Source organism: Prionailurus bengalensis, chromosome B4 (assembly GCF_016509475.1).
Source record: "Prionailurus bengalensis isolate Pbe53 chromosome B4, Fcat_Pben_1.1_paternal_pri, whole genome shotgun sequence".
NCBI lineage: Eukaryota > Metazoa > Chordata > Mammalia > Carnivora > Felidae > Prionailurus > Prionailurus bengalensis.
The window spans coordinates 125,463,463-125,607,641 of record NC_057358.1 but is presented as its reverse complement, the minus strand read 5'-3'; the positions used below and the strand labels follow the sequence as shown (position 1 = coordinate 125,607,641).

The following is a 144,179-nucleotide window of genomic DNA, read 5'->3' as shown; positions in this document are numbered from 1 at the left end:
AGAAGCAACGCAGTGTGGTCCAAGAATCATAGTCAAGCAAATGTAAATCCCTCGAGGTATGGCTCACAGTGGACTTCAGGGACGTGACGAAGGATGACCTCAGAGCCCAGGAGAGCCCTGTGCTCTTAACTCTGCTGTTTCGAAGGGAGCAGGTGGGGCCCACGCCCAGGGTGGAGGGTCGAGAGGAACAAACTGACCTGATTTCAGGGCCTGGCCATTCTCTTCTCTCTTCTTCAAAGCACCCGCTCAGAGCTGGGGTCAAAGGTCTAGTCGTATTTCTTGCTGATCCTTTGAGAACACTAATGGGCTACTTGAAGAGCTCCCTTGCTAAAAGCCCTACCGCTTTTAGAAAGGAGAGCTTTTAAAGAAGAGCGGTTTGTTAAGTGGGCACTCTGGAATTCTCCATTTATACGAAAAGTGTGTTTGATACTCAAGAGGGTATTTGTCATTTGGGGGAAAGGTTAAGTCAATTATTTTGTCTGGAGATCAAAAAGATGGAGAGTCAGCTTAATAACAGGCCTCAGGTCCACAACGGGCTGTTCTGGGGAAGATGGTGACCACCTGTCTGTTCTCTCCACAGCAAAAGAAGAATTGGGCTTTTGTTGAAGAAAGAGCTAAGTGAGGCCGATGGAAAGACCACTGGACCGTGGCACTGACTGCTCGCACTTCTGCAGATCAGCAATGAGATCTCCCCCACCAACAGCAGCTCATGAGGAATGGGGGCTGTGGCTGAAGACCCTCAGAGGTTTTTCTTTGGTTCCATGCCTGAGATTTGACGCCGCAAGATGAGATTGGGAGAGTAAAAGCCAAGGGATACCCACACCTACCTGCAGGTCCTGACTGCTGCTTACTTGTTGAGTATAAGAGACTTAGTTTCCCTGGACCTCAGTTTCCTCATCTGTGTGATTAGATTAACAATGCCCATGCTTCTCTCCCATCACAGAGTCATGAGATGAACCGAGATAATGCACGTGAGCACGCATCGCAGACCACAGGGCACTGAGCAAATGGAACGCATTATTTTTCCCAGAGTACATGTTGATTATTTTTCAAGTCAAGTGTGCACTAAAATTTTTCTTCCTGCTTTGGATAAAGTTGCCAGATGGCTTTGGATCCAATCTTGAAATGATGTGCCGGTTGTTTTCTCTTAGCTCTTGAGCCTTCCTCAGCATGCTGCTCCTTGAGCAAGTCCTGCTCTGCTCCAGCTACCAGCTGTTCACAGAACTGTGTCTTTGAGGATGAAGGGGGCCTCACAGAGTATCTTCCAAACCAATGTCCAGTCCATGTCTGTTTCCCTTTTACAGGTGGCGGTTCTACTTCTCTTGAATGCCTCTGATGATGGGGAAACTCACTCTTCCATTTTTAAAGCGATTCCACTTTTCAAAACTTCAGATATTTAATGATTCCTTTCTCCTTATATGAAGCCCAAATCGATTTCCTTGGAGCTGAAGGAACAGGGATAGACGCAGGTTAAGATAGATGATATGGGCCTCTAAGAGAAAGAGTCATGGAAGGTGGTGGTTACCTGGAGAAGAGATGCCCTCCCAAAGCAGATGGTTGCTACTCCACGCTTATAGATGACTGCCCTGTAGGAATGTGGGCCCCGACTTCCCAGATCCAGGGCTTTGCTTGGGGCTGGGGTAGCTTAACTCTGTGGAGTATCCAGTGTCACCCTTGAAAGGAGGCTGTACTTTATTTTGTTAAATACCAAGATTAGAAATTGAAATGGAATTATTAAAAAAAATTAATAACCTTTGACTCCTCAGAAAGAGGAATAACAGGTAGCCATCATCCTTTACAAAGTGCCTCTCTTTTACCCCAAATGTAGACCCTAGGGTGGCAGTCCCAGATACTCTACCAAAGGATGGTATTTTCAGATCCTTTCAATATTCATTTATTTATTTATTTAGAGAGCATGAGCTGGGGAGGTGCAGAGAGAGAAGGAGAGAGAGAGATTCCCAAGCAGGCTTCTCACTGTTAGCATAGAGCCTGATGTGGGGCTTGAACTCACGAAATCAAAAGTCAGACTCTTAACCAACTGAGCTAGCTAGGTGCCCCATCAAGTCCCTTTAGTTTTAAGAGACAATAGAACTCTTCATTACATTACATTACATTACATTACAATAGAACTCTACATTACAAGGTTCCGAAGTTAGCTTTATTTCAAATATTTTACAAAGACTGTATTAGCCAAACAAAACGTTCTCTGGGAGGTGAATGTGGACCACAGACCACCAATCTGCAGTCTCAGCTACCGTGGGTCCACCACCTCAGCCTTGGTTCTACTCTTGAGGACCAAATGGAAACAGTCCATTCTCTGCTCTGTAAGATGGGCCTTCTGAGATTCTAGGACATCTGTATATCTTCTCCGGTATTTTCCTCACCAGGGTAAAAATCACTAGCAACGTTTTACTTCCTTCATTATCAAAACTTTCAGTTCTGTCACCATGTCCTCAGGATCCTAGGACCCTTCAAAGTAGACTGTTAGAAGAAAGGCACTCATCTGCTCACATACATATTTTCAATGCATAGCTCTCCTGTTTATGAAAGAGGTCCCTTGCTAAGGACCAGATTCAAACCATATGATTCAGATATTTTGTTAGCCTTAAATTACCCATTCTCAATATATTCTTTGGAGGGAAGGGAGTCTATAGACATATACCTTCAGGGTTTAATTTGCTTAACAATGTCATTGATAACAGAGCAGCAACATAAGTTGAGAAACTGATTTCTTTTTAATGAGAAATCCAGGATGTTTGGGCCGAAAGAGAATTGTGCATCATCTCATTAGCCCAAAGGTGGCAAATCAGTTTCATGTGAAGGACCAACTCACATGGGAGTGATGTGTTGGGAAAGATTCTAGAGAAAGAAGACCAGGAAAAGGCAAGAGGGAAAGGGACACATGGGTGTCACCTTCTTGCCCTTCCTTGCCTCAGGTAAGGAGACTGAGGCCAAGAGCAATAATTTGATGATTAAACTGAAGCCAAACTCAGGCTGAGGCCCATATTTCCTGATTCCTCAGATCTCTGCCTCCTGGTGCGAGATTTCTAGACTATGTTTCATGGAGCCCTCTGTGTGCTCTCTGGAGAGGTGTCCCAAGGGTCTCTGGGAGAGTGCAGGCTGGTCCAGTTGGGTTCCTATACTATCTTCCACTCTTCAACCAGCAAAGAACTCCATCCACCTCCTCTTCTCTGGAGCTTTTGTTTAAGAATTAGTTTGAAAAAAAAAATGGTCCATTGGTTACAGAAACATTGGAGAATCAGTGCATTTTACTATGTTATTTTCTATATTTTGTAATTTATTGATGAGTTAATTAATCAATTAATTCAATTGTCTTTTATTCAGCAATTACTATTTGGAAATCACTGTGCCAGGCCCTGCTGAAAATTAGAGACAGGAGTCCCTTCTCAAAGAGTATACAATTTGCTAGGAGGCCAGACATATGAATAACCACTTATTGTAAAATAATATGTAATTGCATTGAGGGAACATAGAAGAAGGAGTTATAACTTGGCTGCTGGTAATCAAGGAATGCTTCATCGGGGAGGCAGCCTTTGAACCTAGCCTTGAAGGACTGAGCATCTTTCCAAGGAATCTTAGGATCACAGGCTTGAGATGGAAGAAAACTTAGAGATTTTGACAACTCAACTTCTGAATTTATAGATAAACACACTGAGGTCCAGAGAGGAGAAATGACTTGTCTACATTGTTTTTGGGTCTCCTGGTTCAGAGCCCATTTGAATGGCACTGCAATATGGAACCACTCTATGTAGAAAGAAAAAGACAAAGACAATTAGGTGTATGGTGAGAGTGGGTGATGACATTACTGCGCTGGAGTTTAAGGAAACTGAGGACTCCCTGTAGTTCTGCCTTGACTCACAAGGTGGTATTTCCTGATGCCTCTCACATGCCCTGGATGAATCTGTCCTCACAAAACATGAATGCAATGAACCCATCTGTATTCTGAATTGATTTAGTAACCTAAAACCACCACTGCTATCAGGTTGGCAATAAATCTTATCTTGTTAACAGAAATTCTTACACAGAAAAGTTTTATAAATAAATGGTTGGAAATTAGAATAAAGGCTGTGGTACATGCTCTTGGTTGGCTGGCCTTTCTAACACCCCTTCCCAACCACCATCTTCCCTGCTGTCTTCATCTAGAGAAGTGGCAAAAGGGGAAGAGTCCTTAGATTGCCACTATTACAGTTATGGGTGACAATACAACCTGGTTCTGGCAAATGACATAGAAAGGAAAGTCAGCTAGAAGTTTCAGCTTGAACTGGAACCATAAATTCTAGCCTCTTGACTTTTTCCCTGCTGATGTGATGATCTAAATCCTGGAGTAGCAGTAACCATCTTGTGACCGTGAGGCAACAGCCACAAGATGAAAAGCAAAAGACTAAGGATGTAGAGTAAAAGCATAAGAATTGTTTGACACTTTAAAGTCTTCTTTAAAATCTATCCATCTTTAGGTGGATTTCATTGTGTAAGAAAATGATAGCCCATTTGTTTAGGCTACTATATTTATCAGGCTAGACTAACTGCTATAAAAGCAACACCCCAAATCTCAGTGTCTTAACACAATAAGTGTTGATATCTTGCTCAAACAAAACCCAACTGGGCTTTTCGTAAGTGGGTGCTGTTCCAGGAGATTGTTCTTCATTTGGTGATTCAGGGAATCAGGCCCCTTCTAGCTCAGGATGCTTCCATCTTGAGGTTGTGACCTCCAATGTCACTGCTGAAGGAGATGAGATGTGGGTAAAGCTTTCTTAACCTCCTTGGCTGGGAAATGATATACCTCATTTCAGTTCATATTCCAATGACTTGTCAGTAGAAATATGGCTCCGCCTCAATGCAGGACAACTGAGAAATGAAATCTCTGCCTACAAAGCTGCTTCCCAACTCTGTGTTATGGAAGGGGAACCTAAAGCTTTAATGATAGTTAGCTCCCTCTGCCATACTCACTCTTAGTAGATTTTCTATTACTTGCACTCATAGGCATTCTTGGTGTAATAGTGGAATAACAGCATTTGTTGCATGTACTCAGGCAACGTTTATGGTCCCCAAACTTCATTCAGGGCACTGGACTTGGAATCAAGTGCCCTTTATAATAGATGGAAGTCACTTTTCTTACTCTTTTATTACAGAGGTAAGAGTCATACAGGAACCAGTTATCTATAATTACCAGCAATATTTTGAGAAGTTCATGGCATCTTGTTTGGGCTCAATAACAATATGGACATTGAATGAATTCAAAGGAAGGAGAATCTCAATATGAATAGTTCTCCAGGGAGGGTTTCTTGGGCAGAGACCACTGGATAAAGAGGGGTAACACCTTGCAGTTTCCATGAGACTCTGTTTCTTTAAAACAAATGTATTCGTCCCATATAATTATTTATCCAATAAAATACTATTATTCATTCCATGGGCAAGCATGGTATGGGTGGAAGTACTAAGATTATAGATACTAGATGAGTAAGATATAATCACTGCTCTTGAAATACTCAAAGTGCATGACGAGAGACATAAACCAAGAGTTTCTCTGCTTGCCAAAACCATGGGAGTTTAGAGGAAGGAGCAAGGTGGGTGGAGTGGGGGAAGGCATCAAAAAGGATGGAACTTGGTAAGCTGGACCTTGGAGGAAGTTTAGGAAATTTTCAGTGATGGAAGAAGAGAAGGAATTTTGGGCAAAGCAAATGGCATTACCAAAGGCACAGAGGTGTGCAGATTCATGGCAGACTCACAGAATAGTGAGTAATTGACACTGGGTGTGTATGGGGGTGGGAGGGATGGTGGGAGATTGCATTTGAAAAACAGACTGGGCCATATGATGAAAGACCTTGAATGGATTCAAGCTGTAAGTTTCAGCTACAAGTTAGAAAACATATGATGAGGGCTTTTGAGCAACTTGCAGAAGACGACGTGAGCAAGTCAACCTCAGATTTGGTTCAGCAGCTCAGTGTTCACATCATTTTTGGGTATTTTTGTGTGTGTCTTGCTCAGAATATCAGTGACATTTCCTAGGGTGACCAACTGTCCTAGTTATCCCGGCAGTGAGGGGTTTCCTGGATTTATGACTTTTAGTGCTAAAAGAAGGAAAGTCTCAGGCAAACTGGGATGTTAGTGATCTTACTGCCTACCCCGTCAGTCACAAGATGGCTGCCACAGTCTCAAACATCACACAGAAAACAGGCCATCTTTTCACATACTTCCCTCTTATCGGGAAGAAAATAGTCTTTCCCTAAAGCCCAAGTGAACTTTCCCTTATAACTCAGAGACAAGGCAGGGTCATATGCCCACCCTTAGTCCAAAGAAGAATGAGATCACTGTAGGTGACTTAGAGCAATTGTGGTCTGTCACCTAGTTTGGGGGCATTGCAACCAGACCTTAAATTGGATCTTGCTGGTACGAAGAGAGCTGGTTTGTGGATGGGCAACTCATAGTAAATTCCACAAATGCCATGCCGGAGGTTTTAGACTTTATTCTGAAAGCAGTGGATTGTCATCAAACATTTCTAAGCAGAAGGCGATAGGCCATCACTTATATTTTATACTTAAAAGCAATATCATAACTGGATTTGGAACAAGAGTGAGAGAAGAGAGATTGGCCAGCAGGTTACTGCAATAATCCAGACATAAGGTGAAAATATTTGAATTAGGACTGTGATTATGGATGTGTACACGGAGTGATGGGTTTGGAAGAAGTGACAGGACATACATCTCACATGTGTGAGTGGAAACGGCACAGTGCACAGGTCAGCCTGTGATTGGTCCCATTTGTGCATGAGAAAATACTGGCATGGGTATTGAGGCGACATGTCTAAGTTTCTCTCAGAGGCCAAACATTACCTGCCTACCGAAGTTAACCTCCCATGCTCCCGGAGTGGGGTATCTCCCACCCTCTGGCTCTTGGACATGTTCTACACCAGCTGGCTTGCTCTCCTGGGGCTCCTTCACCTACCTGGCGCCAGGTGGGCGTCAGCCCGGGCAGAAAGCCCTCATTCTCTGTAGTTAGACAGCTTTGTAATGATGACTGCGAGAAGATGTGTTGATTAGCCAAATTGGCCTCAGCAGAAGGAGCAGTAATGTAGACCTCAGAGAAAGGACGTGAGGTCAGCAATGTAAATTCAAGGATTTGCTTCCCACTCCCAAGAATAGCCTTGCATTACTGTATGTGTGGTTTACAAGCGAAATCAACTAATCTCGCAAAGACCTCTGATACTGGAAAGTTAACCCAGTGGGAAATCTAGTTTGGGGTGGTGCATACTGCCTGGTGAGCCATGAACGGGGCTATGAGGGAGCTATCTGGTGAATGGTGACTTTGGTGGCATTGCAGAATAAAAAGAGCAGTTGAGATAAGAATTAGCATGTATTATGTCTGTGTCACAGTCCCATTACTTGCCCTATAGGTCTTAGCTCATACGGCAATTAGACATTCATAAATGTGATTTCTAAGTTTATGTCCACCTACTCATACAGGGTAAGGGTGTTACCTAGTTTGCTTACCACTGTATTTCCTGAGGCTAGCACAGTACTTAGCACATAGTATTTGCTCAATAAATATTTGTTGAATTAATTTTTTTATTAAATGACTGCTCCGTGTCAGTTACTACATCATCTCTTTGAAACCTTCCCAAATCTCCACAACATAGACAATGAAAATGAAATTCTTTCTTTTTTATAGACAATGAAACTGAGAATCAGAGCTACAGAGTGAGTTAACTGTGGTCCTATATTTAGTTCCGAGATCCCATGCTCTTTTTTCTCTAAATGTTGTTTGGATTTTCATTTCATATAATGCTATTTCTCAGTGCAGAGAAACCCAGTGTTGGTTTAGTCCTACCACACACTTTATAGATGAGAAGCTCTAAGCCCAGACAGGCCAAGCATCTTGTCCAAGGCAAATTAGTGCTCAAGTTAAACGTAGCTCAGAGTTGTTTTCAATCAGACCTTGAAGCTCCTTTAAGATAAGGCAGCCACTAATTCAGAAAGAGCCAGAGCTTGTGGGTTGGATTTGACCTACCTCTACAGTGTTGCTGGATGTCTGCATAGCAGAAAGGCATGAAAAATCTCATCCAATACAAGTTTCAAAATCCTCACTGTTGTTTTCTGGTACTCAGCTTTCACTGCCTAGCCTGTCTTCTGAATGAAGGGAAGGCAGGCCTCAAGCTTTTGGAAAGCCACTGCAAGTTTGCTGCTGAAAACTTCCAGGTTGGGATGCAATCTAGACTCTGCTAAAGTACTTAAGCTAATAAAGGTCTAACGCTTCTTCCAGACTCTGTACAACCGCCTCACTGGCTCAGCGTGCACAAACCCACAGGAGAACGCAGTGTCCGTGGCTTGGACAGCCCCACACACGTGATTCTGGCCAAAGCACTGCAGCAAGGCCAGAACCCTTTGCACCCCACCTCCCGCCCCCATGTTATCACTCCACTTTCTTCCCCAACATGCTACCTAAGCCTCTGCTCCAAAAATTCATTTGTATGTCCCTGAATTTCAAGCAGGGAAGTATATTACCTGCATAAGGTTAAGCTTGCAATTCAGCTGAAAGCATTGAGGAAATCTCAGGTTGAGTTGCTATTTGCTCATTTTCTACTTCCTGAGCTAGGCTCCTTGTCCGTGACAGGGGCTGTGCCAGGCCCAGCTCCTGCCTGTGGGGCCCTCGCCGTCAAGTAGGCAAAGGAGCTGCATCACACAGCCAGTATGGTCTTGTGTTATTTCTTTGTAACTCACTGAACGTTGTCCTTCTCTGTGGCCTGGTGTTGTCCTCTGGCTAATACAAAGATGACTGCTCCAATCCACACATGACCACCCCCAGGGGATGAGGGAGCATCTTTCTCAGTAGACTCCCTTACAAACAAAAATTTTATTTTCCTGAAGTCTGAACAAAATACTCCCTTGGTCTCAGTGGCCCAACTTGTGACACATGTTCATTTCTGAAGTGGGAGATAGCATAGTATGACTGACAGAGACCTAATTTCCTTTAAAAACAAAGAGGGGAGGAGTATCTTTTCCTTGCAACCCAAAACGCCAGAACTTGCTAGAAGAAGCCGTTTCATTTTCCATTTTTAGATTTCTGCCAGAGCATTGCTGCTTTATTCAATTGATTCCCCGTGGTCCCCATTTTCATTGTCATCCTCATCGTTATCATCATCATCTGGAAGGTGGATGTTTTAAACAAATGAATCACGAAGGAGAAAATCTATGACAATTGTGTGACAAATTTCTTGCTAATAGATAATTCACAATTTCTCATTTCCATTCTTTTTTGGACTTTATCCTAAAGGCAATGGGATGTCATCAAACATTTCTAGGCAGAAGGTGATAGATTGGCTCTCACTTATGTTAAATGACTCACGTGGGTCAAAGCTGATGGGAAGCCAAAGTAATTAAGACACCCTCATAGGACTAGCAGTTTAAATCTGTGTGAGGCAGACTGTCTTGAATAGGCCTGCCTGCCAGACATGTGGACCAATCCAGGATCGCAAAGATGGCCCCAAGGTGCAGGTTTCATGAGCAGTAATCCTCTCCCCAGGCCCAGCAGCCTCTGGTTGCTAACCATTGGTGACTCACACAGTGCAGTGCAAGAGATGGCCACAGGTCACATTTTTGTACCAAAAGGAAAGAGAACACCTCTCTTACACTCTTCAGGGTGTTGGGGCTGGGATTTTTGAGTAGCCAAGTAGGGTTCGAGCCTGTTTCCTGCTTCTTGCTTCTGGCTAGGACAGGCCAGAAGCTGTGAAGGGGATTCAGACCCTTGAGGAACACTTCTCCTCCATTGCCTTATCCCTACCCTTCAACCACCTCCCCACATACCCACATCTGTCAGAGTGAGCTTCTGAGTGTTATACTTACTAGAGCAAAAGTTCCTAAAGTGAGGACTCACCTAATTATGTGTCAGTGGCTAGGACCACTGTTGGGATAAGTTACATTTTAACTAAGCAATTATTTTGAAGTGTTCAGTTTTTTAGAGATCAGTATGAGGTCCATGAAAGTTCATGGACTGACTACTTTAAAGTACTCATCTGATCCAAAGAAGAAGGCTGGGGTCAGAAGAAGCCTTGAGTTTACGGAGCATTCCCAAATTTCTAATAAAGTGACTTTAAAGGTAAGTCACTTATACATTCTAAGCCTTTGGTTTCCTCACCTATGAAATGAAAATAAGACTTTTTCTCTCTTTAAGATAGTGAGGGAGAGGGTAAAATGCATGATGGGCATTGAGAAGGGCACTTGGGATGAGCACTAGGTGTTGTATGTAAGCGATGAATCATGGGAATCTACCCCCCAAATCAAGAGCACACTGTATACACTGTATGTTAGCTAACTTGGCAATAAATTATATTAAAAAAAAGAATTCAATGAGATAAGGTATCTAAAACTCCTATGGCTCATGATTTTTATTCATCTGAGAGGCTCACGTCTCTCCTCTGCAAGTCTCTGTTTTCTTACTCGTGAAATGGAAGTGATATAATATGACTTAGTTGCTATAAACAAGAAATGCAGAAGCCTCTTGTAACCTGTAAAGCCTGATGCACTCCTGAGCACTTGGTTACCAGGTTGATGCTCTGAGAGGACCAACCCAAGGTATACCTGTAGTCCAGGAGTTGGCTGAGATGAGGAATGTTCTTGAGAATTAGTCTTACCAAGAAGCCAGCTGCTGTCTTTTCTCCTAGAACTAATCTACACTGGAAAGATTCTCTGTTCAGAGCAGAGTCTTGAAGGCCGTTGTCTTCCAGACTTATTCAACTATAGCAGATGGGCCCCAGCAAATGGCCCTCACATGCCTCCTCTTATTGGTCAGGGATTTCAGTAAGCTGAGGTTTGTTAATGGCGTTTTCTTTTCTGTCAATGTGTTGTTTTTTTCCCTAAAGAAAAATAAATAAATAAAAGAACGCAATATTTAAAAATTCAAGTCAAAGTGTCCCCTCCCTTTGAGACTTCCTGTCCATAACTGAAGCCATGAAGCCATCTTCCTAAAATTAGCAAAGCATTCCTTTTGCCACAAAACAACAGGCCCTTTAAAAAAAAAAAAAAGGGCTATTTCCTTTTTGGATGGGGATTTATGTAAGAGGATCAGACAGGGGAAAAAATGAGCTTTCATCCAGCTTCAGCAGTAGCTTCCCCATTTGTCCAAACTTGGCTGGCTGTTGGGATTATACGGCATTCATTCAGGCAAGGACCGCTCAGAGACAAAAACTGAGGTCAGATGAAGCCAGATGCTTTAGTTCTGACTCTCAACTTTGAATGTCCAGTACTATCACCTAGAACGCTTGTTAAAACACAGACTGCTGGGTCCCAACCCCCAGAGTCTCTGGTCAGAAGGTCTGGGATGCCTGGGAAATTGCATTTCTAACAAGTCCCCAGGTTATGTTGATGTTACTGGTCTGGAAACTGTACTTGGGGACCACATCTCTGAGTTAACAGTTTTCAGTCCCCAGGAAAATTTTTAGAGAAGTTATTGTGGCCAGAATCACTGTGGCTGGTGGTTGACTTCCAGTTTGCTGGCATTGGAGGGCATGGCTGCACAATCTGGGTGTTTGCTTTCCATTCTGGTGTGGACCTCTCAGCCCAGGCAAGGTGTGCTCTTGTGGCTCTCAGGCTGGTCTCCCTGTGTCCCAGTTTCTGTTACCCTCCATGGGAGGCTCTGATCTTTTCTTTCCTCTTAAGAGGCTATGTGAGAAATATAGAAGGATCAACACAGTTTTTGGTATCAATCAGATGAACATGTATATGAAACCAGGTTCCCCTGTTTATTGGCTATGTGATCCCAAGCAAGTGAAATAACTTTCCTGAGTCTGTTTACTTGTCATCAAATATGAATAATAATAGTACTCTATTGTAGTGGTCTACAAACCTGGCTGAGGTCCCTCTCCTCTCCCACATCTATTTCCCCTTAATAGTTCCCCTTCTTGGTAAATGACATCTCTACTCAACCAGCTATCCAAAGACCCCTAGGAGAAACATTGGCACCTCTCTCTCTCTCTCTCTCTCTCTCTCTCTCTCTTTCCATATCTGATCAACCACCGTGTTCTGTCCATTCTACTTTCAAAATGTACCTTGGCCCTGAATACTCCTCTCCACTTCCATTGTCCCTGCCCCACAACCTGCCATCCCCACCAAGCCATCATTAACCCAAACTTGACCACACAAAAAAAATAATTTTTGACCTATCTTACCAGTTCTCATTTCATGTAGGCTAAAGAATAAAGTCCATAGCATGAACTACAAAAGGCCTACCAAGTCTTCTGTTCCGGCCTATTACTAGATGAACACCTCATTCACTATTCCTTTGATTCTCTGAGGTGCACTCAGAGGAGCTGGCTTTGGGATCTTTGAATATGTCAAGTACTTTCCTGCCTCAGGGCCTTTATGCGTGTTCTTTACTCTGTCCTGTATGCTTTCCTCCCCATTGTCTTTCCAGGCATGCTCCTGCTTCAGGGAATTTATACCATCTGTTCTTCTGCCTGCATTCTTGTATTCCCAGATTTTCCAGTGGATCTTTCCTTCACTTTATTTGGGCCTGCTCACATATCACATTCTCAGTGAGGCCTTCCTGTCTAAAATACCACCCAACCCATTGCTGTAGGTCTGCTCATCCTGCTTGATTTTTTGTGTAGTCATTAACAGAAATTGACATATTATATGCATGTTTGCTTATTAACTGTCTCCTGAATCAGAAGGTAGCCTCCATGAGGGCAGAGATTTTGCCTGCCTTGTTAACTAATATAACCCCAGGAACTAGAATAGGATCTGGCATGTGATTTATGCTCGACAAATATTTAATGAATGATTGAATGGATGGATGGATGGGTGCATATATGTACATGACAATGATTGTTAGTGATATCTCTGGTAAAAGTCACCTGGACTGGTCCCTAACCTTGGAATTCTTTCTCACATACCCACTGCCAAAAGAGATATTCTAAGCATAATTTGGACATTTGGGCATAATTCCTAAACCCTTATCTGGGATCATTTTATCATGTGAGCTGTGATAACTTACTTCTGCTTGCACAGGACATATGCCTATGTTTGTGACATAGCATGCTTATGGATCTCAGTTAGCCCGGCTCCCACCTGGCCTTTTGCAGGAAGAGGCAACTCCTTCAGGTGTGAGAGGAGTCCCTAGCCCCTCTGACTCTTCCTGCCAATTTCAGTATGACTTTCATGACAAAGAAGTCATCCAAAGAAGAAAGTGCTACAGTGTAAGATTGAAAGCCATTTAGCCTTTCCTCTTGGAGCCCTGGCTCAGTTTTAAGCCATAGACTGATGTCAGAATGTCTTCATGTCAGGGAAATCTAGAAACACATTAAACATCATATGCATCATGGCCTAGGCTATGGTTGACCCCACCCAAGGGTAGCCAGGACAGAGGTTCATCAGAAGCCCAGGAATGAGGTTAGCCAATCACATTCTTACTCTTGGGACTTGGAATTAGAAAACGTGGAGAAAATCAGGTTGGAAATGGAACTTAAAACAGATGTAATAAATACACCCATGAGGTAGACTGGGAAGCATAAGGAATCATAACTAAGCTGAGTCTAAGAGGTATCCAGTACTAAGATTAAGGTAGAGGACACAGAAAAGAGGAAGAGGTAGTTAGTTTGCAGTGGGTGAAGTGAGACACACAAATAGAAGCAGAAATGGGGAGTGTAGCTGAGTCACCTCAGTTGATGAGCTCCAGGGAGAAGATCTAGAAACTTGTGTCCTACACTCTAGTAGGTAACGTCCCATGCAGAGATTGTGAACATGCATGCCACCATGGAGCTGGTCATTCATGGCTGGCTATCCCTTCAAGTGGAGAGATGGTGTCATCCCTCTGGGATGTAGGGAAATTCTCTGCAGAAGAGGGCACTGTAACTCAGTCATCAACACTTATAGTCCCAGGGGGAAGTTGCATTCTGGTAAGAAAGAATGGGCCAGGGCACCAGCAATATCACACTAAAGATTCAGTAACATGATAAAATAGAGATGTTTCCATAAATGTAATATAACGCACATGTAATGCCAAAAACTTTGGCCCTCAAAAACAATCAAATTTTGAAGGACATTTCTCGACACAGGAACATATTATTAAAATAATATGGGACTGAATGTACATACGGTTACGTATGTCCACCCCATGTATATGAAAATAGAGAAGACTAGATGGAAATAATCAAAAATACTTACGGCAGTTATCTCTTGGTATTAGAGTCCATTTTTATATTATCTCAATACAATTTTGTCTCCACATTTTTACAACGAATTTTTTTACTATTATTCTCAAAAAATATATATAATAAAAATGTAAAAAGAAACGGTGACGAGTTAAGGTTACTTTTTAAAAAATTGGCCATGTTTTCCACACACGGAGAGGCTGACAAGAAAAGCCTTGGCTTGTGTTTCTCAGGGCAGGAAATGGTAGAGTAAGAAGATTGACTCTGAGCTGGAGGTCTGAGGTGGTGGTTCGAAAATTTGATTATGACTTCTTTCCTCAGTTAGTATTAAAGTTAAATAGGGTGACTCCATCACCTTCTTTAGCAGAAGGTGGTAAGTGCAAACAGTGATACAACCTCTGATGTTCCTTCTTATTTCTGGCCACCAAACAGCCTCTCAAAGACAAGTGAGATCCAAAAATCAGTCTTAGTTGATGAGGTAAACTGTTAGTGTACCTTCCTTCTATCCTCCCACCTCTGCTGGTCCCCTGCCTTCTTTCTCCCTCTCCCTCTTTCCTTGTCCCCCTTCTATTCCCCATCTCTTCCTGCATATCTGTCACCTCCTTTTCTTTTCCTTCTGCAACAAACTATCTTTGGTAACTATCTTTCATGAACCAGAAGAGAGCCAAGATCATCTTCCCAGTAATTCAACCTCCCAGCACACAAGGAATGATATCAACAGACTTGTTAAAATATCTTATTTTACTTAATATTTTATACCTCTATCCAGAGGTATACTTCTCTTCCAGAGAAGATTTTAGACCTGGATACATTACATACACCAGGGAAAGGTAAAAATCACTGTGTATCCAGATAACAACATATTTACTGAATATGTAAATTTTCTTTGTTTGTAGTTAGTAAAATAAGATGTTTTAAGTGTGGTTTCACTTATGGTCCCTGATGACCTGCCATGATTCATAAATAAATGAGAAAGTATAAAATTAATAGTAGGAGTAAAAGAGGAAGGAAGGAAGGAATTTATAGCAAGGAAATGATAGGGATCCAAGATTGACATTGAGAAAGTAGGTTACAAAAAGACCTTTCCCTTGCTATGACTGGCTACAAACTCAGCTTCAATTTTAGTGGCCAATAAAAGGGGAGGGAAGATTAATAGAGACAATTACACATTTCACCAAGTGTATGCGATAAAAACTGACCTGTTTTTCAGCGGTAGAACTCTGTTTAGTATTGAAAGGAAAAAGGACCCCAACTCTGGATGTAATGAACAAGGTCATCCACAGTAACCTGACAGAAGACATAATTTTAAATGTCATAGGTCTGTAGCTTCCTCAGTATGGCCTGATGGCAGTCCAGCTAAGGCCCTCATGTGGTGCAGCTCAGGTCCCCAGCATCCTGTTAATCCGGTTTCATTTGCGACAAATTTCAGAACTGGAAGAACAGTGTTGAAATATATCTCTTAGGGGATTTTTATTGTCTTAAGCCCAAGTTATGTACTTATTTTTTCATTCAGAAACACTTATTGGGTACCAAATCACACCAGACATTGTGCTAAGTGCTATAGCAACAGAATGGGTTCTTGGTGATGAACAATATGAGACTTAACAGTGACTTCTCAACAACAGAAAGTAAGGTCATTTGAAGCATCCCTCCACCTATGCATCTAACCATCCATTCAATTGTTTGTTCTCTCTGCAAATATTTACTGAGTTCTTGGTATATGCCAGGCACTGTGTTAAGTGCTAGGGTCAGAAAGATGAATAAGACCGGTTCCTGCCTTCAAAGAGTCACTGCCTAATGGAGGAGAAAACTCATGTTCAGCATGATGCTATAGCAAAACCAGGTACTAAGTACTATGCATGCTCAGAGGGGACAAATGGACTCATAGGCAATTTTTCCAGTAATAAATCCTCAGAGAGGGAACTTCTGTGACTGGAAACTTTCCTTAGGTAGAGGGTGAATGGTGGTGAAGGCAGAGATGAAATGAAAAAGAGTTTAGAAGGGAATGAGGGCAGCTTGGAATGCAAGAATTAACATCTTAGTCCTAGAGGTAGGTGAATTTGGGCTTGAGGACACCTCCCCCATTTAGGAGATTTGGATAGGGGGCCTGAGGGGGATCCAACACAACCATATGAATCCATGAGGTTCAGGAAAGGTAATGCTTGTGCAGTATTTAACACAGCACCCAATTCAAAGTATCCATTCAGTACTCTCTACCTGTGTTGTCATTTGGTCATATCTGCTTTGCATAGGAGTATTGTTTAGGCATCAAATAGGATTTGGATACTAGATACTTGTGCAGAGCCCCTCATGAGGACAGAAATAGACTTGATCTTAGAAGTACTGGAGTCCAGGAGAACAAAGAGAGGGTTCCTGGAGGGGGTGTGGGGGGGATGGGCTAAATGGGTAAGGGGCATTAAGAATCTACTCCTGAAATCATTGTTGCACTAGATGCTAACTAATTTGGATGTACATTAAGAAAAAAATAAAATTAATTAAAAAAAAAAAGAAGTGTTGGAGTCCAGGTGATGAAAGTTCAGCAAAGTGGGAAATGTGGTCAGAAGGTCACATGGCCTTCATGCGTCCTCAGATGGACAGCACGTGCTACGGCAATGAGAGCCGAACATGGTCTCCTTTGTGGAGTGTTGGGAGCCTGTCTTACTCAGAACAGAGCTTGTGTGCAATGTGGGTGGTCTACAATCCTAAGACTTATTTTCAACAGTAGCCTCATCAATCTACTTTGGTGGTTTGTATTTGAAATATTGATCTCCTTGGGGAAAATGAGTCAGCTCAGCATAATATTTTTTTGTAAACTTTGACTCTGATGAATTTCGAAGAATGCCAGTCTCTTTACCAAGCTTTCTGAATTGAGAAAACAGATCATCTATGTATATATAATAGTAATAATAATATTATCTATTATTAACATTAATCCTATAAGGTATAATTAATAGTATAATTATAATTAAGAATATGTGATATTATATATTACATATAATATATTAATAATAATAGTATCTAACTTATTGGATAATATCTAACCTCTGTGTCAGGGAATGTATTTATATAATATATATATATATATTATTCATTTAATTCTTGCAGTATCTCTATAAAGGGTTTTTTTTTAGATGAACAGACTGAGGCACAAAGGTGCTAAGTCACTTGCTCAAGGTCACAGAGCAGGTAAACTTTGGGCTGGAATTAAATTTAGACAGTCTGGCTGGAGGCTAGCTCTTAATAGTTAGGCCTTGGTATATCTATGTCTGTACCTATACATGTAATGTATATCTATCTGTATCTGTATCTATAGCTGTATATAGATAGATATATCTGTAGCTATCTATCTATCATCTATCACTAAATAAAGTGTTTGTAAAACTCAATACTGTGGCTAATACATGGAGGAGTTCAACAAATGGCAGCTGTTATCAGCAGTAGTCTATATAGTTATGTCTATGGTTGTGTTTATCCCCTGGCCACAGGCTCTGTAGAGCAGTGGTGAGGGAAACGGAGTCCAGAGGCAGAGCTGCCTGAGCTCAGTCCCAGCTCCGCCACTAAATATGTGGGCGATCTTGAGTGAATTTACTTTGTGCCCTTATGTGGAAATTGGAGATAAAATATTATCTGGCCTGGCGGTTATTGTCATGACTACACAAGGACAATGTTCACACTCTTGTAAGTGTATGTCAGCATTACTATCCTAATCAGTGATAACCCAAAGTGTGGGAACCAAGCCTCTCCAAGCTGGTCAAGGAGATGCTCCTTCGGTGGCCAATGGAACTCAGGGACCGATGGCACTGGGGGGTAACCTTGCCACTCTTGGGGAGTCTCACACATGCTCTGGCTCACTTTGAGAAATGAAGGTAAGCCATTTCGGTCTGGCCCCGTTTCCCCCACCCCCCATGGGAAAGGGATGTGTCAGGCCAGCCAGGCAGGTCACTGGGTACAGATGCCCCTCAGCCTTTGAAGACCTGAAGCGATGGGAATTGAAAAGACAGACGCCCCACTGGGCAACGGTTCAGCTAAAAGTTCACATCGCTGCACATCTGAGAACTTCCTGACCGGCCGCCCTGGTGTCAACGGGGTCTGAACCCCTCCTTGTCTCCAGCCCTGACATGGACTTGTGAGCGAATGCTTGCGTTCACAAGACAGCACAAGGCATCAATGGGCTGATTATGTCAAGACATTTGAAGACAAAGCAAAATGGAACTTCAAAAGACTTGGGAAGGCCGGGAATCTCCTTTCAGAAGTCAGAAAGTTCAGTTGTTGCTAAAATTCCCATATTGGGCTCACATATTGGCTTTGAAATTACAACTCAGATGGCAAATAAGATTCTTTCCTGTATTTACACGTTGGATGAAACTGTTTCACCTTCTAACTCTTGTTCAGAAGATATTTATCTTTTTCATGAGGAAGGCTTCCCTTTTGAGTGCCACTGCTACATCGATATTACAGCATTCACTGTGCTTTCATACATATGTGCATGTGCATATTTATACACATACATTTTTCCCCTCTAAAGTGGAAGGAAGGGATGAGGGATGGAAACCTTAATACATCTTTATTATTATTATTATATAGAGGATTGCATGTTCCTTGGCCTTTGAAAAGGAAATTCTTTCCAGCTATTTAGCTTGGCAAGTCTAGAAAAAAGGCACACAGAATCTAATGAAAGGATTTTTTTAAGGAAGGAAAGGATTCTGTGAAATGGATTTTAATAAAGGCACTTAGGAAATATAACTCAATCTAAAATATATTCTTAAGAATATACTTCCTGCCTATTTATTCTCTTTAAAAAATGTCTAGTGTATTTCATTTTTACACATAGACATGTGCAATTTCCTGGTTGGGGAATGATATCAAGAGGCTGTTCTGAAGTGGAACAGGTTTAGAGAAAGCTCTTACTGTAAAATAAAACACAGATACAATAAATCATTTTTTTTCTTTTTACTCTTCTTATTTTGCACTATAAACAACAACAACAACCAGTGACATACTACTTTTCTTCACATTCATATGGATTTTAGGAAATTATTGCCTTTTCCCCCGGAGAAATAACTCGCAGATGACAAACAGGTACCACATTACAAAATCTGCAAATCCCAGAGGTCTACAGCTTAAAGACAAACATATAGCTTAATGGATTAAAAGGCTAAAACTCACTTAGACCAAAAAATAGAAATTTTCCAGATATTCCAGAAGCCCTTCACATGTGTTCCCTTCCCCTCCAAAAACAACCACTATCTTGACTTTTAGAGTAATCACTTCCCTGTTTCTTTATGATTTTGTTACCCACGGGTACATTCTTAGCACTGCAGTTTATTCTTACTCACTCTTAAAAATTTGATAAGTTTAAAGTTTTCTTTTGATCTGCTGGTTTTCCTTCCATCCCTTGCTTTTGCATATAATTTATCTGTTAAAGATCTTTGGTGGTTTGACCTGTGGAATTTCCTACTTGTCTGGATTTTGCTGATTGGGTACTTATGGTGCTGTTCAACATGTTTCTCTGTCCTCTCTGTAATCTTCAAATCAGAAGCTGGATCCAGAGACCAATAAAACTTTGACTCAGTCATTTTGGCAAGACTGCAGGAAGTGGCATGTTATTTCATTAGATAGCATATGTCTGGTTGTCTCTCTTTCTATTATGTCAACAGCCATTAAGGCTCATTGCCTAGACCTATTAATTTGTTGGAGATTGAGAATTGGTGACATGTTAACTTAACATTGTATTTTACTTTATAGTTGGAATAATTTATAAGGGGACACATCCCTCATCTATTATTTGGTTATGTGGTTGTATAGTTTATATCTAAAAGCTAGGACAAATGCTTGATTCTTTTTCTTTACCTGTTTTCAACACAATAAATTGGTTCTTTATGATCCTCAGAAGTGCCTAATTTGATTTTTTAGAAAATATGTCATTCGGGGCATCTGGGTGGCTCAGTTGATTAAGTATTTGACTCTTAATTTTAGTTCAGGTCATGATGTCACGGTTTGTGGGTTCCAGCCCGGCGTCTGGGCTCTGAGCTGACAGTGCAGAGCCTGCTTGGGATTCTCTCTCTCCTTCTCTCTCTCTCTCTGCCTCTTCCCTGCTCAGTCCTCCCCCTCAAAATAAATAAATAAACTTTTAAAAAGTGTAGAAAATGTATCATTATGACTCATAAATTTTAATATATTTAACAGGTATAAATACATTACATTTCTTATTTTTATTCAAACTAAAGTTGTCCCATTTTTGGCCACTAGAAATTTTTTAACATTGGCAGCTGAATCCTTTTGACATGACCTGATTAATCTTTGACAGCATTTTTTCTCTTCGGTAGGACAAAATGTCCTAGGTTCATCTTGCGTAGGTCCTACCTCAAACTTGGAATTAGCTATTTCTCCAAGAAACTGCGGTTTCTTATAATAGAAAATTATATTTGAAGATCACAATCTGGGCACTACAGATGCTTATTGCAACTAGATTAGTCATATTTCCAGACATTTTGGTGGATTTATATATTTAAATATAATGTATGGGTGCCTGGGTGGCTCAGTCAAACATCTGACTTCAGCTCAGGTCATGATCTCACAGTTCATGGATTTGAGCCCTGAGTCTGGCTCTGTGCTGACAGCTCAGAGCCTGGAGCCTGCTTTGAATTCTGTGTCTCCCTCTCTCTCTCTGCCCCTCTCCTGTTTGTGCTCTGTCTCTTTCCATCTCTCAAAAATAATAAATAAACATTAAAAAATAAAAAAAATAAAAAAATAGCTTGTAAATTCATAATAGTGTTTCCAATTCAAACTCAGAGTTGCGGGATTTTTACTTAATTTCTTCCATATCATGTATGTGTCTCCTTTCTTTCACACCAAAAGCCTTGGTCCTCAAGGACACAGCGAATGAGAGGCTTGAAATATTCCATCATTATTCATTTTCTTTATCCCACATTACATAACTGCACATGCAATAGTCAGGATAACAATACTAATACTGCCACTACCAATTATAATTATCAAAAGCAGGTTTTTTTTTTTAAACTGAAGGTTCACTTTCACTTAGGGTATATAAAGTCACAGGAGGACATCACTCACACCATTACAACAACAATAACAAGCCATATAACCTACAAAGTTGTATTTTTAGTCCAGTAGGGATATGAGGTCTCAACACAACCAGATAGGCTGAATTTCAAAGATGAACAAACCCCTCTGAGAAGATATGAGACACAAAACGTTTTACCTTTGGCAGAATGAAGGAGGAAGAGATAGTAACCCTAGGAGTGGGCAAGAGCAGCTAAAACTGTAACTTCTTAAATGTCAGGTGTGGGCTAGCATGACAATGTAGGAGTCTCAGACACAGGGGAGTCCTATATGTACTCAGCAGCTCTTTCCATTAGTCTGCACTGAATGCTTATGAGAAAGATCAGTGAGAGGAAAGGATACGTGAGAGTAAGATTCCACTCTTCCTCAGTGAGGATGAGTGGGCTCTGTAAAAGTTTGAAGGTGGAGCAGCACTGCTGGGGATAGCCTATCCATACCCTGGGCCCTGATCAGCAGCCACGATGAGACAAGGAGAAAACTGCCCCCTGCTTCAAGGCAAATGGCTGCAACAGGAGAAGGGGTAGAAAACAAGCCCTCATTGGCAGCACTGCTACTGGAAAAGGGACAGAAAACTCACCTACACCCAGGATGCTGTCATGATGAAAAGCAGAGGTCTGTTGCCAGTGGGTGTGGACAGGAAAATCACTCTCATCCAAGCACCTCTACTATTGTAAGGCAAAGTTTGAAGGCAACATGGAGAGGTGGGAGTTGCAGGGATATTGAAAAGGGCAAACTTTTAAAAACCCACTTAGACCATTTACATTTAGTGTAAATATAATTAAAGTTGAACTTACCACTTAAAATATGTTATTCTACTTTATTTATTCTGCTGTAAAATGTGGCCCAAATGTCTGAGGGTAATCTATGTTTTTGCTTGATAAGTTAATGACTATTTTTAGGTGGATGCCTAAGGGATTTTTATCTTTTTCTGTCCAATCTAGTAATATTTCTTGTTATGGCTCTGTATGTATTAATATCCTCTTTCAATATGAGGCACACAAGGCACTCTTTCAATATGAAGTTTCAAATGTTATTTAATTTCAGGAAACTTTTCTTGAATTACAGTTTTTAGAATTTGTTCTGTTTCCTTGTTTTGGTTTTCTTCCCAGGGAACTCTGGTTATTCATATATTAGAGCTTCTTTAGTATCTTCAACATTTGTCATGTTCTTTGGAATACTTTCAGCTCTTTCTTCATTTATTTTTTCTTTTAAAAACGTCTCTCCTGTCACCTTCTATTTCTCTTGAAGCATCGCTTGTTGTGTTTCCTTGTCCTGTGCTTCTTATAATTCAGTCTTTTCTAAAATAATTTGTTCTCTTATTTTTAATTGCTACTTTTTTTCTAATTATGATTTATTTTGTTCATCTTCTCTTACATCATTTTCTTAAAGTCTTTTACTCATTTTGAAATAATAGATTGCAGTTTTAATCTGTTTTATGAATATGTCTTTCTGGCATGTTTTCATTTTCCATTTTACATATGGCTTAGTCTTCTTTTTCTTAAAATAACTTTTCATGGACCTTGACCTCCATAGTTTTCTACTGCTTATTTTTATGTGAAATTGGTTTTTGCTAATTTTTAGAGGAAGGCGGCTTTCTTCAGACAACATTTTTAACTTCACAGATATCATTCCTCTGTGGTTTTTAATGTAGTGTTGAAAAATATAAAGGTTTTATTTCAGATATTTCTTGGGTTTTTTTCCCTTCCTCTTCCATTTTTATCTGAACCTTCCTTTTCCTCATCCCTATTGTCTCTGACCTGCTAGATTTGATTTCACTCTCAGCATTTTTTCCCAATGTGGGGCCTTGTCCTGAAATGGAGAAGTGGCTGTCCGTTTAAAAACTTCACAGGGGCTGAACTGTCCCGGGATTTTTAGTTCTTACTATGGACCTCTTACATACCCCCATTCCAGTGCGAAAACTACTGGAACACCTACTCCAGCTGCTTCTCTCAAAGTACTTCTCTGTGCTTCTTGATGAACACCTGTTTGGCTATTTGGGGTTTCCCTCTTCTTAAGTGCTTCAGTTATCCTATTACTTCCTCTGCTCTTCCAGCTCAGATGTTGAGACAACAAAGATCTTATGGGTCTATTGGCATTTTTCCATCACCCACTGTATTTTCAGGTCTGAAAGTATACCTTGTCACCCGATTTTTGTAAATGGAGTCCATGGGTATTGACTCGTATCTAGCAGCTTTATGGAAATTTGAGTTCTGGAAGCTATACATCCACTGCTACCACCCTCTTCTCAGAATTCCTTGGCCATTTATTCTTAAATAGCTGCTGAATAATTCTCTGAGAACTTTTGTCTTTATTGAACATGTATGGTTGAATTACTTCCTCTTTTTCTAACTAGCCCGTACTTCTGGGGGGAATTCATTCATTCATTAGACATTCCCCGAGTCCCTACCACAGTGCACTAGGCACTGGAGATACAAAATTGAACATGACACAATTAGATCACAGTCTCGGGGTGTGAGCTGTGAAATGCTGACGTGTATGAAGGAAGGACCAAAAAAAGTGAGTGAAGGGAGTGGTTATCATAGACCTAATGGACCTGGCATTTCTGTGGAGAACAAAACAGACTCTTACATTCCTCTTTTGCTTACTTGTTTATCATCACCCTTATCTTGACCATAATAGCATACAGGTGCAGAAGATACATACTATTACTATAGATGAGGAAGTAGAGGTTCAAAGAGAAGCAGTGACTTGTTCAGGGCCATCCTGCTCAGTAAGTGACAGAGCCAGGACCTCAACTTTCTAAAACTGATTCCAAAGTTCTTCTTTGCTCCATAGCCTGATACCTCCGTTGTTTGCCACAGTCAGTTTGAAGATATTTGCAATGGGCTTCAGTCCGCAAACACTTCTGTAAAGTTCATGATGACAGACACTAAGGATTGGCTAACCCAACATCCATCTCCATCTCTTTCTCTCTTGTCTGCCTCCACTACAGAGGCTGGAATAGGTAAAACCTCACCTTTCCAGTCTCCTGTATGGAGGTGGCCTTGTGACACCACTCTGGCCATGAGATATATATAACTCTGTTCAGTGCTTCAGGGAAATGTCTTGCTTTCCTAATAAAAAGGACACATTTGGCATGTGGCTGTTCTTTCCTTCTCATTCTTTACTTTTCAGTTGGATGTAGACTTGATGTCTGGTGCCAGGGCAGCCATTTTACAACCGTGAGGAAGAGACCAAAAGAATCCAGAGTTATGGGCCCTGAACCAAGGTTTCTGCCTGAGAAGATATGAAAACAATGACAAAATACCCCTCTATATGTTTAATCCACCGTTAGTTAAGTATACTGACATTAACAGCCAGAAATGTTCCTAACACATTTGCCTTTGATAAAAATAAGGACATCCTACCCTTTTAAATCTTTCCTTATTCTAAGCAGTAGGAAATGGTTAAAAGCGTTTTATTAACTATATAAAGGAATTCAGAAATAAGTTGAGTTCCACTTTAGATGGACCTCCTTTTTAAAAATTCTGCAATGTTTAACTTTATACTGAGCCTTGCTCAAGGCAGACTAGTGGCTACTGTATTTGAGCAGTCAATATTCATGCAGTTTCTGTTTACTAAAGCATTAACAGAAACATATACTGGACTATATACCACCACACAATAGATCCCAGATGTGTTATTATATTTTTAAAGAGAGGAAAAAAAGATAGTTGGAGCAATAAGTAACCAAAGCGCATTTTTCTGTCAATTTGATCGGGCTTGGTGGTAACTCATCAGAGTGAAAACAAACCAAACTTAAAACGCAGTGGGATTAAGATTTGGTTCACTTTGTTTAAATTCAACAAAATGATCACCAAGTCTCCCTCAGAGCCAGATTACCTGTGTTATCTCCTCTCAACAGCCTCACGCCTTCCTGGTTGTTAATCTGGTTCTAAAGACTATTAAAGGAAGGTTAATGGGGCTGCACAGCTCCAGCCACAGAGAAGCAGAACTGGGATTCAATCCCAGCCTGTTTTACTTTAAAGTCCACATGATTACTGTTTCAAATATTTCAAAAGCAATTATGATGTCTATAAATAGAAAGGGGAAAAACATTATTTTTAAAAAGCAAAGACCATTCTGGGGAAGGGAAAAAGCTTTCCCTGGATGGCTCTGGGAAGTGGACCAGTGACATTTGGTAAGTAGACATTACCAGAAGGCAGGCTTTGATTCCACTACCATCATCCTGAAAATCTCTATTTCCTGCCAGCTGTGTATTACACAACATGGCAGGTGGTCTCTAGATGACATAAATAAAAATAAGATTCTTATGCATCCTGGAAGGAAAAAAATATCTCGCCAAGGAGATGGAATGCGGTGCATACATACAAGTGATTACACATCTATCTTTGTTGGTAGTCCCTGGTTTGGGTCTGTGTTCTAAATGATTGAGGTTGCCAGGTAATCCATTTCTACATAATGCAATGAGCAGAAAGAGAGACAAGGGTCCAACCAGAGCTATCCTATTAACCATCTCTCAAACTCTATAGATAGTGTGGATTCGTGAGCCATAAAGGACATGCCAAAGGGGCAGCCATGACAGCAACATAACCTCAAAGTCTGCCGTGATCTTCCACATACCAGACAGAGGCAGATATGTGCATGCCTCATCCCTTAGACACTTTTCTCTTTTTAGAGATTCCTACAAGACTCTTTGGATTTGGGGTGAGATTGTTACCTGTCCAACGGACTTTGCTCCTGGGTCTGTAAAAGGACTTGTTGAATAGGTGGAATAATAGATGCTTTATGATTGCTATACATTTTAAGGCAAGAGAGTAGCTGCTGGCAAATTCTCTAGGTGCTAAAGTGTGGATAGTGTGTAAAAGTTAATGCAAGTTGATACCCTCCCTGTACTCTGCACCTGGGATAGCTACATCCCACAGAGAAGAAACCCCAGGAACTAGAAAGTTACTCATTTAGGTCTCCATTAAATATTTAAAACATCCCACATAGCTCTCAGGAGGCTTGGGGAGCCTTACAGGAGTAGATGGAAAGAGGCTATAAATTACTTTCACCTGGATGGGCTTGAGGCCAAGGCATCCTAAATTTTCAGCCACACAGGGATGCAGGAGACTAAGGAAAATCCACTCCATAAACCCAGTGTGGACAGGGGATACTAATCTACTACAAAAGGCCAGCCTCTGGAGGATGCTCAGGACTTGCAGATTATCATATAATGATCTTACCTATACTCTGGGGTTGTCAACGTGGACATTGCCCAACAGAAGGGCAATGAGGTTGAAGTAAAACTTTGTTCTTTGCTCAGAAGTCACAGAGATGGGGCCCAAGACTCTCCACCAGAAATTATACTGAAAGACACTTAGAAGCAGGATTGTCAGGGCACCTGGGTGGCTGTTGGTTGAGCATCTGACTCTTGATTTCAGCTTAGGTCGTGATCTTACCATCATGGGATCAAGCCCTGCATCCGGCTCCATGCTGGGAATTGAGCCTACTTGGAATTCTCTCTCAATATCCCTCTCTCTGTCTCTCTCTCTCTCTCTGCCCCTCCCCTGCATACTTGCTCTCTCTCTCAAAATAAATAAATAAACATTAAAAAAAAAAGAAGGATTGTTAACCATAATCCAGCCCCCAGGGAGGGCAGAGTTGACCTGCAGAGCAGGGTCCTTCTGAGGCTGACTGGAGAAGCTGGAAACTAGGTAGTACAAAAGCTCAGGGTTCGTGAGGACGTTGTGACGGAAGACAATCCCATGGCCCCGGGCCCAGCTGGAGATTGGGAGAACTGAGATTTGGGCATCCAGGCTTCTCCCCCGCCTCCCTTCCCCAGCAGAGAAGTCCCTGGTCTGCTAGGCAACCAGGAAAATCACAGGGTCTCTATGGGAGCTAAGTGGTCATGATCACACCCCCAAATCTTGGGGCTGGGAGCCTGATTCAATTCCAAACCCCACAAGGGGTGGCATGGAGGCTATTGATGCAGCCAGTTATTTATTTATTTTTTTAACATTTATTTATTTTTGAGACAGAGAGAGACAGAGCATGAACAGGGGAGGGTCAGAGAGAGAGGGAGACACAGAATCTGAAACGGGCTTCAGGCTCTGAGCTGTCAGCACAGAGCCTGATGTGGGGCTCGAACTCACGGACCGCGAGATCATGACCTGAGCCGAAGTCGGCTGCTTAACCGACTGAGCCACCCAGGCGCCCCAACGCAGCCAGTTATTAAAGGAATTGGCTCATGAACCACCTGCTCTGCACACCTCCTCTAGGGTTCATCTCCATCAAATACAATGGGCCTCAGCCACCTGCACATATTTCATGGCATCTAGTCTGATCAACTTGCTTCAAGCTGCCTTATATTCTGCTCTTCCTTCCTTCTGCTTTGCTGATTCATCTCCCTGTTGATGCCCAAGCTGATTTCAGCTTGCAGACTCTACACCCGGTGCCACTCTCTAGTTTTGATTTTGGCTTCCCTTTCATTCATCACAGGTCACACTCTCTGCCTGGCTGACCTTCTTTCATTCCCCCCAGCTGAGCCTGGTGATCTTACACCTCAGCACAGAGCTCTGGGCACAGCCATTCTGCTGGGCGTGCCCAGTCCCATGTATGAGACCCACACAGGCACTGGGTGGGCTGAAGTCTGTAGGTGGGCGACATCCATGAGCCGGCAGTGAGCTATGGGAGGAGAGACAGAGGATGAGATAAAAAGGAAGGGGCTAGACTTCCAATCTCTTCAGAGGCTCACAACATTTTTTAGCAAATCGCTGGTGTTTCACTTTTCTGAAGATCCCTGAAGTTAGGGAATGTTGTTGGTATCAGAGCCAGAAGGGGTCAAATAATGGGACTTTTAATAAAGTCAGGTAGGGAAAACCACAAAGGACGGTGAATTTCTCCAGAAACCAGCAATAGTAGGGCTCTGCCATCATTCCTAGGCAAGGAGAGTATGTTTCCTTGACCATGGAAACAAAACAGGCTGGGAAGAGAAGGAAACCCCTAGAAGGATGTGGCCAGCCCCAGCTGGGGAGGATGCTGGGGAAAAATGCCCTGACTTCCTCCTCCTCTTCCATTTTCTGCTGGTGCCTCCCTTTAGCCAAATTCAACAGGAAGCCAGGGGGAAAGGAAGGCCTTTGGTGTCAGCCACCCAGAGCAGGGTGGAAAAGGGGGACAGCAGGAAGGGACTGGTGAGCCAAGGGGGTAGAGAGGGGATGGTGCCACCTGTCAGCCTATACCCATGGACCCCTAACTGAGGAGCTTCTCAACTGAGTAAACAAAGAAGGGGAAATGATTTTGGAACTGTCCAGTCACAAAAGATGGGTCAAAGAAGACTCGTTCCTGCTTCACAAAATGCGCCATCACCATCAACATCAGATAGAATTGTATACACTCCCAGCTGCCTGGGGGATAAGCCAGGCTCTGGACTAAATTCAAGCGTCCACTTTGAACTTGGCACTGTGCTCTAATGGATGTCCTCAGAGCCATTGCCCTTTTAAAGAATCAACAGCCACATACCCTGAGACAGGTGAAGTATTTGAGTAAGGTAAGGGAGTAAGGGAATGACACTAACAACGTGTAGAGCACCTCACCTCGTTACAAGCACTGTGAATGCATATCTACCAAGCTGTTCTCCCTCAAAGTAGTAATTCTGAACCGCTATGATTGGTGGGCCAGACATTGTATTGACTGTGCAATTATCCAGGTAGATGGTGATTTTCTATCCCCAGTAGAGGTTCTGGAAGAGAGGACAGACACATCACCGTCTCATTCTGTGCTATAAGGGTTGAAAAGATGTGAAGCTGGATGTAGCCAGACCCTCATGGGCTGGGTGGATGAGACTCCTACAAAGTTTTCTTGAGTTGGTTCTTGAAAGAACCTTGGACTTCTGTGACAAGATAATGAGAACCTTGGCTCTGCCCAGAGCCAGATTTTCTGAATGCTGTTACTGTGTTCCTGTGAATGAATAGAGGAAGGAACACGAACAACAGAGCCCGTGTGAATATCCGGGCTGACTCAGTGTTCTTCATAATGCCCTCCCTGGTGGAATCCAGTCTGCAGACGTTCTATAAAAATGTATAAAATACACCTTTCTGCTGCATTTCTGGGCCTCAGGGATTAGACTATAGGCCTCACTTCTTACCAACCACTGGGAGTCTATATGCTCAGATTTGATTTATTTATTTCCCAACCAGTGGCCCCATAACTGTATCCTACCCCCTACCTAGTCCTTTGGGGTTGATTTGCTCGGACCAGGGTCCGGGACTTGTGCTTCGGCCCTCCCTTAGATGCTGCTCCTTGGCTGGTGCCACCCAAGCCCCGAAACCCACTCTGCCTCCCAAACCCCGGCCTCAGAACTGTGGCTCAGGTCCCCACATGATCACGAAGGCACAGTGATCTACTAGTGAAGCAAAAACTACTAGCAAAACCTTTTATGGGATCCAGGGCAAAATGTTACATGAACACGATTTTCTGTTATCCCATGGTAACTCTGTCAAGTAAGTAGGAGTCCTTATTCTCATTTTCAGATGCTCAAGAAAGTTGGAAGTAACCTCCCCAAGGCCGTGCGGCTATTAAGCGGCCAAACCGGAATTCAAGTTCATCTCTGTGTTGGGAGCACAATGCCATACTGCTTCTGAACTTGGGAAACTGGCAGTACTCCCGGGGAAGGTGTTGGGAACTAGCTGCTCCAGTCGAAGACCAACTGCCTTCCATCTGATAAAGACTGCTTTTCTCTTTCTCCTCATTGTTGCAGCGTTAGAGATAAACGATAAGGATAGTCTGTCTCGCCGAGGGCTGTCAGAAAATTCGAAATGGATGGCGGGTATCCAGTCCTCTGTCCTCTGCTTCCTAGACCAAAGGAAATGAAGGAACCTGCACCAGCTGGTGCTTTGGGGTCCCAGACAATCCATTTTGGCACAGGAACAAAGGTAGCCCAAAGTGGGAACGAAGTGTCCTCAGATAAAATGAGTTCTCTCTGCCGTTTCACACACACACACCTCTTGACGTATTTGCTGGTCATAGCTGCACGTGGAGTATTAACATTTGTCACCCTGAGGAACATGGGAACATCCACTCGACTTCCTTCCTAAGCTGCACACATGTGCCTGCTTGCAGAGAGTGGCAGAGGGTCAGTGGTTTCCTCCCCTCTGCTCAGCCGCAGGCTGGTCTACGTGGAGGTGGGCTGCAGAATATTCTCACACAGGAAGGCACTGACTTATGAATCGACTCCCTGCGTCCTGGTGCCGTTGGCAACTGTCCCACAGGCCCTTCCCCTGATCCCTCCACATCCCGGTGAGCTGCTCAGGGAGATGAATCAAAATGCTCCTAATGGAGCTCTGTGTCCCTCAGGGCCTCCCGGTCATTTCTGAAAATTCTGGGGCGGCCCCAGAGTGAAAGCAGTTCTAACCATGAGAGTAGCGGAGGCCGGCACGGCGCCTTTGAGCCTGGGAGCCGTACCAGGGGGTTATTTTTATAACCTTCAATTTTGCTTCAGGGACCAAGGCTTGAAAGTAGCTTAAGGACTTAGATGAAACAAATTTGCAAGCCTCAGCTGAAATCTTGAAGCAGGTGATCTCACATCTGGAGTAACTAACCGCCAGGACGAGCTAAGTGCTTTCTCATCCTTTTTAAAACCATGTTGTCAGTCTGAAAGAGGAAGAGGAAACCAACCAAGTTTTGATGACGCTTACAAGTCAATTTCCTGCCTTCCTTCTCAGAGAGTTCTGCTGACCCCTTAGGTAGCTAGTTTTAGAAACTTGGCTATAAATACGAGCAGCAACAATGATACTGCTTGGTGTTTACATCAGAGCTCCCTCTCAGCTGTGATCACCACGTGGTTTTTTTCTTTTTTCTCCCTGACTTGTGTTGGTGTGAGCCTCGGCCAGAGGCCCAGTCTACTATTTTGTGACTTGAATTCCCCTTCCCCACATCTAGAGGGGAGCCACCTGCTCTCCAAGTGTTCTCTCTTCTCTCTCCTCATTGCCTCTTAATCTTCTGTTCCCCCTCCCTACCTGCTGCCCCACCCACCCAAGTCCAAAGTCATGGTCAGGCAGATGGCGTGTAGGAGTCAAGAAGGTAGGAGGTGTTGGAAGGAGGGCGCTGTGATCTGGGTAGTGAGGAAGAGAGGATTCCTTTTTCTTTCCCTATCTGAAGTCCTGATTAAAGAAAAAAAAACCAACTAAATTTCACAGTAACCCGGTCCCAAATCTTTGTCTGCCTGTGAAATAAAAGACCTAAACGTTCTCTGAAGTTCCTACAGCTATGATGATCATCCCACGACTCATTCTTGGAGCATCAAGATGGAAACCTATTACTTTTCTTTGTCCCAAACACTTCCCCACGACCACCAAACCTGCTGTAAAATGAATGCTTTGCCCCAAAAATAGCGTGTTTCTTTTTTTTCTATTACAAAAAGTTAACAAGAAAGACCGCTTCTGCCATAATCGCACCCTGCTTTAGACTGGAAGTCTGTGGAGGTATTTTGTCTTCACAATGATTGGGGGAATCCTACTGGCATTTAGCAGGTGGGAGGTCCAGGGATCCCTCAAATTCTGCAAGGTTCAGGATAGTGCCTGTGCCTGGCCTGTTAATAGGTGCTTAACAAGTATTTATTGAATGAGCAGAACTATAGCTATAGTTCTCCATTGTAAGGCCTCACTTCTGAGGGAAGTAACTCTCGTCTCATCTGAGGACCTTCAAGTGGGTCATGCCCATACTGCAGTAGGTCAGTTTCTTCAAACAAGAATGTCAATCTGGGGGGCACCTGGGTGGCTCGGTCGGTTATGCGTCTGACTCTTGGTTTCAGTTCAGGTCATGATCTCGTGGTTTGTGGGTTCGAGCCCCACACTAGGCTCTTCTCTGTCTCCTTCTCTCTCTGCCCCTCCCCTGCTCACTCTCTATCTCTCTCTCTCTCTCAAAATAAATAAATAAACATTCAAAATTTTTTTAAAAAAAGAAAAAGAGAAGAATGCCAATCTGGGAGCAATTCCTCATCCTTCTCTAAACTATAACCTCCTCCTATAACCTCCTCCAGGGGCAGTAACAACGATCCATATGGTGGTTATTAGGGCTGTTCACAAATATTCCCAGATCGCCTCCTTTTGGAATGGGATAGAATTATACTTTTCCACCCCTTTCCATTGTTAGCCATGATAAAATGACTTGTGTTGGGCAGTGAAATATGATTGGATGTGTGTCTTTTCTAGAGGGACACTTAAGAGCCAGTGTGCATTCCACCATGTTTGTTCACTCCCACTACAGAGACCATGGATCTCAGTAATGAGATGGGGCTCTGGGTAGCTGAGTGACTAGGATGAGTAGTCTCCCTCCACAGCTGTATTGGGTATGTAGAATCCAAGGTCCACCTTGGCAGGCTGATAACAGATTGTGAGCAAGGGATAATTTATTGTTTCGTTAGGCCATTGAGATCTAATGTTACTTGGTACCACAGCAGAATTTGGCTTATCCTGAGCGCCATTGTCCAAGCTGAAGTTTTTAAGGAAAGCCAGTAAAACGCGTGCCGACTTCAGCCAACATCTGAACAAAATGTGAAAAAAGACAACAAGAAAAGCAGATGGAGGCCAAACTCTTAGCTTTATTATTAATTTAACCCAGAGAACACTAGACTGAGCGAACTTCCCCACAAAGCATGTGCTGGGGGAGGGGGACGCCGACTCAGCCTAGTCTCACAGTTTTTTCTGGATGCATGTTTGGGAGGACTGCTGGAGCAAATACCACAGACTGTGGCGTCAAGAACCCGAAATTACATTCCTCACGGTTCTGGAGGCCAGAAGCCTAAGACCAAGGTGTCAGCAGCATTGGTTTCTTCTAAAGCTTCTCTCCTTGGCTTGTAGATGGCTGTCTTCTCTTACCTGTGTTTTGACACTGTCTTCCCTCTGTGTGTGTTCATGTCCTGATCGCCTCTTCCTGTAAATACACCAGTCATATTGGATTAGGGCCGACTGCCAAAGATCACACTTCAACTTAGTTGCCTCTTTAAAGGTCCTATCTCCAAATAGTCACATTCTGAGGTACTGGGAGCTAGGACTTCGACAGATGAATTTGGGGGCTGGGGGCACAATTCAGTTCGTAAGAGTAGGCTTTGCAGTTGGAATGTGACTCCAAAGAACCCAAATGGCGGACTCGAGACAAATATGTCTCATTTTACTCTTTGCAAGTGTACTGTTCAACCCCTTGCAAATTGACTGATGGCCTGGCCCCCAGTCTCTCCAAGGAAGAAGGGGTGAAAGGTTGGAGAAACAGCAACCACTTCATCCCAGCTGTACTCTCTCCACATGGAGGAGACACCGAGAACAAGAGAAAATATCCCCCTCCCAACCCTCCATATCTGGTTCAGCCCTGTGTCTTCACCACCCAACATGGGACCTGGTTCATGGAAGACACTCAGTATACAAAGCAGTCTCTTTTGTGATATTTAAGTTTTTTGAAAAAAAATCTGGTTGCACCACTGTTGTGTCATGCTGTTCTTTAGCACATGTGTCTATTTTTTTTTCTATTCCGCCCCCAACTGCTAGGAGAAAGAATTTCCTGGGTCCCTGACCACACACCGCATCGGAGAAGGCACATCACAGCTGCCTACTGAGCTGGTGGCAAATCAAGGTCTGGGTTTATTTTTGACTTCTGAGTTCCTCTTGCTATACTCAGGTCTGAGAAAAAGGAATATGGCCTTGGAGAGCCTGGGCAAATGACAGGGCTGACAACTATCTCCCCAGTAGAAACCAAGCCACCGTGGTAACAGCCGTTGGTCCCTGCAGACCTAACAAGTATGGAGAGACTCTGGCAAGTCTCATTGCCTCTGGAAAGGAGAATGAACTTGAGGCAGCCAAGCCAATGTGCGCATCTCTGCTGCTGAGAAGCCAAAGTGGCCTCTGAAAGATTAATGGGGCACTTGGTTCTCAGCTTCTTAACAAGGGAGGAGGGAAAAAGCTTTCTGAAAAATAGCAGCAGCTTTGGGAAGGGATTCCAGAGGAGGGGGTTGAGGGCCCTGAAAGGCTCCCTGGTCCTTTTCATCCCCTTAATCCTTGCTTTCTTTTTTCCCACAGTATCTCACCAGCCCACTTCTCCTGCTTCCTCTTCCCATTTCTTCTTTGGTGTGGCCTCCCCAAATGATTTCTGCCTTCCCTTCCAGTTGCCCTGTCACCCGACCTTCTTCCTGCTCTCATTCATTAGGAGCAGGAACGCTTTGGATGATGGAAAGACACAGACTTTGGAATGCAGCCTGGGCTTTCAGCTCACCTCTACATCTTCCTAACATGTGCACAATGGACATGGATTGTGTCTGTCCCCTTCCTTCGGGGATGGCACCCATATATTTCATCGTGGAAATGTCCCTCCCTGCTGAAGATGATTCTGGTTGAGATGTCAATCGAGTGGCACCATCCACCACACCACAGTGGAAGGCATATGATCAGAGCGTGCAACTTCACTTGACTCAGTGATTGAACCAAGGTGGCCAAGCAGGACCCATCAGAATGCTTCTGGAGGTCAATGTGGACTATAAGCTGGAAGGACCATGGCCTTTGGCTTCTGAGAGCCATCTTCCCTCCCCATGGATGGGAGGCTTTCTGAACGGGAAGCCACACGGAACAAAGCAGAGTCAAAGACAGGGCACGGATAGGACCCCAGATCCAGGAAAAGTGTCAGATCAACCCCTGCACCCTCATGTGTATTTTTTCATCACAGAAGCCACTAGAGTTTGGGTTTTTTTCTTTAACCCTTGAACTACTTTGAATGTGGTTTCTGTCGCTTGTAACCAATGCAGCCTTAATAATCACACTATGTGGCTTTAGGCAACTCATTTAACTTTCCTGGAATCTCAGTTTTTTCACCTAAAAATGGACTCCCATCCCTCATGCCCCCATTTTAAGTGGGGGTGCATCCAAAGAAAATGTGTTCCCTTCTACTACAAAACTCAGCATACTTTCCTATGGCATTCTGAAGGTAGACTTGTCTCCCTCTAGACTGAGGGCTGAGGGATGTGTCTTATTCATCTTAGTGCTTCCAGCACTTAACTCTGGGACACAAAAGGAACTCAATAATTATTGATTCACTCCCATGTTTCCCTCTTCTTTTAGAAGTCAAATTATAGCCTCCTATTTGTAGCTCTTACTTTTCTATTTTCTTTCTTTCCTGGGCCAAGTTTCCAGCCGATTTCCCCTAGTCCTCCTGTAGGTAAATTTTCTTACTTGGATACTTGGTGTCTGTGCAAATTATAATTATTAGTAATTGTGTGTCCAACTGGTACTATAAAGATCTGTTTCATCTCTCCTTGCCAGGGAAGGGGCACGTGGCCAACCGTGCCCACAAATGACTAGTGGCTACAAGATCGCAAAGCTTTCATGGCCCAAAGTAATTGCTAGTGCAAGAATACATCCGAAGTTCATTTCAGCTTGGCATTAAAGCAGCAAGTCACACGCAGACTCCATTCCTGCCCCCACCCCACCCCGCCAAGTCGGACTATGACATCTTGTCAAACAAGGGACATTTTTCATACTGCAGTTACCCTGGGACACATCCACACAAATGCACCATGATCCTGAGGTGAACATGTGGCCAAGAAAACTCCCTTCCCCACTGCTTCCCAATTCCAGGCCCTTCTTTTGGCTTTCTGGTTTGGGTAAATGGCACCGACATTGTCCCAGGCACCAGGTCCCCAACGAGGTGATCATGTTACACTCCTTTCTCTTTGTTCCCAAGTCATGAACATTCCATCTCAAATCCTCTCTCTTTTACTGCCATCGCCCCGATTTCAAGACAGCTTACCTCCCCTTCCCCATGTTATTTTAGGGGTCCTCCATTTGCTACCTTCCCCACCCATCTTCTTCCCATTCAGTCCAGCCCTTAACCCCCTCACTCTGACACTTTTAGGGGCTCCCCACCACCAAATGAATCAAGTAAAAATATTTCACTGCCACATTCAAACTGTTAGGTAAGATAGCTGCAAGCCAAATCTCGGGCCTCACCTTCCCTTTGTTCCCACCAGACTAGTTTACAGCCTATCCCTAGTGTGATCTGTGCTCACATTTGCCTGCTTTTTTATTTTTTAATTTTTAACATTTTTTTTTTGAGAGACAGAGACAGAGCATGAGTGGGGAGGGGCAGAGAGAGAGGGAGTCACAGAATCTGAAGCAGGCTCCAGGCTCTGAGCTGTCAGCACAGACCCCGACTCGGGGCTCAAACTCACTAGCTGTGAGATCATGACCTGAGCTGAAGTCGGTTACTTAACCAGCTGAGCCGCCCAGGTGCCCCTACGTTTGCTCTGCTTCTATTTCTGCCTTAAATACCTCCTCTCCTGTTAGAAGCTGTTTTCCCGGGACGAATTCAGATGCTGTACAGATTGTCTCCCTTCCAGCCACCTCGACACCATGGAATTAACCCACGTGTGAGGAAAACATTCTTGTTGGCTCAGGTTGCCTCAAGTTTTGTGAGTTCGATGGCTGCTTCTGTTTTTTTCACCAGGTTTGACTCCAGATGGTAACTTGTTGTCTCCAAAAATTCAAGTCATCCTCATTAAAGAATTTCCAGTCCTCAGAACCTTCCAGAATCATAGCTAGTGGTTAGTGGGCATTCCCTCTGTGCATGGTTGAGAGCTTTCCACTCACTATCTCATTAACTCCTCGCAATCCCCTTGTGAGGTAGACACTGTTATGACCTTCAGCCGACAGCTGGCTTCTTCTGAGGGACGTCGCTAGCAATAGGCACTGCTTCTGATTCTAAAGCCTGTGCTTCCCACTCAAAACATGCTACAGTTTTCATACAGAACAAGCAATGGGAGCAGGCATCATAGCCATGCTAACTTTCTGGAAAAATTGCTTTGGTCCAAGCTGACCACTTCCCTGAGGAAAATCCATGCCCTTTACATTTCGTATATAAAACAACCTCACTACTTGGATCATGGGCACCTCTCATATGATCTTGTTTCCAAAACTAATTGTTTCATATTGCTATTTAAACGTAAGATTTATGGTCACGCCTGGGGATTCTGTTTCTCCTGTACCATCCCTGGCTGAACAAAACAAGCGAATACATTTTCCCTTTCAACATTTCCCTGAAAACAAGTACGCAGGCTAGGAAAATAGACAATTCTCTGCTTATCATTTCAGCCATTTAACCACTTTTTTCCCTAAATTTACTCATTTTATAAAAACCTAAAAATCATTGAAGCCTCTGACTCATGGATGCTCTCAAATCCTTCAACCTTTTGGGTCATGCCTGTTTTTCATGTAAAATCAGATGGCTTGAGGCCTCAATCTTTGAAAATAGCAGAAACTGGCCAGCTGTCAGAAGTTTCCAGTAAAACAAAAAGCAGCTTGAGGAGGAATTTTGACCGCCTTTATATGTGTTAATTATGGACCCTAAGGGTCAAAAAGAGGGAAGGGGAACTAAGCCAGGAGGAGAGGAATATTATATATCAGTCAGAGTCCTACTAGCTTATGCTAAGGTAGTAAACTCCCAGAGCCCAGGGACTTTCACATGAAAATTTATTTTGCTTGCAAAAAGTCCACTGCAAGACCCATGGCTCTCCAGGAAACTCCCTTCCAAGTGATGATTCAGGGAGCCAATATGCTTCTGTCTTGTGATTCCAATATCTCCACACATGGCTTCCAGGATGACTGAGCAGGGGAAGAGAGAACCAAAGAGTCAAGAAGAAGATTTTCACTACCTCAGCCCGGAAATGACACATGTCATTTGTTTGTAGTTCATTGGCCAAAACCGTCACAGAGCTGTGTGCAACTTGGGAGGCAGCTCAAAAGTGTGGAAAAGCTCCTGCATATTAAGTAGGGAATCAGCACTCTGCCTGGAGGACGGGGTTCAGGTCAATTAATTTACTTTTAATTTATTTACTAGCCAATCTTCTAAAATATATGAAACTTTCCTCTTTATACTTCTGTGCTTTCTACTGTGGAACCTGAAGTAGAAGAAGAAGGAGAGAGACAAAAGAGGTTGAAAAAGGAGAACAGTGATTTACTCTGTGACTTGCTTTTAGATTCCATGGCAAACAATTTGAAATTTACATTCGTATCTCATTTTACTGACCTCTGTACTTTTAAAGGAGCATCACAATGAGATACCATCTCACACCGGTCAGAATGGCTAAAATTAACAACTCAGGAAACAGCAGATGTTGGGGAGGCTGTGGAGAAAGGGGAACCCTTTTTACATTGTTGGTGGGAACGCAAACTGTTACAGCCACTCTGGAAAACAGTGTGGAGGTTCCTCAAAAACTTAAAAGGTAGAGCTACCCTATGGCCCAGCAATTGTAGTACAAGGTATTTATCCAAAGGTTACAAAAATGCTGGTTTGAGGGGGACATGCACCCCAATGTTGATAGCAGCACTATCAACGATAGCCAAATTATGGAAAGAGCCCAAACGTCCATCGACTGAAGAATGGATAAAGAAGTTGTGGTATATATATATATACAATGGAATACTACTTGGCAATCAGAAAGAATGAAATCTTGCTATCTGCAACAAAGTGGATGGAACTAGTGTGTATTATGCTAAGTGAAATAAGTTAGGCAGATAAAGACAAATATCATATGATTTTACTCATACATGGAATTTAAGAAACACAACAGATGAACATAGGGGAAGGGAAGGAAAAGTAAGATAAAAACAGAGAGGGAGGCAAACCGTAAGAGATTCTTCAATACAGAGAACAAACTGGGGTTGCTGGAGGGGAGGGGGGCGGGCTAGATGAGCAATGGGTACTAAGGAGGGCACTTGTTGGGATGAGCATTGGGTGTTGTATGTAAGTGACGAATTACTAAATTCTACTCCTGAAGCCAATACTACACAGTATGTTAACTAACTTGAATGTAAATAAGTACACTGGGAAAAAAACAGCATCACAGAACAGTCTAACAACTAATATTCAAAGCCCAATTATTTATTCACTAATTTGTGACCTTGAACATCTAACTTGACCTCTCAGATTCTCAGCATGCTCTGCAGCACATCGGAAATATATTCATTTCTGTGAAGTTCACATTAAGTATCTGAAATGCTTAGTAAAAGGCTCCCAGCTCACAGTAAGTGCTAAAGAGTTTGCTGAATGACTGATTCTCCATGAGCAAATTAACTGCTTCCTATTTAAAATAGTATAAGCTGCTAACTTCACCATACTATGAAATATAAGTGGTACAAGAGGTCTAGTATCATTTTAGTTGATCAGAATGTCATGGTTGGTAAATTCATTTCTTTTTTTTTTAATTTTTTTAATGTTTTTATTTCTTTTTGAGAGAGAGAGAGATACAGAGTGCAAGCAGGGAGGGGCAGAGAGAGAGGGAGACACAGAATATGAAGCAGACTCCAGGCTCTGAGATGTCAGCACAGAGCCTAATGTGGGACTTGAACCCACGAACCATGAGATCATGATCTGAGCCAAATTCAGATGCTTAACCAACTGAGCCACCCAGGTGCCCCAGTAAATTCATTTCTGAGAGGAAATGGCTTTTGTTTTCTTTTGTTTTTTGAGAGGAAGTGTTTTAAAATTAAAGCAATGATCATTGTACTCCACTGAGCTCTTGTGAAACTGAAAATAGATATCTGTGAAAAGACTATGTAAACTATAAAGTGCCATATAAATGTAAAATATTGGTATTAAAAATACTGTGACAAGGGCTGGCTTCACAGGTGTGTGACCTGTATAGTAGTCACACAGGGCCCCACATTTAGGAGGGTCTCACACTTGACTAAATGATCTGTGGTTGCCATCTTGAAGTTCTTAATCATTTCTGAACAAGGGGGTCCACATTTTTATTTTGCATTGGGCCCCAAAAATTATGTAGCTGATACTGGTTGTGATTCAAAATATCACTACTTTTTGTCAAAGAAAGGGAGTTCTATTTTTATTTATTTTTTGGGAGATAGAGAGAGTGCGAGTAGGGGCACAGAGGCGAGAGAAAAGGGCAAAGGGGGAAAGAGAGAGAATCTTAAGCAGACCTCATGCTCAGTGCAGAGCCCAACATGGGACTCAATCCCACGACCTTGAGATCATGACCTGAGCCAAAATCCAGAGTCAGACACTCAACTGACTGAACCAACCAGACACCCTGAAACGGGGAGTTTTAGATGTTCTTTCTGGTCCCTTTCAGCCCTAAAATTATATAATTCTAAAAATATTCCAAATGTTATACCATTTTTATTTTTGTTTTTAAAAACTCTTCCGCCATTCTTTTGTTTCGAATCAAGCATTTTTTAAAGTATCTGTTATTTCTCACAAGCTCTCAATCTTCCAGTTTCCACTCCCATGAAACTCTGGGAAAAGATTTTATTTTCCCCACTAGATTCAGTCTACTTAGCTAAGGTCCTTAGAGACAATTCCAACTTTGTGTTTTTATGAGGCCTCTTTCAAAGTGTGCTGTGCTGTGCACTTGATGGTCTGAACTCTAGACTGAAGACTTATATTAGTATTGAGCAATGTGTTTTATGCTTTTGCAAAAGAACATATTTTTTAAACATCTACACTGGAAAGAAAACTTTGCAGTTATGGTATTCTGCTTCCGAATCAGGGAAGCTGTAATATAGCATAAAATGTTGAAGATTTGGCATTAGTAGACTTATGTTCAAGTTCTTGATTCATCAGGTGTTAGATATGTGAGCCTAACCAAGTTGCTTAAATCTCTCTGGGTCTTAGTTTCTTCATCTGCAAAATGGAGTCGGGGGAGAAGGGGACAGCTACGATCTACTTCAAAGGGTTTTGAGGAGAAGATTTGAAAAAAATGTTCTTATTTTGTTTGTTTGTTTATTTTGAGAGAAGAGGGGCAGAGAAAAAGAGGGAGAGAGAGAATCCCAAGCAGGCTCTACACTGTCAGCACAGAGCCTCACGCGGGGCCCGATGTCATGAACCATGAGGTCATGACCTGAGCTGAAATCAACAGTCAGGTGCTTAAATGACTGAGCCACCCAGGTGCCCCCAAAATAATGTTCTTAAAATGACTTTTAAGTTGTGGTGTATCCAAAGAAGGGATTATCATGCTATATAGTTGTTTTCATTCTAAATAATTTTGTCCCATGAATGAATTAATCAACCATGATAACTAGAAAACTAAGGTGACCCTAAGATGACCCTATACGCCAATATTTTTATTTAACATCATGGTGGTCAGCCCAACAGATTGCACTGGATTAGGCAGAAAACAGGTTATTTTGTTGGAAGATGTTCTCTTAACAAACATCTTTCGAGCGTCCACTCAAAGATATGCCAAGAACTGATATTAGGTCACACCTAATATATCCTAAAAAACAAAACTACACAGCATTATACATTCCATCATAAACATTCCATTGGCAAATATTTAGTAGGCATCCACTACATGCCATAATATGAAGACTTTTTTAAGCTTTTTAATTTATTTTGAGAGAGTGCTCAAGTGGGGGGAGGGGCAGAGAGAGAGAGAGAGAGAGAGAGAGAGAGAATCCCAAGCAGGCTCCACACCCTCAGTGCAGAGCCCAGTGCAGGGCTCGAACTTGTGAACCATGAGATCATACCTGAGCCAAAGTCAGACGCTCAACATCCTGAGCCACCCAGGTGCCCCATTTGAAGATTGTTAAAGAAGAGTTAAGAGGTGCACTGAGGATTGTAATAAACCCATCAAGTCCAGTTTTGTTTTATTTTTTTAATCATGTGACAAAGTGGGGGAAGAAAGTTAATGTAAAAAGCTGGAAACAGAAATCCTCAGGGAATTAATGGCAAAATACCACAATGGGCCATTTCAGTTAAGAAGGGTAACCCTTGGGCCAGGGGTGGGCTGGGCAGGAGAGAGAAGTAGAAAATCAAATATTCAAAGAAGATAAGATTGTATTGCTGCTAGTACATAATAAAGTAAGAATTATAAACTTCTGCAAGGCATCTCAGAAGGAAGAGCATGAAGCAACTAGAATCGAAGGGGCCTGAGGGAGCTTCAAGGAGGAGATGGGGTTGGGGAAAGAGAGAACAGGCAGAAGGTGTGGAGGGACTGGGCCCTCGGAAGGAGTGGTGGCCAGTCAGAGGCTCCCAATGGCAGGAATGACCATTGCTTCCAGCTGAATCTACTGTGGGTCACACAACTCCAAGGCAAGATATCAACCTGTTAGTTATTACAGCAGTTTCTCAGCAGACGGTAATGAAGGTCTCAAGGAAGATAGGCTTTCTTTCTACTCACACAGAGTCATTCAGACCGGCATGGTTACATTGGCCAGAAAACTTTGAAAATCACTGTTCACTTTTACATGGTTTCCAGCAATGTAGTCCTTCCAGCTCCTGGCTCTTGGGTATCACCCTCAAATACTCACATAAACTGTCCTATACAGGATATCCTGGGATTTTTTAAAAACTCAAGGGAAAGGGCCAAAAATGAAGGTTAGAAAAGGAGAGCTGTGCAGGGAGGCACTGGTAAGAGACTGGGAACTCAGTAAAATCCTGAAGTCACCAGGAAAATCGTTAAGTACCTGGAGAATCCCTGTGGGCATGAGGGTTGGGAGACGCATGATGGGGTTTCCACTGTTTGTCAGGTGGATGTACAAATAGTTTTTCTTTAAATATCACAGGACAGGGTAACTCCAGAAGGCTGAAGAATAAGAGTCTCAAAAGTCAACATCTGTGTTATAGGTTAACCTTGTTAGATGTGTCTTTCAAATGAAATCCCCTCTAGCCACACAGAAACTGAAGCTATTCTGTTAGTCCTTTATCATCAAATGTGTGTGTGCGCGCACACACACACACACATACACACAATGGGGCTACCGACTTTTAAACTCCACCTACTAGGTATGTCCTGATGGGAAATTTCCAGACAATATCGCCAAGAAACTTGGAGCCATCTTTCTCCCACCCAAGCTTTTTATGTGACTTTAGGAAAGGCCCCTTAACCTCCCTGAACCCCAGGTAAAAACACCTGTCCTGTCTCCCCCACCAGTTGTGATTAAAACAAAACAAAGCAACATAGCAAAAGCATCCTTGGATGCAACTAATGCAACTATCCTTGGAAACCTCCCCCGCCAAAGGGCTGTAGACCCTGAGGGAAAGTCATTCATGCAAGTGTCCATTTTCATGTCCCTGGAGGTGTGGGACCACACTGGGGACAAGAATGGCCCCTGGGATAAGCCACTGTTCTCTGCAGAAGTAAGACACTGCCCAGTGTAAGCAGTTCCTCCAGCTGCCGGGAAGTGGTACTTGCTGGGGCTGGGGACTTGCTGGGGCCCAGGAGGTGTCCCAAGGTTCCACAGAAAAGATTCCCATTTTACTTGAAAACACAGGCTTCCCCGCCCCTCACCACCCCCAGAATTTGAGACCACATGTAGTCTTGCTGGTCATTTTTTCCTGAGATTGTCCAACTCTTGCCGCTGATTATCAGTTGGAGCCAGCGTAACAAAACCTGCATTTCCGCGCTGGATTTTATTGAAATGCTTCTGATATCAGCCAGAGGCTGTGGTAAGTATGCAGCTAGTACATGTAGAAGGGTTTTTCCTTTCCCTGGGAGGAAAGCCCCAGCAGGCTTTATAAGTCAGTACTATTGACTGGAAAGGCAGAGACTTACTGTAAGTAAGTGCTATCCCTTCCGCTTTTAAGAAACAATGAACTATTTCCTGGTTTTTCAGTTAGGAAGGCTTTCTCAGACTATGAAGGAAGAAATGTAATGTATAATAAATATACTAAGGAATGAGCATGATTCATGGCAATTCAAAGGAATCATCTGAGCTGATGTCTTATAGCCCAGGAATCTGCATTTACTGGCAGCCTCTGTAAATCGACCTTCCATGAATATGATGGCGAATACCCCAAATTCCAGAAAACACAAAACAACTCATTTCAAACTCTATGCATTTGCTCAAGACGTAAAGCTTCCTTGAATGGTAGAGTAGACTAAAAGACATGAATGCCCCTCAGTGTCTTTTTATCATTTGCATTGAAATCTGCTCTGAGGGGTGTGAGGGCAAGCCTGCCAAGGGCTTGACTTCCTCCCACAGATGGCTTTCTGGGGATGGGGAGAGGAGAAAGAGGAAAGGAAAAATGGTTTGTGTCCTAGCATCTTCTTGGGACTTGCGTGCCTATCAACACAGAAAACTCTACAAGAGATCATCAGACCTGAACATGTCCTCAAGTCACTGTCATCTGTACCCACCCATGTCTCTTTCCATCCCTGGCCACAGAGAATGAGGTTTCCCTTCTGTCTGAAGCTATGTCTTCCTAGGGTTTTCCAAAGCAGTGCATCGTTACCTTACTGCCTGTATCCGCTTCTCAATCACTCCAGACCCTTGTCTCTACAGACAAGCTCAAGTCCCCTCTATCCTAAGGATGGGGGATGTCTTCTTTGTCCTTTTTGCCACAGATGAATTTCAAAACTGTTCTGCCTACACACTGCTTACCTGTCACCCACTGCAGTCTGGCTTCTCCCTGAAACTGGTGAGAATTACCATGTACCATCTACTGGCCCCGTCCTAAAATCCTCTCTTCAGTAATTATTATAATTTACTTTTCTGCTGCCTGGGATTATTTTCACACTGACCTTTCTGACCTTTCTTTCTACCAATTGTATAAGGATGGTTTCTCTTTCTCCTGCTATTTTCAATTGCTGTAGTTCAGTTTTTACTGTCAGATCTTCTTTAATGGCTCTTTAAGTGTAGGACCATTACAGAATTCCATCCTCATTTTTCTACATGAGAATCTGTAAAAAGAGGGTGGTGTGGCTCGTGGGAATGTGACTGTGACAGCCACTTTGGAAAAGAGTCTGGCAGTTCCTTGAAGAGTTAAAGGTAGAGTTACCATTTGACCCAGCCTGTCCACTCCTACGTATATCTCCATACACCCAAGGGAAATAAAAACACATGTAAATACAAAAACTTAAACACAATTATTTATACCAACATGATTCATGATAGTGAAAAGGTAGAGACAACACAAATGTCCACCTACTGATGAATGGAGAAACAAAATGTGGTCTATCCATAGAGTACTATTCAGTCCTAAAAGGAAATGATACATGCTACAGCATGAATAAACTTTGAAAACACACTACAGCATGAATGAAGTGGGTCACAAAAGACTACATCATAATAGTTCCAATTATATAAAATGTCCAGCATTGAAAATTTAGTGTCTTAAAGCAACAGCAGTTACCTACTTCTCACAATTCTGCAGATTCTACATGGTTCTTCGGCATCAGGTGGTCATGGCTGGGGTTCTGATAGGGCTGGAAGTTGTAAATGTCCTCATTGACATGGTTAGAAGTCAGTGGTGGTCACTGACTGGGTGCTCAGCTGGGACAATCATCCAGAGGCTTCAGTTCTTATCCACATGGGTCTCTCCACATGGGCACTTGATCTTCCTCTTATTATGGTACCTTGGCTCCAAGAAAGACCATTCCAAGTTGACAAACCCAATGTGCAAGGACTTATCAAGCAACCACTGTTGCACAATGCTTGCCAATTTTTTATTAGCCAAAGCTATTCATATGGCAAAGCACAGTCAATATTAGAAAGGCTGACTTAAATGCTGGGAGTCATGGTTTATTGAGGACCACCAAAGTGGTAGGCTTCATAATGAGAAAAATGACAGATGTTGGACAAGTTTTTAGAGAACCGACAAGAATTTTTCTTCCTCTCTGACCAGCTAATTATTTTAGTAGCTTCTCTGTGGAACACTTAAAGGCAACAAAAGGTAAACATATTTATCAAACATCAGACTAAATGTCTGGCCCTTTTTATATGCTAGAAATACTTTACAGAGGGAAGACTAAACCTGGCTTTAAGAAGATTATGGTTATATCAGAGAAACCGGTATGCAAATATGCAACTACAAAACAGTGTGATAATATGATAAAAGTGTTTATCTTCACAGCAAAGTGGGAGCCCAGAGGAGGGAGCTCCTCAGTGTGCTTCAGAGAAGAGAGGAGGCATTTTTCAGCCATACATGGGCAGGGGAAGAACTGCCTAGGCAAGGTGAAATATCACATATCATCAAGTTAATCTTTGCTAAAATTACACTTCAGTAATCTGGGATGTAAAGGGTGTGTGTGTGTGTGTGTGTGTGTGTGTGTGTGAATTGGTGCTTAAAAGATACAGTTGGACAGGTATGTGGAGACCAGATCAGAAAGGATCTTGTGTTCCATGCTGAAGTGTCCCAGGCCCCCATGATCACCCCCTGGAGGATGGGGATTCATAAAAGACCTCATCAGAGAGGCAGGGAGATTGGATTTGTGCATTATGCAGATTGCCTAACTCTGCATCCTGCTGTGGTTTTTGTTTGCTAAATGCCATTCTTGTAGCATGACTCAGTGCTTCCACACATTCCCCCCAAACAATCTCCTCCACAAAACATGAGTGAGAAATGTAGATTTTCTCTACATTTGTACATGTGGAGATTTCTACATCTCCACGGAAACTAAAAGTTTCATGGGGGAGACTGTAGCCGGATTCACATTTCAGGGTGCACTGAACCCCGCCTCCCCCAAATCCCTATTCTCCCTAATCCCTCCCTTGGTTGCCAGCAGGGTTCCTACCTCTCTGGACCCTTCCCCTGCAAAACCCTTCATTTTTCAGACCCTAGGTCTTTATTCAGGAATCAGTCTCCCCTCTTCCTCCATCTCACTATTTCTTTCTAACTCATGAAGAACATTAGAACGTGATTCCCATGCTTCCATTCCCATCACCTCACTCAGCAAACAAAGACCTGGCAATGTCAATATCTTCAAACACCTTGAAAGGCAGCAAGGAATATTAATTACATAAATAAAATGTCAGTGTATGTTTCTGATGTGTCTTTAAAATCTCACTTTGGAAGCAACGTGTGAAATGGATTGGTTGGGGACAGTAAGACCAAACACAGAGAGACCAATAAGGGATTATATTAGCACGGGAAAAATATGTGCAGAGCCTGAGACAGGGGCTGTTAAAATGGCTGTAGACGGGGCAGAAATGATAGCAATTAGAAGATAGAATCAAGTGGACTTTGCCATTAATACAGCCCCTTACATTCACTAAAAATAGCAGTGTTACTCCCTCAAATAGAATAGGATTTGTTAGGATCTGGGACTATTTGCTGAGCCAGACCTAGGAAGGGAAGTAACAGTGTGATAGGGAATGAACTGAAATGTTGTTATGGCAGTACTCTCAACTTCCCGTGTCAGCCATATTGGAACTATCAGGTAAGACAGTACATTATGAGACTGATTTTTTAAAATACAAGATCTCACACATCCAAATAGGTGTTGGCCTCTAAGTCACCAAGGATAAGCGTCACTTATTCCAACAATGCTGCCATTGTTGAAATCCATTCTGAAGTCCTCTTTGGCATCTGCATTTGGAGCCAGGATATGAGACACCCAATAGTCTGGCCTCATTACCTGATGGTGACTTTTTAATTTTTTCCTCTGGATAGCTTTAGTCACCTTGAACATCCAAGCTGCTTTCCAGACACTAAGACGAAGACTTTGGTGTAGAAAAATAAACTGGGACATGAGAATGGAAGAGGCTCAGCTGAGGCTCATGGTCAGGAAAACAACTGTAGCCAACAGACTTGTTAGGAAGTGATGCCAGAGTCAGTCCTGCCTGCCTCTTTACTTCCAACTTCCTGAGCCCACACATCATCAGAATGTAATCCAGCAACTTCCCCGGGTATGACACCTCATTCCTGGGATGCGACAGGCAAAGGGGATTCAAAGAAATAGAGAAAGACAGAGAAGCCTGGAAATGAGCTTTTTCAAAAAGTGCCCCTGCTAGTTTTCAACAGAATGAGCCTGAAAACGTGTTTTCCTTTTGTGAACTCATTGCTTATCTCCAAAATCAGTCGTACCAGGGAAAGGTGGGCATTTCAGAGTAGTCCAGGTTCAGGGGGGAAGCCCAGGTAGTTTCAGTATGAGCTGGACAGACATTTCTGGTTGTTAAAAAAAAAAGACAAGAAAGTATCAAATATTGCATACTATAAACGAATAAATGCATTTAATGCATGTGAAGTGGCTAGCACAGTGCCAAACAATAAAATTTGCTCAACTGGTATTAAATAAATGCTCAGGAAAATCATGGGCATTTGTTGTTGTTTTCTTTGTTTACTTTTTAATGGAAAAACAGTAGATAAACCAACACAGATTCTACTGCTTCCACATAGTTGCTAATTTCAAATAATTGCTTTTATTTATTTAATATGCATATGGAGAGTACATAGATGTAGATAGTCCCAGACACTGTTGTAAGCGAGGTACAAACACTAATTCATTTAATCCTGTTACTAATCTTATGAGTTAGGTACTTTTATTTTTATCTCTGTTTAACAGATGAGAAAACTGGGGACCTGGAGAGATTAAATAACTTGTCCAAGGTCACTCAGATAATAAATAGTAAGAGCTGTGTTCTTAACCACCACAATCTCTGTCTTTTGAAATTCAACTTTGACAGCCTTTGAATTTCTGGCACCATTGCTTGGATTCAGCAATCCTTTTATATCCAGGGGTTCTTTATGGTGGACCAAGATGAGTTGCACTTCTGGGTTCTCTAGATATGACAGGCAAAACAAAACAACATAGTTTTGGGTTTTTTAATGTTTATTTATTTTGAGAGAGAGAGAGAGAGCAAGAGCAGGGGAGGGACAGAGAGAAAGGGAGAGAGATAATCCCAAGCAGGCTCCATGCTGTTAGCACAGAGCCTGACATAGGGCTAGATCCCACCAATCAAACCTTGAGATCATGACCTGAGCCTAAAGCAGCAGTCAGACGCTTAACTGACTGAGCCACCCAGGTGCCCTCAAACAACATGGTTTATTAAAGCTAAAGATACCTCAATGATCATTAGCCCAAGCATTGCCATACATTTTTTTTCTTTCAATAATCCTTACTTTTAGAACAATTTTAGATTTCTGGGAAAATCACAAAGCTAGTGCAGAGAGTTCCCATATACCCTACACCCAGGTCCCCCTATTTTTACATCTTATATCAGTATGGTACCTATGATACAATGAATGAAACAATATTAGTAAGCTATTATTAACTAAAGCTCATCCTTTATTCAGATTTCCTTACTTTTAATCTAATGTCATTTTTCTGTTCCAGAACTCTATCCAGGAAACACTGCATTTTTAAAAAAAATTTTAATGCTAATTTATTTTTGAGAGAGAGAGAGAGAGAGAGCAGGGGAGGGACAGAGAGAGAGGGAGACACAGAATCTGAGGCAGGCTCCAGGCTCCAGGCTCCATGCTGACAACACAGAGCCCAACACGAGGCTCAAACCCACGAACTGTGAGATCATGACCTGAGCTGAAGTCGAACACTCAACAGACTGAGCCACCCAGGCACCCTTACACCACATTGACATTTAATAATCAAATTTCCTTATGTTCCTCTTGACTGTGAGAGTTTCTCATGCTTGTCTTTTTTTTGGTGACCTGACAAGTTTTGAAGAGTACCGTTCAGATGTTTTGTTGGATGGCCCTCAGGATGGTGATATATGGTGCTTTTCTCAGATTGGGCTGGTGCTGCATGTTTGGGGGAGGAAGACCACGAAAGTAAAGTGCCTTCCCCATCACATCATGCCAAGGGTATATACTATCAACATAACTCATCACGGTTAATGTTGGCCTCGACCCCCTGGCTGATAATTCCAAAACATGTGTTGTATCTGAATTTGGTTCTGATACTTACTTTGGTTCTGAATCTTACTTCTTCAGATTATGATTTTCCTTACCATTTAACATGACCTATAATTTTTTGGAGAGAGCTGGATATGTTGTATCAGGTAATGGGAACTGAGGCAAATAAGCCTTTAGTAAGAGGATTCTTATTAATCTGGAAGCAAGTGGGGCTGTGTTTAATGTTCACTGCAGCTGTAGGGGCTGCAGGCTTCAGGTTTCCCTTCTGTCCTTGTTTTGTGTCCCCTGTTGAAACCCTGTTAGGGCATCTCTCAAAAATCTCCCTAGTTCAAGGTGTTGGTTACCCTGGCAACCTCAGCTTTCCGAAGGATCTAAGAAAAGTTATTGATCTTCAGTTTGTTCAACTTTTTTCTTGTTGTAAGGTTGGAGGTGATGACTTCTAGCCCTTTACATGTTGCAGCTGGAACATTTTTAAAAGGAGAAAGTTTTTCCCAATGAAATGTTATGTAACTGTTTGAGTCTCCTCACTGTCTAGCCTAATCCAAGTACTAGTGCTGGCATATTTCCCACCTACACTTCCACAGTCTTGTTGGAGATCTAGGGCACTCCCTCTTCACCCACACTGTGTTCCAGGAGACTTAAGAATACCATAGGTTTTTTAAAATGGAGTCCCCATGTGGGGAAGTAAGGATGGGATTTGGCAAAATCGTCGGGCATGGACAGGGGACTTTTTAGCTAGAAAATCCAACCGAAATGGTGAGAGCGTTGGTGGAAGAACCCCACAGACAATAATGGGAAGAAGGGCTCACGTGGTTTCTTCCATGTGATGATGGTTCACATTGCCCATGAATGATAGGCAGATGCTCTCAGCCTATGGCTTGGCCCCCATGAAGGTCCTTGGTGCTGGTCAATCTCTCAATACTGATCTCTGGTCCTCTCTATGTGACTTCCACCTCCAGTCAAGGTTTGGTCCTCTTGTCTAAAACTTTAAAGATGTTCTCTAAGGTTGTGCCCCATCCTCTTCTTGTCCAACTGACCCTCAGGTAATCCCCTGAGGATGGGAGAATTAGAGCTTTGAGACCTTCTCCTTCCTCTGCAATGCATGTTCTTGCACAAAGTCTCCATTCTGCTCCCAATCAATCTCTTGATTACCAAGAACCTTTTGTTTTCTTCTGATAAAAAGTTGGCTTCATAATGTAAAGGCTTTGGCTTTCTAAACTAATATTTCTGGTGTGGGATTTGACATCCTAAAACTAAACTGAACATTGACTGTTTCTTTTACTTTTAATTTCTGCTACATTCTCAATACTCCAGGAGGCAATTTGGGTGCTTTTGACTAGTCAGAAAAAAAGTCATGGATTCATACAAAGGAGTGTTGAAACAGAAAACAAAGATAACTACTTTAAGATATATTTTTTTCTCTGTATTTGTCTGGATGGTGTGTGTGCATGGGTGTGTACAAGTTCTGGTTAGAGGGGACTAAGGGGTCCAGAGCCCTGCATGCCTAGCCTTCTCCACTACCACCCAGGGCACTGAAACCACTCCTATAAAATGTCACCCTCATGTTGCCAAATTCAGGGGTCAGTTCTTAGTTTGGTGGTCAATCAGTGGTCAGTCTTCCTCTCTTTTGCCTTGTCAGCAGCCCTGGCCACAGCTCATCACTTCCTGTTATTTGAAAAAAAATCTCTCCCTAGCTTTCAGCATGCCACTTTCTGGCTCTCCTATCTTACTGAGTTTACCCCATTCTCTTCTCTTATTAAAGCCTGACATACCCAGGGTGCTGTCCTTGTCCTCTGTGAACACTCATGCCCTGCTTGAGCCCATTCAGTGTCACAACTTTAAACACCATCTCCTTGCTGATGATTCACTTATTTGTATTTCCAGCCCAGACTGTTTTCTGAACTCTAGACCCATAAACCAAATGCCTTACATGGCATCTCCACTAGATATTGAACTCAACATATTCAGAACTATACTCCTTACCTCCCCTCCCAAACCTGTTCCTCTCTCTCCCTGGGCGATTAATTTTTCCAACTTCTCAGGCCACAAGCCTTGGCCTCCTTTTCTCTCACCCCCTATTGAATCTGTCAGCAAACCCTGTCAGTGTTACTCTACTTCTAGTTGTTTTCTTATCACTGCTCCCAGGCTGGTCCAGATCACCACCAGCTCGAACCTGGATTCTATACGAGTCTGCTCACTGGACTCCCTACTTCCTCAGCTTGATGTCCTATCACCTAGTCACCATACTTCCAAATGTAAGTCAGATCTGATAGCCCCACCTAGGTTTACAAGCTATCCATGAACCTGCACACAGCCAACTCTCTAACTTCATTTCCTGACACTTCTACAACTGACTCTTCTGCCCCAACCCAACTGGCCTCCTTTCTTCTTACTTAAATATGTCAAGCTCACTCCCACGTCAGGCCTTTGACTGGCTTTGCCTTCTGCCCAAATATCCACAGGGCTCTCTCCCCTACTTCCTTGAGACCACTTTTTATTTACTACCCCATTTTTAGTCCTTCCCTGGCCAGACTATTTAGCATAGAGCCACTCTCTCCCCATGTCTTTACCCTGTTTATTTTTCTTTCTTAGAACTTACCATTATCTGACACATAGTTCTTGTTTATCAGCCTTCTCTCTTATTAGAAAGTCAGCTGAGCCAGAATAGGAACTTTGACTCCTTTTGTTTGCCACTCTATCCCTGGTGCTTTGAATAATGCCTGGCACACAGCAGAAGTTTAATAAATAATGAATGAGTGAATCCTGTAAAGAGGCCCATGAAGCACTTCCAAAAACCTCCAACCCCCCAGTTCTTCCATTTTTCAGATTAGGACCTTAGGCCCAAAATAAGAGAGGAGTACCTTTCCCAATGTCACGCAGTAGTCAATAGCAGGCAAAGTCCTGATTGTGTGCCTCTCTCTCATTTCCCAGGCCTGGCCTCCCTCCCTACATGCCTCAGCAATCATGAAAGAAATGGATGCCAGCTCCTGCTTCTTGTGACATTATGAAGGTCATGCTTCAAAAGGTTCCCCAAAAAACTGAAGGCAAGAGGCTGAAGCTATGATACCACCAGGAGGGAGGTGATGAGGACCAGGATCCCTTGTAACTGGGAAAGTCAAGAGGAAGGGCAAAGTCTAGGATTCTTTGTGAAAGAAACTTGTTGAATAATTGTGGTGTTTAAAGGATCAAAAGGAAAAACTCAAAGTGATAGCAAGGAGGTAGGCCATGTTTTATTTATCTTTGTATCTTCCAAAATCATGCTTAGCACATAGTGAGTATACCACAAATATTCACTACCATTCACAGTAATGAGGAAGACCAGAAAAATCACAATCCATGGTTGTTCTGAGCTAAAGTCTCTAAGTGTAATGAGTGTAATGGGAAAGAACACAAATTTAGGGCCAGATAAACTTGGGTCAAGTCTCACCTTCCGTACTTAGTAGGCAGGTGATTTTGGGCAGGAGATCTCTCCAAACTTCAATTTCCCCATCACTAAATGAGGGACAATAAAAGAGCGACAGAGAGAGAGAGAGAGAGAGAGAGAGAGAGAGAGGGATACAGGGTCAGAGACAGACTGACAGAGACATAGAGACAGAGGGAGAGAGAGACTAAATATAATTATGTGTATAACGTGCTTACTCAGCTCCATGCTTGGCCCATGTGAAGTCCTCAAAAAACACTCACCGTTATTTACTCTCTCACTGGCTTCTGTCCTCTTCTGAAATCATTTCTAAATCTGCAATGCTGAGTGCTCAGTTCCTCTCCCCTCCCCTCTTCTCCAAGGGATTTTCAGGCAGAGAAAGCTCCTAGCATTGACCTCAGGATTGGCTCCCACTTCTAAACTTGAGATTGATTTGGTGTTCGCCATCTGCTTAGCTGGAAGCTTTCTCACGAGATCCTGGGCACCCTTGTAAATGCATGGATCACATCAGCTCTGCTGAACAGAGCTATGAGTGTATCTCGGGAACCCAGATAGGAATTACAGATTAAGGGTGGGCCTGCTGTGAGTGGGCTTCCAAATGATGACAACTTGGCCCTACTTCCATGCATATTCCATGGTTTGTTAACATCTTACCTTTGATAATGGCATTTATTACAGAGAAAAAACTGTTTGAGTCTCATCTCTAGGCCCAGAAAAGATGGGAGGGCCTTGATGTTCCAGCTTAAGAACAAGAGAAAAGCTGTGTTTCTATCCTGTGATTGTTCATAGGAGCAGCCCACATTTGCCCTTCACAGAATTGTATGCAGTTCCTGAGGCCTGCCAGCTTCAGAGGTTAAGTCTCTAAAACTAAAGGGAAGCGGGGGCTGGAAGAATTTTGGAGGGAGTCCAGGGCTGCCTGGGCGAGCCAACCCAAATAATTCAGGCAAGCAAAAATTTGCTTGGACCTGAGCTGGCTGTCTAGACAGTCATGATTGCACACAGGTACGACCTTGCACTTCATTTGGCCTGTGCTGAACTTATTAAAGGTGCCTATCAATGAGTGTCTCAGTTTAGGTTCTCCCCAAAACAGATTCAGAATGAAGGCTTTTAGTGCAATGAATTTTCTAAGGAAGTGATCCTCGAGTATACTGGTAAGGAAGGGAAGGAGTGAGAATAAGAAGGGAAAGAAGTTAATAAAGGGGTGTGTTGTTCAGCTAACTACCACTGTGGGCAACTGGAACTCAACCCTTCCTGGTGACTATTGAGTTCATTGTGCAAATGCCCCAGGGTCACACCCTCCCAACAAGAGGGCAAGGAAGCTGGTATGTTTATTCATCATTAGCTCTCCTTTGTTATGGGTTGAGGGCACATTCAGTCTGCCAGGAATGCAGAACAAGCTCCATCCTCTTTGGGCTGAGAGTTGCAGGTGTGGTCGGTAAATAGCCGTGAGAGTGTGGAGGACAATGTCTAGGGCATATGGGCAGGGCATTGCCAATGTCTGCAACCAGCAAGTCAAAACACAAAGCTTCCTAAAACTAAAGCATTGATCAGTCAGATCCTATTCCATTCCTCCTAGAGATTGCTGAATCACGGTCATCGAGATATACATAAGTTAGAATCTTGGCGGATGATTTCTCCTCTGCCAGGAATCCCCTCTAAATTATAACTACATCTATTGAGTGCTTATGACATGCTAGACACTTAATCATCTCATTTCATTTTAATAACAACACTTGGAGATGAGAACTATTAATAGCATCACTCATGTTGCATGGGTGAACTAACAGAAGCTCAGAGTTCAGGGACATGCCCAAGATCATGAATGAAGCCAAGATTTGGACCCCGGCCATCTGCCTCAAGAGCCCACCCCTCACTCTCCATGCTCTCTTGCTGACATCCCCACACAGCTGTATCTGGGCTCCCTCAGGCCCAGGGAGGGACTCTCAGAACTGTCGGTCCTTCTGTTGATGAGTGGTTTGCCTATTTGCATCTTGCTCTTTGCAGGCTGGAGGAGAGATGGAAGGCAATTGGCATCTGCAGATGTTCTACTGAACTGTTCCCCACACCAACAGTACAACGGTCAGAGGGCCCTGTGAGCTGGCGGTCAAGATCCCCCCACAGTAGAGCTGAGGAACCCAAGTGAGGTGCAGAGAAATGAAGCGATGTGTCCACATCCCAGGACCTGGGAGGCAATGGAGTGATGTGGAGATACTGTGACCTGCAGGGTCAGCTGCCTGTCACAACCAGGCCAGGCCTCTCTCTTCCTGACCAGGATGGAAGGTGCCATTCCCTCACTTCTGATCCATACACACATTCTACCAAAGCACTTGAGGTATTTTATTTGCACACTGTTGGTCTACAACTATGTGTTCTCCCACTGGGAGTCCTGTGATAGTCTTTGAAATGCTGGTTTAAATAATCATGGGCTGAACAAACATATGAAAGTGGTAAATGAATAAATGAGTGACCTGGCTTCAAATCTTGGCACTGCTGTTTTTTTCTGTCGAGGGCTTTGCACTCAGAGAAGCCTTATTCTGGAATGTGCCTCCCACCCAGGCCATTCAGAGAGAGCCTCAGGCTGGTCCTTGCCAGACAGGAGACCCCATTGGACTGTCCCACCCTGCTGCCCTGTCAGTCAGCTCTCTGTTCTCTCACTGCCACCTTTAAAGATGATTTGGCCTTTGTGTAGAAAAGTGACTGAAGCTTCTCTGACAAATCTATCCTTTCTAGAACCTTGATGGCAGCCAAGAGCCCAATGTGCCACCTTTGCATGGGAATTTATTTATCTTTTTTTACCCCTCACTTATTTTTTTTATTTAAGTTTTTAATTCCAGTAAGTTAATATACAGTGCTATATTCGTTTCAGATGGACAATATAGTGGTTCAACAATATAGTCATTCATATATTGCCCTGTGCTCATCATGACAAGTGCCCTCCTGAATCCCCAATGTGAATTTATATTTTAACAAGGAACTGTTAGACACACAATGACTTAGCTCAGAAGAATGATAACTATAACAACTGATAATTATTTCATTTCCACTGTATGCCAGGCCAGATTTTGAGTGCTTTGGGAGATTAAACCTCACACTAATTCCACAAAGTAAGTTTTTAGAATACATTCTCAAACATCCATCAAATATCTTCCTACCAGCCTGTCACTGTGTCTGAAATCTTATAATCTGGTGGTTATTCAATCAGTAAATCCCTTCACAGTGCCTGGTATATAGTAGGTATGTGGATTCCCCAGAAGCAGATTCTAGACAAGGATTTGAGTGGAGGTGGTTCATTTGGGAGGGACGTGCAGAAAACTCTGGTGGGAGTGTGGAGGTGTACAGGGAAGGCAGCTTATAAAAGGATGTGTTTTCACACTAGCTAAAATCATGGGCCCCTACTGCTTTTTTCTTGGGGGAACATGGTGGAATGGTGTAGAAAATGCACATTAGTGTCATCCCACCTCAAGAATGAGGATGCTGGGGTATTTATAAGTAAACTCTCATCATTCATTGGTGGAGGAATCCTCCAGAGGACATTAACTATCACTTTATCTGTCAGTGAGTGATGGCACAGTGGCTTTGGAGAAATCCCTCAGGTGAAGAGACACAGGTACTGACAGAAGAAGTTGCCTGGCATTCACCAAAGTGATAAAGTCCAAAGGATGTGAGCAGGCACCACCAACTTTGGCTACAGTGTTTAAGAAATATTTGTTGAGTAAATAAATGAATGAGTGAATGAATAAGATGATCGTGGTGCTGGAAGGCAAAGATGCCCTAACTGTCCTTGGTTTGTCATGACTCTTAAGATTTATTGCCATCTCAGTGATTTTTCCATCATTCAGGACACTTTCCCATGGAATATCCAGGGTGTCTGATCTTATTAGTAGCAAGAGTTTTTTTCTTGCTTTTGACAGTTTTACAAGAGTTCTAGGAGCATGGACAGAGTTCTGGTTTCACATTGTTCAACCCCGACGTGACAGCATCCATCATATGTCTGAAGTTTACATCACAGAGTGCCAAGGCTTCTTCAGTAGCTATAAGGAAAGCAAAAGACCTCAGAGGGAAGATGTCATCAATTTTTCACTTTCTCTCTAGTGAACCCAACCATAATTCTAACCTTGGTAACACAAGGCCAGTGGAAACTATGTGCGGCACATGTTTGGACTAAATTCTCTGCTGATTTCTCTTGATTTATAGGTTAAAACCCAGCCAGTGCAAGTCTTTCTCCTACCCTACCACTTTCTGTCTTGAACTTAGTGTTAAATATTTTGTCAAACTATACTTTTTGTTATTTTTAGCCTCATAAGATAATTAAAATTTAAAAAACCCTACCCAAGATTAGAAAGTAGTTTCTCTGTTTTTGTTTCCAAAATTATTTCACTTTCCTGAATTTATACATTCTTCCAGCTCCCAAGAATCACATGATCTCATTGTTCTCAAACACAGATTTCTCATATTCATTTTTTTCATGATATATCAAACCTGAAAATAGAGGCACAGATCCATAAGCAACACATATGATGGTGGCTGTGGAATCAATGACAAGAAACAACTGTGACATAATCCTGTCTGGAAAAGCCTGCCTTCCCTGGAGGAGACAACATCTTTCTTCCCTCCTCTTCATCCTCCTCTTCTTTATTTTTCTTTTTCTTTCTTTAGTTTCCAAGCAGAACTTTTTTTGTGTGTGTGAAAGACCCAAGATGCCTGAAATTCCAAGTTCATGTCTCAGAATTTAGAAGCTGCTCCAAAGGAGAATCCAAGAAAATATCTGTAGCTCTGCTAAAACATGAGCAGGTTTGGGGATGCTTCTGACAGGGGATTGTCCACCAGGGACTCAGAATAGTTGTATTAACTATGAACTAAGACTGCCACCTGGCCACTCCAAAGTCCTCATGCTAGGAAACCAAGAAGCAAAGAAGGGGGTTATTGTACTGGTCAAGGCGATTGACCCTATCGAGGAGAAATTGAGTCACCACCACACACTCAGGGAAGGGAAAAGTATGTCCAGAATGCAGGCAATCTTGGGGCATCTCTTAATAATCCCATGCCCTGTATGAAAATCAATGGAAAGCTACAACTCAATGAAGAATCAGAGTTTGGATCATTCCATTAGACCAGGAACTAGGACCAGCTGTAGGGTTTCCTGAGGGCAAATATAGAAACAATCATGGAGGAGGAAATTATAAATACCAGCTATGATAATATGGCCAGTTGTAGAAAGAGTGAGTATCATAGTTATGAGAATTTCTTTTATAGATATATATTTGTATGCATCAATATAGATATGTATGTGTGTGTATACCTTTTTACATACTTTTTTCTTTCTTTTCCTTCTTATTCTACTCATTTATTGTGCAATATAAGATGTTATAAAAGTAGTAAGCCTTATATCTTGGTATTTAAATTACAAGATACTAAGAGAGGAGTATGATTCAGCTAGTAATGAAGGTGAGCATAACCCAAAGATGCACGAAACGATATCATCTTGGAGACAGCCTGTTTTCATATGTATGAAGAATAGTTACACCATGTTAAGAGAAAGCACGATTTCACACTGTCTTTATCTGGAAGTTAAATATAGAAAAAAAGAGATGTACTAAGTTGATCAGAGTTGTGCTGTTCTGAAGTGTTACATTATCAACTTGGTTAAGCTAGAAACTTTCTCAAAATTCCATTTCCTTCCTCTCCCTAATCTGCGTGGTTCCAGATTAGTGTTGCCCAAAAGAGGAAGTCGTTCAATATTTTGAGGGTGGAGGTAAGTCAGTGGCCATTACTCTCAGCAGACATATAATATGTGTTCAGATATGATGCTGGAGAGATGCAGAGATCCTCAATGCGTCCTAGTTTACCTTTGCTCTTCATTACTCCACATCTAGCTAATATTCTTGATTGCTGACCTGCTGACCAATTCTCAGCTATGGGTTCCGAGATTCAGTAGCACAAAGACATCAACTTTCCATAGCCTTCTGGGAGAGCTCTCCCTTTGCTGTCCACTGAGAAGGCTGGATGGACTTGTCTTCTCATAGCCCACTGCAAATGCTGGCTTGTTCACATGCACTTGTGTTTCCAGAGAGCTGGCCAGTGGCCCTTTCTCTGTTCCTTTTATTCTCTTTTCATATGTTTCATTTTCCAGCTCTTCTCACACTTGGGGAGGGTCTAAGTCCCATAATAAACCCCTTTTCCCCATCATATTCATTGTTACTGTGTATGAACCCTGACTAATACAACCTACAATCTAGATGGAATTACAAAAGTTATTTTGTCTCTCAATACAAGGAGAATAGTGAGGTTTCCAGGTTAGCTGTGTGGGACACTAGGTGTCAGCTATGGAAGGGCAGAAAAAAAGTAGCATTCCAATGGGGCAGATAAACGTAGCTAGAAATAGACTGAATTATTACTTTCACTGAAGTTTTCCATTACTCTTTATCTCCTGTCTTTCCACTGGCATATTTTGGTATATTAAACTATGCCGATCATGCCCAGCACATGCCAGACAGACACATGATTTGGTGGGGTAATCTGTCGACTTCAAAGCCAGACCTCCTGGAATCGGACCCAAAGGAAACATATAAATGGAAGGTGAACTCAGGGCCACCTGAATCTGAAGACTTTCTCTGTCCCCTCCCACTGCAGCCCTTCCAGTTTTTGAAGATGCCACTCAGAATCCACCTGTCCTGTTTGCAATAGATTTCCAGGCAGTTCCAGAGCTGTGAAACTCTCCTTCCTTTCTGGCCACCTTTCAATTCTACAGTAAAATGTTATCAACTTTTTGTGTTCTACCAATCACTGTCAAAGCATTTGGGCTCCACGTGATGGAAATAAAAAGCCAGCTTTCTTAGCAAAAGACTTTTTAGGTTTCCAGGCATTCCATTACTGTGTTGATCATTTAAGTTTCCAGGATGTAAATGTCAATAGTGATATTAGGAATACATTTTACTGTGGTGGCTTTTAACATAAGGAAATAGAAATAGAAACAGAAATTCTATGGATAGCTAGAAATAGTTCTGAGCACTTGGCATATAAATTTACTGCCAAGACTTAAACCAACCCTGTGATTAGTGTCATACTTGTGGGCAGACATGGAGGTCAAGAGGCAGTTATTAATTGGTAATTATTATGAAATAGAAGCCTGCATCATACACTATCTCACTGATTTTTTCAACCTTTTGGTGTTACACATCCCACTTTTGGCAATGTTGGCTCACGGGAAGGGCTCTTTCCCCTAAGAGAGTTCTGAGGCAGGTGGGCTGGAGGATGGACAGAGGTAGACACACCCTGAGCATCTGAAAATATGTTTGTGATTTGACTTGTTTGTCCTTTGAAGTTCTTTGATTGCAAGCACAGAAACAAACTTTATCCAAAGCAAAAAAAGGAATTGGTGGAAGAATGGGGAGCAGATCAGAGAAGGTAAAGCTGGAAATGTAGGAGTTGGGGGGGGGGTGTTAGGGAATATCATGGACAGGCAGTCTCTTTGGAGAACCAGTGTCTACCTGACTGAGCTGTAGCTAGCTCCAGTCTGGCTATCATTCTGCTCAAGACTGAGATCCAGGGAGAAGGGATTGGCCCTGCTTTAGTTTCAGCCTCCCTAGGCCAAATGCAAGCGAGCATCTTGACTATCAGATCCTTGAGTCTGTCCATGCTGGAGAGGGACAGTTTCCCAAGGAGAAATTAGCATGCTTTTGCCGGATAATGAGGTCACTGTGTCATGAAAAGATGGGTCTTGTGGTGTTTTCCCAGGGACACTTTCCAGACAGGTAATCTGAGCATGTCCAGCAAAAGACGGTATGGTCCAAGGACAAAACTTAACACTGAGATGAGGGTTTGTCTTTTCTCACACAGCATCCCTAGGTTTGAGGGATTATCCAGACCCAGATGGTGTTTGAATTTCTAAGAGCCACGGCCATTTAAAGTCTGATATACACCACACTTGAAAGTCATGAAAGGGCAGCCACAAGACAATTGGGACAAATTTTTCCCAGACATTTCTCTATATCTAGATCCCAGTAATAAGGAGTCTGAAACATACCATTAAATCACAGAGAAATCACCCCAGAGAAATTAGGCCGTTTCACTTCTTTGCTGCCCAACTACTCAACTCTCGATTCAAAACCCTCCCTCCAGTCAAATGTACCTTTTGGCCCCATCTGAGCCTCCACTTTCGTGGCTCCCCAATATCCGGATTGACCTCACAGCCACACCAACGTGTCAGCTTTCTAAGTCTCTTCAGATCCCCAGAGATTTACCACCAGAGCTTCCAACAACACCTTGTTAAGTGTGTGCTTGTGGGAACATTTGTCCATAGATCTCTTTGTCTGCCTTTGGCCTGTCTCCTATTCTAGAGCAGAAGCATCCTGAGGAGAGGGGTCACATCTGGGTTGCCCTTCTGCCTCTCCCCACGACGACTAGCAAAGTACACAGGCAATCGGCACTGGTAACTAACTCATGTAAATGAAATGGTGGAGAGACAGCATGGTAGGAGACGGAGCACCATGTTCTAGTCCGAGTTTCGCAATCTTCTAGCCCAGAGACCAAGAGCAAGCCACTCAACCACACCGAGTCTGGGCACTCTCATGCCTGCGGAGGGGGCTATGATTCATCTCGTGTTTGTGCCACACGGTTGCTGTGCTCAAGTGAGAGCACTGATAGGAAAGTGGCTTATAGTCTCAGCTAGAGACACGGCACGTGGTTACGAGGTCACCCTGGCCACCAGCGATGGTGGAAACCAGAGACGTTCAGCCAGCCCGGGCTCTGCAGCCACCCCAGTTCTCCCCAGTCAGTATCCCGTGTTTCTGCCTTTAACATTTAAGCTCTGACGCTACAGAGTCAAGGCCCTGCCATTTTATTTCAAGCACAGTAATATAAGCACAATATAAAATCGAGGTCTGCCGAACGCCAGCAGCGATGAAATACTTTATCAGAGAACACGAAGGAGTCAGGCTTCGTCAGCAGTATTACCCTAACATCTCTTCTTCCATCTGCTCCTACCACGAAGACACTTGTTCACACTCGGCCCATTTCCTGCCTGGATCCCTGCCACCTTCTACTGCCTGACTTTCTATCTCTTGCCTCCTGACCCCACTTCAGTGCCAGACAACTCAGGATGCCGCCACTCAGTTCAACTTGGAGTGGCTTCTGGGCTTCTGCGCCACCTGCCTTTTCTGTTTAGAGCAACAGAGATCCTCCTAAAAATTGCCTTTCCTGTCACTCTGTTGTTTTCCCGTCAAACTTCTCTTCCCCGATTATGGATTTTTTGGTTTGCTTTTGTTACTAAAATTGTCTGCTACTAGCAAAAGCTCAAAGTGACTTTGTTACTTCCTGCGTTGCTTTTTTTTTTCTTTTTGTTGTGTTTACCATAAATCCCTTTCTCTGTCTCTAGAAACGAAAAGCAATGTATAACCCAAACCCCAGCACTGCGAGATGATTTTGACGTTTTGGCAGGAAGTCACGGGAGATTAACATGAAAAGGAACTCCGATCTTGCAAACATTTGCTGACGGACCCCATCGTTCAGTAATGCACCCCAGGGCTGAATGTTCCGACCTCTTGGGCAAAAACTATGCAGGAACTTGGCTCCCACCTTTTCCCTTCCTAAACCTGAACCACAATGCCTTTCTTTCTGACCATCTGGTCTCCCCATTTAACTTGGCCAAGCGCAGCTTGACCACTCTCCCCCACTGCGGTGGCACAAAGGGAAGATAAGGAACCCTGAAATTCGCCTGATACAGTCTCAGACTTCAATTCTATGCTACTTAGGGTGAAATAAGCCATCAAAGTGATATATTAGGGAACTATGTGCAGCAAAGCCAGGTTCATTCAAAACTAAAGGCAGGGAAGAAACGGATTTAGAGTAAGTAGTCTTGGTGCTTTGGGAAGAAATGACTGGAAATTCTATCCCACTATGCCTGACTTCAAAATAACAAAGGCCAATAGTATTTGCATTATTCTTCACAGGCTACAGAGGGCTTTTTCAAATGGGAGGACATCAAAGAGTAGCAAAATACTAGTTTATATTTGACTCTTTCTCTTTTCCAAGCCCTTTTAGATTGGATATCACAAATCACCCTCTCCTGCACTTTGGAAGACAGAGAAAGTGGGATTTATTCAATCAATCATTCATCTATTCTCCTCATGTTGATTGGATGCCTATAGCAGATGCCCGCCTCTATTCTAGGTCCTGGAGATAGAAGGCATCCAATACAACAGACGAAGCGTCCCAAATCCGTGTGCTTCTGCTGTTAATAAGAGGAAAAGACAATAAGCAAACGTGAACAACTATGGAGTATATCGGATGGGATAAGGTGAGGATAGAAGCAGAAAACAAAGATACAGCAAGATAAAGGGGTTGGAGAGTCATGGGGGATATGCTTTTCTATATATCACTTCTGATGAAGTGATATTTGAGCAGAGATCTGCAGGACAGAGATGAGCAGACGCCCAGGGGAAAAAGGCTTCCAGAGGCTCAGAGGGAACGTTTAGGCGGGAATGTGTTTGGCTTGTTAGAAAACCAGAGAGGAGGACGGTGTGGCTAAAGCAGAGTAAGCAAGGCAGAGAGCGGTAGGAAGTGAGCTCAGAGAGATAAGGGAGACAAGGCATGTAAGGCCCTGTTACACACTGCGAAGGCTTGCACTTCTAGCCCCAGGGAGTGGGAAGTCTTTCCACAACATAAAGCAGAGCCAGCAACTTGACCCAACTGACATTTCAAAAGGGTGACTTTGGCAGAGTCTACACTGTCGCCCCAACACCCGCTTCCTCTTTCTTGCATAATAATGGAAAGCCCAAGTTGTTAGCTGGACGCATGGCATCCCAGAGTAATAATAAAGACCGTATTTCCCAGCATCTCCTGAAGGTGGTTTTAGCCAGGCAACTCAAGTCTGGCCAAAGGGCCATAAGTGGAAGTATGGTGTGTTGGTTCAGAAAATCATGCCGGGGCCCCTGGATGGCTCAGTAAGTTAAGCATCCGACTCTCGATTTCAGCTCAGGACACAATCTCATGGTTGTGGGATAGAGCCCTGCATCAGGCTCCTGCTCAGGATTCTCTCTCTCTCCCTCTGTCTGCCCCTCCCCCACTTGTGCATGTGTGCACGCTGTTTCTCTCTTTAAAAAGAGAGAAAAATCATGCCTGAAAGACAGGCAGTCTGTATCTCTTTTCCGTTTTCACCTTTGCTCTGTCCTCCATCCTCTGCCTGGAATGCAGATGTGATGGTTGGAGCTCTATGCTACATCAGACCATGAGGACAAGGGCCACCCTGCTGGATGGGATAGTGGTGAGTTGGAAGAATCTGAAGAATCTGAAGTCCCCAAGGACTTTATGGAGCAGGCCCATACCTGCCCATGCAAGTCACCTCTAGACATTTATTGTGAGTCTCTGTTTCTGGCAGCCAAGCCTAGCCCTAGCTGGTATGGCCTTTCTGGCTACTGTGTAGAAAGTAAACAATAAAGAGCACAAGGGCAAAAACAGGGATAATGTCTATTTCATAAACGAGAATGTCGAGGCCTGACAATGTTAAGTGAAGAACATTGGGATTGCAGTTAAAAGTGTTGGTTTTCAAAGTCAACAAACCTGCTTCTATTTAAATCCAGCCTCCAACACTTTCTAGCCTGATAACCTTAAGCAAGCAAGTTCCTTAGCCTCACTAAGCCTTGATTTCCTCCACTGTACCATGGGGATACTAACAATTCCTGACAAACTATTAACTGTGAGCATTAAATAAATTATGTGAAAAGATTTAACTTAGCTTGGCAGAGTCAGGGCCCTCATCTGCTGGTTCTCTGTCCCTCCTCCCCTTCCTTCCGTTCACATCTCCCGTGCGTGCCCAGAAGAGAGTGATCCTTCCAAGATTAGTGGACATCATGCACAATTCAGAGGAAATACTTTTGTTAAGAAGGGAAGAAGGGAAGGAGAGAGAGAAGAGAAGTCTTGGCCCATGGATATGACGGACTTTCAAGTTCTTAGAGGCTCTCTGTTTGAAGGAGAAAAATGTCAGTCCTGGACAAGCTGGAAGATCTAAAGGAAGAAGGCCAGCAGCTCACCCTTCAGCTTGGGGCCTTGGCAACATCAGTGCTCCAAGCTGTTCCCTCCCTGGCCCCCCTGCTTTCTCTCCCCTTCTCCCTCATCTCCTCTTTCCTCTTCCAAAATAAAAACAGGAGTAGTGAAGAGCTTGGTAAATCATCTCGTTCTCAGGCAGTTTTTCCTTGATGTGGACTGAATTTTTCATTGGCCTGGCAGGATGTTTTGAGACTGTGTGGAGAGCACTCTGGATGTTTTCTTTATCTGAGTACTAGGCTTTGGAATGCAAAGCAGCACATACATGTTTCCTTTTTGGTAGCAGATTCTCTTCCTCATTATGTTTTGCTCAGGCTAATATTAAAATGAATTGGCTTCCTCTGACAACAATAAGTGTAATAATAACAGGAAATGGCCCAGAATCACACAATAATAAAAATAGAGCTGGAGGGGAAGCTACAGGACTCTTGAGAACATTTTGCTGCTATACTTTTCCATTCCATTCCATTCCATTTCATCCATCCATCTGTCCATTCATTTATTCAGAAAACTATGGATTGATTCGGAAAAGTACGTTTATAATTGATGAAACCAACAGGGAGGCCAAAAAATCCAACCTTTTTTCTTACAGTAGAAAGGTGTGTAACATCAAACACCAAAATGAGAAAAAAGATATGCTGTCAGTGTCTGTATAAAGATTGACCTGTATTGTATGTAATGCAACTCTTTTCTAAAAAAAGGTTGAGTCAAAGTAATACATTTCCATTATGTTCTACATTGAAGGCTCTGATAAGTCCTATAGAAAAGCAACCTGGTTAAATTCATCTTAGCAAGGCCCAAATTTATTTGACCATGGAATTTTTGTTTCCTTTTCATTGAGTACTTATGAATTTGGGAATTAGGCTTACAGGATATATACTTTTTACAGTTTTAGTTCTAAAGGGAATGTTCTACTTTGTGTTCTGAATGCTGCTTCCTGGGCATTTGGTCTAAATACAATGTTCCTTAATTCTGCTAGCTGGTTGTTTAGGCCTCCATAGACAAAGAGGATATTCTTTTACCAGCAGTATATTTTGATCATCAACATGCTTAATTCAACCAGAAATTTGGAAGGTAAAATGCCTTTGCCTTTGCAAGCTGATAACCATTGTCTTGATCTTACCTAGTCGCTCAGGAGGAAGGAAAGGGGATAGCTGTGCTCCAAAGTACTTTTTTTTCTTCCCTCCCTACACAGAAGGTCTTTAGTCTCATTTCTAACATAGGATGGAACCCCAGGCCAGTTCACCTCATCCCACATGCCGCACGCTTAGCACCAGTAACAATCTCTTCACTAAGCTACATCTGGAGAATGGAGAACCCTTCATAAATCCACCAGGGACTCACAGGGCAAATGGATGGGTGAAGAGTCTAACCTGTGTGTGTATTAAATGAGGTGACAGAAGACAAGGCCTAGGTCAGAGTTCAGGGCAAGCTGGTCTGTGCATGCTCAGTTGGCCTAGGTTGATGTAGTAGACGTGGTACACAGAGAGCAGCAATCAAGGAGCATGTTTGATTAATGACAATTACCAGTACCCAAGCTCAGCTAAGACCAAAAGGGGTCAGCCTGTGGACACAAAGGCTTTTTATTAGGTGAGACATCTGTTCCGATCTCTGTTGCCAATTAGGTTGTCATTAGACTCAGCCAACACTTATCAATAGCAGAGATGCCATTGAGAGGAGACATTAACACCTTTACTGCTAACTGTAAATCAGGGCTGCTCTGGTTGTCTGCGAGTATCTGCAAAACACCTCCCTCCGGCTTTTGCAGCTATGGGTTCTCCTCTGTTCCTGGAATGATGCACAGCCCAAATGGCTGTCTGGAGACCCAGGCCCTATCATATCAGTGACAGCTTCCAGACAAAGGTAATGAGCCCCATGGCAAGTTTCATACCAAAACGTTTGTGTTTTTCTTTTTAAAGTAACATACATGTGTCAGAGAAGATCTAATACTATACTAACCAAAGGGAAGGGAATGAAGATTACTCAGGATGTCACAATCCTAATACATTTCTTTCCAAACTTTTTTCTCTGCATTTTTTTTTATTTCTGCAGAGTTGACATTATGCTACTCCTGGTGTAAAAGCCTTTGGTCCATTCCACTCCGTCCACACAGACCTCTTGACACCCTCTAAACACACCAGGCATGTCTGCATCTCCTGGCCCTTTGCTCTGGCTGTCCTTTTTCTTTGTGGAATGTTCTTCCACTGGATATTCCAATGACTACCCCCTTCACCTTTTCCAACTCCCCTCCTCCAAGAGGAGTTCCTGACCCAATGAGCTGAAATAATTGCTTCCTTTTTTGACTCCTCTGTTCCCTCGCTCTGCTTTCTTTTCTTTCAGTGCACGACACCACCTGATGTATCACAGAGTTGTGTGTTTATTTTGGATGTTCTCCACCATGACTTAAGCTCTAAGAAGGCAGATGTTTTGTTCTGTTCACCCCTGAATTTACACAACCTAAAGCAGTGACTGGTCCATAGTACATGCTCAATAAATATCATTAAATGTGTGAATACATTGCATTTTGTAACTTGCCTTCTTTTTCTTTAACAACATGTTACAGAACTTTCGGGGTCCCTAAGCATATTCTTCAGCAATCCACTGTTTAAGACTACATCACATTTCACATTATGGCTCCATTGTAATATAGTTAATCAGTCCCCTGTGGGTGAACATTTAGGTTCAGTGGTCCACCCACTTCCCCTCCCCCACATGTTTAAATACATGTAGTGCATTGAAAGCATTTAAATTATTTCTCTACACTGGGAGAAACTTGACCCTAAAACAGTTGGAGGTTTGAACTGGGGAAAATGACCATTAGTAAGACTTTGACCAAAGAAAGAGTTTAAATTTCTCTGATGGAAAAGTTGAGGAAGAGGAGGACACACGCCTCAACCAGCAGGACAGGTCACATCAGCCTTGGTGCTCTGTGACATGACATTCACCTCACATGTGGTTTTATACAAGTGCTTACAGCTTATAGAGAAGAAGACAGTAGGGCGCCTGGGTGGCTCAGTCAGTTAAGCATCCAACTTCAGCTCAGGTCATGATCTCACAGCTTATGAGTTTCAGTCCCATGTCAGGCTCTGTGCTGACAGCTCAGAGCCTGGAGCCTGCTTCTCCCTCTCTCTCTGCCCCTCCCTAGCTCATGCTCTGTCCCTCTCTGTCTCTAAAAATGAATACATATTAAAAAATTATTTTAAAAAAAAGGAAAGAAGAAAGTGCACAGAGATACATAGACATGACAGGCTGAAGTGTGTCCTTTCAAAAGTCACCTGGCAAAGCCCTAACCCCCAGTGCCTCAGAATCTGACTATATTTGGAGAGAGGGTCTTTAAAGAAGCAAGTAAGGTAAAACAAGGTCATTAGGACGGGCTCTAATCCAACCTGTAACAAGAGGAAAATTTCACACAAAAAGAGATGCCACAAAAAGGACGACCATGTGGGGATGCAGAGAGAAGGCAGCCTTCTACAAAGCAAAGAGAGAGCCCTCAGAAGGAACCAAACCTGCTGATGCTTTAATCTTGGACTTTCAACCTCTAGAACTGAGAGAAAATGAAATAAATTTCTGTTGGTTCAGCCACCCAGCTGTGGCACTTTGCTATAGCAGCCCTAGAAAATTAATACAATAGACAAAGGCAGTGATGTTAAAATGTCCCTGAAAAAATATTTGGGGCTTCCTAAGTATACTTCTCATTGCGTATCAAAGGTCAAAATGTTCTGTGCAAACATTTCTGAAATTAAAACAGGAGTCATTAGATACATATGAACCAAGAGTCAAACATTTACTTTATACCCAACCCTTTCTTGAGTGCCTCATCTTTAAAAATTAAACAACAAAAGTTAATGTATAGGTCTCAAAGAAATCAATGGGAATCTCAAAGGACTAAAAATTTCTGTGCCCTTCAAGGATCTAGTTTATTTTTCCCTTATTCTGTATTCAATCATTTGGTCCTTAATTAATTAACTTGACTAATATCTAGCAAGCGCTTAGTTCCTAGGGATATGACAGTGAGTGAGACAGATACCTCTACGCTATCGTGGAATGTGGATCTATTGAGGGAAAGAGTTAAAATAACAGGTAATTACAATCTCCTACTGGCAGAGGTAGGCTTTGTCTCCCAAGTCAGAGGTTGGCAAACTGTAACGAGCCAGAGAGTAAATAGTTTCAGTTTTGTGTGTCACATGGTCTCCCTTTTCAACTACTCAACTCATAGAGTGAAAGGAGCCATAGACAATATGTAAACAATAAGCCCAGTTGTGTTCCAATACAACTTTATTTATAAAAACAGGATGCATGCCAGATTTGACACGGGGCTGGCATTTTCTGGCACCATTCCTGAGTTTGACACTAGACAACATGTTTTTCAGCCCAACACAGGACATCTTTGCATACGTGTCCTGTCAAGTGAGGTGTGCCCAGTAAAACATAGATAGATCCTTGAACTTGGCAGTGTATGCAAGAGAACAAATGATCCTGTGTGATCTAAGACCCTGAAAAACACAGAATATGAAATAACATATCCCAGAAGTCTCTGCCAAAAACATGAGTTCTGGTCACCAGAGCTTATGACAGTCCCTCCCTTCCCCCCAGCTCTTCAGAACGTGGGACGACACCCTTTTGTACAATTCAGGCCAGCGGTGCCTGGTGGTTGCACCTCATGTTTGGGGCTGGGCTGGCAACCTCCAAGTATCACTGTCCTTCATTAGGGCTTATTCATGCTTCCTATCCAAGTTTCCAGAGACTTCACTCTCAAAACAGTACTTCTCAGAAACCATGTTTTGTGGCCTAAAGTGCATGTACCACACCCTGAGGTAAAACTTCCAGACCACATTAAAACATGGGTGTGCACAATTTCCAGAAACTTCCATGGAGAGTTGATCCACCTGTGTATAGATGTGGCACAAGGCCTTCAATCTTACAATTATAGGCTCTCCAAAACCCTCACATTCAATATAAAAAAGAACAAGGCTCAGAATCACTGAAAACTCAGTCATAATCATGAGGAACCTATGAGTATCACCCCCGCCCCCCGACATACATACACACACATTGACAAATTGGAAGCAAGGACAAGGTGTAAGACATAGAGGAGGAATAACTCTTTATGACTAAGGAGGTCATTCATGTATTCAGCAAATATTTATTCACTGCTTGCTATGAGCTAGCTAGGCACTACTCTAGGTGCTAGATAAGACAAAAATCACTGCCCTCATGAAGATCACAGCTTGTGACCAGAAAGCTCCCTAGTAGAGGAAACATTTGAGCTGGGAGGGGACTTTATACTGCACACCTCCAGAGGCCACCATTCACATCAACCTATGTCAGTGGCAGCCCCGGAGTGGTCAAATGGACAACTAGTGGACCATGACTTGAACCTTAAAGGACTAGGTAGGATTTTAGTAGGTACAGAAGGAGAAGGGAGGTAGTCCAGGTAGAGGAAAATAGTATGTGCAAAAGTATCAACCATCATTTATTTAGTGCCTACAGTTGACATGACTCTAGGTCGTGGGGCTAAGAGGTAAATTCTTGTGACCTATACTATAAAACCACATCACTCTGCAGTGTGCCTGGGTGGCTCAGTCAGTTGAGCGTCTGACTTTGGCTCAGGTCATGATCTTGCAGTTTGTGGGTTTGAGCCCAGCATCGGGCTCTATGCTGACAGCTCGGAGCCTGGAGCCTGCTTCAGATTCTGTGTCTCCTTCTCCCTCTGTTCCTCCCCTGCTCACACTCTGTCTCTCTCTTTCTGTCTCTGTCTCTCTCTGTCTCTCTCTCTCTCAAAAATAAATAAACATTTAAAAATAAAGTAAAATAAAACCACATCACTCCTTTAGTTATGGAATTTAACAAATAGTTCTTGAGCACTTAACCAGGATCCAGGCTCTCCTATAAAACATGGGGATGTAGCAGAGAACAAATCAGAAATGACACCCAGCTTCATGGAATTCACCATCCAAGAGCATATTCAATAATTACAAAAATAATGAGCCCTTCAAAAATAAAGTGCCCAGTCTCAGGACACTTATAACTGGGAGGGCATACCTGGTTTCAGCAGTTAAGAGATTTTTGTGATGGAAGAGGGAAGAAAAAAGGGGATAAAAACATGAGAAGAGGAGGGGCATCTGGGTGGCTCAGTCGGTTAAACGTCCAACTCTTGAGTTCAGCTCAGGTCATGATCTCTGGTTCGTGAGATCAAGCCCAGCGTCGGGCTCTGTACTGACAGCTCAGTTCAGAGCCTGCCTGGGATTCTCTCTCTCCCTCTTTCTCTGCTCTTCCCCTGCTTGTTCATTCTCTCTCTCTCTCTCTCTCTCTCTCTCTCTCTCTCTCAAAATAAATAAATAAAAACTTTTTTTAAGAAGTGTGAGAGAGGAAAATGGGCTTGGATTATTTAGGAAACCAAATGTCCACAGCAAAATCAAGTCAGGAGCGTCTTTGAAGAAAGTAGGAGGCTCAGAGAAGAAAGAAAGAAAGAAAGAAAGAAAGAAAGAAAGAAAGAAAGAAAGATGGGAGAGAGAGGAGAAGGAAGGAAGGAAGGAAGATGGGAGAGAGAGGAGAAGGAAGGAAGGAAGGAAGGAAGGAAGGAAGGAAGGAAGGAAGAAAAAAGAAAGAAAGAAAGAAAGAAAGAAAGAAAGAAAGAAAGAAAGAAAGAAAGAAGAAGAAAAATTGATTTAATACACAGTTGTCTCAACAATCCCAGATATTAGGTCTCCACAGGAATGGGTGGGGGAGACTTGACCTCAGTGTGCATACTGTGGACAGATGACCTTGTTTCTCTAAATGACACTGTGAGCGTCAGTATGAGAACTACTGTACTAAGGGAAGAGATTGAGGGCAAGCAGTATCTCATGAGTCCACCCCAAACAGACAAATACAAACCATTCCTGACAGTCTGGCCTCTTCTCTTGGAGACACCCAGGCAGAGCAATCCCACAAACAACCTCTGGAGGGAGGGGAAGAGTGCCCATTGATAAACCTGGGAGCTGGAGAGAGGCTGTGAGGTGCTAACGCAGAAATTGTGGACCAAGGCTGATTTTTGAGGTCAGACTTCTCTGAGGATGTCTGATATGTGATCTGGAAGCCAGCAGAGTGCACCACACTTTATTTATCTGGGTGAATTAACCTCAAAGTACAGCGTCCCCTCAGGAGGTTCGGGGAAGATGCGCTATAGTCAACACAAACACAGCAACAGTGGCTTCTACTCAGAGGAAAATGCCAAATACCTAAGAGTTGTTCTCAAACCCTAGCATACACCAGAATCACCAGGAGGGCTTATAAAAGCACAGGTTGCTGCACCACCACCACCCCCACCCCCGCCACCTGACGCTGAGCCACTGAATCAGATTGCTGTCTGAGGTAGAGTAAGAATTTGCATGTCCTACAAGTTCCTATGTGATGCTGATACTGCTGGGGCACATGTTCATAACCAACCACTCTTCCTGCACATACTGTGAGGCTTTTCAGTCTCTGTCCCCAAGACTCTTATTCAAACTTCCTTGCCACAGTTGGGTTTCCCATCGTGCACCTGACCATCCCAGACAACTGAGTTGTTGTTTTTTTTTTTTCTCATGCACAGAACACAAATGGATTCTCCTCTATGTATCTGTTTACTCTGTTCCCTCCACCCTTAACTCCTTATCTCTGCCTCATGAAATCCTTAAAAGACCAGCTTAAATACTGCTTCCTCCACCAAGCTTCCTTGGATCTCTAAAGAATTAAAACGTTTAAGGTCATCTAGTGTTCTTTGCACTAATCTCTGTGGTAGATTGTGATCTCCCTAAAGATAGATACCTTGTCATTCAGAGGTTCATTTAAACACATATGAGGTACCAGTTGGGTGCATGTGTCTGGACCCAGCTGGGAGCTGAGGTTGTAATGGGGAAAGATAGAAACTCCACACATTCCAGGAGCTAGTTTCATGGGGAGACAGACAAGTAAACAGGCAACTAAAATACAGAGTGATCAGTACTAATGCCTGGTTATAGGAGCACTTGGGAAAGACACAGTGTTGGCTGGTTCAAAAGACGGTTTCCAGAAGAAAAGATTCCTTTATGACATGTGAAGGATGAGTGATATTTAAAGACAAATGATGTCGGGGCACCTGGGTGGCTCAGTTGGTTCAGCATCTGACTCTTGATTAAAGCTCAGGTCATGATCTCACAGTTCGTGGGATGGAACCCTGCATCAGGCTCTGCACTGACAGAGCGGAGCCTGCTTGGGATTCTCCCTCTGTCCCTCCCTCTCTCTCTGCCCCTCCCCTGTTCTCTCTCTCTCTCTCTCTCTCTCTCTCTCTCAAAATAAATAAATAAACATAAAAAAAAATAAAGACAAAAGGTATAGGAAAAGAAAAGCAGGAAAAGAGGAATGCTGACCCAGGCAGGACACAAGTGAGGAGGTTTGACTCAAGGAGAGGAGAGACAGAAGATCAAGCCAGGGGAAAGCTGTGGTCAGTCTGAAGATTCTTAAATACCATGGGTAGCAGTTCTGATCCAACCAGGAGATAGAGACCACATGGTAGGTTAAACAGGGGGAATGAAAGGCCATAAATTGGTAACTCACATATCACATCAGAAAATTTTAAATGAACTATCACTTTCTCTTCTCAGTCCATGCCCAAGAAGGAAAAACAGCTCTTTCTATAAATAATTACATTTTGTTTTAATTTTCTATGGAGTCTACTACATGCACAACAACAACAAAAACACCGCCACCACCACACCTAGCTCTGAGTTTAGAGCATATTTTCCACCTAAAGCTATATTCCAGATTCAGAACTGGGCAAACAGCGACTGGAAGTTCCTCAAGCCAAGCCTCAAGGAAATTCATCCAACATTCTCAATTGCATTGAAACCTCAAATCTAAAAAAGGCAATTTGTGCAGTGCCCATTATGGTTTTATTATGGAAGTTTCTGTACAGCTGCGGTCAGGGTCCTCCCAGTGCTCATGAAGTGATGAGTCACAGAAAATGAGGTAGCATGCATTATTCCAGAAGACTGACCATACGTTATGTTTATATGTGATATTTAAGACCCTTCATAATAAACATATATTAAATTTAGACCTATATGTACATAGAAGGTTTTGGAAGAGCAAATAGCCTCTCATTGTGTAAGTGCTAATGGCTTAAAAGAAATCTGAAGTTAACTCTACTCTGCCCCTTTATAATACTTGTTTTGGTTATAATAGGAATCTAGTGATTTAAAAAAAAATGGGATCAGAGACTCCAACAAATCATTCGGTTCCCTTATCTGGCTAAGAAGGAAAGAAAAAGTTTGAGAGCACAGGGAATAAATCATAAAATGCCTATTGTTAGGACCATTAAAACTTTTGTAGGACCTTTGAAAGCTTGAAAGATGACTTCAGACAACAGTTCCTTTGCACTTCTGAGACTCCTCAGACTCCTCAATTGCTCTTCTCCTTCTTTCTTTTTCTTTTAATTAAAAAAAAAATGTTTAATGTTTATTTATTTTTGAGAGAGAGAGACAGAGACAGAGCATGGGTGGGGGAGGGGCAGAGAGAGAGGGCGACACAGAATCCAAAGCGGGCTCCAAGCTCCAAGCTGTCAGCACAGAGACCAATGTGGGGTTCGAACCCACGAACTGCAAGATCATGACCTGAGCGGAAGTCAGACGCTTAACCTACTAAGCCACCCAGGTGCCCCTCTTCTTGTTCTTTCTATCCTGCAACTTACTCCCTAAATGTGGCATAGCCTGAAGTTCCAGCATTAGCCTTATTGTTCAGTGCCCTTCCTTCTGTATGCTATCAAACACACTGATGGCTTCAACTACCATATCTGAATCCCCAGCTTTTGAACATCAATTCTATATTTTCAGCTGCCTATTTATTGTACCTGAGCTATTCTTCCCAGTGTTTTACTTCCTCTCTGGTAACGATTAATACACTGATCTCCTTTGCCAGGTAATGATGCAGGACATCCCACTAGAATGAGTGGGAGTACATTTTCCCACCACTTCGATGTAGGGTTTTGCCATGTGTCTCATTTGGGTCACTGGAATGTTAGTGATCATAATACAAGAAGTTTTATATGTGCTACTACGAGCAAGGATAGGAGTATACCTTATGTGGCTGCTGGTCCAGATGAGACATCTGAAGGAGACTTGAATTTTACCTGTAGCTTGGGGCCAGGTGAGGCTGGAGGGAGACATTATAAAGGTGCCTGAGAAAACTTTCAAGAGTGACAGATACGTTCATTATCTTGATTGTGGTGACAATTTCACAGATATATTCACATGTCCAAACATCAAGTTGTATATTTTAATTATTTGTGATTTATGGTATGTCACCTATATGTCAATAACTTAAAAATACGTCTTGGTTTGTATGTATGTATGTATGTATGTATATATATTTTTCTTTCCAAGATTTTATTTAAACTCAAGTTAGTTAACATACAGTGTAGTACTGGTTTCAGGAGTAGAACCTAGTGATTTATCACTTATATATAACACCCAGTGCTCATCTCAACAAATGCCCTCCTTAATGCCCATCACCCACTTAGCCCATTCCCCCACCCACCTCCCTTCAAGCAGCCCTCAGTTTGTTATCTATAGTTAAGAGTCTCTTATGGTTTGCCTCCCTCTCTCTTTTTGTTTGATTTTATTTTATTTTGTTATTTTATTTCTCCTTCCCTGCCCCTATGTTCATGTTTTGTTTCTTACATTCCACATATGAGTGAAATCATATGGTATTTGTCTTTCTCTGACTTATTTCACTTAGTATAATATACTATAGTTCCATCCACATCATTGCAAATAGCAAGATTTCATTCTTTTTGATGGCTGAGTAATATTCCATTATATATAATATATTTAAATATATAATATATAGCATATATTGTATATATTATATATGCAATATATTATATATATATATATATATATATATATATATATATATATATATACCACACCTTCTTTATCCATTCATCAATTGATGGACATTTTGGGCTTTTTCCATAATTTGGCTATTGTTGATACTGTTGCTATAACCATTCAGGTGCAGGTGTCTCTTCGAATCAGCATTTTTATATCCTTTGGATAAATACCTAGTAGTGCAATTGTTGGATTATAGGATGTCTCTATCTTTAATTTTCTGAGGAGCCTCCACAGGATGGCTGCACCAGTTTGCATTCCCACCAACAGTGTAAGAAGGTTCCCCTTTCTCCACATGCTCTCCAATGGCTGCTGTTTCATGAATTAATTTTAGCCATTCTGATGGGTGTTAGGTGGTATCTCCTTGTGGTTTTGAGTTATATTTCTGGTTTTTAAATGATCAGCTCTTACATAAACTTTCAAAATTAATAATAGGGTTTTCTCATATGAGTGAGGGATTCATTTGCAATTGTTCATTTAATTCCACATTCAGTTGGTTTCTTGGTATTACTTTACTTACAAAATTAGAATATTCTAAGTAAATTTTCTGTGTCAGTCGACTTGGAGAGTTTCCCATGATATATTTTTTAGTAATAAAAAAGCAAGTTGCAGAGGAAAATGTACTGTAAAATGCCATCCTTTTGTTAATAAAAAGAATGAGAAGGAAAAGAACATATGTCTGTTTATTCATATATCAGTTTACATGCTAATTTGGCACAGAGGAAGGTTGCTGGGGCTAGCAGCAAGTGTTAAGTAGTTTTGGATCTCTACTTGGTAAGGGTATCTTATCCAAATGCTGGAAATTGCCTTTTTCAAGTTTGGGGATATTTATTGGTCAGTGAATTCCTAATGCACCCATTTTGTTGCCTCCTGCTCTCAAAAGTATTTCTTCTTAGTGTACTGGAACCTTTGGATGTAGTTGTAAAATATGCCTGGTAACATATCACCAGTAATGATCTTCAACAAGTAAAGAAAATCATCAAGTACTGGGAATGAATTAACTTCCCAGCAATGAAAGTGTTAGCACCAGTTTGATCTTCTTCAGTAGTCCCTAACATATTATCTAAGTGTTTGACATTAAAAGTCACAACATTTTGGAACCAATACATAGCATATACTGTTAAGACAGCCTACTGGAGAAAGCCACTTGAAATCATATTTTAAAAGGGTATTTTAGGGGGCGCCTGGGTGGCTCAGTCGGTTGAGCGTCCGACTTCAGCTCAGGTCATGATCTCGCGGCTCGTGAGTTCGAGCCCCTCGTTGGGCTCTGTGCGGACAGCTCAGAGCCTGGAGCCTGCTTCTGCTTCTGTGTCTCCCTCTCTCACTGCCCCTGACCCACTCGCATTCTGTCTCTGTCTCTCTCAAAAATAAATAAACATTAAAAAAACGTTTTTAAAGGGTATGTTAGTGTCATGGAAAAAAAATTTTTCTCATCCTTCATTTGAGAAAAATTGTAAGATCACATTCCCCCTCAAGAGCCAGCATACTCTAGTACCAAAAAGCAGAATGTTCGACTGGCTGCTCAGTTAATAACAAAGACTAGGAAAGACTTATACTTGTCAGAGTGGTTTGACTGGATTTGGAATCCTCATTGTTTCTTTCAACTCTGACTCAAGAGTAGATGGCATAATGTCAGCGCCACCTTGTTGCATAATTGGTATTCGGGTTGCGGGGTTAATATCGCCATTGTCTTCCTGGAGCACAATGTCCATACCATTTCTTGGAGTTGTTTCTGGCAGTTCTCTATGAATCAAGCAGTGTGTGAGCAGGTTGTGGGTGCGAGGTCTTTTATTTGCATGGTAAGACCATCACGCCAGATTCTAGCAAACTTCTGCAGTCTGCACATGAATCACAAAATAACTGCTAACCATGTGAAAAATGTCTCCTCTTGTTGAAGAGCCTTAAAGCAATTAAATGGAACAAGATGTTGTCTTGCACTTTCCCCTTGTATACGCCCTGCGAAAAACGCTAAGGGTTGATCCATATTCTGCATATAAGTAGGTTCATCCTATAATAAAGTAACAGCAACTGTTTCTCTCCATTGTGCACTACCATGAATAAGAAGCCCAGAAGTGTCATTGGATGAGGGAATCTTGCCAAAGCCTCATCCTGAGTTCTTCCAGGGCATAATATTTTTTATTAGCTTGAGGCCAGTCTTGTAATGGTCTTGGTCACAGTGTGACTAAGTTGTTTTGCTTCAAGGAGTATGAATTTGGATGATACTTCACGATCCATGGTTTCTTCACTGCCTTAACTAATTTATCAATTTTGTATTGGAAAGCAGTAGTTTGCCCTTGTTTTGGAGACACTCAATTGCTTGAGAGTGATACCACTAGGCTTTGTTTAAAAATTAAGTGACTATGTTGTTGACTTTATGTTCCTCCCCTACAAATTTTTTAAATAAATAATACCCTAGGTACTAGAGGGTAATACAATCTAACTTCCAGATATTCATCCATTTATTCATTCATTAATTTAATCATTCATTCATCCATGTATTCATTCATTCATTTTGAAAGTCAAGATTCTTTTTTTTAATGTTTTATCTTATATATTTTGAGAGTGAGAGAGTGAGAGTGAGCAGGACAGGGGAAGAGAGCCAGGGAGGGAGAGAATCCCAAGCAGGCCCCGCATTGTCAGCACGGAGCCCAACTTGGGGCTTAATCCCATGACCCTGGGATCATGACCTGAGCCAAAATCAAGAGTTGGATCCCCAACTGACTGAGCCACTCAGGCGCTCTGAAAGTCAAGACTCTTTAGGTATAATTTGCTCATAGTAAGATATGCTCTCAGATATTCATTTTGATTTTTCCTGTACATACATTTGGAGGAGAGGTTGTCTCCCCCAAATGTGTGACATTATCACACATAGCCACTTGTGTGAACATATACATAGTAATATTTATATTTGAGTCCTATTCCTTGTTTACAACATTATTTTGAGATGTAATAACTGTACACCTATTTTTATCACTAACTTTGCATTCAGCAAATCACTTTAGAGCCAATGGTCTATTTAATTTTTTTTTTTAAATCTTCATTTATTTTTAAGAGGGGCACAGCATGTGAGCAGGGGAAGAGCAGAGAGAGAGGGAGACACAGAATCTGACATAGGCTCCAGGCTCTGAACTGTCAGCACAGAGCCTGACATGGGGCTCGAACTCACGAACTGTGAGATCATGACCTGAGCCAAAGTCAGATGCTCAACCAATGGAGCCACCCAGGTGCTCCTAGAGCCACTGCTCTATTTATAAGAATTGTAGATATAAAGCCACATAATGATGATGGAAAATGAGATTTCAGCAAATGTAAACACTAATAAGGTGAAAACACACTAGTCAAGTTAAGTGAACAGTAGCAAAAACAACCTTTAAAAATATAATGGAATCTCTGTGGAAAACCACAACTATTTTTACAGTTCAAGTTTGTGAAAAAATATGAATAAATTTTGGTCAATTTTTCCTTGGTAACTGTCAAGTCACTTCTAACTGCCAAAAAGAGAGGACCTAAGAAACACAGGCCTGAAATGTCTACCATGATGTTGAATGAAGGAATGAAAGAATGCAGAAACTGAATTATAACAGTTGGAGATACAAATTGCCAGGTTAATTCATGTGATAATCCCAATAAATAAACAAAATCTCTCTCTACCAAAAACTAAGAATATTCTTTTTTTAAAACTTTTTATTTATTCATTCATTTAAGTAACATCTATAACCAACATGAGGCTCGAACTCACAACCCTGAGATTAAGAGTCACATGTTCTTTTTTAAAAATCTTTTTAAACGTTTACTTGCTTTTGAGAGACAGAGAGACAGAGAGAGACAGAATATGAGTGGGGGAGGGGCAGAGAGAAAGGGAGACACAGAATCTGAAGCAGGCTCCAGGCTCTGAGCTGTCAGCACAGAGCCCAATGCGGGCTGGAACTCACAAACCTCGAGATCATGACCTGAGCCGAAGTCGGATGCTTAACCAACTGAGCCACCCAGACGCCCCGAGAGTCACATGTTCTGACTGAGCCAGCCAGCCACACCAAGAATTTTTTTATCCAAACAGAGGAGGCCAACACATACCAGTAAAGTGCTACCAGCAAAGACACGAACATTGGCAAGGAGAAACTGCTTATTCTGAGCTTTTTATTTAGGCAGGTTTTAAGAAACTCTCCAGATCGTTCTTAAGGATAGAGCAAAACAGCAAAAGGAATGGTTACTCAGGGAGGAATATATGCATCCTTCTTACCTTAAGTGACTGATGATAGCCCGTATGAATTCTCGATGTCAGGCCACAAAATCTACTGAACTTTTTGAGCAACAAGGCTGGATCCTTTCAAACATATGTCATCCATTTGTGGGAATAGCAGGTTTCATCCATGTCCCTGAGTTTCTTCTTTTAATCTGATTACAGTTTCCAAAATACTTACAAGTTTTATTAGCAACACTCATGGTCTGTGATTATTATAAAAATTTGTGATTGATATAAAAATTTGTACCTAATTTCACAATCTAGTGCATTCCATCTGATTGGGATCTCAATGTCCTCACTCTGAAAGATTCAACCTCAACACAAGTGAGGAGGTTACTTCTGTTTCATCACCAAAAGTGAGTTTCCTCAGGTTGCTCCTGAATCTGCTCCTAAGTCCTTAGCCTTAATTTTAGAAGATTTAGATTGGTATCATTCTGAAACGATTTCACCCGAAAATAGTGGAAAACTGAATTCACTGTGGCTAAAACAAATTGAGGCTAGTTTTCCTGACATGAGAGGAAGTCCACAGGAAGCTGGCGACTGAGATCAGTTCAGTGGGTCCACATTCCTGGGGCTCACTGCCCTGTGATTCCCTTGGTCTCAAGGTTACAACATGACTGCTGTACCTACAGACAAACATCACATTCAACAATGGATGAAGGCAGATGGGAAATGGAGGAGCTCCAGCTGCACATGCCCCTTCTTAAAGAAATCAAGAGCTTTCCCAAGTCCCCACTTGCAGACTTTCTGTGCTGACTTCAACTTCTAATTCTTTGCCCCAAACTGTGTCACATGGCCAGCCTTGATGCAAAGGATGCTGGGAATGAAGTGCTTAGCTTTCCGGTGTCTTAGGAGAGGAAAGTCAGGGGGAAGGTTCCTGGGAATGGATGTTTGGAGAGTCAAAGGACAATGCCCACCATGATGTCTACCACAATTATGCTGCTCTAAGAAAAGAAGAAAAGAGAAGAAAGGATGGCACAGATGGGCTGAAGTTCATTCCCAGCTGGACCACTTCCATCGCTGGGAAATCTGGGACTGTGGGAGAGTTATTTAATATATTTATGCCTCAGTTTTCTCATCTGTGGAGATAGTCATAACAACTACTCCATAGAGAAGGTGTGAAAATGAAACCTGATTTATGCAAAGAGTTAAGCCCAGCACCTGGCACATAGTAGCCACTCAAGGCCACTGTCACCACCCCACTGCTACTCCTCCTACCACCAACAATACTGATAGTCATCATGTGACTGTATGTGAAAATATTTCCACTTAGATAAGGCACTCTATAAATAATAAAATTTATAGAAGTTTATAAACCCCCTTCCTTCCTTCTCCTCCATTTTAATCATTTGGCAGCAGGCTATTATTGCAAATGTTTAAAGAATTGTCCACAGTCTTGGGATTTCATTCATTCACTTGATCAGCAATGGTTTACTGAACACCTGCCACCTGCCAGGCACTCTGCTGAATACTGAGGGTGCAGTGGTGGCCAAAAATAGACAAGAGTCCCCGTCCACATAACATGTACAATCTAATGGGTGAAAGAGACGTTAAATAAACCATCATAAACACAAAAGCATAATTAAGACCGTGGATAATTATAAACACGGGGGTTTTCCTCTTTTAAGAACACTAATGCTTTTTAAAGTCCAGAAGTTGTGTAATTTTCAGACAATTCTAATAGTCACTCTGAAACTCTACAGCAACTTGAAACTCTGCCTGCATTTGCATTAAGGGCATTTTGAAAATTAATTCCTGTACCTTGTTAGGAATGTATTTCTTTGTATGAGAACTATATTTCCTGCAACTGAAAATTAATGTAAGATGTTGGCTGCCCTGGAATGGAACAACCGACTGTATGAAATCATTTTGTGGTTTGATACTTCATTATTAGCCAAAGGAGTCTCCCCCGCCTCCCCCCACCCCCCAACCTTATGCCACTGCAAACAGCAATTAGTTCAAGTAGAAAAGATTACAGCCAGGTGCACTGTTTGAAGTTTTGGGGTTTTTTTCTCTTTTAGTTGTGGTGAGGGTGGGAGTGTGGGGGATGTCAGGAGGAGAAACCTCTTTTGTTAAGTATTTGCAGTCTGTGGGCATCCTGGTAATTCAACAGGCATCTGTGGAATTTTAGGGCATTGGGACCTTTTGTGTTTAACCATCAAGCTCTAACCTCAAGGGCGTTTGCTGTGGGTTGAAATAGGAGCTATGAGGCTTATTCACTGATGTGCAAAACGACATGATCCTCTTAAGGGTTAGAATGAGTTTCATTAAGATGAAAGGCAAGGACATGGTGGAGCTTAATATTTACAAAGGAATCCAAGAGATATTTATTAGAATTGAATTATCTTTTTATAAACACATAAGATATGGCAGAGAAAGTGTGTTTGCATGATGGCTTTTTTACATCTCAGAAAGGCAGATGAACAAATACCTGTGATCCTCTTTCTGGGTTTTATGTTTGTCTGTTTGTTTGTTTGTTTTGAGACTTCTTTAGAATTCTTGGTGTAAAAATGTACATACATTTGGAAATTAGAACTGAATTAAGAGAAATATATTGAGGGGCGCCTGGGTGGCGCAGTCGGTTAAGCGTCCGACTTCAGCCAGGTCACCATCTCGCGGTCCGTGAGTTCGAGCCCCGCGTCAGGCTCTGGGCTGATGGCTCAGAGCCTGGAGTCTGTTTCCGATTCTGTGTCTCCCTCTCTCTCTGCCCCTCCCCCGTTCACGCTCTGTCTCTCTCTGTCCCAAAAATAAATAAACGTTGGAAAAAAAAATTAAAAAAAAAAAAAGAGAAATATATTGAGTGATACTATAGAGTTCCTTCTTCAAGGAGCCCATAATTTTTCCGGGTATTATTTATTACATTGGTCCCTCAAACTCCCCAGGCAGGACAGAGTGACCTTGAGTATTGAATTCTGAGTACAGAATAAAAAGTAGCCTCTGAATGGATCCATGCTGAGCTAATCCTGAGAAACTCAGTCTTTGCATTCATTAACTGATGGAAACATCAGAGGTCCTGCGTTAGTCTCAGAGTCTAAAGCAAAACTCCTGCTGTACAGATACCAGGAGTGCAATAACATTAGGACTTTTTTCTCTGGGCTGAAATCTTTGGAGATGAGGTCTTACTGATTTCTTGTCCAACCATAAATCTTGATCACATAAAAAAAAATGCTTAAAATGTACAAGGGGAAAACGATCTAAAGAAGTGTTTAGAAAAGTCTAAAATCCATAACTCCCAAGTTGGCAGAAATGTATGAATTCATTCAAAACAGAGGATCAGCCTCATAAAATAACGGGATTTGGAGCCAGTCAGTCCACAGGTTCAAATCCAACTCTGCTACCTCAGTTTCCTCATCTGTAAAGTGGGGGCTCTAATACCGAAGTCACGAGGATATTGTGAATGTTAATTACAATATCCTCTGTTAAACACCCACACTCATTAGGGTAGGTTCAAGTGCCTGTAGCAGAAAATTCAAAATAAGAACACCTTAAATGCCAAGGATTCATTTCCTCAAGTCCAAGATGTTGGGAGAGAGCTGACTACAGCTGATATGCTGGTCCCACGATGTGACAGGGAGTAAGAAGCCTATCTTTAGCTCTGTCATCTTAAAGAGAGATTATGTCTTTGGGGCACCTGGGTGGCTCAGTCAGTTAAGCATCAGACTCTTGATTTCAGCTCAGGTCATGATCTCACAGTTCGTGAGTTCAAGTCCCACATCAGGCTCTGCGCTGATGGTGTAGAACCTGCTTGGGATTCTTTCCCTCTCTGCTCCTTCCCTGCTCATCCTCTCTCTCTCTCTCTCCCTCTCTCTTCATTGTGTCTTCAAGGTGATCTCCATGTTAAGTGTCAGGAAGTGGGGAAAAGGGCTTTCCTCAAATGTCTGTTCCCCTTGTAAGAACACCTTCTGGAAGTCTTTCCCAACATCTTCATTTCTGATCATTGGCAAGACCTGGATCACATGGCCACACCCAAACCAAGGAAGACTGGGAAATACAGACATCATTTCCTCGATAAAGTAAGGGTTCTGTCAGTAAGGCAGAACAACTTGGGGGGCACTAGGCAACTGGCAGTCTCCCCCAGACTTCAGAATACCCAGAAAAGAGGAACTATTCTAACATGCTCCTCCTGTTACATATAATAAGTGACTATTTTTTTTATTAACTCCCTCACCCCTAAGTATTTCCCAAATGTACACATTTCTCTTTATCCCCCTCAGTCATTGTTTTGATCCAAGGCTCCATAATCCCCTACCTACCTCGACAATTAACTTTCCAACTGCTTTCCCCGTTCCTTCTCTCCCCTTTCCTAATCCACTCCAAACACTGCTATCAAAGTCATCTTTCCAAAGGGAAAGTGGAATAATTTTTCTCCTTTGCTTAAAAATCCCTAAGAGATTCCCTAGGAGATGCTTTCAGACCTAAAGTTTCAGTAAACATCAAACTCTTCCACTGAAGAGAAATGAAGTCCTGATCACTTTCTCAGCCTCTTCCATTCTTCCTTCCAACTTTACATTCCTGGTTCCATTAACAGGTGCCTCTTTCACTCCCAAAGTCAGCACCCAATCCATCAGCAAAGCCTGCCCTGTGGCCTTCAGAATGTGCCCTCAGTCTACTTTTCACCTCTTCACCTGCTGCTGCCCTGTCTAAACCACCCTCATCTCTAGCCTAGAAGACCACCAGTAGTCCCTCCTCTCATCTTACTGCCTCCTCTTTTACCCCCTTCACACAGTTGTACAGAAGACCACGTCACTTCTCTGATTGCCCATCTTCTGTGGAATCCAAAGTACTTGCATGGGGGTTACAGCACCCCGTATACTTTGTCCCCTGCTTCTGTCTCCATTGCTGTCCTTGATAGTCCTTTAACACAGTCCAGAAAGTTTCTTTTCACAACCTTTGCATGTGCTGCTCCCCCTGCCATGGATTCTCTACCTGCCTTCTCCATAGAACATAAGCATCATAAGGGTGCTGCTGTGGGTTCATCTCTGTGCCCCCAGCACATAGAACACTGTCTAGCATGAAGTTGGCACTCAGGAAACATTGGATGAACTAACAAATGAGTTGCATTCTCTGCTGTTTTTGTTTGATGCCATTCTCTTAGGAATGTGGGAAAAGTTGGACCTGGCTGAGTTTGAATCCCAGTCTGTCTTTAGTGAGGTAACCTTGTGCTCATCTCTGACACCTGTTTCTACATTTATAAGACAGAAACTCTAAAGTATTCCGAATTTTTGTGAGACTAAATAATATGGTAAGTGTTAGTTTCTTCAGCTAGGAAAGCTGAGTTGATGCAGTCAAGTGATCCTTGTGACAACACTCTAGAAGTGTCTGAAATGTGTCACAGAAATATGACTTCTCTGTTCAGCTGCATGGAAACTTCTGGTTGTTGAGACTACATGGCTGGCTCCAAGACGATATAGTTGAGCCTTCTTATTCTCTAAGAATTGTATTCTCTTCTAGAAATGCGTTTTCCTAGGAAAGAATCTTCCAAATCATCCTTACTTTGAAATAAAAATACATCATGAACAACATACTGGTAGGAATACCACATATTTTTAATAGTCTTCCCTGTGTTTTTATCTGAACTTTGCCCTTACTATGCTTTATACCCCTCAATCAGAAGGAAGGCGGTGCTCATAGACTTAGTGCCTCTGTTAAATATATTTTGCTCATTTACTCCCTTCTGACTGACACACATTCAGCAGCTTTTGCAATGGGTAGGACTTTGGTTGCAGTGATCATATGTCCTAGCTTACACCTGTTGTCCCATTTCAATTATTAATAGAGCTCCTTTCACTCTCAAACATGTCCTGGTTTGGACAATAAATTATGTTGTCACCCTACCTACAGTCCATATTTAAAATATGACATGAATAGACTTTTGAAACCCATTACATTTCTTTTTTTCCCCCTCTTGTTATCTTATGCAGATCTAACAATAATCTTGAAATACTCTTTATAACTGCTATTTTGTTTACATTGCAAACTGAACTTCAGGGTAATTTTATTCTAGTATCATGCAAAGCCTCCATCTTGCTTTCCTCCAAATCCTTTTTCCGATATAATTTTTCTGATTAGCTCATTATGTACCTGTAGCCGCATCAAATAGAAATAAGTCTCATTCAGACAAAGATATGTTTACTTACCTGATTTTTCTCACTCTGGGTAACTGAATCCTGACTCTGCTGTGCATGTATGGCCCGTATGGCCCAGGAGGTGACAATGCACACTTTTCTGAGACTTTGAAGAACTGACAAAGAGGGTGACATATGTAAGAGGCATAGCATTGTGTGTTGATTTCAGTGTTAATTTCTTTATTCCAAAAAGAATACCTTCCTTGGCTTTAGAATGCTAGGTAAACAGACTGCCCAAGTTCAAACAGGCTCTGCATATCAGTGCCTCCCACTCACCATCTTAAAGATAAAGGGGGAAAATGGCCACTTAAACAGAAACAATTATGCTTTCATGGGAAACAGGCACAGAATAGTTACAGGGTTGGGATGGCAAATGGTGTTCTGTTTGAGTACAATTTTATTCCCCTGGCTGCTTAGGTGATTTTTGTGTGTGCATGAGCAAAATTTTGTTCTCTTAATATTAAGACTCAGTTTTCTTAAGTAATCAAAGATCTGATCAAACATAGGAAATGATTTTAGTAAAACAGAGTCCTTGTTTTTTAGACAGATAACTTTAAAGGTAAAGAAAAACTTCTGTCAATAATTTCTTATTATGAGCAGACCAGTGATTCAAAAAAATTACTTTGTCCATTTCCCAAGGAGAAAACATTTTAATTTTGCACTAGTATACTTTTGATATTAAAACTCATTTTCTTAAACTTATCGAATCTTAGCCAGTACTGACCACACATAAAATTCCTTTCCAAAGATTCCTTTTCCATAAAACTTCTACAACTTTTTGTTTCTTTACACTCAGATTTTGTCCTAAGTTTTTCCTCTTTAAATAACCATCTCACTTTAGTACAAAATAATTTCTTTCCCCTCAACAAAAATGTATTTCTATTCCTTATGCTTTTTCTTACCAAAAACATGTATCTTACTTTACTTGCATGGAGTTGTTTCCCTTAGTACTTCCATTAGTCTTAATCACACTTTTTAGAATTCTTAACTCTTAGAAATCTTTCTTTCAAATAAATTTTTTTTTATTGAAGTGTGGTTGACACACAATGTTACATTGGTCTCAGTATATTACATAGTGATTCAACATTTCCATACATTCTGCTAAGCTCACCACAAGTGTACCTACCATCTGTCACCATATAATGCTATTACAATACCATTGGCTATATTCCTTATGCTGTACCTTTCATCCCCATGACTTACTCATTCCATAATTGGAAGCGTGTATCACCCATTCCCCTCCTGCTTAGGTGATGTTTTGAAAGGAGCTGGCGGTGGGGGGTGGGGCGCTAATCTGAGCTGAGTCAGAAGGAAGGCCATGACTGATGAGTGATGTCTGCCTTATGCATACAGAGGGAAAGTGGATACATCAAGGTCCATGTATTAGTAAACCCTGTTCTAGGGCAAGGGGTTCAGCAGAGAGATTAATGACATATAAATTGGTGCTAGATCAACAGGTGCAACTCTCCATTTTATCAATGGCACAGCTATGGCCCCATAAGGAGAAGTAACTTGCTAGATTTCTCCAGCTCAATAAGTTAGTGGCTCAACCATTACTAACCAAGAGCCTGGTCCATTAGATGTTGGTCCATTAAAAGAGGAGGTAAAAAGTGTACAAGAGAGAAAAAGAGAAGGGCTAGTGAAGGCATACTTCCTCTACTTCCCAATTTTGCTCCAGGTTATAAGGAAACAAACACAAAACAAGGCAAAGCAGCAAATAAACAAAAGATGAACGAAGTTGATTTTTAATGGGCCATATACATATAGATTTGTCCAAGTTCAAAAGCCATGGGCAACAGAGAGTCCCGTAACAAGGAAAGTAAAACTTAAGCAGCTTGTTGACAGCTTTGTCATTGAATGCAATCAATTTTTTTTCTCCAGAGATGAACATCAGGACGATAGGAGTCAGGCAGTAGCTAGGGAATATGTCCTCTCTTTGGAATTTTCTGGGAGGGGCTGAAATGAACCCTAACAGCTGTGAGTGGCTTTCAGAGAATTCCCTGCGCTCTTGCTGCTGAACTCAGTTGTGTGACTTCAGTGGCTGAATTTATGCTTAAAAGCAGCTTCGTGTTAGCTTTGTCATTGAATGCAATTCACCTCATTCATGAATTTATTGTTTCTGTGTCTCTTGCTTCCTGGAAATTAACCAGCTTGGTTACATGTGAATGACAAAGGGGAATGGGGAATACAGAAATGAGCACCTTCATCATCACTTCTGTCTACCCCCAAGTCTGATGTTTCCCAAAGCCAACTGTGACAAACACAAGGTAGATTAAGAAGAAAAGGATTCCTGTGGCAAAGCACCACATACATTGCCTGATTCACAGTAAAGAACCCCAACCAACCAAGATCCCATTTGAGGACCATACTTAATTGGAATCAAGGCTCATTTTGTACCAGGTTCAAATATCAATGTAATTTTTTGAACTGAGTGGGAGTTCCATAAGGACTTTATCTTTAGACTTCAAAGTGCTACTCATACCTGAAACTGACCTTACTAGCCCCTGCTTCTTGGGTTATCCCTAACCCTATGCTACCTCATCCAAAGGAAATATTTGTTGATGGTGGGATTTCAGAATCAATGAGATTTTTCTTGGCCTTTTCTAATCGTACCAGGTAACAAATGCTTATTCTGCCCTCAGAGAAGACAAATTGTTCTTAATTGTAAGGTAGACAAAATTGTCCTCCCTCCCATCATTGGGCCATAACCTGAAATGCTTTCTTACTTTGGGCTGTATTGGGATATATAGATTCCAAATACAGGAGCCAGGAGGTAAACAGAACTGTGTGAATAGGATGGGCAATGATGGGGATTAGTGGGATCCAAGGACCTGGAGGGTACTGCTCCTTTAAAGGCATTTACATTTATTTTTAAGCCCCTTGTTATCAAACAAAATACCACACTTTGCAATCCTAGAACTTACAGATCTGGAAATAAAGCTAACATTTATTGGGCACTTCCTAAGTGCCAGGCACTCTCTTGAGAAGTTTACATGTATTGAGTCATTTAATCATCACAAAATTCCTAAAATAACCACTGTTATTATCTCTGTTTTACAGAAAGTAAAACTGAGACACAGAAAACAAAATTAATCATGCAGTCAATAAGTAGAAAGGTCAAGATTTGAGCCCAAAGCGCTCTCTCTGGATCCCACATGCTTAACCCAAGAGCAAGTACCAAAATTGATATCTTCGTCTTTTGCCAAGAGATGGATGAAGAAGTAAATGAGCAGTTTAGAGTAAAAGGGAGTCCAGGAGAAATGGCTCTCCTCCCCCAAGCCAAACCAGAGTGCATTGTGTGGCCTCCACAAATGAAGATGATACAATTGAAGGTAATGATCCTTTGTTGGTGCCTTTTGTGCTCTACCATGATAATACTAAAATTTAAAAGAGTTCCATCCTACTCACTAAGCTAGCTGGCATCCATCTGTTGATGGTTAGTTCCAAACTAAGTTTCCATTTGGATACTAGAGGTGCCTCTTCAATTATTCAGGCAGCACGTGATGACCCTCCCTCAATTACGCTATTGTTTGGGTGTTACATTGTCTTAGTGATGACATAACTGGCTCCAGGCATGAGGCAGATGTTGCCTATTGTCTTTTTAAAAGCACACAGTACTGATGTGTTCTTATAGGTTATCACCCATGTCAGAAACAAAACCAAGTAACAGGTGGTCATAGGAACCCACTTCGGATTATCCAACCCTCCCCTGAACCTTCCAACCTAGATGCTCCTCAGGCACCTAAAACTCAGCCTGTTTCAAAATGAGCAACCCCACATCCAGCTGATCACTGAGCCTTGTTGATTTTTCCTCTGAAACAGCTCCTGGGGTTACCTTTCACCTTCTCCCCTGTCACTGCCTTGTGTGGTCCTGGTTTTTCTCCATCTGAGCTACTAAAGTTGCTTCTTCTGTATTCTCCCTAACTTGTCTCTCTTTCCCTCCCATGATTCCTGACTCCAGTCTGAGGGACCTTCCGAACATGCAAGCATCCTTAAATTTACTTTATCTATACCCCCATTGACTCTCTTTCTTATAGTTCAATGTCCTCAGCAAGACCTTCCACCTCCACCTGCCACCCATTCCTCATCCAAGCTCATCACACCCACCCAGCACCACTCCAGAACTCTATACACCTGCCACACAGTTATTGTGAACCTTCAGGTACTTGAACATGCTTTCTTTCTGTTTGGGGTGTTTTTGCATTTGGTAAACTCATATTTATCTTTCAAGACACAGATAAATTTTCATTATCTGTGAAGTCTACAGATTCCTTTGGGTGGATTTACTTACTCTCTTTTGGATCTCAAGTTCTGTGGTCATCCCTCTATTACCCTCTTGAAATTATAAGCTTTCAAGTCTACTTTTTTCAATAGAGGTGAGATTCCAAATATAAAGGACAATATCTAATGTACATTCATATCCCCAGTGAACAACACATTTAGTATTGTTGAATAGATTTATCAAACATTCATCATTTAACAAATATTTATCAAGTGCCTGCCACTTGATAAGCACTGGACTAAATATTTGTGACACAATGGTGAATAGAACCAGATATGACCCCCGTGCTCGTGAAGATTGCAGTCAATTGCCAAAACAGATATTGAGTAAACACAATATTTGTAAAATTAAAGTTGCGCTAAACATTCTGAAGGAAGATCTATGATGTTATGAGAATGAGGTTTGACCTAGCCAAGAAATCAGGGAAAGATCTGAGCTGAGTTATGCACTGTAAATAGCTGTTACTTGGATGAAGAGGTGAGGGAAGATCAAGCACAGGGAATAGTGTGTGCAAATACCCTGTGGCAGAAGGCAGTCTAGAAAATACATAAAATTGAAAGAAGGCTACAGTGGCTGGAGCAGAGAAAACAAGGTGAGCTTGAGGCTGCAGAAGTGGGCAGGGTCCATACCAGGCAGGACTTTGTAATTCCTACTGAAAAGCTTTCTCTCTCTTAAAAGCAATGGGAAACTATGCAGCTTTTAGGCCAGGGAGAGATAAGATGATTTTGCATTCTGAGATCACTCTGGCTACAGTGAGGAGGACAGATGGGGTGTGGGAACACCAAACAGAAAATGAGGACAAAAGCCTAAGTGAGAGAAGATGGTAACTTGCACCAGCTAGAGACACTAGAGACAAAGAAGGTGGTAGATTTCTGAGACTTTTTTAGGAGTTGTAAGTGACAAGATTTGCAAAGGATTCAATCTATATGAAAAGACAAGAGTCTAAGCAGGGCATATTTGAGTTGTAATTGGCAGCACAAACTAAAGATTTTCAACACTCTACTGTGGACTTGGAAACCATTTGCATTTTCTACTGCAGATCTCAAAAATGTAGGAAGAAAAGATGGTGAGGGGGCATTAGAATTCCATCTCCAATCAGCATCTCTAAGGTGAGCAGTGAGAGAGCAGAAGAGCCAGTAAAAGTAATAAAGGTTTGCTTGACCGATGTGATGATTGGTTCAGAGGAGCTTCTGGAAACCAAAGGGACATGGAAGATCTGAAGAGAAGATGAGAATAATTAGAGCAGCGTCCCAGTGAGGCTTGAGCTAAGCCTCGTAGGATGACAGGCACAGAGTCAGAGAAAGCATCCCTGGCAGGAAAACATGGGACCTGGGTGATGCCAAGTGAAGGAACAGGCTATTGAGATGCCTCTCCTATTTCTCCTTTATTTCCTTTAGGCTAGAAACAAGATAAGCAAGCTTGTTACAGATTCTACTTAAATGATAATAAAACATTTATGGGGGATGGCATGAGTTAGTATAAGAGTGTAGTGTAAGTTAGTAAAGATTGTCTTCTTTGGGGTCAGATAATGTTTATGTTTTGTCTTCCAGAGTTTGAGGCTCTGTGCCAAAGTTCGAGATTGCAGCTATGTTTAATCACAGTGGAACCTTTGGTTCAGTGAAATGCATCAACACATTTTAAGAGTCTCCTGTCTAGCAGGCCATGTACTAAATTCTGGAACTAGAAAGATGAGTAAGACGTGGCATCTACCTAGTGTGTCTTGCAACCTGTAAAATGCTATCAAATAAGTTCAACTATAGTATTAATAAGACCGCTAAGCCTTTAAGTGTATAGTTAAAATAAAAATGAAAAATTCTATGGGCACCTGGCTGGCTCAGTCAGAAGAGCATTCAACTCTTGATCTCGGGTTGTGAGTTCAAGCCCTGTGTTTGGTGTAGACATTATTTAAATAAAGCTTTTTCAAAAAACGAAAACTTCTAATTGAACAAAATTGAGTATACATAAGACCAGTGTGTCTTAAAGCACCATCTCCCTGGATTACAGGCATATGAATCACCGGGGGAAATACATATTTTTGCGTCTGACTTGGCCTATACAATCAAACACCCTGAAGAGTGGAGCCTGAGAATCAACATTTTAAACAAGTTCTCTGGTGATTACAATGCCCACTAAAATCATCAGTGCATCAAACCAGGATTGAATCCAGATATTCAAAAATTAAGACTTGTCTTCTACTTTTTGCACTTTTTTGGAAAACTGTGTAAATATTAAATGTCTCCAAAACAAAAACCCTTGTGTATCCAGCTTCAAGATAAGATCCTTAAATAGTCAATAACAGGGAATTCTATGGTGAAAATCCTTTCCCTCCTCCCCTTGCCTATACATAAATAGTCTGCGTTCTTGTTTACCAATGCTAATCACAAGCCTTCAGGTGTATTTATTTATGTTGCCAAGTCTATCATATAAAATATAAGGCATAAATTATTCTTATATGTGTGGCTTCTTACCAGTTTGGAGTATATACATTTCACCCTCAGTGTGAAGTCAGCATGGAGTTTGCCTCTATAGGGCCTCTGTACTTATTTAATTTGTAAAGGTACCTGTCACTTTTGGTTAAGAGAAGGTGTCAGTGAAATTGCGGCTTGTTATTCAGATTATGTCTTTATTGTTTTTCATCTTAACTGCATTAGATTTTTTTAAAAAGGTAAATCCATTTTGTAAGGAAGAGCTCACTTAAATTTTAGATGAGGAAAAACTAGGTTAGCCTTGCTGAGAGATCTTTGTCCTATATAGCTCGTAAATAGGAATGTGAAGGAAGAGGTTCAGAATTAGGCTTTAATATGGACAGGCAAAGAGGTCCAAAGAAAGAGAAGTCAAAACCTTCCATGCATACCTGTCCCATATACTTCCTGCCTATAATATACATTGTGGTTAATTCCTGGGAGGTAGGAAAAAGAGTAAGTTACACCTTGCAGAGAATAAGTAAAATTCCAGACAAATCTCAAAGCAATGTACATGGAAACAGCAGAAGATTCCTACAAATGTTGCACACAAATGTTTGAGCCTCAGAGAGGCCTGGGTTCCCAGAACCTTGGAGCTCAGAAGATCCAGAGAGAGAAGTTGCCTAGTACAGAGAAAGAACATCAATCCAGAGGGATCCCCGTCCCAAACTGAAATCATTGAAAGTCTGTGCCAGAACTGGTCCAAAAACTGCACCCCAGTCTTTCAGCTCCCACCTACCTCTGTGCTGCCAATTCAGGCTTTAGATGATTTTGCCCACCACATGGTCACAATGGAATCCTTTACGTACAATGAATGGCCCAGAAAGGATTGTCTCATCATTGTTCCTCAAATAACCTGGTGGCCTTATCCTCACAAAGCAATGTCATTATACTTTCTTACTTCGTAAGTATACAAACCAGCCAACCTCTAAGATGACAATTCATTCCCTGCTCTATTTTTGTCAGCCAGCCTTTTATAGTTCAAGGTCTAGCTTTGGGGCCGGAGGGTCTGTGTGTGTGCGTGTGTACATGTGTGAGTGTCTGTGTTCATGCTTGTGTTCAAGGGAGTGGGAGCAAGGGGGAAGCCCATCACATGTACCAGAAACAAAGCTTTGATCCACATCTTCCACTGCCCAATAAAACGACTTGTAACCACAAAATCATTTGGAGTACTGTCATCTGATCCAGCAGCCATAGGCCCCTTATTTTCAGATGACCAAATACCTTCACAATGACACACTGCACTTGCCCACAGGGGAAGGCCCCCTCATCACTCACCTGCTGTCATTCCTTTCAGGGGCCCAGGAATAGTCCAGGGGCCTTAACTGCAAGCTCTAATTGGCTTCAGGCTCTTGAGTAGACTTTCCCAGGTGAAAGCAGAGCAAATGTGGTTTTTCATTTATGTTCCTTACCACGGGTCTATGGGGAGGGACTAAAAAGGGCCCAAGAGGCCACTAAGAGCTTGCGTTGAAGGCAGGGAGGGAAGGGAAGGGAAGGAAAAGCTGGGAAAGTGGGAAATAAAAATAATATCCAGTACATTATTCAACTGCTTTGTAACAAGTTGAAATCAGGCTCCTTCCAGATCTAAATAGATCCTCCAGTCCTGTAATTAAATTGAGAAAACGAAGCATTTCAGGCCTTTTGCTGCCTTTGATGGTTGTTGTTTTTGTGACTGATGTGTAACCAGAACTCCTTTTTCTGGATCAGGAGCCTCAGATGGGCAGCTTCCTGATAGAGACAGGGAGAGAGAGAAAGAGAGAGAAGAGAGAGAGAGAGAGGGCTGCCTCCTGGTGTCAGCCTATGAGGGCTGATGGCCAGACAGGGGCTGACAGGGTCCCAGCAAGAACAGACCAGAAAAGATGCTCCTGCATGGACAAGCCTCCTTCTGTGTGCATTTCCTTCTGGCATGTTTTTCCACATGTTCTCTCCTTCTCAAGGACTCTCTGTGGGAACTGGCATTTGTCCCCTTGGAAGAAAAGGATGGGACATTTCATGACAGTGCAGAAAACTGTCTATCAAATCACAAAGAAGTTGACGTCTGAAAGCTTATTCTTTTAAAATTCTCTCCCTTTGGTCCCTCATCAATTTCTACTCCTCATACTCCCCACTGACACACACACACACACACACACACTCGCACTGAACATGAGTGGGCATGAACACACAGTTGGAAGCTCAGTGGATCCTCTTAGGCTAAGGACACTCCAACGCACTGAAAGGTGAAATCTAATCATTAACATACCCCCTCCTCCCCATTTCTAGTAGAATTTGCTCTTGTTGATTCACTAGAGCGCCCTCATATGTCACTTTGTTGTAACACCACTCAAGACTTTGGAGAGATGTAAAATGTTTAAATACCGTTGTCACCACAGTTCAAAATATCACTTTTCTCTTTCCACCTCTACTTCTCAGGTGGGCCCATGAAGCTGAGAACCACTGTGTGAGGTCCTGAAATAGCACCAAGCCCTCGCTAGCCCCCAAATGTGTGTCTAGGCAGAGCCTGGCAAGCCTCAGAATTGGGTTCTGAGTCAGGGCCCCAAATACTCACTCTCAGCCTTGAGCTGAGAATGCAGCTCTGACGTGCACAGAGAGCAAGTCGGAGGAGGAGAAGCTGTGTGCCAATCCCTCTGCCTCCTTACAGAAGTGGCCAAGAATCTCATTAACCAATCAAAGCCAAAGAGTTCATATTAATACGTTGTTTCTTAAAGTGAGCTTCAAGGAATGCCATCACCAGAATGCCAGGTAGTGTTATTCAAATCCAGGGGCTCCTGGGTGGCTCAGTCCCTTGAATATCTGACTCTTGATTAGCCTCAGGTCATGATCCCAAGGTCATGGGATCAAGCCCCATGTCAGGCCCCGCACTGAGTGTGGAGCCTTCTTAAGATTCTCTCTCTCCCTATCTCTGCCCCTCCCCAGCTCCCACTGGCACACGCACCCTCTCTCTCTCCCTCTCAAAATCAAATAATTAAATCGGAGTTTCAGGCCCTGCTCTGTATCTGTTGAATCAAAATCTTTGCTGTTGGGGCCCAAGAATCTGCATTTTCAATTTTCAAGTTGAGTTTTAGGCACAGTAAAGTTTGAGAAACCTTCCTTGTTTTTCACACATCCTTCAGATTATATTTTAACAAAAGCCTTTTAATTCCATCAACCAATGGGATGAATTTTGATACTATGGCAATATTAAAAATAAGTGGGAGAAGAGGAGTTTCCAGTGCCCCTCTATTTTCCCCACAGATGTAGCTGCACATGCCACCAAAAACAAAGGGCCAGCCTTCTCTGTTCCAGCCCTATGAGTGCACTCCAAGAGTAGAGCACAGACTGACGGGGTTGGCTTCTGGGATAAAGGGTTACACTTTTCAGACTTGTACATCCAGTTGGGAGGGAAGAAGGGCAGGTCAGACTCCGCTTACCTCTAGGGGGCGCCAACCCAGGTGACAGAGTGCATTTCCTGTCTCTCCTGCCTCACCACTTTCTAGCTGGGAAATCTTACTCAAGTTGCTCCTCTGTGTCTGTTTCCTCTGAGGAAAATGGGGACTAATATTTGTGCCTACACTGTTATTATTATAATTAATTTCTAAGGGTCTTGAGATTGGTGTCCTCAGAGATAGGTGTTGTGAGCAGTGGATAGGAAGTTACACAAGTCTTCCAAAATCTGAGTCTGTGTAAGGGGAAAGAAATAACCTGCCATTGTTAACTATGTTAAATTAAATAAAAAAGGTTAAATGAGATCTGAGCTCCCCTCTCTGCCATCTTAGCTTCCACCATCCCTCCTCCTTTATTCTATCATATGAGGCTCTTTTCTGTTCCTTGAACCCAACAGCCATGGCTGGTCCTCATAAGGAAACTGAAGCTGGTCCTGGATGTTTCCAGGTCAGGAAGATTGTGTGTAGGCCTCCTTTGTCAGCCTTGGGCACAGTTTTGAATGGTCATTGTAAGTGCCATCCTTGATGTTGGGAGGGTTCCACAAGAAGGAAGCTTTCTTTCCAACAAATGCTCAAGAAGACCCAAGGGATGTGATGAATAGAGCAAAGAGAGTCTCAACTCTGGTCAGACAGATAGGGCTTCTTCCCAACTCTGCCAGGTACTAGTTGAATCACCTTAATTAATATTCTTAAACTCTAAACCTCAATTTTCTCATCTGTAAAATGACCTTAACTAATAATATTAGCCTTATAATTGCTATGAGGATTAATAGAAATAAGGCATGTAAAGCAATTACCACTATGTCTGCTGCATGTAAATTCTCTATTTATATTAATTATAAATAGCCACACTCCTTAGTGTATGGCTTTAAGGTTTGTGCAAGACCTGTCTCTTGATTTATTGTATATTTTCCCATTTATTCTCCATTCTCACTCCTACTCCCCTCCTTTGTCCTCCTTCTGGAGTTTTCAGGTATGTCCTTAGATTTTTATGTGTCTTTGAAAAACATGTAGCTTTGTTGTTGGGGTGTGTGTGTGTGTGTGTGTGAAATTTTAATATCATTAAATGGTACTGTGCTATAAATTGCTTTCCACCTTTTGCACTCAACACTGAAAGTTTTAGAACTATCCATATTACTGTTTGCCAATGGTTCTCAACTTTACTACATAACAGAATCACTTGGGGAGCTTTTGAAAAATACCAATATATGGGTCTCAATTCCAGTGATTCTGATTTAATTTGTCTAGGGTGGGGGTTGAGCCTCAGGTCATTCTAAAGTGTAGCCAAGATTGAGAAGCAATTGCTGTGCATAAAGCTAGTTCACTGGCCAGGATGACTCAGGCAGCAAGAGGGCCAGAGTTCTACCTTTCTCTGGCCACAGCAAATCCCTACAGCAAAATCACGTAATAACGGCCCCAAGGGCAGTGGCAAATGGAAAAGGAAAAGAGGAGAAGGTAACTTGCAACCTGAGGGGTATGCAAGGAAGCCCCCAAATCAGCCCTACATCTCCACCCCTTTGTAAGAGTCAATGACTTGTTGATTTTTGTCTATTTATACATTTAACACATGCAATGCATGTAACATGATGGTGAGAAGTCCAGCTTTTGAAGTATTGTGTTCCATATGGTCCCTTAGAGCAACAGGACCATCTTCACTCATTCTATTTTCTCTTGGAGGTCCCAACAGCACTAATGGATGGTTATCCCAATCATACCACTAAACCAGCTCTGAGCTGGGTGCTGCATTGTTTCCATACTGAAGTACTACAGAGGATGCCCTCTTACCTGGCATTACTTGGCACTTGTGGTTAGTTGGCTCATCTGGAAAAACATGGCTAAATCTGGGAATCGTTAAAAGGTGATGTATACATACATTAAGCATTTTATTTTAACCTAAAACTTATCAATGCATATTCATGAACCAAACTTTTGATGTAAAGCCAAGGCATTTTCTTTGACCCTAAGTTTTCTGATTGGATTTCCAACATTATCTCTAGCATAAGCTACATCTATAATATATATGTTAGGATTTCTAGTTTCTATTACCTTAAAGTAGAACAGAACTTAAGTGCCCTTCCAAAGAAGTCTAGGTGCAAAATTCCATTTAAAAACGATATTCTAGGAATTTGTTACTGAAATTTTAAATACACAAATTGAAAGAATGGCATAATGAACACCAAAATATCCACTGCCTAAATTAAACAACTTGTTAATCTATTGCCTTATTTGCCTTCTTTCTCCTGATGTATACAGAACTACATCTACATTCATTCATCTATCGTCTAGCTATACTTATTTTTGGTAAATATTTGCAAATAAATTGCAGATGACATAACACTTTCCCCTAAATACATAGCATATAACTCTTGAGCATAAGAATATGACTCTATATCATCTCACACAATGAAAACTAATGGTAACTTCACAATAACATCTGATATCCAGGCTTCAAATTTCTCCAGCTGTCACAAGATGGTCATGTATAGCTTGTTTTTTATCAACCAATATCCAGTCCTGGTCCATTGTATTTTACAGTTGGTATTTTATGTTTTGGCTTACCTTTGTTTTGTTGTGTTTTTTCTCTTTGATAGAGACTTTTTAAAGACTTCAGACCATTTTGTACAGTACCTAATAGTCTGGATTTATCTGAGTGTTTTCTGGTGGTATCATGGTTTCTCTTTACCCTGCATCAACTGTAAGTTGGAAATTAGATTTAAAAGCCTGAATAGATTCAGGTTAAATATTATGAGCAGACTTTTTCACCAGTTATGCTATGAATGTCATATGACATTGCATCTTCTGCAGGTATTTTTGGTGAACAGATGTAAGCATTTATCTTGGGTACATACCTAAAAGTGGGATTGCTGAGTCATAGGGTACACAAATGTTCAGCTTTCTTGAGTGGTTGCGTCAGTTCACACTCCTGCCAAGAGTATATGAGTTCTAATGGCTTGGCATCTTAGTCAACATTTAAAATTGTCATTCTAGTAGCTTTGCAATGGTATTGAACTGTGGTTTTAATTTGCCTTCCCCTGGTGATTTTGAGCACCTTTTCATGTGCTTATTAACCATTTAGATATGAAATGTTTAAAATTTTTGCCCATTTTTAAATTGGCGTATCTGTCTTTAGAAATTTATTTGTAAGACTGAATATGAATTCTTTATTGGTTATATGTATTTAAAACATCTCCCACAAATACAAATCAAAACCACACTCAGATATCACCTCACACCAGTCAGAGTGGCCAAAATAAACAAATCAGGAGACTATAGATGGAGAGGATGCGGAGAAACGGGAACCCTCTTGCACTGTTGGTGGGAATGCAAACTGGTGCAGCCGCTCTGGAAAAGAGTGTGGAAGTTCCTCAAAAAATTAAAAATAGACCTACCCTATGACCCAGCAGTAGTACTGCTAGGAATTTACCCGAGGGATACAGGAGTACTGATGCATAGGGGCACTTATACCCCAATGTTTATAGCAGCACTCTCAACAATAGCCAAATTATGGAAAGAGCCTAAATGTCCATCAACTGATGAATGCATAAAGAAATTATGGTTTATATACACAATGGAGTACTACGTGGCAATGAGAAAGAATGAAATATGGCCCTTTGTAGCAACGTGGATGGAACTGGAGAGTGTTATGCTAAGTGAGACAAGCCATACAGAGAAAGACAGATGCCATATGTTCTCACTCTTATGTGGATCCTGAGAAACTTAACAAAAACCCATGGGGGAGGGGAAGGGAAAAAAAAAAAAGAAGTTAGAGTGGAAGAGAGCCAAAGCATAAGAGACTCTTAAAAGCTGAGAACAAACTGAGGGTTGATGGGGGGTAGGAGGGTGGGTGATGGGTATTGAAGAGGGCATCTTTTGGGACGAGCACTGGGTGTTGTATGGAAACCAATTTGACAATAAATCTCATATATTAAAAAATAAAAATAAAAAAAATAAAACATCTCCCACTTGGTGGTTTGCATTTTCACTCCCTGAATGGTGCTCTTTGGGGAACATAAGTTCTTAATTTTAATATATTTCAGTCGATCAACCAATTTTATTGCATTTAGTAGTTTTATATTCTGTTTCAAAAGTCTTTGTTTACCCCCAAATCATGAAGATATTCTCTATAGTATCTCCCATAAACTCTATTTTTTCACACTGAGATCCACAGTCCATTAGGAATTAATTGTTTCAAGTATGGTGTGAGACTCAATATCATTTTTCCACTTAATCAGAACATTTTGTTGAAAAGATCATCTTCACTCCACTGCTTTACTATGTTCCCTTTGTCATAAATCAAGTATTTATACATGTTTGGATTTCTATCTGGACTTATTTCGCTCCATTGTTTTGTTTGTTCTTATGACAATAATACACTGCTGTTTTCATTACTATAGCTATATAACTCTTAATATCCAGTAATACATAGGGTCCAAATTTGTTCTTCCTCCTCAAAATTGCCTCTGTTATTGGGAAGCTTTTGCATTTATTTATACATTTTAGACATCAACTTGATAATTTCAAAGAAGTGTTACTGGATCTTAAGATTCCTTTAAATCTATAGACAAATTTGAGATAAACTATCTAATATATTTCTCTCTTTAGATCTTGTTTAAATTTTCTCAATAATGTTTTATAGTTTTGCTTAAATTATTAATTGTAATATATTATTTGTAGATTATTTTGGATTTTCTAGGTACACAATTATATCATGAATAAATAATGATAGTATCTTCATTTTAATTTCTTATGTATTTTATTTCTTTTTCTTGCCTTATTGCAGATGTTAGCCCTTCCAACATACAATGTTGAGTAGGGGTTATATAATAGTGGTATAAAATGGTAATCTCCACCATTTTTTTTTCAAATCCAAACTCAGGAAGAAAATTTTTAATGGTTCATTCATCATCAAATATAAAGTTTGCTATAATTGTCTATTGATATTTACCAAATAAGAAAGTTCCCTCTATTTCTAGTTGCCATGATTACTTTTAAGTCATGTATGGATATTGAATTTTGTCAATTTTTTTCTGCATCTATCAATATGATTATTGATCTTATTTCTCATCCCTTTTCTATTAGTTTATTGAATTATACTGGTGAAATTATACTGGTGTTAAATCAGCTGTGGCCTGTTGGGAAAAAAAAGCCTGACTTGGTTATGATAAAAAACTTTTTTGTATATCTTGTTGTATATATGTTGTTTAAAATATCATCACGTGCATTCATGAGAAAGATTGATTGAATCCTTTCTTGTAATATCCTTGTCAGGTATTGAGATTTGCTGGCCTAGTGAAGTTGAGAAATATCCTTTCTGCTTCCCTAAGAAAGTTTATCTAAGATTAGTGTCATTTCTCCTTTAAATGTTTGGAAGAATTCATTGGAGAAATCGTCTGGACCTGTATTTTTATTCATAGGAAGATTTAAATTATGGTTTTATTATTTTTAATAGATATAGAATTACTTAATATCTTGTTTATATCTTGTTTACTAAAATTTTATCCATTTTACCTCAGTTGATGAGGTTTATTCATAAAAAATGCTTATAATAACCTATAATTATTTTTTAATGTCTTTCCCCTTGTTTATACTGGATTTTTGTACTTTTTATTTTAATTATTTTTTCCAGGGGTTATAAATTTTATTAGTCTTTGCAAGAAAACAAATTTTGGTTTTGCTGATTATTTTCTATTTCATTAATTTTCCCCGTTATTGTTATTATTTCCTTCCCTCTACTTTCTTTGGATTTAATTTGCTGTTCTTTTGCCAACTTTTATGACAGATATTTAACCATTGATATTTGGCCTTTCTTATTTTATAATACATGTATTTAAGGCTCTAGTTTTCTCCTCTGCTTTAGCAGAATCCCATTTTTTTTCCATAGAGATAGGAATAAAGAAGAGTGCTTTCCATGGTGGAAATGTTCTCAGCGCTCTGCTTCCCAAGGTCCCACAGTCTCTGAGGCCCTCCTGTAGAGTTCTACCAGTCTTCTCTGTTTCCTCCTCCACATTCTGAGGAGAGGGGCTTCATGCAGATCTGTTTTCTGGATCCAGCTGGCCCAGCCCTTTCCTGAGTTTAAAAGTTTGTAAACTATTAGGGGAAATATCCATTGAACAAATGAGGGGCAGGTGGACATCCCATATATTATTATTTAATTAAAAACATTTTCTAACTTCCAACCTTATTTTTTAAAAATTTGACCCATAGATTACATAGAAATATACATAGGGCTGCCTTTCTGGGTACCTTTAAATTTCTAGCTTAATTCTATGGTGGCCAGAAAACATTCTCTGAGTAATTTGAATTCTTTCAATTTTATTGAATCATGCTTTATAGTTCAGCAAATAGCAAATGTTCCATGTGCATTTGAACAGGAAGTATGTTCTTTGTTTTGAGGTACAGTATTCTGCATATAATATTTGTTAATCATGTTCAAATCTTCTGTATCTTATACATTGTTCCTTGGTCTTCTGTCAATTACTATAAGAGATATGTTAAAATCTATTAAGTATGATTGTGGATTAATCTATTTCATCTTCTATATCTGACAACTTTTGCTTTGTTTTTGATACTCTGTTATTAAATACATTCAAAGTTAGAGTTATTGTATATTTCAGGTGAAATGAACCTTTTATTACTATGAAATGTACCTCTTTATCTCTAGTAATGTTTTTTGTCTTAAAGTCTATTTTAGGTTTGTGTTTAGGTGGTATATATATTTAACTCAACCTTTCCATATTCTTGCACGCAGTCTGACAATCCTGGTTTTTTTTTTAAATTTTTTTAATGTTTATTTTTGAGGGGGAGGGAGGAGCAGAAAGAGAGGGAGACACAGAATCCGAAGTAGGCTCCAGGCTCTGAGCTGTCAGCACAGAGCCGATACAGGGTTTAAACTCACAGATTGTGAGATCATGACATGAGCCGAAGTCAGACGCTTAACTGACTGAGCCACCCAGGTGCCCCTGACAACTTTATATTTTAATTGGGATAGTCTATTCAAATTTTGTATGATTGCTAATAAGTCATTTGATTCTACTTCTCCCCAAAATATTGCTTTTTATACCGTTTCTTGACTGCTTTTGCATTAATCAATTATGTGTTAATTATTGCACTTTTCCTCTACTAACTTCTTCGTTTATAAATTTTGTTAATATTTACTAAATCCCTAATTATAATATCAGCAAGGAAGACACTACTGAAGACCATGAGGGGTTGTTGAGGAGCAGTTACTTGGCAATTTTTTAAGACATATCCATCAACTTACATAGCTACCTTGTTGTGTATGCATGTGTGTGTGATGTGTGTGGAAGAACATTTGAGATCTACTCTCTTAGCAAATTTCAAAGAAACAATACATTATTATTAACTATACCCATCGAGCTGTCCATTAGGTCTTCCGAAATCATTCATCTTCTAATTGAAAGTTTGTACTCTGATTATTTCCCTTTTCCTGAAACCTCCATATCTGGTTACCACCATTTCACTCTCTGTTATTATGAGTTCGACTTTTTTTCTTTAAGTTTCTTAGATTCCACACATAAATGAGATTGTGCAGTATGTGTCTCTGTGTCTGGCTTATTTCTTTTAGCTTAATGTTCTTCACGTTCATCCATGTTGTTGTAAATGGCAGGAATTCCTTCCTTTTTAAGGCTGGATAATATTCCCTTTGATTGAATAAAATAGCACATTTTCTATATTCATTCATCTCTCAATGGACACTTAGGTTGTTTCCATGTGTTGGCTATTTGAATAATGCTGCAATGAACATGTGAGCGCAGATATCTCTTCAAGACAGTGACTTTTATTTCCTCTAGATATATACCCAGAAGTGGGATTCCTGGATCACAAAATAGTTCTATTTTTAATTTTTAAAGGATCCTCCATATTTAGTCTGTTTTCTGTAATGGCTGTACCAATTTATATTTCCACAATGTAAGAGAGTTTTCTTTTTCTCCACATCCTTGCCAACGCTTGCTATCTTTTGACTTCACATAATAGCCATTCTAAAAGGTGAGAAGTGATGTCTATCTCATTGTGGTTTTATTTGCATTTCGCTGATGATCAGTGAAGTCGAGTATCTCTTCATACACCCATAACCATTTGTATGTCTTCTTTGGGAAAATGTCTATTTAGCTCCTTTGCCGTTTGTGAAATTTCTAGTTTTTGTCTATTTTTGAAAGAGAGATCCGACTTCAGCCAGGTCACGATCTCGCGGTCCGTGAGTTCGAGCCCCGCATCGGGCTCTGGGCTGATGGCTCAGAGCCTGGAGCCTGTTTCCGATTCTGTGTCTCCCTCTCTCTCTGCCCCTCCCCCGTTCATGCTCTGTCTCTCTCTGTCCCAAAAATAAATAAACGTTGAAAAAAAAAAGAAAAAGAGAGAGAGACAGAGTACGAGTGGGAAAGGGGCAGAGAGAGGGAGACACAGAATCTGAAGCAGGCTCCAGGCTCTGAGCTGTCAGCACAGAGCCCGACATGGGACTCAAACTCACGAATGGTGAGATCGTGACCTGAGCTGAAGTCAGATGCTTAACTGACTGAGCCACCCAGGTGCCCCTTTCGCCCATTTTTTAATTAGGTTATTTGGTTTCTTTGCTATTGAGTTGTATGAGTTCCTTATATATTTTGGACATTAATCCCTTAGCAGACACACAATTTGGAAATTTTTCTCCCTTTCTGGAGGTTGCCCTTTCATTTTAATAATGGTTTCTTTTGCTATGCAGAAATATTTCAGTTTCATATAGTCCCACTTGCTTATTTTCACTTTTTTGCCTATGCTTTCAGTGTCAAATCCAAAAAATCTCTGTTATGACCAATGTCAAGGAGATTTCCCCCATGCTTTTCTGTAGGCATGTTATGTTTCTAGGTCTTACATTTAAGTCCTTAGTCTATTTTGAGTTGATTTTTATGTTTGGTGTAAGATAAGGATCCAAGTCCATTCTTTTGTATATGGATATGTAATTTTCCCAGTATTGTTTACTGAAGAAGCAATCCTTTCCACATTTTATATTCTTGGCACTTTTGTTGAAAATTAGTTGACCATATATAAGTGGGCTTATTTATGGGCTCTCTGTTCTGTTCCATTGATCTATGTGTATGTTTTTATGCCAATACCATACTATTTTGATTACTATAGTTTGGAATAGAATTTGAGGTGGGGACTAGTAATAAATGTAAATGCAGTTCAGAAGACAATACAGATAAAAAATGGTGAATAATGAACATAACCCAAATAAAGTCCAGATTAGTATCTTTAGTAGCTGCCATAACCAGAACTCCCTTCAGGAGTTGACTTTGTTAAAAACAAGTTCAGACGGTTGGGGGCAGGGGGGAAGTAAACATTTTATAGGTAGCTTTTCTGTAGAAATTCACCCTCCTTTTTCTGTCTGTAAATATGAGTTACTATATTTATACATTTGTAATTGTTACATTTTGTTCTTAAACTTACTCATTGTACAGGAACTATTTAACTATATCACTCCTTTACACAGAACAAGTGTCCAGCAGAATTTATAAATGGCTTTGAAAGAGGGGTGAGGACAAGGATCAGAGAAAGGACAGATACTTAGTATGGAGCAAGGAATATAAAATTGTGGCAGGACCTATGATAGCTCTAATTTTGAATTCCTCCCTGCTTCCTTCTTTTCTTCCTTCCTTCCTTCCTTCCTTCCTTCCTTCCTTCCTTCCTTCCTTCTCTTTCTTCCTTAACTAAAATATCAGTATTGAAGATATAAAGATAATATTGTATAATATATTTCTTATCAAAAGACAGTAGGGCCTTTTCCATTAATTATTACCTATTCTAAAAAAAATTGGACCCCCATGGTCAAGAATAATAATCACCAGTTGCTTAAAGCTTGTTGCATGCCTGGCAAAGTCCTGTGCCCTTTCATTTCATCATCCAGTAGTGCATGCGAGGTAAAAATTATTGTTTCCTTTTTACAGAGAAGCCTACCCCAATCTGAAATCTAGAACTGTCTGAGTGCAAAGCCCATACAAAGGGGTTCTGTGTTGAACATTTCTACATACCTTATCACACCTAGCATGGGAGAGTTCCACACAACGATAAAGACCTCATAAAACCATACTCTAGTGAAGTCTTCCCAATTTCATGAGTAACTAGGCCATCATGAGTGATGGTCACTTCTCAAGCCTTTGGCCTGCCTGGGAAAGTGCCCTGGAAACAGTGGGCAAGACAGAGTCATGGTAAGAGAAGCAGCCCAGAGGTCACTTCTTCCTCATTTCTAGGAATTGTAAGAGCTATTGAATCATTTGGTTGTTCCACTGCCTGTGCTTCAGTCACTCAACACCCCAGCTGTCCTGTGTAGTAGATGCTGTCATCTGAAATTTACAAAGGGAACCAAGACCCAGAGGCCTTCACTGACTTGCTGAGGCCACACAAAGTATCAGTATCAGAACCTGGACTTACACCTAGGTACGTTCGGCCAGGCCTTAAGCTCTTAACCCCAATGCTAACATTTACTTCACATCTGACCATGCACCAAGGCCAGGGTGCAGCCCTTCACAAGCATGATCTCATTTAATCCCTACAAAAGCCCTAAGAAATTGGTACTGTGCCACCCACTTTACAGCAGAAAACTAAGGTTCAAGACGGTGAAGCGATGAGCTGGAGGTCTCAAGGCAGCAAATGGCAGAACAGAGATTCAAAGCCAGGTCTCTCACCTGAGCCTGGTATTTAAACCACTTGAACACCCTACGTCCCCGTGTGTAGAGATTATTCTGGAGCTGGATGTCACCCAAACTCCATGAGACCTGGCTGATTTGCAAGGAACCAGAAACCATGGCAACTTCCTTGATGTATTTGTTTGTCAGGATCTCGGGTTGGGGTCCTAGAGTGAGGCTATGCTCTGGCAGTTAGGAAAGAGGACCACCTGTTCAGCACATCTTGGCATGTTTGTATGACCATCCCCTTTTCACTACACTTAATATGTTCCTTCAGTGAAGCCCAAAAGGCAGTCCGGCTTAGTGGAAAGTACACAGGATTTGGAGTCAGTCACCTGAAATTAAGAACAAAGCCACCTTTCTTTTACTCACTGCTGTAGAGCATGACAGAGGAACCCAAAGACTCTAGAACCACATTGCCTCAGTTCAAATTTCACTCACAACCTACTTCCCTGCCACCTTGCCTACCTGTGACTCAGTTTCTCCATCTGTAAGAAGGGAATGATAATAACAGTGTCCTTATCTCCTGGTTGTGAAAATGTAAGGAAATCTTGGACACAAAGCCCTTGGAACAGTCCTGTCCCAGGGGATGTGTTTGTACTGATTTCACCTCCAGCCTTTGTATGCCACCTTGAAACTGGTACTGGCTAGTATGTATTTCTTTTTTTTTTTTTAAGTTTATTTATTTATTTTAAGAGAGAGTGTGTGTGTGTGTGCAAGCAATCAGGGTGGGGGGGACAGAAAGAGAGACTCCCAAGCAGGCTCTGCACCGGCAACTTGGAGCCCTATGTGGAGCTCGAACTCACGGACCGTGAGATCATGACCTGAGCCAAAAACAAGAGTTGGATGCTTAACCCACTGAGCCACCCAGGCGCTCCAGCTAATATGTATTTCTAAAATACGGGAATTAGCTGGAGCCTGTATCCTTGTCTACAAAAGAGCAGCTTTGCCTATCTGCTTTGGAGAACTGTCTCAATTCACAGACGTAAATCACCCAGAACGTCACCTGGCACACAGTGACTACCCAACAAGCATTCTTATTATCCGCTTATGATGTGAGCCTCGCCTTACTTTTCAGCAAAATGGGTAGCCTCAGGAAGCCTGCCTGGTAGGTGCAGCTACCCCCATTTTACAAACGGGAATCAAGACCCAGAGACCTTCACTAAGGTTAACATGTTATACATGTATAACAATGTAGGTCAAAATGCTATGTAAGCAGTGAAATGCTGCACAATAGTGAGCTGTTACCATCACCCCCCTCTGCCTCCTTCAACAGCACCTCCCCACCCCATGTGCTTCCTCAGCGTCCAGCCACTCCCTCCATCCCTTTCCGGTTGGAAGCCACCTCCTATTCCCCTCTGTCTCCTGGCTTCTCCCACCCCTGGTTATTTCTCGGCTGCCTCTGGACCCTGCTTCTTCCCAGGCAGATCCTCTCCCTGCAAACATCTGCCTCACCCTCCAGGGCCAGCACGGCCGTCCCCCCTTCTCTGCTGTCCACTGGGCTGCTGGCAGGAAGCCCTTCCCTCCTCCCTCCACCCTGTTCCCTTTGGTAACACCCTGCACACATGGGGATTATTTCTTCTGGCAGCGGGTGTCCAGTTGTCAAAGAGACAGATCAGTCTTTGCCAGGAGGAGGCAGGAAGGAAGGTGGAAAAATGAGACCCAAATGGAAAAGGTCTCCCTCCCCGTCCTGGCAAGAAATTCTAAGAAATGGGGAGATGTGCCTAGAAGCCACTGAACCTGGTAGGGTGCAAGAAAGCAAATCACAGATCTTTATCTGAGGAGCTGGACTCCCCCAAGCCCCACTTCTTACCCAGACAAACACCAAAAAGCCCTTCTCCAGTGCAAGCAGGTTGCACAAAGGTGCTGAAGGAAAGAATAAGGTAAGTTGCCAAAGCGAAGGGTCACCTGCTCTGAACACTCAGTTCTAATTACTTCTGCATTTACATTCACCACCTATGGTATAGAGCATGGGTCTGCTATGGACTGAATTGTATCTCCCAAAAATTCATATGTTGAGGCTCTAACCCTCTATATGACTGACTATATGTGGAGATGGGGTAGGCAGAAGGTAATTCAAGTTACATGAGGTCATAAGCGGGTCCCTGATCTGAGTGCACTGGTAGACTTATGAGATGAAGAGAGAGATCGCACAGAGAACAGGCCATGTGAGGACACAGTCTGCAAGCCAGGAAGAGGGCCCTTACCAGAACCCTGCCATGCTGCACGGAGACCTGGAACTTCTGGACTCCAGGCTGTGGGGGGACAATGTCTGAGGTTTAAGCCACCCATTCCATGGTATTTTCTTCTGGAAGCCTAAGCAGACTAACACACTTGCTTTGCTTTGAGTGGTAAATGGGAGGTATATCCTTTCTCCTTCTACTTCTAAGTTGAGGAAATAAAATGACAGACAGGAGCAAGTGATACAAACTTGTACAGTGATATTCCTTCTCATAACTGGGAGTTCACAAGAGCCCACTGTAGTTTAGGGGGCATTGGCCATCTTTTTTTCCCCATGTTTTTATTTAAATTCTAGTTAGTTAACATACATGGTAAAATTGGTTTCAGGAGTAGAATTTAGTAATTCATCACTTATGTATAACACCCAGTGCTCATCACAAGTGCCCTCCTTAATACCCATCACCCACCTAGCCAATCCCCCACCCATCTCCCACCATCAACCCTCAGTTTGTTCTCTATCATTAAAAGTCTCTTAATGATATGTTTCTTCTCTCTTTTTCCCCCTTCCCCTGTGTTTATCTGTTTTGTGTCTTCAATTATACTTATAAGTGAAATCATATGGTATTTATCTTTCTCTGACGGACTTATTTTTGCTTACCATAATACACTGTAGCTCAATCCACATCTTTGAAAAAGGCAAGATTTCATTCTTTATGATGGCTGAGTAATATTCCATTATATGTATAGAAAAGTTGCAGAGATAGTACAGAGAGTTCCCATACACCCATCATCCAGTTTCCCCTAATATCTTACATTGTCATGTTCATTTGTCAAAACCAAGAAATTAGCAAGATTTCTAACCCAAGCATTGCCTCGGTTTCTGGAAAGAACACCAACTTCTGGAGTCAGAAGATCCAGTTCAAATCCAGCTCTGTCATTTACCTACTGTGTGACTTTGAGAAAATTATTTCATCTTGTTGCAAATTTGCATTTTGGGAGGAATCAAGTAAGAAGCATATATAACCCTGAGATTAGTCAAGACTCTTCTGTTTCAAAGAGAAAGAAACAAACTCACACTAGATTAAGCAAAATAAGGGACCACAGTGGCCCAAGCAGGAGTCAGGGTTCCAGAACTACAGGCTGTCTCCACCCCCTCAACTGCCCCTTTCTTCTGGGTTCTGACTCATTCCCTTATCCCCTACCATCTTGAGCTCACTCTTTTTCCACTCTTCTTTCCGTTTCTGTCTTCAGTTGCTGCCTTCACAGAGTTTATTAGATTTCCTTTCACTTAAGCTCTGTTTACTTTTGAAAATGCATGTTTCATCCCACACTCCCCCTCCACACATATACACACATACACTTGGTTCCATGGAAAAGACCAACGATGGAAATAAAAACTTCATAAACCTCTTGACCAGCACTTTGACAGACTTGCTCAGAGGTTTGGAACTTAACCTCCAGTCATTTCCAAAGTTTATTCTTTCAGAAGGTCAAGCTACATACAGTGGATGTATATTTTAAGCTCAAATTCCTAAGGGCACTAGCAACTAATATTTAAACATCATCTTCTTCAGAAGTTTCTAGAAGAAGAATCAGATCCAGGCTAAAAGATATGACGTTCCACTTCCCACCTCAGATTCCACTCTGGAAACTCGACCTCAGTGTCCCTGTTCAGTTTTTTTCACTTTTACTTCTTCTTCGTGCCTGACTCCACTCCCAACCCCAAACACACACTCATGCAAATAAACTCTGTTTCCAGCTATGCAGAGCTCTTCCAGGTTCCCTTAATGCACCATTCACTCTCACCCCCTTCCCCAATGGAAAATTCTGATTCATCTTTCAAATCCTGATCCATGCAAAGGGTATCCATCACATCTCCTGGGAAATTTGTCCCTTTTCTCTCATCTCATGACACTACCTTAACATATCATAGTGTGGCCATTTGTTGAATCATCTGCTTTTCTTTCTTCAAGGTCAGAAACTATCTCAGTCACCTAGTTTCATAGCACCTAGTACCATACCTGGGATATAGTAGGTGCTCAGTAAATGTGTGAAAAATGAAACAGTGGAACATCTGAAAGGTTATTATGTGTGACTGAGTCTCATACCTCATTTAGACTGCTGGTAGAACCATCTTAGTCCATGTATCTACTGCTACATCATGAAACTCCCAACACAGAATTGCTTAAAACAGCAATCATTGTAACACCTCTCACAGCATCTCTGAGTTAGGAATTCAGGAAATACTTGACTGGCAAGCTCTGGCTCAGGGTCTTTCACTTGGTTGCAGTCTGACAGTGGTTAAAGCTGGAACTGTGTGGAGCAGCTGGGGGTTAGGAGGCTGGAGTGTGACTGAGTATCTCTCCCCATGTTGTCTCAAGGACTCCCCATGTGGTGTCTCTGCATGGGCTACCTTGAGTTTCCTCCCAACATGGTGGCTCAGAGCTGTTGGATTGCTTACATGGACACTGGAGTCTTCAAGAAGAATCACCACTTAGACTTGGAAAGTCGTGCATTGTCACTTCCACTGTACTCTATTGACCAAAATAGTCATCAAAGACTATCCAGTTTCCAGGGGACATAGACCCCACTTTCCATGGAAGGAGTGTCAAAAAAATTGCAAACACGTTTTAAAACCACCCCACCTAAATGCAATGTGGATAGAAAAAAGGACAGCTGTGGAAAAGGATAAGATTAAAGTAAGTCTGGAGTTGGTTTAATAGTAATGTACCACTGCTGATTTCTTGGTTTTAACAAATGTACATGGCAATGTAAGATATTAGGGGAAACTGGGTGATGGATATGTGGGAACTGTCTGTACTATCTCTGCAACTTTGCAATAAACCCAAAATTATTCAAAAATTTAAAAATGAGTGAAAAAACAGTGTTACATGGGTCACCTGGGTGGCTCAGTTGGTTAAGCATCTGCCTTCAGCTCAGGTCATGACCTCGAAGTTCGTGAGTTCGAGCTCCACATCCAGCTCTGTACTGACAGCTGAGAGCCTACAGCCTGTTTCGGATTCTGTGTCTCTGTCTCTCTCTGTCCCTCCCCCACTCACACTCTGTCTTCGTCTCTGTCTCTCTTTCTCTCAAAAATAAATAAACTTAAAAATAAATATTTTAAAAATTAAAAAATAAATAGAATTTTAAAAATGCTATACACCTCTTTCTCCCCACTCTAAGAGCTGGTAGAGAGTAACTAGTCTTAAACAAAGAAGCTCCTGTGCGTGCAATAACTTAGAACTGATTCTGGCAATCTTCTATTCTGAACAAGCAAGATTTGTCACACCCTCTATAATTAGACTATTCATAATGTTCTATGACATTCACTTAAATGCCCATCTCCCTTATTGGAAGCTATGTCCCCTGAAGCACCTTTTCTTACCGTTCTTGTTACCTTCAATGCCCAGAACAGTGTTGACATAATGTAGTAGGTAGAACCATATGGAAATGCCAATTTTGTAGATCAAAAACAGTTGAATGGTAGCAATTAATCTACAATTGAATGAAATGGACTTTCCTTATCTTATGCCATGCTTTTGCTCAAAGGGAAGAACAGAGCCCAACAATCCTGAAAGAAGAATCCTTTCAGAAAACAAGTATTGACCTATATTTTTCACTGGGAGCTCCACAAAGACCTTGGAATTCCTTACCCATTGGCTTCTTGAGTTCTCTCTAACTTCTTGTCTCCAGAGCCAACGCCTTTGCTGGGCTGAGAAAGTCTGCCTTGCTCTAGTAGGCCAACAGCCAGAGGCCGCAGGGCCTCCAGATGCAGACAGGAACGTGCAGGGTGGGGTCCACGATAGCAGAGGATCCAGGCCCAGCTGGAAGGCAGCCATGGGCGCTGCTGGAGCAGGAGGCTGCAGGAAGCGAAGGAAGGAGGAAGTTATCTTGTTGGCAAACCCCACCCCTCCTCTATTTCCCAGGAGGTCAAGCAGATGTCATCAGATGAATTTTTCCAGACTTGAATGGAAGCTCAAATATGATTCTAACAGGAAACAGTGGGGGGTACACTTTTGCCACTTTCTTTCTTCCTTTTTCTCTTTTTAAACTCAAACTTAGGAGCAACAGCAGCTGCCCTGGTATTGTGTTAGGTTGTGCATCACTCTGTGAGGCCCACATGAGCAAGAAACAGTCACCCAGAAGGACCAAGGCAATTTGACAGTCTCATGCATGCTACATGACTTCCTCCAGGATCAAATTAAGACATGTATTCAGACACATCTTAGGGGAGAAGGTGGGGAGGGGTGCTGGGTGGCCAAAAGAGTTCTGCCACCATGATGGCCTCCAACTAGTTGTTGAGTCATATCCAGAAATGTGTTGCCTGTTTCTCTGTTTATGAATTATCCTTTCCCAAACAGAACAGCTGGAGCATTTTGTTCTCCATTCTTTGAATACAACTGAGCTTTCCAATTTCTTGTTCTCCATAGTTTAACACACACAGCAATAAAACATAGAGCCATTTTCTGTGGTATTTAGTTAATGATGCAGTATCTGGCAGCCTCTCCTCCTTCACCAAAGCCATCCTTGGGAAAAGTTCTCATTCAAACACTCTAGAAGTTGTTTTTAACTGGCAACTCTGAAGACATAGACATTTTTGGGGGCAATCTGGTTCTTATTTTAACTGAAACTAGTTTATTCTCCTCAGAACAAAAGAATGCCAACAATTCATCGGTCCTTCACACTGCTATGTCACCAGCCAAAGTCTTCCTGAGCTCTGAGAAACAGCACTTCGGGAGATTAAAATAGAGAGAAGTCCTGGTGGTTGTGCAAGGCATCTGTTTTTAATTGTTCTTTTTCTTTATTCTGTGTGGCCATGCAGCCAGGAGTATGCTGAGACCCAGTGTACATCACGACTGAGAGCCTTTGGAGTCAGACACACAGAGGTGTGAGCCACACTCCAATGAGAACTGGGATGTGGCCAATACAAGACTGGTAGGGAAGTGGGCATTTCTGTGCCAGACCAGGAATGCAATACTGGATCAATGCAATACTATAACTTGCAATAGAATCTTCTCGCAGAGCATCCTACAGTCTTCCCTTCTCAGAAGACCACAGGCACCAAGGAGAACTGGAAATACCATACTCAGGGATTAACCTGATGACCACCCAAAAAAGAACAGGATGCCCCAAGACTCATGGATCCCATAACTCAAAATATGTTCTCCCTTTATAATTATATCTCAGTCTTTTGGAAGCTTTGGAAAATCCTTATTTTTATAGATTGGAAAAATATTTATTGTTTCAGTCCATCTGTAGAGAAGATGAACCCTTATGAGTCATTTTAGTTAACTTCATTCTATGTCCAACTTTTTTCATCCTCTCCTCTTCCCACCCTTCTTTTCTTCTTTCCCTCACTGAGTTGGTCAATATATAATTATTGAGTGTTTAATTATGTGCCAGATTATCCTGGGCCCTGAGGGATATAGCAATGTATCTGTCAGAATGGGCTACGTTATATTCCAGTAACAAACAATCCAAGAACATAATGGTCTTAAAACAACGAAGGCTTATTCTCCTAATGCTTCTTATCCATTGAGGAATGCAAAAAAAAATATATACAAAACAGAAAAGTCAAGAGGATATATTGATTATTTCCTATATACCAACGGAGTATCAGCTCCTCTGCCCACATTTCCTCATTTAATTTTCACAACAGCCCTACAAGATGTGAAAATGAGGCTCAGAGAAAAATTAGTACCTAAGTTAAGATCTACCACATAGTAGAAGCTCTATAAACATTAGGTTATTACTATCGTTGTTGTTGCTGTTGTTGTTGTTGTTGCTATTATTCTTATTATTAGAAAGGAGGGAGAGGATTTGGGTCCGTGTATCCCATGCAGGTGGAATAGCATGTTCAAATCAGGAAGCAGAGCTCAAGTTAGAAATGCTCCAAAAATAGGAAGGAGGGCAGAAAGTCTTCAACCCTAGGGAAGTGTGGGATCCCTTTGAGACTCTGATGAATATCATGGACCCACTCCCTAGATATATGTATACACACACAAAGTTTGTGCAGATCTTCAGATTTACAGACACACAAAAGCCCATTCATGGATTCCAGAATAATAAATAATAATGGTGACCATGTAGTGCCAACTATGTGCCAGGCTCTAGTTTAGACACTTCAAACAAATTATCTCATTTAATCCTTAGAGCAACCCTAAGAGGAGCTACTATTATTATTTCCTTCTTTGTAGACAAGGAAACAGAGATCAAGAAGTTAAATAACTTGCCAAAGGTACACTGAAGTATGAAAGTAAGTGACATTGTTGGGATTTAATCCAAGCTGGCTCTAAAGGAAGTACAATCCCCACTGCACCCTACTGCCACATAAGACCCCACTCCCTGAAGCATACTGAGCACCCCTCCTGCACTAAAAAAAAAAAAGACTTGCTTTTTAAAGAGCGGGTTCTTTGACCAACAAAACAAAAGCGTGACCACCTATTCCTGTTACCTGGCACCTGCAAACCAAGGCCCATGAAAGTAAAAACCACTTGATTCTATGGCCATCCTGGTTGAGAAATAATCAGTTCCAGAGGTGTTATTAAGCCCCATGCAAATCCTTTGAAATAATGAGCTGCCTCACGCAAGCAGAAACTCCCTCCCCACCGGTCTCTTCATGAAAAGGAAGTGTGCAAAAATTCCTTTTCCACCTGAGGGTCTCACACATATTGATGGCTTAAGCTCTCGCCTGCGCTGTGTCTTTAGGTTTACGCCAATCCTTCTCCATTAAGCCCAAGAGTCTAACAGAGAGAAGAGGCCAAAACTGTGGGAAGGTCTCAACTAGCAGGGACAGGTAGCACACCCACAATTAATTATACACATTTATTAGAGAGCTGGTAAGCAAATCAATGTCATCGATGATTTATTCCCTAATTTGCTTTGAGTATGCACCTCATAAATCAATAATAGAAAATGGCACTAAAGCATGGGTGTTAACTGTCAGCAAAAGGCAGTGTACCGATTCTTTTAATTAAAAGAATGTGTGTGGTGAACATGTCCATGTGTTATATTAGATATGGTACATTTTAAAACTGCTTTTTCACATCAAAAGAAATGCTAGGAGTTTGGAAGAGGACGAACAACTGTAAATTCACAGTAAGTGGCAAGAGTCCTGGTGTTCCTGGGTGATATATGGTAATTTGATATGTAGGCTCATTCGAGAGCATTCTGGGAATGGAGATAATGTTCTCTGGTTCCAGGCCAGGCTAAATGGATCCAGGATAAGAGCCATTGCTAACACTCCATCAGAAAGACATAAAAACACAATGAGATGTGGCATCATATCCTTTTGGGTACCAGATAAAATTGATTCTATGTTTCCCAAAGAGGTATATATAAACTACAGAAATTGAGACGTTATCCAAAATGGACGGTCAATGTAGTAATGCTTTTCCCCTCCTCCAAAGTTCTGCAGATTAGATAGCTTTTTTAGATAATAAATCAACAAAAATTAATATTAAAAAATCACAGTATTTGCCTGGGTGAAAAAGAAAAGCCATTATAATACAGCATGAATTTCTATTTCAGTGTTGCCTGAAAATATCAGCTATTGTTAAAATAGATGGCACATGGAAGAAATACACTTTTGTACTTTATTTTAACCAAAAGGCCAAGGAGCAATAAGAAGCACTTATAAAAGACGAACCTGTTACTTCTGTGTAGGGACACCCATGTCTCAGAGAGAATATAGACTGCTAGCCAATCAATGCTTCTAGCCTAAAAGCAATCAGGCTTCCATGAGAGAGAAGACGCGGGTGAGACATTGTAGCTGACTGGATGTGAGTACAGGCTTTGAATTAGGTAGACACGGGTTGAAATCCTGGCTCATATAAATAACCACTGTATGAGCTGGAGGAGAGCACTTTAATCTTCCAGAGTCTCCGTTTTTACATCTGTAAAAAAAAAAAAGGCATAAGAATATCTATAATTTACAGGATGACCATAAGATTACAAAAGATAATGCGTGTAAATCAATTAGTAGAGTCTCCTGTGCTGCAATGCTGCTACACAAATGGTCAAAACAAAGTAAAACATGGCAAAACAAACATACAAAAACTGAAGGTGTGAGGGCACCTGGGTGGCTCAGTCAGTTAAACACCTGACTCTTGATTTCAGCTCAGGTCATCTCAGGGTCATGAGATCAAGCCCTGCATTGGTCTTGTGTTAAGTGTGGAGCCTGCTTAAAGTTCTCTCCCCCTCTGCCCCTCCCCCACTCACTCTAGCTCGCTTGCTCTCTCTTTCTCTCTCTCTCTTTCTCTAAAAAAAAAACAAAAACAAAAACAAGCATGTGGGGCAGTGTAGATGCAGATTACAAAGCCATACAGTGAGATAATAAATGGAAGTGTGTGCCTGAGGGTAGAAAAATTTACTGGAGCTGTTGAGTTGGGAGAAGAAAGGACGAGTCTGGGAGAGGGAATAAAATTCCTGAGTAAAGGGCTGCATGACTTTCGGGTGGTCACTTCGTATTTTAAGTCTCAATTCACAGGCAGTCTCAAGTCAATGGGAGTTTTGCGCCACATGATCTCTGGGTCCCTTTCAGTTCTAAAGGTCTGGGAATGTGTTAGCCAGAGATCACAGTGGGTTGAAGATTTCCTGACTTCCAGAGGATATCCTGGAAGTTCTGTCCCTGCATTTAGATCAATGTTAGGCACCCATTTCTTAAACAACATTCCTGTTGAAAATCCCATTATTCAAACTAGGATTAAGAATGGACCAGGAGGCTAGCAGAGACACAGTTTCCAAGGTGGGATAGTTGCTGAATTTGGTTCTTTGTTGTTCAAGAATTGTAGAAATTGGGGTCCTAATGAATATTCAACATCAACTACAATGCGTTGTGTGCCCACATGCCTGTAAGAGCCCCGTATGCTGTTGAGGGTGTCTGGAAACAATAGGCAAGGCACAAGAAAGACATGGCAGGGTCCCCTTAAGTAACCATTCTGCCTCTGCCAACTTTTTTTTCACATTCTTTTCTCTTCTTAGAATGCCCTTTATACCCTTGATCTCTGTCTCACTGCAGAAACTCTTTTGTATTTCTCTTAGGCTCTAAAGGTAAAGGTAACCTCCCTGGGAAGTCATTTGTGCTTCTGTCAGATAGATGCAGTCTCTCCCTAACGTCCCTCTTTAGCACGGTGTACTTCTCTGCTGGTATTCATTGCTTTCTCATTTGTGGTACAGCCCCTGCACAGAAGCTTCCTCCAGGGCCCAGGCTTATTTATCCAACTGTCTGCTCCAAGGCAATCCTGGAGCTCATGATATCTCCCTGCAGAGTAGAGTGGTTAAGAACTCTGGAGAGAGCCAATCTGGCTCCATCATGCCTAACTGAGTAATCTCTAGCAAGTGGCTTACTTTCCCATGCAGTTTCTCATCTGTAAATCAGAGGTAGTGGCATCCCCAATTTGGATCATACCTCTTGTTAAAGCTCTGCTAGTGTTCTATGTGCTTCCTTCTTTTGTGGCACAGATCATCAATGTAGTTAAGTCATTGATTAGGTAGTTAACACTTTAATATGTGTCTTCTCTGTTATAATACAAGCTCCATTGAAGCAGAGACCACCTCTGCATTACTTGCTGCGTTATTTCAAGTTTCTAGAAGTTGGCTGAATGAGTGGAGGAATGAATGAATGACTGAAAGAACATATGTAAAAATGAATTAGACACTTGTTATATTCTCCACCAAATGGTTAGTACCTTGAGGGAAAATTGTATCTTTCTTATCTTTATATTCCTTACAATGCCTAACAATGAATAAGTGTTGAAAATTAAGAAGAATTTAATTGAAGGGTCCTCTCAGTGGAGGGGCAGGTACATTCAGGGGAACAATGAGAATTCTCCCCATAAATCCTGTGTTCTCCTGAGGTAGACCAGTTGTCTTTCTGCTGTTTTTGTCTCAGCTTCTCCACCTGTGAAAGCAGAGTAATTGGCCCATGACATGCACACAGTACATCACTATACCTCAGGCTGTCAGCTCAGGACCCAGGGCCAACCTTGTCCGGTTCCCATGACCTCATCAACCAAAATCATGGGGCAGAGTGGACCCCACCCTAACTGTCGTTTACTGGCATCAACACACAGCCAACCTCAGGGCTCGGACATCCATGCTTACTAAGTGGAGTTGTAACCTCAGCCATACTCATAGGGCTTTATAAAAGGTATTTGTGTGGCCACAGGCCATTGCTTCAAATAAACCCACCTCAGGAATACTGAATCTCAGAACCTGCACTTAAACTACATGGGTTTTGAAATTGGGGTTCTTTTAAAATTTTTGTATCTTCAATATCCAAACCTTTGGAAGTAAGCTGGTATTTATCATTCTCTTATATAACTGTTGCATAAAGCACTGAACCTGAGACCTGCAAAAAGTCTAAAAAATCACATATATACAAAGCTATAAATACATGATTGTAGACACATTTTCATTGAAATATACTTTATATCAAACATAGGGCTATATATGCCAAGTAGTACAAATACAAGCGTAAACATGAAACAGACTCAACTCCCAAAGATCTTGCTGATAAGCAAGAGAAATGGAATCATGATAATAATTTATATCAATTAGAGTACCTTTGGATGCAAGTAACAGAAAATGCTAATTCATAGTGGCTTCAATAATTCAGAAACGTAGCAGCAAGTCCAAAGGTGGGGTAGGTTTTAGAATTGGGTGAGTTTGTGACTGACATTATTATAAAAAATCCAGGTCTTTTCCATTTCTCTGCTCTGTGTCTTCAGTGTTCCCTTCTTCTTCAGTTTAGGAAATGACTTCACTCCTATGTGCCAGATCCAGATGTAACATCTGGATATGACAATTTCCAGAGGCAAAATGAGTCTATCTCTTCTTTTTTCTCTTGTAACCCCCCTCTTCCATCATTGCATTGTTTCAGACCTGGGTCACGTTCCCAACTCTACCCCAACCACTGGCAAAATGGGTTACGGAGCATGGTGAGGATTTATTCCTGAGGTTATGAGTGTGGTCAGTGTTCCCAGAAACATGTGGAAGAGGTAGACACCAAAACCTAATTGAGGCTCTGGAACTTGGGGCAAGGGAAGGTAGATGGTAGGAGGGCAGCTCACATCTGCTATATAATTTAATATTAACTTGGCATTCGATGCTATGCAACTCCTTTTAATATCCATTATCACTTGAATATGAACTCCATGAGCTCAGATATCTTTTGTATGTTTTGTTCTAGGATCTATCAAAAATACAGTGAAAGTTCCTGGCACATAGTAAATACTCAAGAAATATTTGTTGAATTAATGATATATTGACTGCATTATTTCACCCTCACGCAAAGAGAAGTTGAGAGTGGTTATATGGATTGTCCAGTCATCTAGCTATAGAATTTCAAAAGAAAAATTTTAATTTGTATTTGCTAGATTTCATATCCAGTGTTTATTTAAATTATTTTGGCTTAGCTGCCTTATTTATTACAGAGGTATGGATAAAGTGTTCTTCAAGGCATCTTCAAGGAATAGGTATTGATTCTTACTGGAATAGTTAGGAAACTTCATGGAGAAAGTATGTACAATTTCTACATGGAGTTCTCAATGCACACCTACATACAGATAATAGCAAGTAACTCTAGCTGGGTTCAAGTCCAAAATCCCAAATATTCATGCAATAATTATATGCATATAATCTGTATAAGAGCATAAGAAAAACATTTTTCTTATTTAAAAAAAGTTTGCTCTATTTTTAACCACTGTATTTAATAATAACCCACTGGATTTTTTTCTTATCAGTTTCTACTTTGATATGTCAACATTTGCCTTAAGTTGCAATGTAAGATTGGCTTCATGATCTGGAGTAGTGTGCCTGGGACATTTCATTCACTGGTATAGTCATCAACAGCTATTTACTGAGTACCTCACAGGCCACACAGTGTTCTAAATGTGGAGAACATAGCAGGGAACAACACTGGCCAAGCATCCATTTGTAGACTATGCCAGGTGGTGGTGAGGGTTATGAGGAAGCTCAAAACAATGGAAAGGGATAGAAGCCCAGGATGGTGAGAGAAGAAAGGGATGCTCTTTTATACACAAAGTTAGAGACAGCCTCTCAGCTAAGGTAATATTTGCACAGACTTGAATGAAGTCAGGGTGAAGAACATTCCAGAATTAAAGAACAGAAAACACAAAGTCCTGGAGACAGAAGAATGCCTGATGTGTCTGAGGAACAGTAAAGAAGTCAGTGAGACCAGAACAGGACGAGGAGGTGAGGTCAAGGGTCCCCAGAGCACACTGATGAAGGTTCACAGGCTGGGCCGGCATGGCCCATGGCAGGATGGGTAGAGGAGTATGCACATTGCCTCAAGCAGCCTCATGGAATTCCTTCCATGGGAGAAGACACACCAGCAAAGGCCACTATACAATATCCACACACACAAATGAAGTTACTCCCAGTTCACCATCTAAAGGAAACCTTGAGGACTAGTGGCAACCAGGCTGGTCTGGGAAGTCAGAAAGGCCAGTGACAGAATCCAGGTTCTGTCATGTGCTTGCCATGACATACTTTGTCCCTGGGAAAAGTATGTAACCTCCCCGAGTCTCAGCTTTTTCATCCTAAAATATTATCATACCTATCTCATTTTGCTGTGAGGACTAAGCAAAGTAAGACATGCAATGCGATTAAAATAGTGTCTGGCAGGGCGCCTGGGTGGCTCAGTTGGTTAAGTGTCCAACTCTTTTGATCTTGGCTCAGGTTGTGATCTCACAGTTCTTGAGTTCGAGCCCTGCATCAGGCTCTGTGCTGACTGCGTGGAGCCTGCTTGGGATTCTCTCTCCTTCCCTCTCTGTCTGCCCCTCCCCTGCTCACTCCTACACACACATGCACACGCTCTCTCTCTCTCTCTCAAAATAAACAAATAAACATGAAAAAAATTTAAAACAGTGTCTGTCATATAATAGGTGTTTGTTAAAGTACACCATTTTTATTATCATCATTATTACTGCTATTATTCACTGGTATTTCCTCAGCATGGCAGATGCACTTACCAGGTGATGCTCTTCCCAAGCTAACTACTCAAAACTGAAGAGTTTCCCCAGAAACAAAAACCATTTTCACTTGCAGAAACAGTGGCAATGTCCCTTAGTGAACGTCTGGTGGCTGCAAGAGGCAGCTGAGAAGCTGGCAGCCCTTCATGTGGATGAGTAGAAGACAGCCCACCTGAGCCAGATGGAGGGGAGAAAGAACAAAGCACCCTCTCTGACAGCCTGGGGCACTGCTGCCTGGATTCCACACCTAAAAGCTCTTTTAGGGCCCTGTCTCAGCATCCCAGGAGCAGACTGTTTTCCCTGTGTGTTCTCTGAAGAGCCAATATGACTCATCCAAACTGCATACCTGGGCCTGTGGCTTGGGCCATGGTGGAGGGCAAAGGAGGGGGAGCTGCCACAAGGCCCAGGGTGCATGCAGGAGGCCTTGGTGTAAGAGACCCCAAGACTGCATGACTGCAAAGCTTTCTTGCCTCCCTATGCTGCCTCCATTTGTCTTTCTTAAACCTCATCCAAGGGGTCTGACCTTATGGGGGAAGATGACTGTGCACCTGAAGGACTTGGGGTATCAGGCAGGAGGGATGGGAGGATGGGGCAGGCATAAAGATACAGAGGGATGCGGGAGGGTCACTGTTTGACAACACAGCAGGGCAACATGGAGACAGAAAAAGGCATCTCGTTCTGCTTCCTGGTCCCAGGATCTTCCTTTCTGACTGAAACAGGGCAGAGCCACATATTGTATTGCTGTTGTGCTGTACAGTTTACAAGCACATGCCTCCAGCAGTCTTTCATTAAAACCGTGCAGTGCACCAGACCCCCATGTCAGTGCCCTGGACTCTCCCCAGCCAGGACTCCTGCTTAGCTCTCCCCTGGCGCCAAGCCAGCCCTGACTTCTGTTGGTTTCCTTTTAACACATTTTAATAAATATCTGACACCCCCTGTGACAAGATGGCACAGGGCTGGCAGCAGGATGCAAAGGTACAGAAAACTGAGCCGCTATGTTCACACCTCTGAGTCCAGCCTCACTCCCCGTAGCTGCACTGGTACCAACACCTGTCCCCTCCCAGCTCCCCGCCATTCAGCAGGCTCCTTATGAGCCTGAGTTCAGCCTGAGCGCTGCCACTCACCAACTATGTGACCTCAGGAAGGAAATGTGTTCTCCTAGAGACTGTTTTCTCATCTGCAAAATGGGGATAATCCCTTTGTCCTGCCCACATCAGCATGGCTATTATGAATCCTACAGACAACAGTCACAGAAGACTTTGAAGAAATTAAACATAATATAAAATTCAGATGTCAGAAAGGGTTTTAAATCCCCCAGCTGGCATGATTAGCAAGCATGGGAAGCTTTAGGCACAATGGGATGTCTCTCCCAAGGCATCAATGGTGGGGTTCTAGAAGCTCATAGAGTCCTTCTCAGCTTTATTCCAGTGTTAATTAAATTCCTTGGCCACTGGGAAGGGACTAAAAGACCATCCAGAACCAAAGTGAGTAGCCCCAAACACTCACACAACTTCCTTCCTGTCTCTCCTCAAGTGACTTGTTTTTACTGGAACCCAGTTTCCTCTTCCTGTCTAGGAAACTCTGTTTACAAAGACTAGCTCTGTAAAGAAAGCAAAAAAAGAAAGCTCTTTCCACCAAATGGCCTTGGGGTTTCACCAGGTTATCCTCCTAACCTGAACCAAAATAGCTCATGATGCATCATGTATGCTTGGGGTGGGACTGGGGTGGGGGGGTCTTCCCCATATATCTTCCCAGGAGAACCCATTCTGCATGTTTGTCTGTAAAAAGCAATCTGTAGGGATGCCTCTGTAGGCATATGAATTTGGAAAAATATTCATTTTGGGGAAACTCCATCTCCACCACACTTGTTTACAATATCTAAGCTCCCTTGCAAGGCTGTCTTCTAGAGAAGATCTTGTCTCACACTTCAATGCACTCCCCACTGCATCTACTCATCCAAGTCAAATTTTCTTTCACTGTGTACCGCTCCACCCCAAGGTGACAAAGTCCTGGGTGTGTGACCCCAGACACAGCTCTTCAAGCTTGAGTTTCCTGACTTATAATATGGCTAATAATGGCAGTATTAGCCTATGATTACAGAGCTCTTTGTATCTGCCCTCCCACAAAGAAGCTATGAGGAGGAAGCTCCTACTGTCTTCATTTCACAGATGAAGACACTGAATCACATGATGGTAAGTAATTCACCCAAGGTAACACACCAGGAGTAGAACCAGAATCAAAATACAGGCACTTTGGCCTATGGTTTTAACCAATATTCTATACTTGTCGACCCTATTCATTGGCATGTTTTGAAGGTCAAAAGAGATAACTGGAAAATGGTAAGTATTTAATAAATATTGCTATATTATTGGATGGAAATACATGTCAAAACACCTGTTATAGTGTCTGATTCATCACAGGCCTTCAACTTATGTTAGTTCCCTTCCCTTCATCCATCATCTCAAAGCAATGCCCCTGACCATCATCTTCCCTCAGGTAGCCCAGAATGTGCTGTTTGAAGGTTACTCCTCTGAGAGAGTTATAGCACTCAGTAAACTTTTCCTCAAAACAGAGTCTTCTGAGTAATTGAATCATTGAGGGGGCGGCAGGGATCTGCTATTTTCTAGCTAGTGCTTTAGCTCAAAGGTTCTCAGCCATGGGCACAAGTGTCATCAGTGCAACACAGAGTTTCTGTGATAGTTTCTAAGAAACCTTGATTTTTGGTGAGAAAGCATGTTATTTTTCATGATGGAACTCCAGAGTAATAGTCTTATCTTTATCCATTGTCTTCTCTTCTTTCACTTGATTATCAAGGATAAAGAAAGGAATTATATAATGATAAAGGGCCAGTTCTCTAGGAAGAAATAACAATCCTTAATGTGTATGCACCTAACAACACATGAGGCAAAAATTGATACGGTTGCAAAGAAAAATAGAAGAATCTACTATTACAATTCAGACTTCAACACCCTTCTATAAAAAATAGATTCCAGCAGGCAGAAAATCAGTAAAGACACAGTTGAACTCAACAGTGCCATCAGTTAATCCTCAAGCTCACATGGAACATTCACCAAAATAGACCACACTCTGATCCATAAAACACACATTAACAAATGTAGTGAAATAGAAATCATACAATATCTGCCCTCAGACCACAGTGGAATTAAACTAGAAATCAGTAACAAATAGATAGCTAGAAAAAATTCCAAAATACCTGGAGATTAAGCAATACACTTCTAAATAACACTTGGGGGTCCCAGCTCTTCAGATGAGGGACAGGCATGCTGTGCAGTTGGCCAGAACATTATAGGCTATTGGACCTGTGGATGAGGAGGAGGAGCAGGCAGAGGAGGGCTGTCTTGATTTGGTCCCCATTGAGATGAAGGAAATGTCTAGTCCTGGTGCTAAGATCCCAGTCACAATTATCACTGGGTATTTAGGTGCTAGGAAGACAATACTTCTGAACTATATTTAGACAGAGTAACATAGTAAAAGATTAATAGTTATTTTAAATAAACTTGAGAAAGGAAGTGCAGTGGATAAATCCTTAGCTGCCAGCCAAGGTGGAAAGTCCTACCAAGAAATGTTAGGACTTAGAAACGGTTGGTTCTGCTGTTCAGTAAAGGATGGTGGCCTTAGAGCTAATGAGAATTTGATGCAGAAGAAGGGAAATTTTGATTACATACCATTAGAGACCACTGGATTAGCAGATCCTGGTGCTGTGGCTTTTATGTTTGGGGTTGATGCTGAACTACGGATTGATATTTATCTTGCTGAGATCATAACACTTTTGGATTCAAAATATGGATTAAAACATTTAGCAGAAGAAAAACCTGATGGCCTTATCAATGAGACTTCTAGGCAAGCTGCTTTGGCAGATATCGTTATCATTAAAAGAACAGACTTGGTTTCACAAGAGGATTTAAGCAAATTAAGAACAACCATTACATCCATAAACGGAATGGGAAGAATTTTAGAAACACAAAGATCAAGACTTGATCTCTCTAATGTATTAGATCTTCATGCCTTCAGTCTCTGTGGAGTAAGCTTGCAGTAAAAACTCCACTATGTGCCAATAACACAGTCTCACCCTGATCAGAGCATTGTTATGGTCACATTTAAGTATGAGGAAATGCAAAGGAAGAAAGTCTAAATGTATTTGTTCAGAATCTTCTGTGGGAGAAGAGTGTGAGAAGCAAAGATGGAGGTCATATGACTGAAAGAACTGATATTGATCAAACACAAACCAAAACCAGGGATCGTCTAAAATGTCCATGAGCTCTCTGATTTGGAGGAGACTCCGGTGAACAGGGACAGTGACACTGAGAGTACAAATTGATTGGTTCTTATTGATGGGAATTTAGACAAGGATACCCTTAAATAACTATTTATAGCTACTGTGACTGAAACATAAAAGTGGACAACACATTTCAAAGAAGATCAAGTTGGTCCATAGCACTAGAAGCATTCCTTATCAAAAAGATTGGATGACAAAATTGGGAATAATTTCCTACTGCATGTGTTTCAAGCATCTATTCTTTGCATTACTTCTGTTATTAATTCTAGCATATTTTCAAATAGTGCTTACTTTATGGAATACATAAAATATGGTAAATAAGTACCGTAAAATATTTGACATTCAAACAACAAAACATAATGTCCTCTGGAAAATACATACATACATACATACATACATACATACATAACACATAGGTCAGAAAAGAAATCTCAAGAGAATTTAAAAATATTTTGAACTAAATAAAAATACAATGTATCAAATTTTGTCAGATGCAAAGAAAGTAGTGCTTAGAAAAATGTTCATAGTACTGAATACATGCATTAGAAAAGAAGAAAGATCTAAAATCAATGATCTAAGCTACCATCTTAGGAGACTAGAAAAAGGAGAAAAAGAAAGAGCAGATCCAAACTATGCAGGGTTCAGTTCAGAATTCCACCTGTGTTGGCCTCCCTGAGCTCCATCCTCAACTAAGGAGGTTCCTGGGCTCTGTTTCTGTTCTGCCTCCTCTGTGTAACACCTCCTGGAACTTTTCTCTAGGCAGTAACCTGGAAAGCATTGATTTCTCTTCTCTCAGGGATCACTGTCTTGAGTTGCCAGCTACCCAGTGTCATGTACTACCAATGTTTCACAGCTTTGTCTGGTCTCTAGTTGTTTAACATGGGAGGATAAATCCAGTGTACCCATTAGTCCATAGTGACCATGCTATTTCAAAGCTCCCTTCTCACTTTCTTTGTCACACAGTTAGCAGTTGGGTTGGCCTCACTACAGACTAATTTCTGTGTGAGAATCACAGTTATGAACCACACAGGGACCCAAATGTTTCGCATGGTTGGTTTCTTAGGGACCACCAACAATTCACATTTCGCATGTGTGTGGACACGTGTGGCATGGTGGCAAGCTGCAGGCTTGCCTTCTAGGTAGCAAGGCAGCCTAAACAGCTAGAGGTTGCAAAATATTTTCAGGTTCTGGCCCACGGTGATCATAGCATATATATTTAGCCCTTGCATCTATTACATCAGTGGCTCCATGAGTATGTGTGTGCTTGCACACACACGTGCACACGTGTGCATAGGTGTGGGGGTGTGCACATGCGCATATGTGCATGTTGGGACTTCGAGGTGGGTGGTAGGAAATCGATGCAAAAATTTCCACATCTTACTATTTTGTAACCTACTTTGTGCTATGTGCCACACTTGAAATACATTATGACTTTTAATCTTCACAATTACCTTGAAAAACAAATGCAACTCTTATGCTCATTTTATAGAACTTGAGTTCAATGACAGGTTCCCCAAGGTCATGCAGTGGATCTGTGATGAAGCCAAATGTTGAGCACACAGTCATCTCTCTTCAAAGCCTTGTGTACTTTATCACCATGCGCTCCTGGCTTTTAATTTTTCACTTCCTGTACTGCCTAGAAAGATGGTCAACACATGGCTGGGCCTTAATAAGTACTTTTGCATTTACTGAATCTTAAGGTATATTACTTTCAAAACTATTTTTAACGTACTTGCTGTGTCCTCAGTACTTAACTCAATCACAGTGCCTAGCACACAGTAAATGTTTAATAAATAACTTTTGTTTCAATAAACAATATTACATCTAAATAGGACATAGTGCCATGGAGTGTGACAACTCATGTTTAATGATAGATGGCATTTTTTAGCCCTACTTGCAAGCACTATTTTCCCATTTTAATATAATTTGTTTTTTTGATTTTATAAAGAAAGATAAAGCATCGCTAGCAGAAAAGAATACTTCCTGTGACCAATTCTTTCTTTTGTAACCATAAAAGTCTAATTACTCAGCCCAAAGAGGCACTAAGTTCAGTACTATCTATTTCCTTCTCGCATAGATAAGTTGTGTAACAATTTTGAGAGAACAAACATCCTCGTGAGTGTTGACAAAGGTGGAACAAGGAGGAAAAAGAAGGGAAGTGAAACTTGTTTTTACTTCTCTGGTGCCCATTCACCTTCATCCTCTCAAGAGCCTTTGGATTGTTTCATGGAAAAGTAGCCCTGCCCCCTCTCAATCTACGTGTTCCTGGAGGTTCACTCCATTCTCCATCACCATGACCCCCAAGCTCCAGGACTGGGCATATGACCTCAACCTGACCTTCTGATCTATCCATACGGCATATGGCACAGTACATTGTTCAATACCTGACTCGCTCCGTTCTATATTTTATCAGAGTTAGGCCAGCGTGACTTAATTCTGGGATCTTTAGTAAAAAATATTGGGAAATAAAAGTTTTCTCTTTTCTGGATTGGAACTTTGTAAGATATGAACCTGGAGCTGCTGACATCCATTTTGTCACACCAACATGAGCTGGCCTGAGAGTGTCACTTATGCAGAAGAAAACTATAATTTCTAATATTAACATTTAGGCCTATAGAACCAGCCTACCTTGAACCAAAATCTACTCAGAGTCATACAGGTGGCCTAACAAATTCCCTGTTATGCTCAAGCCAGTTTGAGTTTCTATCATTTATAACCCAGAAGCTCTATGGAGAAGGAGACCAAACAGCTACTGTGTTTCACTTGCCTGGTGAATACCATTTCACTTAATTGTCACAAATCCTTAGGAAGTAGGTCTTAGTCCTCTCCGTTTGATAAATAGGAAAACTAAGACCCATGGAAGTTAAGAAACTAGGCGCAAATGGCTAGGAAGTACTTGAACTTGGATTCACTCCTACTCTTCCCTGGCTCTAAAATCTAGGTCCTTCCAACTACTGAATACAGCAGGAGCAAACTTCTGTGATAAATCATCCTTTCTAGTTGAGTGTTTCGAAAGAACACTAAACAAGGGAGGCAGAGTCCTGGATCTATCTATCTTTCTTTCTTTCTTTCTTTCTTTCTTTCTTTCTTTCTTTCTTTCTTTCTTTCTTTCTTTCTTTTCTTTTCTTTCTCTTTCTCTTTCTTTCTTTCTTTCTTTCTTTCTTTCTTTCTTTCTTTCTTTCTTTCTTTCTTTCTTTCTTTCTTTCGGCCTGGGTCACCATACCTTCCATATGATCTTGAGCACTTTATCTCAGGGGCTTTTTTGTTTTTGTTTTGTTTTGTTTTGGTTTTGGTCTACAAAACCATGGGGTTTGGATTATATACTAATGATCCAAGTTCTTCCCAGCTGTAAAAATGTAAAATGTCAATTCTTGACTATTTTCCTGAAATTCCCAAGTTAGGTACTTGAGGAACCAGACATTAAAGCAAGCCAATAGGCGAAGCTTCCCTCCATGAACCTTCTCTCCTAATTTGGTCAAATGGATGAGGTATGTGTAATTAAAACTGCAAAAATAACAAGCTTCCGGCCAAGTTCTACCCTCACTTAACCATACTCTTGGGGGTTGATTTCAGGGGAGGGGAGGAGGGGCGGGGAGCGGATGTTGAACCCAGGGTGGAATTTGGCCTGATATGTGGATTCTTATAATTTCCAAATGATGTCAGTGCACTTATTTGAGAGACTGAGAAAGTGCTGAGTTTAGTCTATTCGACTCCATAAAGAAAAACTGAAAACCGCTGGGCTAGGGCCAGTGTCGACCAACGTTATAAAGCCAAGAACACTTTTGGCAGGGCAAAGTCATTCGGGGACGATAGTACCCAATTCCTGTAGATTTATGGTTGTTGTCTTTCTTTCTGATTAATAGTTTGTTCTAAGATAGGGAATACTACCCCTGTACTTGTCAACTGGCTCAGAGAAAATGGATCTGCTAAAAAGTTTCATCGTCTGTTGATCCCAGAACCATTGAGGTTATAGAAATTTCAACAGCTGCTAAGAGGGGCCAGAGTTAAGTGCCCATTCAGAAGAGTCCATCAAGCTATTGAAAAAAAAATCTGTCTAGTTGATGCAATTCAAAATAGAGCTTTGATTCTAATCAGACAAATAATGGCTTTGTATTCTTGTGTCTTTTTGCTTTTGAGTTGGCCTCTATCATACCAAGATGGTATATGTACAGGGGTCCCTAGAATTCCAACATTTGACCTTTATTACCCATACCTTCCTCCAGGCAGTTCCTAATATGGGAAACTACAGGGAGTGAGAGGAGAATAGGAATGACAAGGTGTGTGCAATTAAAGACAGATGCCCTAGATTCAAATCTTGCTCACTCACAAGTGAGAAAACCTTGGGCAATTTTTTTTTCATCTGGGGGAAAAAAATGGGATAATAATAGTACTTTATCACAGGGTCATTATAAAATGATTTACTTTATGCAAAACATTCACTGTTTGGCACATAGTATGCACTTAGTAAATGTTAGCTAGTAATCCTGAAGAAGCTAGAAAACAAAACTGGGGCACCTGGGTGGCTTAGTCAGTTAAGCAGTCGACTTTTGATTTTGGCTCAGGTCATGATCTCAGGGTTGTGAGTTCGAGCCCTGCGTTGGGCTTTGCGCTCACAGCACGGAGCCTGCTTTGGATCCTGTCTCCCTCTTTTGGCCCCTATCCCACTTGCACTCTCTCTCTCCCTCTCCCCCTGCCAAAAATAAACATTAAAAATAAAATAAAAAATTTTTAAGCTTAAAAAAAAAAGGAAGCAAAACCAAATGTATCCAAGGTAAAAAAAAAAAAAAGTTTATTGAGACCAATACCTAATATATCCAATGTAACACTCAGTTAAGACTGAGGGAAGCTTACAAACTAGTCTAATTGCCTACAAAGACCCCTCCTCCCAACTACAATTTTTAGGTATTATCACCTTCTGGCTGGGCCATATGATCCAGTGGACCAGAGTTTTCATGACAACATTCAAGAGAGCATACAAAGAAAACAAAAGACAGGAGAAAGTAGTCAGGCATTGAGAGATCTTGGCTCATCTTAGTGATGTCCCTCCTATCAAAGCAGCAGCAAGAAGTAGAAAAGAGGATAAGAAAGACAACTACTTAACATTTTAAGAAATAGTGATCATGTCCATCAGTAAATATAGCCTAGTCCATGTCCCAGAATCTGGCTAATCAGATAAGCAACTCTTCCTCATCTAGAGAATGGGGGGGGGGGGGGGGGATGAGAAAAAAAACAAAGGCTGAGACATCTTTCCCACACCTATATTCCCCCTTGTTTCAGTGATTCTCAAAATATGGAGGGTGAACCATCCACATCCTACTCACTTGGGATGCTTGCAAAAATGCAGAATCCTGGACTATAGACAGACATACTGCAATGGTTAACATTGCATATTAATTTGAGTGGGTCATGGGATGTCTACATATCTGCTTAAGCATTATTTCTGAGTGTGTCTGTGAGCGTGTTTCTAGAAGAGATTAACATTTGAGTCAGCACCCTCCTCAGTGTGTGTGGGCATCAACCAATCCACTGAGGAACTGAATAGAACAAAAAGGCAGAGGAAGGGGGAATTCTCTTTTTCTGTCTGACTGGAGCATCTCTCTGAGCTGGAACATCAGTTTCCTCCAGGCCTCAGACTAGGGCTTACACCATGGGCACTACTGGGTCTCAGGCTATTGGGCTACAAATGAAACTATACCACCAGCTTCCCAGGTCTCCAGCTTGTAATTGTGGGACTTCTTGGCCTCCATAATCATGTGAGACAACTTCTCATAATGTATTTGTATCTATATCTATATCTGCCAATATATCTCTTTCCCTCTCTATATGATAGATAGATGATCGATAGATAATAAATAGATAGATAATATATAGATGATAGATAGATAGATAGATAGATAAGGATATGTAATCTATTGATCCTGTTTCTCTGAAGAACACTTACTAATACATGTATTCGAGTGGAATCTTTTAGGGTGAATCTCAGAAATCTGCATCTTACAAGTTTGCCAAGTGAACCGAAGTTGAAGAACCATTTATGTTGGGGAACCTGGGTGGCTTACTCAGTTAAGCACCTGACTCTTGGTTTCAGCTCAGGTCATGACCTCACGGTTCATGCCTGCTTGAGATTCTCTCTCTCTCTCCGCCCCCCCCCCCCCCCCGTCCCTCCTGAATTCTATAGATAGATAGATAGATAGATAGATAGATAGATAGATAGACAGACTTAAAAAAAGAATCATTTATTCAGTTCAGTATGAAGTCATCAAAGAGTGGAGGTGGTATTATGAAGTGTTTTTGATGAGTCCTGTTTGGGCACTGCCTGACAGGAAGGATCTAGAAGGCCCAGCACCTCTGTGAGCCAGGGTGGAAATCACACTGGGTCAGCTGGTATGGGATCTTGTATCTATCGTGGGCTTAGCTGTTCAAGTCTGTACACATCATGGGCTTTGACTGCGTCCCTCGTTCCTCAGTTGTCAATGAATAAAAAAAGCTCTCCCTTGCTTTATTCATAGGGTTCTTATGAACCTCAAATGAGCTGATGTATAAAAAAAACCTGCAAAACTTACACAACACAATGAATTATTTATTCCTGTGAACTCAGAAATACCCACCCTTCCCAATTTTCCTGCAGTTATGGGGAACCAGAGGTTTGTGTTTTCCCCTCAACAGGCTCTCCACAAAGATCATATTCACCAGATAATTGCAGACTTCATTTTATTCAGCTTGTAGATTCCATCATGGGATGGATGCCCATAACTAATGGGAATATACCTCACCATTTCAGTCCAAAACTTTAAAATGTCTATCTTCTGTCATTAATATCATTAAATAGTTCTTGCATTTTAACCTTACTGACCTTGCTCTTGAACTCCAGGCCTGGATTTCCAGTTGCAGCCTTAGTAGCTCCCCTTGGATATGCTTTTGCATAACCCCAGAACCTCTCTGTGTCCCAGACTGAACTTCTCGTTTTCCATCCTGAACACATTCCTCCTGCTGACTTTCTCTTTCCTATTCATGGTCTCACCATCCTCCCAGCTCCCCCAAGTGAAGAACCCAGAGTCAACATGGAGCCCTCCACATCCAATAGCTCTCCATTGGGAAAGAGTGTCTCACTCACAGGTTCTTTCTTCTCTAAGCCCACCACCACTGCCCCCCTTCTGGCCCCAATCTATCACCACATTGGCTCAGGTTCATGGCTGTGCAATAGTAAAAATGTTGTAAAGTCAAGCCTAGAAAGTCGGCTCAGAGTTGAGTCATTCTTAAATAAGTGAGCATAACAAGAGGACAAAAGACATCAGCTGTGTTGACACATATGTGCTTGTTAGTTGACAAGACCCAGGGGAGGATTTTGGAGGTCTTTGCCCCATGGAGCCTCTGCTTTGAAACACACTGAGGGTAGTTCTAGCTGAAATTGAGAGCAATCTCTCTCCTGGGAACCCTGAGAGACACTGAATGATTTTGCTTGTTTATCTCACCATCATTATATCTTTTCCTGAAAATAAACCACATTCCATGGAGATCGTTGGGGTTATATTTTTGTCCCATAGTAACCCCCTAAGGATGCAGGACAGGAAGCTGGAAGAAGCTGGTCCACAATGGAATCCCTGAGCCACTGTGATGGCCCTGGCCTGCCTCCCCCTGGACTTCTGGTTGTGTAAGATGAATAGCTCCCCTGTTATTTACTGGTCAACATTGATCTTGCTTGCAACCAAATGCAATCTTGACTAAGAGTGAAAAAGATGGATCTGGAACTTGAGCCATAATCTGTCTGACCCCAACACCTGTTCTCTTAACTGTTACTTTATACTATGGCTTATCTGAGGCAAGAGCTATACAAATGGAGAAGAAATGAGATGTCCTAACATGGCCAACGCTAGCAAGAGATACCCCACACCTGGACGGCCACTCTAAAAGGCACCATCCACAGCCAGTCACGTCCAACTTGAGTGCCACTTTCAACATGCTAGAAGCTGATGTAGTCATGTCTTAGGGATGGAGTTGGAGTAAAACGCTGATTTGGTTTTCACAACTTGCTCCGGGCTATTCCTTTCCTTTGACCATCCCCCAGGCCTTCCAACCTACACCTCTACCTCAGGAAATGTTATGAAACCAGGACCTCAATAACTGAAGGCACAGCCTCCATCAGCATTTGAACCAGATGGTCCTTCCACTCAGGGTGACAGAAAGGAATCCTCTTTGTCTTGTGTCCTAGGAAACAAGAGGCCCTCATCTAATGTGATCTGTATCTGTACCCTGTAGCCTGGCATCAAATGAGAAACATGGACGAAAATAAAAACAGAAGGTAGGCAGTTTCAGACTAATCAGAACCTTGCTTCCAGAGCATGCCTACAGGGTCTGAATGAAAGAAAATATCACAGCAGAGAAAAAAGGGGCTGAGGGGAGCTGGAGGGAGAGAGCAGCCAGCTGACTAACAGCGAAGGAATGCATCATCAGCTTTTATCAGGTTTGACATGGCATCCGTCCTCTGTAGCAGGCCCCATTCTCCAGTGTTTACATTTGTCACATCTCCTTTCCTTCCAAACAAAAGATGCTTGACAGTCTGAATGGATAATTTGTAAGGTGCCACAGCTCTTCAGTCCACCACGCATATACATTTTTGGATGGGAAGAGGGCAATTGGAGGGCAGCAGCTACATTTGGGGGGCAATGAGGCTGTGATACCCCTGAAACATGCCCAGCTCAGAAAGAACCAGGAGCCACAATCTCCATCATGCAAAATTAAACTAACGACCCTCTCACCCACTGCAGAGGTCAGCGTGCACCAGAGCCCAGGAGGGCAAGAATGAGGCACAAAATGTGTCTGCAGGAAAAATTAGTGATTTTGACTTTCTGCCCAGACTAATAAACTTCTTTGTGTTTGCAAAATTCTCATTTCAGCTTTGGTTGTCCCGGCCTCATCTACTGAGTGAAAAATTACTTCACATCCCTCCTCTCGGATGCTTAGAACAGTTAGAGGTTTGCCTCCATTTCTGTAATAGAACTGGAAGGAGGTGTATGGGGAGTGCAACATGAGCACAGGGTACAAGTCTCCACTGAACCTTGCATCCTTCATTAGAGTTTTGGCCACAATCACTGGGCCTGATTAAGTATATTTCACTTTTGCAAATAACCTCAAACTGTTGATCGGCTACTTGTTTAATCAGCCTCACTATGGGAATACCAAACTTCCTCAGCTCAGCCAATCAGCATATTTATTGGAGTTATTGTTCTGAGCAGACACAAGACCTGACAGAGACAGGACCCAGGCCCTTAAGGCCTCACAGTGGAGAGAGAAAAAAAAGTGAATGCAGATTTATGTGTCAGTGCATGTGTGAATTTTTCTTGAAAATGACTCTTTTATTTACTTGCACCCAAAGGACCTGGGATGCAGTAAAATGTTATAAGAGAGAATATTGTCTACTAAGCTCTGTAAACAACCAGGATGCTTGGGTGAAGGATTGACTCTCAATGAACATTGATTTCCTTATTTGTGAAATGGAAATGGTATGAGGATTAAATAAAATAACATATAAAATCATTTAGTGTGGTGCCTGGCACGTGGTAGGTTATCAATACAGTTTAGCTATCACAAGGAAGGAGGCAGAGAACAAGAGGAAAAAAGGCGTTGGTGCAGGGAATTTTTCTAGAAGGTATCACATTTTTTGAGTCCCAGGTGCTCTGGGGCTAGAGAAGTCAAGGAAGGCTACCTGGAGGTAGTGAGACAGGATTTGGCCCTCGAAGACCAAAAAGGATTCAAACTGAGAGAATCAGTGAGTGTTGGGTCAGAGCTAGTGTCCGGTAAAGGTAAGGGAAAGGATAGAAGCCAGGTTAAGGGTAAATAAGGTTTAGTCTTAATGTTAGAGATCCAGGCTAAGGAAACAGTAATATTCTAGCACAGAGAATTAACAGAATCCAGTCCAGTAAATGGCAGCAAGGAGAAGTGGCTAGGGCAGACAGCCTGTGTTGCCTAACAGTGGGTGATGAGTTAGAGAGAGTCATGGATCAAAACAAGTGGTTTCTCCAGAGTGTTGTTAGAGTAGGCTCCCCTAGCCCACCTGCTCTTTTATGCACGTTCGTGCAAGCTAATCCAGGTCAGTGCCTGTGCTCATCAACAACAAAGGCAGTACTGTTTCCATCTCAGTCTTCCCAGCAATCAGCCCCACACCAAACACTCACCCCAAAGTCCAAGCTAAAGAACAGTCTCTTGGAACCATGGAAGGGGAAAAAGTCACTCCAAAGCAATAGCCCCTCATATTCTGCATCTATCAGCCTTCCACTCTCTTCCAGAAGACCTTGTTCCCCACTGCCCTTACCTTTGCTTTGTGATATTTTCACGCAGCGAAGAGAGGACAAGGTGTGCCTTCTCTTCTAAATCTTTGACCTCTCCTTCTAAAACCACTTTTGAGATATAGGCTGCTCTAGTCAAAGGAATAAAGAAACAGGGATTTTTTTCAAATGCAAGCTCTGCCATCTCTACAGGTATGATTTATGGTTAAGTCTTTAAACCTTTCTCTCCCACATTTTCCTCATGTGTGAATCTGAGTGTGAATGATTACTTTATCAAGCTGCAGTGAATTTCAGAGAGTTCCCATTTCTGGTGCTTTTCATCCATTCACCAAGATCTGTGTGTCCATTTCTTTTCTTTCTGGGGCCACTTTTCCTTCACAGTGAGTAACTTTGTTTTGCATTTCTTATAGTACATGTCTAGCAACAATGACTCTGCTCAGCGTATCTTTATCTGAAAATGTCTTTATTCTGCCTACATTATTGAAGAATATATTTGATGGATATAGAATTTGAGATTGATAGATTTTTTTTGGCACTTTAAAAATATTCTTGCACTTGCTTTTGGCGTTCATGGTTTCTGATGACAGGTGTGCAGTCATATGAAACATTTTCTCATGTACATAATGTGCCTTTTTTTTCACTAATTTTAAGATTTCTTTTTTATCTTTTCTACTGTTTGGCTATGATGTACCCAGATACAATCCCCCCCTTTTTTAAGCTTATTTATTTATTTTGAAAGAGAGAAAGAGAGAGTAGGGGTAGCAGCAGAGAGAGAGGGAGAGAGAGAATCCCAAGTAGGCTGCCCATTATCAGTGCAGAGCCCAATGCAGGGCTCAAACCCATGAACCATGAGATCATGACCTGAGCCAAAGTCAGACACTTAACCAACTGAGCCATCCAGACACCCCCAAATGCAATTCTCTTTGATTTTATCCTGTTTCAGTGTGCTGAGCTCCTTCCCAGAATGTTCACCGTTGCTTTCACTATTGCTTCCTTAGTGCCTAGAAAAGAGCCTGGCTCTGCACTGTGAAGCTCGGAGAAGTGTGCTTTTCCCAAGTCATGTAGCTATTGGGTTTTAGGAGTCAGAATTTGGAACTCCTCATTGACTCCCTGCTAGTGTTTCTAGAGGCCAAACTCATGTTGCATCTCTTGTATTAGTTGATGTGCTTTCTCTACAGCTGTCATTTCCCCCTTAGGGAGTTTGCGACATTCTCTCCATTGGTCTATTTCCTTTGGAAACAAGACCTGATTTTAAAGTATTTAGGGCCCCTGGGTGGCTCAGTCAGTTGGGCGTCTGACTCTTGGTTTCAGCTCAGGTCATGATCTCACAGTTTCATAAGTTTGAGCCCTGCATTGGGCTTTGCACTGACAGTGCAGAGCCTGCTTAGGATTCTCTCTCTCTCCTCCATACCCTCTGCCCCTCCTGTACTTGCACCATCTCTCTCTCTCTCTCTCTCTCTCTCTCTCTCTCAAAATAAATAAACTTCTAAAAATGTAAAAAATAAAATAAAGTATTTAATTTGCATTGAATTAACAGTAACCTTAAAATGAGATGAGCTATCTCTCTTCTACATGGAAATATTAGATTCTGTAAAAGGGACCTAGCATGAGAGAAACTTTAGTCTAATAGAATTTTACTTTGGAAACCAGCAAATCAAAAAGTTTTAAAACTATGTTCAAATTTATTTCTTCTGTTACCAAACAGGAAAACAAGCATGTATGGAGCCATTTTTTATTTGTATCTGAATGCACTTAATAAATACCAATTTATGCATCATGATTTACTAGATAAATCAAAGGAGCCCCACTTCTAAGTTCTTTCACATGGGAGTACCAAGTACAGAGAGGTACCAAAAGAATGGAATAGGTAATTGAAACACACTTGTGGAACATTACATTTCTAAATACCTCACGAGTTTTTCAAATGTACTCATATGCATAGTTTCACTTGATCTTCTGACATTTCTGTGAGGAGTGTGTGATATCTATTATTATTATTAAGCCTACATTTTACATTTAAAGCTTGAGGGAGTTATTACTAGTTAGAAGAAGAGCTAAGATTTAGATTCAGATCTTGTAAACCTAAATCCTATTTCCTTAGGGTTCACCAGTCTGCTTGAAGGAGTTATACACAGACCAGGTGAAATACTTGCTCCAGCTAGGACGAGAGTCGGTAATTTGAGTATGAGATGGGGCAGTGCTATTGAATGTTCATATTTACATGAAGTGAGATGGAATTGATCAGGAATACATGAGAATGTGCAGTGTGCACATGACATATATACATGTATACACATTCATATGCATATTTTTTATATGTGGACACATACATTCACATACGTGTATGTGATATACTTGGGGATTTGCATATATATGTAGTTGGGGAAATCTTAAAACATGACAATATCATAAGCTGATTGGATGAAGAAGAGATAAGTTGAACTCTGAGAGAAGAATCAAAGAGCAAAGAGGAAAAGTTAGAAGTAAAAACATGAGAAATGGTCCCAGCTGCCTGTCAGTCCATTTGACAGGAATAAACAGGGTTTTGCACTCCAGACACCATTATCTCTTCACCCACATTGACCTCTTTCCTTGATCATGGCACTCTTTCCCATTGAGCCTGGATACAACCACAGTCCTCCTCAAAACTGCGCTCCAAGAAGCCACTGCCAATAGATCAGAGATAGCACCCAAGAAGCCTTCCCAGCACTGCCTTAGGAAATCCTCACTGACTTTATTCTCAGCAATATTTTTAATTGAGCACAGTAAAGCATGAGGATCTCCCCTTTAGATTTCTTCGTTCAATGAATGATTGAGTTGTCAGTTTGATTTGTTCCAAAGTTAGTTCTTCTTTCTTCAGATCTTAATTTTCACATCCCCCAAGAAGCTCCCTCACAATCCCATTTATAATATAGTGTATTTCCCATTTCTTTATCTCAATAGCTTGTTTGCTTCTTTCACAGCATTTGTTTATTTTATTTTTTTTCTTTGTTACTGTGTTTTCTGTCTCCCTTGCTAGACTGAAACAAAGGCTATGTCTGCTGAGCTCTCCCTTGTATCTCTAGCACAGTGTGTGTGATCCAATGATTCAATGAGCACATCAGCAGATGAACAAATGAATGAATTAGCTTCATGCCTGACCTCAATTGGCTCAGAGTCTAAGGGTGAGAGGCTCTCATATGAACAGATAAATAATGTTATCAACACCATCAACAAGCCCAAACAGCACCTGAGCAAAGTGCTGGGAGAGAACAGAGAGAGGGCACATAGAAGACTTCCCAGAGAGAGGATTCTTGAAGGGTGGGTAGAGATCAGCAAAGCAAAGAAGCAAGAAAGGATACTGAAGCTCAAAGGCAAATTGAAATTAATAGCACTGAGGGTGAATCTGAGCTTGAGTGAGGCTAAAGCAAAAGGAGGTGTCATTGGGGTAGGAATGAATAAGGCCAGTGAGGAGGCCATGGAGGCCAGAAGAGGTCCCATCAACGAGGACCCCCCAGCTGATAGCTTCTTCATGCATCTCTAGCCCAGCACCCACCACTCTGCCTCTCAGACTGCTTTCCTAGAAGCCTGTTCATTTTTACAATGAATGTGCTTCTCTTTGGTAGACAGTTTAAGCCCAAAAATGGAATAAGATTATCTTTGTGTTTATTTTAGTCTCACTTTAAGGATTTTATCTCTAGTAAACCCACCATCATGGGTCACCATAGCAGGACATGATAGGAGGAGCCACATTGAAAAAAAAAATTAAGAAAAGGAAAGAAAGAAAGGCAATTATTTTCCCCAACCCCATTAAACTGTCATGAAGTTATTCCTTATTTACAAATGCAGATTCATTGCCCCAAGAGAGGAGGGCAGTGAGGTACAGGATAGTTTTGGTGTCTGGACTTTGGGGGAAAATTTTCAGGGTTTTATGAAGAATTAGCTTTCATACTAAACTTTATTAAATTCTATCCCTGAATTCTTTCCCCTTTGGAAAGGACCTCTCAGCCATTAAGCCTGGAGAACAGCCCATGTCGGATGAATTCCAAATGAAATGTAGTGAAGGGTCTGGAATCCTCTGAGCACAGACAACAGAAGTCTCATTAAATGTGTATAGACACTCTCAACAAAGCCCGCCTCACTTATAGCCTGGAGAGACTGGGGTGAGGCCTGGTCAGGGGTCTCACAGGCACACACACAAAGAAGGTAGCAAGGAGAAAGCAAACACCACTCTCCCTCATTAGAGTTTCTTTCTCCAATCGCAAAGGGAAAATCACTTGGAAATGCCAATTAGCCTCACTTCTTTTTGTCCATTTTAATTCTCTTTCCCTTATCAAATCAAGATCTGTGACTGCTTAATCTCAACTCAAACTCTGGTCAAATATTAAGAGGCCAAAAGTGGTTAAAAAAAAATCTGAGGGAATCCCTGGCCTGGGACCCAAGTATTTAATTTACCTTGATGTAATAAGTAAATTGGTAAACTCTTTTAAAAAAATAAAATTGTGTCTTTGGACAAAAAGAGCAAATCCTCTCATTTTCACCCCTTTCACCCTCTCCAGGAAGCAGAAATAATTAATTCTCCGCTGCCAGCAATACAGAATATATATATTTGGGGGCTATTTTTTGGTTCTATTTTTAACAGGAGCTTTTTCCTTAAAATATAACAAATATTACATATCTAGTAGGTAAACCCTTATTCTCTTTGCAGACCCAACAATCTCACACCACATAGATTCTGTGAAGTTTGATTCTAACACAAAAGAACAATCTAGAAGTCATGTATAGAGGGGCAGGACTACATGTTGAGAGTTCCTTGGAGGCAAATTAGCAAGAAAATATTCATTAACTAAATTAGTACAGAGTCCTTTGTTGATGCTTACTAAATAGTACCTATTAGGATATGTCTTCAAAGCTCACACCTGCAACTTGTTCACACCTTGATGTTTCTAGAATTGCAATATGTCTTACAATTAAAATGTTCATTTGCTTAGTGTAGTAGTACTTCTTTTGTTCCTGCAAGCTATTATTAAGCTGAAAGTGGATTTTCTTATCAGTGACACATGAATATTCAAGAAATTATTATAAATTATTACTATTATTATTAAAGTGAAGAAATGACACAGGGAGACATGGAGACATCATATGGGAAGGAACTCTGGCTGGTGCATTAGTAAATGAACAGTTAAGTGGCCAGATCATGAAGCCTGTTAAGTACAATACTTGGAGTTTGTAAATTTATTATCTACAATGTTTAATGTGTTTTGAGTAATGGAAACCTTTATATACCTAGAGACATTTATAATAGTGACATGGAACGGAGACAGTGGATAAAGAAATGAGGTGTTAGAGAAAGGGGAAAAAAGGCAATTGAAGATGTCCTGAGAAGAGCTAAGGGAACTTGAGCTAGAGCAATTTCAATGTCCAGATGGGGAGAAAGAGCAAGATTTGAGGGATGCTGGAAATGGAGAACTCTTACAATTTTGTGACCCACTGGACATGGACAGGCTTCCTTGGTTTCCCATGGATGGGAAATCAGACATAGATGTTGAGGTTCCTTAGTTAGCATGAAGTTTGAAATGGAAAGCCACAACCAGGCCTCCAGACTATGAATCTACTACAACCTTTGGAAGCCCTGTGCTCTGCATGCCTACTAAATCTGTCAACCATTTAGCCTGAGACCCCCTAGAGTACAACAGGTATGCCAACACATAAGACATCCCTGGAGATGAGAAAAATGGTTTCTCATGCTACAGAGACAAGTCCTTTTTTTTAAGTTTGTTTGTTTATTTTGAGAGAGACAGAGACAGTGCAAGTGGGGAAGGGGCAAGGAGAGGAAGAAAGAGAATCCCAAGCAGGCTCCGTGCTGTGAGTGCAGAGCCTTTTGCAGGGCTTTCTTGAATCCACAAAACTGCAAGATCATAACCTGAACTGAAACCAAAAGTTGGTCGTTTAACCGATTGAGCCACCAAGTACCCCTGCAGAGACAAGTCTTAAAGGCAGCACTGCTTGTATCACAAGGAAAAGAAGCAGAGAATGATATCCAGAACATGTCACCTCCAAGGGCAATATCACATCTGAAGTTGAAGAGGGTTATTAAGCCCTCAAGAAATTGATTATGTAGGTCTAAACTAAGCAGAAAAACTCATTACTCCATAGGTAATCATGTCTTTCAAGTAAAAGTTAGATTTCCTACTCTCATATGCAACTTATCATTCTATCCTCCATGGCTTTATGCATTTGTACTCATAATTACTAATAACAACTACCCCTTACTGAGCATTTGCTATATGCCAGGCATTTTGCTAAGCACTTTACATTTTCTTATTTAATCCCGACTAACTTGTATAATTTATCATCATCATCATCATTATCATCATCTTCATCTATAGATGAGATTGCTAAGGGTTCCAGAGATCAATTTGTCTGAAGTGAAGATGTTAGTAAATGGAAGATCTGAGAATCAAACTCAAGTCTAGCTTACAATATAATCAAGTACTTTCTCTAGGACCAACACTCTCACAGAATACAACTAAAATCTCTGGAAGTTTTTAAAACAAATATTTGAAAGCAATATAGAGTAATTAAAAGCAAAATATATATATATTGGAAGAAAGGTGAATTGACATTGAGGATAGGCTAAAATTCCAGTCATACCAGGTTGAAGAACCAAAGAACAAAGATTAAGGCAATTCCAACCACTGGAAAGTATGGAAGAAGATCTTAGGAAAGAGAAAGCCAAAAGGAGATAGCCCTAATTTCTATGTATAAACCATGTCCAAATCTCTGGCTAAGCCCTGAATTATGAGTACATGAAGCATACTTCAAGCAGACCAGTAATGAATAAAAGATTCAGTTGACATTAAAGCTTCCACCCACTATAGGGGAAGCAATGTTTGCAATTGGAGTTCAGCCAGGTTAGATGCCCACTAGGAAAACAACAACAAAGTCCACTTTTTGGTAGAATATACCCACACCAAAATTCTCTACAACACAGCATTCAGAGTCCAGGACACAATCCACAACATACACAGAAATAGGAAAATGTGATCAACATACACAGAAATAGGAAAATGTGATGTATTTTTAAAAGAAAAGGCAATCAATGAAGACCATC

At 41.7% G+C, this 144,179-nt stretch overlaps 1 long non-coding RNA gene and 1 pseudogene across 1 annotated transcript; one reads left to right on the top strand and one right to left on the bottom strand.

The window, feature by feature from the left end:
• Positions 1-32,766: 32,766 nt before the first annotated feature.
• Positions 32,767-117,404, bottom strand: LOC122472645. The gene is made up of 3 exons (XR_006294489.1): positions 117,160-117,404; positions 113,165-113,371; positions 32,767-33,118 (listed from the first exon to the last, which is right to left on the bottom strand). It is a non-coding gene; the product is annotated as an uncharacterized LOC122472645 (long non-coding RNA).
• Positions 117,405-124,596: 7,192 nt separating this feature from the next.
• On the top strand, positions 124,597-126,962 carry LOC122473684 (annotated as a pseudogene).
• Positions 126,963-144,179: the final 17,217 nt, after the last annotated feature.